At 39.8% G+C, this 144,179-nt stretch overlaps 1 protein-coding gene and 1 long non-coding RNA gene across 4 annotated transcripts; both read right to left on the bottom strand.

Annotated features, from left to right (window-relative positions):
- Window positions 1–23,604: 23,604 nt before the first annotated feature.
- On the bottom strand, window positions 23,605–117,082 carry LOC138739178 (SLIT and NTRK-like protein 6). 3 transcript variants are annotated; one of them, XR_011342068.1, is made up of 3 exons: window positions 98,518–99,331; window positions 26,741–26,834; window positions 23,605–26,161 (listed from the first exon to the last, which is right to left on the bottom strand). XR_011342068.1 is itself a non-coding variant. In XM_069890735.1 (2 exons), exon 2 carries the CDS (start codon window positions 68,790–68,792, stop codon window positions 66,246–66,248), a length of 2,547 nt encoding a protein of 848 aa, XP_069746836.1. In that variant the 5' UTR covers window positions 68,793–68,821; window positions 116,999–117,082; the 3' UTR covers window positions 61,497–66,245. The 3 variants fall into 3 exon arrangements, 2 of the variants coding, with proteins under 2 accessions (XP_069746836.1, XP_069746835.1); XM_069890735.1 differs by lacking the exons at window positions 23,605–26,161; window positions 26,741–26,834; window positions 98,518–99,331 and adding exons at window positions 61,497–68,821; window positions 116,999–117,082; XM_069890734.1 differs by lacking the exons at window positions 23,605–26,161; window positions 26,741–26,834 and adding an exon at window positions 61,497–68,821 and having other exon boundaries at window positions 98,518–99,288.
- Window positions 53,540–56,898, bottom strand: LOC138739936 (uncharacterized). Its single transcript, XR_011342582.1, has 3 exons — window positions 56,639–56,898; window positions 56,078–56,164; window positions 53,540–54,568 (listed from the first exon to the last, which is right to left on the bottom strand). It is a non-coding gene; the product is annotated as an uncharacterized lncRNA (long non-coding RNA).
- Window positions 117,083–144,179: the final 27,097 nt, after the last annotated feature.

The following is a 144,179-nucleotide window of genomic DNA, read 5'->3' as shown; positions in this document are numbered from 1 at the left end:
TCCCTAACGTCGAAGTACTCGAGATGGCAGAGGTCGACAGCATCGAGTCCACGCTGCTGAAGATCCAGCTGCGCTGGATGGGTCACGTCTCCAGAATGGAGGACCATCGCCTTCCCAAGATCGTGTTATATGGCGAGCTCTCCACTGGCCACCGTGACAGAGGTGCACCAAAGAAAAGGTAGAAGGACTGCCTAAAGAAATCTCTTGGTGCCTGCCACATTGACCACCGCCAGTGGGCTGATAACGCCTCAAACCGTGCATCTTGGCGCCTCACAGTTTGGCGGGCAGCAACCTCCTTTGAAGAAGACCGCAGAGCCCACCTCACTGACAAAAGGCAAAGGAGGAATAACCCAACACCCAACCCCAACCAACCAATTTTCCCCTGCAACCGCAGCAACCGTGTCTGCCTGTCCCGCATCGGACTTGTCAGCCACAAACGAGCCTGCAGCTGACGTGGACTTTTTACCCCCTCCATAAATCTTCGTCCGCGAAGCCAAGCCAAAGAAAAAGAAAGAATGTTTTTAAACACTTCTCCACAAGCAGGCTGTTACTTTCTCATTCTGTGACTTGATTTGTCTGCTGCTAACGTGCTGAGACCTGTGAAATGCTCTTTGTTTTAAACTAATGTCCCTGACCTGGGTGGAGCTTTCTTCAAGGGAAAAAAAAATGCATGATTTTTGGAATTACATGGCCCATCAGCCTAAATCCATACCCACTATGCTAGCATTCTGGGCTGGTCCTGTATATGCCTACATTTGGTCCATACTCCTCTAAATCCTTCTTATCTATATATCCATTCAAATGTTTTAAATGTTTAATTTAGACATACAGCATGGTAACAGGCTATTTCGGCCCATGAGTCCGTACCATCTAATTTACACCCCATTAACCTACAACCTCGGATGTGGTGGGAGGAAATCAGAGTTCCCAAGGAAAACCCATGTACAAACTCTTTACAGACAGCGCAGGATTTGAACCCCAGTACTGATCACTGGTGCCGCCCCATGTTTCAAATGTCATAATTATACCCATATCCACAGTTTCCCCTGTGCCAATTCATTCCAATACTTAGTGAAAAATTTACCTTCATATCCCTTTTAAATCTCACTTTCAGCTCATGACCCTTCATCTCAAATTCTCTCCACTGGGGAAGAAAAGGTTATCTCCATGCCCCTCACAATTTTATCTTGATTTTATTTTAGAGAGGCAAAGGGAGAATGCGAGGCAGTGTGAATTAATCTGAACAAGGCTTTTGACACTGTCGCACATGACAAATTGTTCAAAGTCATTGAAGATCATGGGATCCAAAGGAAAGTATTAAATTAGATTTGAATTGTTTAAATCACAGGAGATAAAGGGTAATAACTGACATTTTTATTGACTTGTTACTATTATATATGTTACAAATGAAGTAAATCACAAAATTCTGTAGACACTATGGTTGAAGTAAAAACACAAAATACTGGAGAAGCTCAACAGGTCAAACAGGTTCCGTTATGTATCAAAGGCAAAGATACATCACTGATGTTTCAGGCTTGAGCCCTTCATCAAACTATGAGAAATATCATAGTTTGATGAAGGGCCCAAGGCTGAAACTTTGGTTCTGCATCTTTGCCTTTGCTACATAAAGGTCACGGTTTGACCTGTTGAGCTTCTCCAGCTCAATGTTACAAGTGAATTGTTTCAGCTCCTATTGTTCAGTCCCTTACCACCTGTGACATATAATGACAAAATTAAATGTAGGAGACATGCTAAAGACATGCAGATGCCACAACAATTGATGAAACCTTGTAACAAGGTGTAGATCTTATCAAACAAACAATTGCTGGAGGAACTCAGCAGGTCAGACACCATCTATGAGTAGAAATGGTCAGTTGATGTTTTGGGTCTGAACCCCTAGTCTAAACCCACGGTTTTCAAACTTTTTTTTTCCACTCACATGCCACTTTAAATAATCCCTATGCCATAGGTGCTCTGTGATTAGTAAAGGATTGCTTAAGGCGGTATGTGCGTGGAAAAAAGTTTGATAACCACTCTTTTAATTGTCCCTAATTGATTTGTTATGTGCACGGTTTAATAACTTGAAAGGAAATGGTCCAATTACAATTTTTCTCAAGCAAAATATTTCAGTAACAATTGGGTCTAATCACAGAGCACCTATGGTATAGGGATTACTTAAGGTGGTATATGAGTGGAGAGAAGACCACTGGTCTAAATTAAAATAAGGATAAAGAAAAAAAAGTGAAATACAGTACACGATCCTTTATCCGGACATCTCCAAAATACGGCAAGTGGGGAGAGAGGTGGCGATATGAGTCAGGTGGCCAAGGGACCAGCAGTTGGGGGAGGCGGTCGAGGGACCAGTGGTTGGGGGAGGCGGCCATGGGACCGGCGGTGGGGGGAGGCGGATGGGTGGCTGAGGGACCGGCAGTTGGGGAAGACAATCGGGCCGCCAAGGGACCAGTGGTCGGGGGAGGTGGCTGGGCGGCTGAGGGACTGGTGGTTGGGGAGGCGCCCGGCGCCAGAGGGACCAGTGGATGGGGGAGGCGGCCAGGTGACTGCAAGGGGATGGGGGTGGATATGGCAGCACAATTCAGGTGGGCTTTCCGAAATCCGGAAAAAATCTGAAATTCGGAACACACTATTCCCCAAGGGTTCCGGATAAAAGATCATGTACCTATATATATATATATATATATATATATATATAAAGGGGAAAATAAGATGGGGAGAGAATGCTCTGAGAAGATGTAGTGGAGCAAATGAATATGCAAAAATTGAATAATTATGAATAAATGAATAATAAATATCAACAACAACTTTGCATTCAATGTCACCAAAATCAATGAGCTGATTGTTCACTTCAGGAAAGGAAAGCCAGAGTTGTACCATCCAGTGATCATTGGGGAATCAAAAGTGGAGAGGATGAGCAAATTTAAGCTCTTTGGATTCACTATCTGGGAGGATCTTTCCTGGACCCAACAATCCAATGGCATCATGAAGAAAACACGTTAGTGCCTCTACTTCCTCAGGAGTTGGCAGAAGTTTGGTTTGTCATCAGAAACCCTGGCAAATTTCCACAGAGTGTGGTGGAAAGTGTGCTGACTGGCTGCATCATGGTCCTGTATGGGTTCACCAAATCCCCTGAGGGTAAAGCCCTCCATAAGGTAGTGAACACAGCCCAGGTCATTAAAGGCAAAATCTTCCCCACTACTGAGTAGTGAGTACATCTACAGGGAACACTGCTGTCAGAGGCCAGCAGCAGTCATCAAAGACCCACACCACCCAGCACATACTATGTTCTTGCTGCTGCCATCAGGAAAAAAAATATATAAATGCTACAGGACTTACACCACCAGGTTCAGGGAAAGCTGCTATCCCTCCACCATCAGGCTCCTCCATGACAAACTCAGTAAGAGACTCAGTTAAAGACTCTTTATTGATTTCCTTTTTTTTTTATCTCACTGTATTGCACAGTCAGTTTGTTTACATTCATTATCTGTTTGTAGTTCTTTTATTTGTTTACATGCTTACTCTGTGCACAGTTTTTTTTTCATTACCGATTAGTGGTAATTCTGCAGCGTCTGCAGGAAAAAAAGAATTTCAAGGTTATATATGTACTCTGTCTATAAATCTGAATTATTGAATTGCTTGAACACTAGCTAAATCACAAAATACAGTTCTAATTGGTATCTTATGAGAAAGATATGGATGCACTGAAGTGAGTTCCAAATAGATTTATGAAAGTTATATCAAGACAGCTAAATTACCGATACAAATAATGGTTTGATAAACTAATGATATTTACTTTGAAATAGAGGTGGGAGATAGTAAAGGGTCCATGTCAAAGTGAATTTGCTCGTTAGCAGAGGAGTCAAAAACCAAGGAGCAGTAAATTAAACTACTTAGGGGAAAGGATTAAAAAGAGAGATGAGGAAAAATATTTTTTCCTCATCTCTCTTTTCATTTCTTTCCACTGAGAGCACAGCAGAGGTTGGGAACTCACTGCCAGGTACCCTGATTACATTTAAACATATTATGTTAGTGTGCATTTGTAAATGGTGTTTCTAAGATCTAGTGATGGAATTGAGCAGTTAACTTTTTATTAACTAACACAGCCACGAGGAGCTATACAGTCTCCGTGCTGAAAATGTTATGATTCTTTGATTGCTGAGCATCAAATTTGCTTTTATCTTCATATTTTATCTTCAATTGAAATAATTTGATATATTTCCAGCTCATTAAAAATGCAAGAACGTTCTCTTTAGCCTCTTTTAAATGAAATGGAGTAAGCTTGAAACAAACTAACAATGATTACTTCTCTGCTTCCCTGGATTCTGTATCACTTTGTGGCTACTGCCAATCAAAAGCACCGCTATCTTCATTCCAGATCCTGCAGATCCTTTTACAGGCATTTTAAGTCCTGTACAGAGCTGATGGCAGTTGAACTGGGAGGAGCGCTGTGTCTCCACTTTTTGCTTTCCATGGGTCCGTTCCAGTGTCAGTGCTGCATTTGCAACAGCTTTGGCAGTGCTGCCATTTATATTTATTTTACATGGAGAAATTTAAAAGCATATTGTATAATTACAATAAAACATTTCTGAAAGTAGCTTTCAACTAAAGAGCAGCATCAGTTAAAATATAATTTTGTAATCTCTTTCCAATTACATTGTATGTATTACAATTAACATTGCAAAAAATTCACATTGCATACCAAAGTTAATTTTGAACCTTTGTTTTTATTTCCAAAAATGCTACAATTTCCAATTTTAATTAAAGCAAAAACAATTATTATTTAATAAAAAAACATGTGAATTTGTAATGTAGCAGAGTTTTTTTTTCTAATGGGATTAAGTTACCATTAGTTGTATGCATCTTTGTGGAACTGTGAAAGATTTCCATTATACACAATTGTTCTCAAGGGAACATAGTCTCATTAAGTTGAGAAAAGTATTTGCGTTTGCTGAGCACAAGGTTGCAAGTGGAAAACAAAAGGGCAAAAAGAAAATTATTGGGGGAAAACGAACATGCTGTTAGCCCAACTATCAAATTATTAATTAATAAACAATAAAGAAATTTGAGACTGAGAATTTAGAGCATTACACCACAGCACTGGCCCTTTAGCCCATAAGGTTGAGCAACCTATGGAAACTTACTCCACGGCAATCTAAATTTTCACAGTCACTTTTTAAGAAAACATTAGAACATAAGAATTTAGAAGAGGCAATTTGTTTCATTTTGTCATTCAATAAGATTATGCTGATATTTTTTAACCTCAAAGTTATTTTTAACCTCCTCCTCTCTTCCCCCTCCTCCTCCTTCTTCTTCTCCTTCTCCTCCTCCTTCTTCTTCTTCTTTATTGTTGAAATTGTCATCAGGGAGTAATGCCACAATCAGAGAGTAAAGTGAAGAAGCCTCTGTGGAACACCAAAAAAAAGCCCTTGAAACATTTTCAAATGTAACCCACAAACTATTGTCAGTCGTGAAAATACAAGGGTAGGAATATAAACAACTTATGCTATCTGAGGTTAAAGCAAATTATAGGTTAACATCTGGGGCCTTATTAAGAGGTTTGCTTTGGTAACCAATATGATCATGAGATATTCTCCCACAGAATGTACAGAAAATGAAGCACTGTTAATTGGACTAGATCAAACCAAGCATTGGATTACTTGAGCTAAGATATTTTACACCATCATGACAGAGATGTAGGAAAATTGTAGTGTTATTACTTTGCCACTTAACACTTTAAACATATTCATTGTCAAACTTGTTCTGCCAGTCAACATGGAGTTATTTTTGTGTGCTGTGACAAAATGATGTTTGGATGTGAAGTTTTTGACTTCAAAAGCTTTTGGAATATCAGTATGAAACACATTATCCCAACAACATTTTTGAATATTCAGAATTGATTTTGCCAGCTAAGATGCATCACCATTTGTTAATTTAAATCAGTGAAATTGTATTTGATCACCTGCACTTTTACCATTGCACTAATAGATTATAAAGCTCAATGTACTTGGAGATCAGGAAGATTTTCCCACCATATCTCTACCTGTGGTTCTGTTTGTGCTAAATAAAGTCCTGTTACATCAGCAAACATAATTTCCATGGACTTCATTCAAGGTCACATCACCATCCCTAATTCTCTTTTCTTGCTCTGAGTCACCATGGGCCAGAGGTTTCCATTTGTTACAGAAGATGTTGCATTTTCTCAATGAAGATTTTAGCACATTCTTTCTCATGTTTCTTCATCCACCTGGTCAGTTCCTTCCATGACAGAGTTAGGAATGGAATGTTTCAAGGGATTGGAGTTGCATGTGCAGGATATGGGAACATCCACACGTCCAAGTGGGAATAACTAAGAGCTCATTGTTGGGGTGTTGGCAGGAGAGAAAATGGTAGTGCTGTCAGAGCAGATGTATGACGCTCTTCCACTGGTGTGGACCCAGGAGAGTGGGGAGTGGTGACATAGTTCTGCTCTGCAGGGTCCCACTGCCTGGTTATGATGTTGATCACTTCATACAGGCTTTAAGTAGCCTGTTAAAGGAGCCAATAGTATTTTTTTTAATCCTGCAACCACAAGGTCTGTGTCCAAGACAGCAGCACCTGTGTTGAGCAGCATGGAATGAGTGGATGCAGACTTTGGGGGAGAAATGGATTGGTGCAGGGCACTTGAAATGGGGAGAACACTTCCTGTCGAGAAGGAGAAGCATAGGAGATGACCCAATAGACTGTGACCACTGCAGTGGAGCAGAGAAAGACTCAATTCCTAAAGGACCCATGCAAGCTGTTGACTTCTGGAAACTGGCTCATGCAAACCAGGTATCGGAAACGAGATCCAAGAATGCTGAGGGCAAGAAAGGGCTCCCAAAGACCTTTAAGTGCTCTTGGCTTCCTGAACATGTTGGTTTAGATCTGTAGCTCAGGTTGTTGATGATTTGAAATTGTTTGAGTCCATGCGAGTGAATAGGCTGCGGGATGTGAATCCATGGCACTCTTTTTAGCTTCTCTTTCTCCTATTGTTTGGGGCACTGAGCAATGCTCACGACAACTCTTTGTTTGGCTTATAGCAGACAAACATTGAGGTATGTCAGGTTTATTACATTTTTATGTATTATTACATGACAATAAAACAAACATTTGCATTCAGTGTGTGCTATCCAGGCAAGGCAATCTATCTTTGAGTACACCAGTTAATGCAAAATAAAACAAAACTACAAAGTAATGTGTTACAGAGGAAAAGATCAGTTGAAGCAGCACAAGGGCAGCATCATTTTATACATGAGAGTTCTGCATAATTGTCATAAAGCTGAGGAGGAAACTGTCCTTGAATCATGCCCATAAATAAGATGCTAGATTAAGCTGCAGAGAGAGAGCTACAACTATGACATTCAAAGGACATTTAAACCAGTGCACAAATATGAAAGGTTGAGATGGATATGGGTCAAGCACATCATCATCAGTTTGTGTGAGTTGCTTGGAATGGCCTGTTTCCATGCTGTATTGGCTCTCTGACATTATTGTTCAAAAAGATTTTTGTGCTTCTTGATTCCTTTACTAAGAATATATTCACCTTTTTATACTCAAAATATATTCAAATATTTGTTTTCTTTATTTTCCATGATTATGGTGTCAGAGGATTATAAAGTTCTAGAGAAACAAAAGAGGCCACTCAGCCCATTCTGTCCATGTCATTCATCACTCCAACCTATATTCATCCAAGTTTTCAACATTCAGCTATCACCTTCAATTTAAATGCTTTTCTAGGTCATTCTAAACTGATGTGAGAATACTTGCTTCAACCAACCACTCAAGAATGGGTTCCAGATTTCAACAACGCTTTGAATGAAAGAAATTCCCCTCAAATTCCCTCTAAGTCTCTTTCTGCTTCTCGTAAACCTTGCTACTTTCTAGAAATGTCTGATATTGGAAAATTTCCCCAAGCTTATCTGACCTCAGGCTCTTCTCATTTAGTTTGCCTTCTTCAAGTCCCTTTCTTCCTTCTCCACTTCAAATAAATCAAAAAGAGAACAGAGAAATATCAGAAAAGCAAATTGTTTTTCTTTTATGAAGAAAATATTTATTAATTTGATAATGTTGATAGATTGTGCTGGTGAAAGGAATCCATTAATTTGATTCATAACATCAGGAAGTGGGAATACTTCTTAAAATGAGAAAACTTTTATGAAATATTATGAATTTATGAATTGCTGTATAGTTAATGATGCCATGAGATATGGAGCAAAGGGGTGTACAACAAACATTCTAAGCACTGTTCCCCATTTGACAACAGTCAAAGAGAATCATCTGGAGTATAATAACACAATTGATGCAACCATTTGAAAGTGATGATGTGTCATGTCACAGTTTAATGACATGACATGTTTTATATCTGGAAATATGAACCACAATTATCAATTTCTGTGAGAAAATAAACTGTATCATGCATATTGTGATGTGCTATCGGAAAGAAGCAAAACACAAAACCTAAAGACTGTACAACAGGCTTTATTCAACATAAACTTCCACAGAGCCAGCTGTGAGGAGAGCTGCTGTAAACTCAGAGTGCCTTCAAAGGGCCGGCTCAGGCTTATATCCCGGAGGGTGATTGACACCGAACCAGGTGGGGCTTGGTCTATTCAGTTTGGCTGATTGACAGCTGGCCAGGTGTTGTCTTGTCCCCATGCTCTTCTGCAGGTACAGAGGATGTCCCCTGCAGTCGGCCAGTGGTGTACCACCACACATATATACTTCAAACCTGTTCTGAACAAAACTCTAAAAGAAGCATCTTCATACGTCTTAAATGAGGAAATTGCCACAACGGTTTTCAGATTTATATTGAAATACATTATTCACAATGGAAATAATGCAATGCTATAATTAACATATAAAACAATAGGAATAGGGTGAGTATCTGGCTTTTTTCAATGAAAGTTGAGATCAACAAAGTAAGATATTTAAGACTGAGATGGGAGGAAAAAAATAGTCACACAGTGTCATGAACCTATGGAAATTATTACTGCATGAGGTAAAGAGGTCAAATTGATGAATGTAGTTGAGGATATAGATTAAATGATTGCACACAAAAGGCATCAAGTATAAGGTAAGAGAGTAGGAATAAGGTATTGATTTATAAGATTAGCCATGTTCATATTGAATGGCTCCATTTTTTTATGTATCTAACCTTAACACCTAAATTGATATTAGTGCAGATAAACAAGAAAATCCACAGATGCTGGGATCGAGAGCAATACACAAACATGCTGGATAAACTCACCAGGTCATGCAGCATCCATAAGAAGTCAAATGTAACCAACATTTCAGTCCTGGGTCCTTTATTAAGTATAAGCAAAAATAAGTAGGCACAAGGAAGAACTCTGAACAGGACCTCCCATTCCCTCGTTCCACACTGTTCATGGCCTCATGCACTGCCAAATCAAGGCGACCTGCAAATGAAGGAACAACACTTATTATTCTGTCTGGACATCCCAACTAAATGGCAATAACATCAACCTCCAATTTCTATTCACCCCCTCCTTCCATGATTCTCTTTCCTTATCCCTCTCTCTGCTATACTCCAGCTCCCCACTCTTTCCCTTCCTTCCCTTTTAGAGATCTATCTTCTTGCACTATCACTTCCATTTTGTTCTCTTCTACCCTCCCATCTGCATCATCCTTTGAACTCTTACCTGTAAAGCTGTACTCCTTCCCCTGCTGCTTCCTCTCCTCTCCTCTTCTCCTACCCCCGCTCACTAATGTTTTTATTTTTCAGATGCCTGCCTATTTTTGATTATATCTGATTTTTTTTAAAAAACCCAGGCCAGAAATGCTGTTTACCTTTGATCTTCTGTGGATTCTCCGAAACATGCTGAGTTTCTCCAGCACATTTGTGCATTGCAATATTAGTGCAGGCCCCTCCAGATACATAATTGAAAAGCATTAATTTGCAATGAACCAAGTTAATTCTGTTCAACATACTTTCATTAAATGCCAGTTAAAAAGGATATTTAAAATTAAAATTGCATAAATTCAAAATTTTTTGTTGCTTTTGTGGTGACGGTAACAGGAACAATTTGGGTCCAGTGATCATAATGCCATTAGAGTCAAGTTAATTATAGAGAAGGATAGAACTGGCCCTTGGATTGAAATTCTAAACTGGCAAAAAGCCAATTTTGATGAAATAGGAAAGGATATTGTAATGGAGGATGAATATTTGGAAGAATTTGGTAAAATTAGAGTAAGTTACATACATACATACATTTTAAAACAGATCTTATTTGAAAGACAATAATTCATATTCAGTAACATTGCAGGATCTAGGGAGACTTTTATGCACATTTCACAAAAAAAAAGTGCTAACTGAAATTATGTCATGAAATGAAGAGACCATTGTTTGGAATTGGAGACAGGCTGGATGGTTGGATGACTACAAGGCTTCTGACCTTTCTGCAAAGTCCTCACAGAAAGGTCACCCCTGAGTTTTGTTTACCTAAGAAAACAGCTTGACCAAGAGAAGGATAACTCCTGTTGTTTGCTGAAGAAGGTGGGTTTTCTTTGCAAGTGAGAGAGTCACATGGCTTTCTGACAGTGGGCAGTTGGAAGGAGAGAGAGAAAAGTTCAAGAAGCTCTCTCAGATAGTGTGCATGAGACACTGAAAACAGTTGAACAGTGCAAACCAGGAAGCTTGTTGAAACTGATGAAAAGCTCCAGAGTAGTGGATGGCTGGATGTGCTATCTGACTGATGTTTCTCTTGGAATAAGTGGAACAGAAAGGAACTCTGTGGTAGTCTGATAGAAAGACATTACCATCTGGGAAAACTCTGATGGGGAAAGTTTCATCCACAAAACATTAAGGTGACTAATAGTGTTACCTCATTTGTGGACATCCTGGAACAATACATCTCTATCTGCAAACCCTACAAGAACCTGCCTGAGTGGTAAACATTCACCTTTCGAGCACCAAAGCCTGGTGAACTTTATACATGTTAAATTCTGTGCACAGTATAAGAATTGCCTGCATCCAGAGAACTTGGAAGAAGGAGAAGTGAGATTGAACTATGAACTAAAGAACTTTTCTTAAATTTATACAAACATCATACAAGTGTACTTAGAATTAGAAGAGGGTTAATTTGGGTTAGTTAAATATAGAGATAAGTTAAAATTTGATTCTATTTTCATATTTAAAGATAATTAAAAACCACTTTTGTTTAAGTAAATACTTGTCTTGGTGAATGTCTATTGCTGCTGGGTTTTGGGGTCCTTTGGGCTTGTAACAATATTGAATGCATAGATTGGGATGTTGTTTTCTGGCAAGGATGTGCAAGATAAGTGGAGGACCTTCAAAGGTGAAATTTTGAGAGTAGAGAGTTTGTATCTTCCTGTCATGCTTAAAGGCAAAGTTAACAGGCATAGGGAACCTTGGCTTTCAAGGGATATTTTGGATCTGGTTCATTCAAAAGAAGACAGAGGTGTATAGCAAGTATTGGCAACATGGAGTAAATGAAGTACTTGAGGAGTATAAAAAAATCCAAAAAAATCTCAACAAAAAAATCAGAAAGGCTAAAAGAAGACATGACGTTGCTTTGGCAAATAATGTGAAGCAAAATCCTAAGGGTTTCTACAGGTATATTAAGAGTAAATGCTAGTAAGAGACAAAATTGGTCCCCTTGAAGATCAGAGTGGTCATATGGAGGCAAAAGTGATGGGATATATATGAAAAATATATAAAATATTGGAAACAACAATGTAAAGAAAATATAACAAAAATTATTAATGTTAGGTATAAACTGGTTTAATATAATTTTTACATCAATTATATTTAATTCCTCAAATATTTTTTTTTAAAAATTGAACCCAACATTATCAGATTTATCTTTTAGATGTGGTCAGGAAGTCAATTCATTTTTAAGTGTCCTAGTGTAAATTCTTTTTGGTTTGAGTAAGAAATGTTTTTGGAGAAAATATTAGGGATAAAACATCCATAGGACCTGATTTTATTTTTGTCTGGTAATATTAAAGTGGTTAGACATAAATTGAGGTTAACTATGTATCAAAATGAGCTTTTACAACTAGCTTTAGCTGTTTCTAGAAGTGCATAGCCATTACTTGGAAATCAGATACAGATTTAGGGAGGGAGAGATGGCATGCTAAATTGCATACTTGTACTCCATTTATATTATACATAATACATTTTTTTTAATATTGACCCCATACTTATAACACATTTGTTTGAAAATTTCAAAAGCTCTCTGAAAGCCATTCCTGTTGGTAACCCCCAGTTCCATTATTATTTGTATTGAGACTTCATATTTCTTTTTGGCATTCTCCCAACTCTTTCTTTTGTTCCTTTCTTTCTTTCTTTTTCTTTCTTTGATATATTTTAGGGGAGAGTTTATGGGTGAGTGGGAAGGGGAAAGGGAGGGAGGGATTAGGTTTTTTTTAGTATAAGTAATTTTTCTTGTAGGTTTATTTAATATGTATACATAGATGTGGTTTTAAATTCTTAAATAAAATATTTAAAAATCATATTTGGATAGCCAGGAACTAATTAGGGATGGCTTTGTCATGTTTAATCAATCTTATAGAGTTTTTCGAGGAGCTTACCAGGAAAGTTGAGGAAGGAAAGGCTATGGATGTTTTCAACAGGGACATTACACAGGCACATGGATAGAAGAGATGTAAAGGATTATAGGCTAGGGAGGATTTTAAACTTTTCGGCTCAACATTGTGGGCTGAAGGCCCTGTAGTGTTCTAGGTTCTATTAGTAAGGCCTTTGACAAAATCCACATGGGATGTTTGTCAGGAAGTTTCAGAAGCTTGGTATTCATGGGGAGTTAGTAAACTGGATTCAACATTGGCTATAAGAGAGAAGCCAGTGAGAGGTGGAGAACAATTGCTTCTTAGGCTAGAAGTCTGTGACTACTAGTGTGCCTCAGTGAATGGTGATGGGACCATGATTTTTTTTGTCATCTATGTCGATGACCAAGATGTGGCAAATTACATCAACAAGTTTTCCGATGACATTAAGTTTGGAGGTGTTGTGGACAGTAAGGAAGGCTTTCTTACTTGCAGAGTAATATTGAACCAACTGGAAAAAAGTGTACTGAAAAAACAGTAGGTGGAATTTAATGCAGACAAGTGTGAGGTGTTGCAAGGTAGGACATACAAGGTGTATGGTAAGACACTGAGGAGTGCAGTAGGACTGTGGAATCTGGGAATACAGATACATAATTCCCTGAAAGGGGAGGGTTGATGGGTGAGTGGGAAGGGGATAGGGAGGGAGGGATTAGGTTTTTTTTAAATATAAGTAATATAAGTACTCCTCAATTTATGAACATACTCCATTATGACTGACAGGTCATATCTCAAAATGGACATAAGTCAGAAATTCACTCCATCCATTTTATCGTTCATCAAATACAGCATCCGAGCTCCCAACCACAGACTCTTGTACTGGCTTCCCATGCATACTTACTCTCATTCGCAGAACCTCACTCTGACTGCCTATGCATCCTTGCCCTAGCAGCCCGCGCATCCGAACTCTCGATACCCTGGCCCTGAGCATACTAACACCTGATGCCCCAGCCGCCTGCTCATCCTAATTCCTGATGCCCCAGTTGCCCACCATTTGAACTCTCAACACCACGGCCATCACCATGAATAAACTCCTGACACACCAGCCACTCACATATCTAAACTCTTGATGCCCCAGCCGCTTGAGCATACAAACTGCTGATTCCACAAATACGGATGCCACCTGGTTCCAGCTATCTCAGGTCTTGATGCCATGAAAGAAGCAGGTACTCTACCTGTACTTATGAGGTCAAAAGGTTGATCTGTATACAAGTCGAACCCACCCTGATTTTTTTGACCTGGGTTTTTTTCAGTTGTATGTTCTGATGGTCATAAGTCGCATAGGTTGTAAATCGAGGACTACCTCTATAAAAGTTGGGATGTTATGGTATAGTTGTATAAGATATTGGGGAGGTCAAATTTGGAGAATTGTATGCAGTTTTGGTCACTCAACTACAGGAAAGATCAGAATCAGATTCAGAATCAAAATTTATTGTCATGAACAAGTCATGAAATTCAGTGTTTTGCAGAACCATTTTACAACATTACTAATAAAATAAAGTAAAAATAATCATTCACGAAAAGTAAGAAAGTGTCTATGGTTCAATTATTATTCAGAAATCTGATGACAGTGGGGAAGAAGTCATCCTTGTGATCATCTTTAGCTCCTGTACCTTTTTTTTTCAATGGTAGCAGATTGAAGAGGGTGTGGCCTGGGTGGTTGGGGTCTCTGAAGATAGCCTGCTTTTTTTAAGACACCACCTCATGCAAACATCCTCGATAGAATGAAGTCTTGCGCTTGTAATGTCACAGGCTGAGTTAACAACCCTCTAGAGTTTATTCTTGCTCTGAGAGTTGGCACCTCTGTACCAGACAGTATTGAAACTAGCCAGAAGGTGCTCCACGATACATCTGCAGAAGTTTACGAGAGTCTTAGGTGACATACCCAACCTCCTCAGACACCTCACAAAGTAAGGCTGCTGGCGAGCTTTCTTTGTGATTGCATCAACATGGAAGCTCCAGGACAGATCCTCGGAGATGTTCACACCCAGGATTTTAAGTTTTTGACCCTCTCTACTACTGAGCCCTCAATGAGAACTGGATCATGCTCACCTAACTACTCCCTGAAGTCTACAATTATCTCCTTGGTTTTGCTGACATTGAGCACAATGTTGTTGTTGTTACATCATTCAATGAGCTGCTCTATCTCCCTCCTGTATGCTTCCTTATTTCCTATTGTGATTCTGCCAAAACTGTGGTGTCATTGGAAAACTTGTAGATGGCACTGGAATTGTGACTGGTCACACAGTCGTGGGTGTATAATGAGTAGAGCAGTGGGCTAAACACGCATTCTTGGGGTGCACCTGTGTCGATAATCAGTGAGGAGGAGATGTTGTTTCCAATTCATACTGACTGTGGTCTTCCAATTAGAAAATCAAGGATCCAGTTGCAGAGAGGGGTACAGAAGCCTAAAGTTTGCAACTTTTTGACCAGGACTTAAGGAATAATGGTACTGGAGGCTGACTAGTATTTGATGAAGAGCAGCCGTATGCATGAATTGCTATTTTTGAAGTGATCCAGGGTTGAGTGGAGAGCCAGTGATATTGCATCTGCTGTGGAGTGAATGTGACGATAGGCAAATTGTAGTGGATTCAAATCTTTGATTAGGTTCGTGTTAATTCTGGACATGGCCAGCTTCTCAAAGCATTTAATCACAGTAGAAGTTAGTGCTACTGAGTGATAGTCATTGATGCAGCTCACACTACTCTTCTTAGGTACCGGGATGATTGATGCCTTTTTGAAGCTGGTGGGAACCTCTGACTGCCACAATGAGAGGTTGAAAATAAGATTGAAAGAGTGCAGAGTAGATTTACTGGGATGTTGCCTGGACTTCAGGAACTGATTTACTGGGAAAGGTTAAACAGGTTAGGACTTTATTCCTTGGAACACAGAGAATGAGGGGAGATTTGATAGAATTATTTATTTTTAATTATGAGGGGGATAGAGAGAGCAAATGTAGATAGGCTTTTTCCACTGAGAGTATGAGCTAAGGGTGAAAGAGAAAAAGTTTAGGGGAACATTAGAAGAAATTTCTTCACACAGAGAGTGAACTACCAGCTGAAATGGCGAATGTCAGCTCAGAGGATAGTTAGATGGATGGCTGGATATCTAAGGCTATGGACTGGGTGTAGGTCAGTGAGATGAGGCAGAAAAATAGTTTGGCATAGAAGGGCCAAAATTCTATGCTGTAATGTTGTATGGTTCCAATATTTACAGCAAAATAAATTAACAATGGCAAAGATGATAAAGTCTCTGTTCTTCAGTACAACTGATAACTGTGTGTTTAATTCAGCTAATAGCTAATCCTCCTGAATGAAGCTAATCACATGTTTCTTAACCTTCGAAACTGAGTCACATTGACATTACTATGATTTGACTGCAGTGCAATGTTGTAATGTTTTGTTCCAATCAGCCCAGGAAAAGCCTTAAAAAGCTAGTTATCTGTCCTTTTCCTCATGACATTGATTTTCTGTCTGCATCCCATTGAGCTCACTCAATCACTCTGTTTCATTCATGTATTTACATCTGAATGATGGCGGGTGTCTTCTGAAGACAGGATGAATGACAATCTACACTATAGTAATGTGTCTTGGTTAAACTCAAAAAGTCCAGCTAAATCTTTAAATTCCTCCGTCTCATGCATAGCAGTATTTAGTGTGGACAAAAATAAGAGATTTGTGTGGATTATATAACCATATAGAATAGTTGCCCATTCAGAGCCAGCTCTTCAGCGCTTGACATCCTGTTTTGAGGAAACTGCCAAAATGTTTGGCCTGGAAGTCAGCCTGAAGAAAACTGAGGTCCTCCATCAGCCAGCTCCCCACCATGACTACCAGCCCCCCCACATCTCCATCGGGTACACAAAACTCAAAACGGTCAACCAGTTTACCTATCTCAGCTGCACCATTTCATCGGATGCAAGGATCGACAACGGGATAGACAACAGACTCGCCAAGGCAAATAGCACCTTTGGAAGACTACACAAAAGAGTCTGGAAAAACAACCAACTGAAAAACCTCACAAAGATTAGCGTATACAGAGCCATTGTCATATCCACACTCCTGTTCAGCTCCGAATCATGGGTCCTCTACCGGCATCACCTATGGCTCCTAGAACGCTTCCACCAGCGTTGTCTTCACTCCATCCTCAACATTCATTGGAGCGACTTCATCCCTAACATCAAAGTACTTGAGATGGCAGAGATGGCAGAATCCACGCTGCTGAACATCCAACTGCGCTGGGTAGGTCACATCTCCAGAATGGAGGACCATCGCCTTCCCAAGATCATGTTATATGGCGAGCTCTCCACTGGCCACCGTGACAGAGGTGCACCAAAGAAGAGGTACAAGGACTGCCTAAAGAAATCTCTTGGTGCCTACCACATTGACCACCGCCAGTGGGCTGATATCACCTCAAACCATGCATCTTGGCGCCTCACAGTTCGGCAGGCAGCAACCTCTTTTGAAGAAGACCGCAGACCCCACCTCACTGACAAAAGACAAAGGAGGAAAAACCCAACACCCAACCCCAACCAACTAATTTTCCCCTGCAACCGCTGCAACCGTGTCTGCCTGTCCCGCATCGGACTTGTCAGCCACAAACGAGCCTGCAGCAGACGTGGACATTACCCTCCATAAATATACGTCCACGAAGCCAAGCCAAAGAAGAAAGAAAAGAATAACTATATAACAATTTACGGAGCGGTAACAGGCCATGTCGGCCTTTCGAGTCCGCACCAGTTTACTAGAACAACTCCACTAGCTCAAACCTCTAATGGGTTATCAAATTCACATTTGTCTTCAGCACAGCAAACATTCTATGATTGGAACATAGAAGTGGACACCTGAACACTTTATACCTATTCTACCATTCCATCAGGTTATGGCAAATCTGTGACCTTACTTTTCATTTTTCTTAAAATAACTGCCTAAAAATGTTATCATTTTCATATTTAAAATTAACAAATATCTGTTCTGGATTTTTGCAGAACAGTGTCTCAACTTTGTTCTAGAAGGATTTGAGTCACTTTATTTTAATATGTCACCCAGTGATATACACCTTGACTCAAAGAAATATTTTCCATTTCTATTTCCTTGGTTTAACTGAAATTTTAAATCAAATGTAACCCTTTAACTTTCTAAACTCCAGAATATGCAATCCTCCATTGTGTAATTTCTCCTTTTCATTAATATTTGGAGTCTAAATTCATTTCTTTGGCATTGAATTTTAAAAAAAATGTATAGTTCCTCAGATATTAAATGTTTAAATCCACTCTTGTTTTTGTCTATCTCTTCGGGGACGTTTATATTTCCCCGAGCATGAGTGATGGGAATGCTAAAAGACCTTCCCCATTGCAAGGATGGAAGAAGTCAGATATTCTCTAGTTCCTATATGACTCAGCAAAAAATATTTATCTTCCAGTAGTACTTTTGAGCAAGGACAGATGATCGCAACATGTTAATACATATCATTTATTATTTAGTGTTATAATATATTGTATGGTGCTTTCAAATGGGCATACTTCAAGATCATATGAAGGTGAGCATTGGGACTGCATTATCTTCATAATTTTAATGGTAAGCTTTTTGTACACTTCAGTGAGAGAAAAATATTGGAAGTTGCAAACCACTTGAGAATAATCTATGCTAAATTATGTTTGTTTGCATTTATGTGATGTAGTATTTAAAAAATGATCACTTTGTGCAAAACCATAATTATAATTAAAAGTCCTTCTGTACACATTATCTGATTCTGTCCTCCTTTCCCAAATTAGTTTAAATCCACATTCTTTCTGAAGGGTTATATTGTCAATGTCATTGTCATTGAAACAAAAAAAAAATCTTGATAGGCTTACATCATTATGTGCTGATCAATAAATTTGGAAATGATAAACATTCAGCAAGTTATTAAACCAGATAACAAAAAAAATCAACATCTGGACTATTAGTTCTCACTATTAATTTAATATAAACATGTAATCTATTATTATTAATTAATACTATTCTGAAATATTAGCACATTAAATCTAAAACATTAATTCTGTGTTTCCTTTTAGAATGAAATCACACTTTGAAAATTGTTAACTATACATCAGCTAGGAGGAAACTGGAGTCCCGGGGAAAACCAACACAAACACAGAGAGAATGTACAAACTCCTTACAGACAGCGCGGGATCTGAAACTCAGTCTGGTCCGATCGCTGGTGCTGAAAAGGTGTTGCACTAACCGTTATGCCTGTGGTGATATGTAATTACACCATTAGGTCACCAGGGGTCATCCTGGTGACCTTGTACATAAAGCAGTCCAGAGCTACAGTCTTGCCTTCCAGGTTTGTCTTGCAGAGAGACAAGACCTCGAAGTGTATAATGCCAACCAGCACTGTGCTGCGTTAACTCTATTTTCTAAGCCACATACACCTGTATGCCAGAGCTTGTGCTGGTGTATAGTTAACAATTTTCAAAGTGTGATTTCATTCTAAAAGCAAACAGCAGTAAATTTACATACAAAATTGAGATGATTCACATTCATCTAATTTTGGTTGAACACTTTACTATGTGTGTCAGAGCCACAGGCAAAAAAAAAACCTGCTTTGGTCTCATTGTAAATGTGCTTAAGGATCTTTTATTCCTTCTGTTGAATATGCAGAATGGATCTCAACTGGATATTTCAGCTGAACTATGTCCTCTCAAGTTATTCATCTCTACAACATCAACTTAAAATTAACTGAAGCTTGCATAAATTCAGACAGAGTCTAGAATTAATGCCCAATTGTTGGTAGTATTGCAAAATCAGGCAATTATATTTTAAGAGCGGATCTCAAAATGTGTTTTGGATGAACAATCAAACTGCAATTGTACATAGTGATGTACTACAGGTACGTTACATAGGAGTGAAGACAGAGATATGGAGTTCTGCAGCACAGAAACAAGCATTTCATCCCAAACTGTCCATGCTAACTAAGCCAGTCCCATTTACCATATCCCTCTGATCCTTGTGTATCCATATACCTGTCTAAATATCTTATGAATCTTACAATTATCTCTGATTCTACCACTGTCACTGGCATCTTGTTCCATACACCCAGCACTCTCTATATAATTAATGTTTTGCTCAGGTCACTTTTAAATCTTTTCCCACTCACCTTAAATCTATACTGGAAAAAAAGATGATGACTATTTGTGTTATATATTTCCGTCCTGTTTTTATAAACATCTCTATGTCCCTCATTTCCTTCCTTTATTCCAAGGAAAGAAGGCCCAAGCCTTAGAATTCAAGCCTACTAGTCCCTGGAAACTTCTCATGAATATTTTTAAACCCTTTCCAGCTTAATTATCTCTTTCCGATAGCTAAGCAATCAAAGCTGCACACAATATGTCAAGTATTGTTTCACCATTATTTTGTGCAGCTGTGATATGTGGTCCCCTGCTCCTGTATTCAATGCCTTGACTGTTGAAGGCCTAGTGCCTTCTTCACCACTCTGCCTGCCTCTGTGTGTGTTGCCACTTTCTTGAAAGTATGTACCTGCACCTATTTGTTTAACAACACTCCCCATGGTTCTACCCCAATTTAACCTATTAAAGTGCAATACTTCACATTTATCTAAGTAAAATTCCCTCTATAACTCCTTGGCCTATGTTCCCAGTTCATGCAGACAAACTACAGTGGAACCAGCATGAATCCTGTGGCACACCACAAATAAAACACTTCTGTTATGAGTAACAGTCTTACCCACTACCACCCATTGTTTTAAACCATAAAGTCAATACTCTTTCTTTGGCTTGGCTTCGCGGACGAAGATTTATGGAGGGGGTAAATGTCCATGTCAGCTGCAGGCTCGTTTGTGGCTGACAAGTCCAATGCGGGACAGGCAGACACGGTTGCAGCGGTTGCAGGGGAAAATTTGTTGGTTGGGGTTGGGTGTTGGGTTTTTCCTCCTTTGCCTTTTGTCAGTGAGGTGGGCTCTGCAGTCTTCTTCAAAGGAGGTTGCTGCCCGCCGAACTGTGAGGCGCCAAGATGCACAGTTTGAGGCGATATCAGCCCACTGGCGGTGGTCAATGTGGCAGGCACCAAGAGATTTCTTTAGGCAGTCCTTGTACCTTTTCTTTGGTGCACCTCTGTCACGGTGGCCAGTGGAGAGCTCGCCATATAACATGATATTGGGAAGGCGATGGTCCTCCATTCTGGAGACGTGACCCACCCAGCGCAGCTGGATCTTCAGCAGCGTGGACTCGATGCTGTCAACCTCTGCCCTCTCGAGTACTTCGACGTTAGGGATGAAAGCGCTCCAATGAATGTTGAGGATGGAGCGGAGACAACGCTGGTGGAAGCGTTCTAGGAGCTGTAGGTGATGCCGATAGAGGACCCATGATTCGGATCCGAACAGGAGTGTGGGTATGACAACGGATCTGTATACGCTTATCTTTGTGAGGTTTTTCAGTTGGTTGTTTTTCCAGACTCTTTTGTGTAGTCTTCCAAAGGCGCTATTTGCCTTGGCGAGTCTGTTGTCTATCTCGATGTCGATCCTTGCATCGAATGAAATGGTGCAGCCGAGATAGGTAAACTGGTTGACCATTTTGAGTTTTGTGTGCCCGATGGAGATGTGGGGGGGCTGGTAGTCATGGTGGGGAGCTGGCTGATGGAGGACCTCAGTTTTCTTCCAGGCCAAACATTTTGGCAGTTTCCTCAAAGCAGGACGTCAAGCGCTGAAGAGCTGGCTCTGAATGGGCAACTAAAGCGGCATCGTCTGCAAAGAGTAGTTCATGGACAAGTTTCTCTTGTGTCTTGGTGTGAGCTTGCAGGCGCCTCAGATTGAAGAGACTGCCATCCGTGTGGTACCGGATGTAAACAGCGTCTTCATTGTTGAGGTCTTTCATGGTTTGGTTCAGCATCATGCTGAAGAAGATTGAAAAGCCAATACTATACATATAAAATATCCACCACCCTATCCTCACTAATCTACTCAGGCACCTTTTGAAACACTCAATCAAATTTGTGAGATAAATGTCCCATGTAACAAAATAATGCAAACTATCCCTAATCAGTCTTTGCCTTTTCAAATGCACATGGATCATGTCTCTCAGAATCCCCTTCAATAATTCACCCATGGCTGACATTAAACTCACAGTACTTCTTTGCCCTTACTGCCTTTTTTAAATGAAGGCACAATATTAACCACCCTCAATTCTTTTGACACCTCATCTGTACATAACTGCGATACCAGTATCTCTGCGATAACTCCAGTAATGTCTTACCTAGCTTCCCATAATGTCTAAGGATACACTGATACATAGGGGTTTTTCTACCTTTATGTTTTTAAGACCTCCAGAGCCTCCTCCTCTGTATAATGGAATCTCTTCAAAACATCACTATTTACATCCCTGAGTTTACTCGCCACCATGTCTTTTTCCATGGTAAGTACAGATACAAAATTCTCATTTAGGACCTCACCAATTTGCCATTGCTCCAAATGTAGATGACTGTTGATTTTTAAAGGGGTCTATTCTTTCCTGAGTTTCTCTTTAGCTTTAAATATACTTGTATAATTTCTTGGGATTCAGTTTAACCATATTTTCCAGAGCCATTTTATTACCACCCCTTCCACTTACCTTCCTTATTTTCCTTACATGAACTCCCACATCCTCTATACACCTCAAAGGATTCACCTGATTTCAGCTGTCTAAAATGATGTATGTTTTATTCTTTTCTTGACCAGATCCCCAATATCTTTGTTGTCCACAGATCCCTAATCTTGCCAGCCTTTCCCTTCACTCCAAGAGGAACATGTTTTCCTTGAACTTTCCCTGTCTCTTAAAAGCCTTCCACTTGCCTTTGAACAACCTTTCCTAATCAATTTTGGTAAGATCCTGTCTAATGCATCAAAGTAAAGCATAAGGTAGAAATAAATTTACATGAATGAACATGTTATCTCTTCTATATATCTATTTATTTATTCCTTAGTTCCATTTATATATGAATGCTATCTGAAAGTATCATTCCCATTAATACTGCATGCCAATTTCATCTTACCGATTGTAGGTTTTAAGCTGGTGTCTGATCATTACCGTGCATCAGTTGAATTGAGACTTCCCATTTTTTTAATTCTTCATGGAAGAGAGATGACAGTGCTACTTCACCACTCTTTCAATCATCAAGTGGAAACATTGGATTGTCACTTTCTTCATAAAGTTAAGGCTATTCTTCCACTGACCACTGACCATTTATCACAGAACATTGCTAGATGTGCCTGTCCCAAAGTCTTGCTGCCAATTTCCTACCTGCTTAAGTGATAAATGGGACTATTCTACGGAGGCATCTCTTGCAGCAGAAATGGCATGATCCTTTTTAACATTGGAGATAAATGAATAAATCCACAGAACCTAAATGATTAGGATAAAAAAAAACCCTATCATTCAAGGTTTTACTTCGACTATTTGGTTTGTTACCAACTGCCAGAAAGCTGTTAGCATCATACTGGGAATGTATACATATTGGAAACTATAACTCCAATTTTAAACTTACAAAAAAGATTTTAATTGCACATAGAGCTCAGTATTGACCAAAATAAATTTGCAAAACTATTTTCTGGTTTAATTTGACTGCATGACATTGTTAGGTAGTTGATTCTGTATTAATGACTGTGAATTGAAGACAATAGAACACATTTCAGTTGAGTGCAATGGTCTCTTCATCTTTCAGAGATTTAAACCATCACTTTGTTTTATGCAGATAACATGCAATCTTCATTATATTTAAATAATTTCCATTTTTTATTTCAGAATTTCTTCATTAGCAACATTTCTTTCTTTTTTCAATATTTTTATTGGTTTCTTCAACTAAACATTACATAAGGACATGACAATAAAATAAATTTTTAACAAATCTTATAATAAAAACAGTATTTGAAACCTATGTTACATTGAAAAGAAATAAAACAAATATCTACCAATTATCTAAACATCAACATTCTCCTTTGGGAGTCTACTGGATTAATACAAACAGTCCACTACTAATAATAAAAAAAGGTCAAAAACAAGAAACTAATTAATATAATAAATTTTGAAAATAATTAAGAAAGGAACCCATAAATAAATAAAGTTAAGTTTCATTTCAGTAGTAGAATCTCCTTTTGTTTTTAAAGTCAAACACACCATCACATCAAATAATCATTGAGTGTGAGTGGGAGGGACAGGATCTTTCCATCTCATTAATCTGGCCCTTCTAGCAAAAAAGGAGGTGAGGGTAACTACATGGGATTGTGAAGCAGTCAATATCAATCCTGTTGGGCCACTTATTCCAAAGGATTTGGAGTCAAAGTAACATTAAGACTCCAAATATTAATTATGAAATACCCTTTCATAAAAGTTAGAAAGAGAATTAGTTTATTTTATATTTTTTGTGCATTAAATTGTAATCAGTTTTTTTTTAACAGATAAAAAATGTGCAAAGTACAGTACATTGTTGCATGGATCTTTTTCAAAATATAATCAGTAGGTTGTATTTTCTTTAGCTGATATGAAGCAATGTCATCTTTTTTTTCCAGATAACACTATGCTTGTCCAGAATTTATTTCATTTGTAAACCAAAGAAAAATAATGAACTTGAACACACATAATTAGATGGCATTTAATTTACTTAATGATGACACTTATATGTGATTAAATCTTTATATGAAAAATTGTATTGATGAATTTTGTTCACAGCAGGTTTCTGAATATTCATGTCATTTGGGTTATCAATATTTGAAATAATACTTGCAACAAAACTTTTATCTTCTATTGGAGACATGAGACTGCAGACCCTGGAATTTAGAGCAATAAACAAGCAGCTAGAGAAACTCACTGAGCAGTGAGTGAAACAGCAGCAATGAAGATAAATAGATGGTAAAAATTTCAGAATGATATCACTCTCATGACTGGGAAAGGAGAAGAAGACCAGGCTTCATTAAAGAAGATAGGTTTGTAGATTTTAGATGGAATGAAGGCCATTGGTGTGACAGATAGATTGATTCAGATGGGGGAAAAAGGCTGAATTAGGGAGGATAGGGGGAAGCAAAAAAGATAAATAAATGAAGCCAAGAGGGGAGAGGGAGGGTGAAGGGTGAAAGGACAGGCAGTCACAGATGGAAGGAAGCAGTTGGAACCATATAAGGGATGAATGATGTCCAGGTGCGAAAATGGGAGATGAGTTTGGAATATTGGGTAGAGGAAGAGAAACAGACCTGAGGGTGGAGGTTGACCCTGACCCCAACCAGAAAACTTGAGCAAGTTTTCAAGGATTTAGATTAATAACGATGAAATAATATTTCAAGGATGCAACAGGGTATTTTATGAAAGTGTAATAAGAAACATGTAAAATTAACAAAACAATTAGCCTTCACTACCTTATAATAATCAAACAGCAAGTCTCATGTCAAATATTCCAGCAGATGATGGTTGACCTGGAGAGTCCAGGAGTCCTTAGCACTGAATGTTATTCCAGTACAAGAAGTCCAATGAGTTTGCACACTACTCACACTGATATAATCGAAGAGATGGGGCTTTTATCCTAATCTACACATATGAGGGAGACATAGCTTGAATATGAGGAATGAAATCACAAAAGTTATAATTTTGCCATGAGTTAAAATCCTATACAAGGGAAGTCAAGTTTATTGTCATCTGATTGCACAACTACAACCTGACGAAACTGCATTCTCCAGTCCTCAGTGCAAAAAATGCAGACGCACAAGCAGACATCACACACGTACAGACAAACAATACATACGCAGAACAAGTATTCATATATACAAATAAATAAATTATTATTGCTTCATGAATTTGAGAGACTCAGATGGTTAGTGAGAGGACTTCCTTTGGTCATACATCATTTTCAATGCCCGTAGGAAGCAGTTGTTCCTCAGCTGGTGGTGCTGGCTCTTCCCCAAAGAGAGGAGCTGAAAGATGCTGTGATTTTTGCTCACCCTCTTCAGACAACCATCCTGGTAGATCATGCTGATGGGAGAGGGAGATTCCTCTGATCCTCTCTGATGAGTTTATGTTTCTCAGGATTAACCTCAAATCCATTTCTCTGCAACAACCATACCCACACTGTGATGCAGCCAGCCAGGACACTCTCGTTCTGGCTAGTTCCTGTAGAAGGTTGGCATAATAGTGGCTGGTCACCATGACCACCGGTCTTCACAGGAAGAGTAGTCACCCTTGCACCTACCTGGCAAATGAAGAGGTGTGTGTCCACAATAAGTTACTAGTGAAGAGAACTCCAAGTAACTTGATGCTCTCCATTCTCTCCACTCCAGCATTGTTGATGTGTAATGAAGGGTGGTTGTTCCTGGTCTTCCTGAAGTCCACCATCATCTCCTTCATTTTGTAGCTCCAGGTAAACTCCATACACACTGTTTAGATAAGGGAGTGCAACATTGTTGGAAGAGCTGTCTTTTCTTTTTGCTTTGAGGCCTCTCAGCTCATTTTTTTTTTAAATCATGACTTTCCCAGGTTCATGAGTGTTATTCTGTTATCCACTGGGCTGATCTAAAAGAGAAAAATAAAAAAATCTTGTCCGTTCATTTTCCAGAAGAAATAGCTATTTCAACAATTATTTTGTATGATTCTCAAGATCTCTGCAATGAACAATAATTTATCATAATTTTCATTGCTTTCTTATCTTATATTTCAAATTATTTTTTTTCCACATTTTTTATTTCCTTTGTTGTTCTGCTCACACATTTGTGAAGAGAATTCAAGATTCAATTTATTGTTATTGTAATAAAGAGTGTCATATTATATGAAAATCCCTTTACCTGCTGTAAGGCAGAGAGATTCATTATCGGCAGCTATTGCCTGAAGTGCCCCTTTACAGTCAGAGAAAGAGAAGCAAAAGAAAATTCCCACAGAGTCACTGTCTGTGGATTCACATCCAGCACCTGCTGTAGCCTCTGCAGCCTCACGCAGTCCAGTCGGCAACCCAAGCACCAGATCCGAACCTCTGATATGATTAGGAACACTTCAGCCCTCTCGGTACCCTCCTGCCTCCCAATTCCGATACCTCATACTCCTTCAGCCAGTTTTGAACCAGTCTCCAGCAGTCTGCAGCCTGCATGGGCTCCTCACCTTCAGTCACTAAAACTCCATCACCTTTGTGTTCTTCAGCTTCAGAACCCCTCACTGATCCGCCACCATGGTCACTTTCCATTGAGCCGTCCCCCTTCCGAGAAAAATAGGAAAGTGATGTACTTAAATGATATGAAATAACTAGTATCAGAGAAAAAAACAATTCTCATACAAAAAAATAAGTAAATTAGCTTAAAATAATCTAAAATTTAAAAATTAATTTCTTCGGTGTATTACAAAGGGGCTGAAGTGGTTATATGGTTAATACTCAATGTATTAATAGATGTATTTATTTTCTGAGGTATTTATTTTAATGCGAGGATCGTAGTAAGGAAGCTGGATGAGCTAAAGGTGTGGATTGACATGTGGCATTATGATGCTGTGGCCATTAACGAGACATGGTTGAAGGAAGGTTGTGACTGGCAGTTGAATGTTCTAGGATTTTGCTGCTTTAGATGTGACAGAGTTGGTGGATTAAGAGGGGGAGGTGTGGCATTACTTGTCAGGGAGGATATTACAGCAGTGCTGAGGCAAGATAGACTGGAGGTCTATAGACTATAGGCCTCGAAATGGGAAATGGGAACTAGAAGAGAAAATGTGCAAGGAAATAGGTGAGATGTGCAGGAGAAATAGGATTGTGTTGGTTGAGGATTTCAATTTTCCAAACATAGATTGGAAACACAGTTAGTAAAAGGGCAGGATGGCTTAGGATTTATGCATTGTGTTCAGGATTGCTTTTTGCAGCAATATGTTGAGACACCAACTAGAGGGGCAGTGGTTTTAGATCTGTTGTTTGGGAATGCAATGGGGCAGATGACGGAGGTAAGCTTTGGAGAGCACTTCGGATCCAGTGATCATGGGTCCATTAGCTTTAGCTTAATGATGGAAAGGGATAGGTCAGGTCCGAGGTTGAAGGTCTTCGAGTGGGGGAAGGCCAGATTTGGAGAAATGAGAAGAGAGTTATGTGGGCTGATCTTTTTGCTGGAAAGGATGTAGAGGAAATTTGGGGAGCATTTAGGGGTGAGATTTTGAGAGTACAGGATCTTTATGTTCCAGTCAGGCCGAAGGGGAAGACTAAGGGTTCGAGGGGCCGTGGTTTTCTGGTGAAATTAAGAAGTTCGTTCAGGACAAGAGGGAGGTCTATACCAAATATAGAAAACAAAGGATTGAGGAGATGTATGGTCATTACTTAGCCTGCAGGAAGAACCTTAAGAGGGAAATTAGAAAGGCAAAAAGAAGGTATGAGGAGTCCATAGCTAATAAGGCGAAGGGGAATCCTAAGGGTTTTTTACAATATGTGAACAGTAAAAGGAGGTTTAAGGATAGAATAGGTCCACTGGATGATGGGACCGGTGAACTATGTCAGGAACCGTATGAGATGGGAGAAATATTGAACAAATATTGAATATTTCTTTCCCGTTCATATTCACAAGGGAAAGGGACATTGGGCTATATGAGATAAGAGAGGCAAAAGGCCTAGTTATGGAGAGGATAGGGATTAATAAAATGAAACTTTTGTAGCTTCTAGGGTCAATTAAGCTGGATAAGTCTCCTGGTCCTGATGAGATTTTTCCCAGGACTTTAAAGGAGGTCAGGAAACAAATAGCGGGGACACTGACAGTGTCCTAGGTGGCTAGGAGATAGACAGCAGAGAGTCATGGCGGACATACAGTTGTATGTCAGGTTGGAAGCCTGTGATAAGCGGGGTGCCTCAATGATTGGTGCTGGGTCCCTTGTTGTTTATCATATATATGAATGATTTAGAGGAGGGTGTGGTTAACCAGGTAAGCAAATATGCAGATGATACAAAAATAGGGGGAGTGGTGGATAGTGAAGTAGAGTTTCTTGGATTACAAAGGGATTTGGTTTGTTTGGAAGAGTGGACTGAAAGATGGCAGATGGAATTCAATGTAGAGAAGTGTGAGGTGTTGCATTTCGGTAAAAATAATGAGAATAGGACATATACAGTTAAGGAGAGGCCATTGAGGCACACAGAGGAGCAAAGAGACCTGGGGGTTATGGTACAGATTTCACTGTAGACAGGGTGGCCTTCATAAATCATAGTATAGAGTATAGGAGCTGGGAGGTGATGCTGCAGCTGTTTAAGGCATTGGTGAGGTCAGGTTTGGAGTACTGTGTTCAGTTCTGGTCTCCAAATTATAGAAAGGATATAGATAAGGTGGAGAGGGTGCAGGAAAGGTTTACAAGGATGTTGCCTGGCTTACAGCATCTGGATTACAGGGAGAGATTAAGGAGACTGGGACTTTATTCATTGGAATGTAGATGACTGAGAGGGGATTTGTTAGAGGTATTTAAAATTATGAAAGGAATAGATAGACTAGACATAAACAGACTCTTTCCCCTGAGGGCAGGGGAGGTTGGAACAAGAGGCCATGGGTTAAGGGTAAGGGGGCAACACTTAAGGAGAAATATTAGAGGTGACTTTTTCACTCAGTGAGTAGTAGCAGAATGGAATGAACTTCCGAACAAGATAGTTGTGTCAGGGTCCCTTCTGTCATTTAAGAGAAGGTTGGATGTGTACATGGAGATGAGGTGGTTGAAGGGTTATTGGCGTTGAGCGGGAGGTTTGAGCTAGTGGAGTTGTTCTAGTGAATCGGTGCGGACTCAAAAGGCCGACATGACCTGTTTCCGCTCAGTAAATGGTTATATGTTTATTAATAAGTATTGTAGTTGGGATATTATGGTGAAGCTGTGTAAAATATTAGTGAGGTCAAATTTGGATTATTGTGTGCAGTTTTAGTCACTTAACTATGAGAACGATATCAATAAGATTGAAAGAGTGAAGAGAAATACAAGTGTGTTGCTGGGACATAAGGAACCAGGTTACAGAGAAAGGTTAAACAGGACCTTGTTCCGTGGAGTGAAGGAAAATGAGAGGATATTTGAGACAGGAATAGGAAATTATGAGGGGTATACATGGAGCAAATGCAAGCAGGTATTGTTAGATAAGAAAGAACTAGAGGACATGAGTTAAGGGTTAAAGATGACATATTTAGGGGGAACTGTCAGAAGGAACCTATTCATGGAGACAGTGATGAAAGAGTGGAATGAGGTACCAGCTGAAGTGGTGGAATGGGATCAATTTTGACATTTAAGAAAAAATTGGATTGGTACATGAATGAGAGGTTTTATGGAGGACTATGTTCCCAAGTCAATGGGATTAGGTGGAATGATAGTTCAGCATGAACTAGATGGGCCAAATTTGGCTAATTTCTGTGCTGTAACCTTCTATTATTCTATAGTTCTATAAAATAATAGAGCAACATTCTGGGAACTTTATAGAGCAATGTGAGAGAACATCTAGATTATCTTGCGCATTTTTTTAAAGCAAGGATATATTTGCCTGTGGGTTTGTGCAGCAAAGGTTCTGGAGATTGATTCAAGGGACGAAAGGATTGTTTAATATGCAACAGATTCATTCTATTCTTTCTGCTGTTCAGAAGACTTGAAGGTGATATTGTTGAAAATTGTAAAATTTTGAGAGGACTAGACAGGCACCAATTAATGACCATATGAATAAATTAAAAATCAAGGAGCATAGTTCCAAGATAAAGACTTAAGATAGAGATGGACAGAGCTTTCTTCTCTTAAATGAATTAAGTTGTGGGGAAAAAGTTACTTAATAAATTCAGGGATAAAATAAATGCACTTTTTGACAATGGGAGAAATAAGGGTTGGATATTATCAGAAAATGGATTTGATGTCAAAGATCATATCAGGTAGGATCTTTTGAATGGTGGAACCGGTTTAATGGGCTGTACAGTATACTTCAATTTCTCTAGGGCTTATTCTTTGAAATATGTTGTGATGGATGAATATACAAAGCAAGGTGTAATGCATATTATTCGAGTGAAGGTTAAAATAATTATTTGGTCAGAGTTTTTATCCAATATTAATAAGAAGGGCAAGGATTATTCATGACCATTAGGACTTCACTGAGGTCTTTTATAATTTGCACTTCATTTGCATTCCATTACCAAGATCTCTGAGGATTGGAAGCAGTTAAGAGTCCTTAAATGAGTCTTTGATTGAGTTTGTCATTGAGGAGTCTGATGATGGAGGGGTAGCAACTGATCCTGAACCTGGTGTAATGAGTCTTGTGACATCTGTACCTCTTTCCCGATGGCAGCAGTGAGAACAGTGTGGATCCTTGATGATTTCTGTTGCTCTCTGACATCAGCGTTCCCAGTTAATGTTCTCGATAGTTTTGCCTGTGATATCCTGGGCCATTTCTTTTTCTCCTACTGCTTTGCTCGACTTATTGAGTTCGTCCAGCACGTTGTCTCATAAGATATGCTGCCGATTTATGTCATCATTGCAAAGGTTTTTTTTCAACATATCACATATTAGAAATATAGGTTGGGGAATCATAATCTTCACTTAAATATTTTTGTCTGATACATACTTCATGTCCACAAATTTAAAGAAAGGATTTGAAATTGTCATAATGTTATTCCCATTCAGAGAAGAAATAGTTGGGAAATTTCTCTGACAATTAAGCCCACTGACCACAATAATGAACATAACCAAGGACGAGATTAAATACACTATTTGTAATTAAATTTTGTCCACTAGATGCATTTTATTGAGACATTAACCTCATGATTAGCATAAGTTCTTGTACCTTGTGGTATAAATTCCCTGTCCGAAACTTTGTGTCCTCTCAACTTTAAATACTTCAAGTAAATTTATATTTCTAATTAAGCCAACATTTGGATGACAAAGTGTTCCTAACAAGCTTACTACTGACTGAGAAAGGATGATAATAGCCCCCATTATGTCCTCCATTAACTGAAGTTTAATCCATGACAGGGAGCAACTTTATTTGCATACTGCATATTTGTAAACCAAATGAAATAAAGTCATGAGGTTTCTTTATAGAAATCATCACAGATACTTTTGTGGATAGTGCATTTATTTGTTTTGATCCTGTGTAGAGTTTATTATTTCTGTTTCAGTGGAATGATGGGTGAATGAGTGAATAAGATCTAGCCCATGAAAACAAGACAGAAACATAGTAAACGATATGCAGCAAAAGTATTTCTCATAAACACTGAATCTTCAAAATTACATGAAAAAAAAATCCCATCAAATACTTTTGAAGGTCAGTTGAATGCAATATAGGTAAATCAGGGACTGATTTCCACACAGAAGCCATTACCAGTGTATCAACAATTAACTATATTCACCGAGGGATTGAAACTAAACTTATTGGCACTTTGGCTAGTTATATGACCCAAGCCTCCAAACTAATCTACCAGTGCTTATTTTTATTTTCCATATAGAAGGAATAAATGTTCTTTTCAATAAAGTTGGTTCCTTTTGTAAAGAGATTTGTTGATTGAATTAGACAGCCACAAATTGAGAAAAAAAAACTGAAAGAGAAAACGTTAGGAAAAAATAGCATCTCACACAACATCTAAAAGATGACATTGAAGATCCAAGTTCAAGTTCAAGCCTATTTATCATCTGATTGCACAAGGACAACCTGCCAAAACTGTGTTCTCCAGGCTTCAGTGTAAATCATACAAACACCATGCAGCCAGATAGACAGTAACACAGTAAGTGACATGGAGGACTAATATACAGACACACAATCAAATAAATAAATATTGTTTAATAAATAATAGAGTCTTGGGTGGCTAGTGTGAGAAGTTCCCTTCATCATTCTCACTGCTGGTGGAAAGAATCAGTTTCTCAGCCTGGTGGTGCTGAATTTAATCCTCCTGTATTTCGTTCCTGAGGGGAGTAGCTTAAAGACGCTGTGTGTGGGGTGTAAGGGGTCCTCAATGATTTTGCATGCCCCCTTCAGACAACAGTCCCAGTAGATTACATCGATGGTGTGGAGGGAGACCTCAGTGATCCTCTCTGCCGCTCTTCTGGAACTGTGGATTGATCTCCAGTCTAATTCTCCACAGCAATCAAACCACACCATGATACAGCCAGCTGGGACATTCTCGATAGAGTTCCTGTGAAAAGTTGACATAATAGTGGCCAGTAGCCATGCCTGCTTCAGTCATCTCAGGAAGTTTAGTTTTTGTTGCACCTTCCTGACAAGTGAGCAGATATTATGTGTTCAGGATAGGTTACTTGTTAAGAGGACTCCAAGGAACTTGGTGCTGTCTGTTCTCTCTGCTACAAAATTATTGTGCAGTGGAGAGTGGTTGTTCTTGGTCCTCTTGAAGTCCACGATCATCTTCATTGCTTTGTCCATGTTAAGACCACTGTTGTTATTCTCACACCATATCCATTTTCACTGCTTAATATTCATTCAAAAGGTAATTCCGTTATCCAAGTACAGTTCACTTTCACTTGTTTGTTGTTTTCATCAAGAAATTTTCAATGCTGACGAACACATACACTCGTCCAACTACTGCTCAATGGCATCCTGGCACCATTATTACAAATAAATTCCCACTTCTGATGTCCACAATGCCTGTTTCTTGTTGCAAGTGTCATATATTTTATATAATGGGCAATGCAATACATGCTTTATATTCCCCAAAATGTATTTCTGGCAGCTTTTTGGATGAGGCCTTGAGAGATATGTTGGTAATCAGCTTGGTTGACGGCCATCCCAATCAACGCTTGTTGAGCTCAAGAAATTTGGAGATTAAGTCTGCTTACATGACAGCATTGCACTTCAAAAAGGCCAATTGTCATATTAAGGTCATACATAGAGATCACACAGTGAAGAAAATAGACCGATAAGAATTTTTCAACTGTGGGAGAAGTAACCATAGCCCTGATAACTGTTATTACAGAAAGACTAAGTGCTTTTCATGTGACAATGTGGGACACATCAGGTCCAAGTGTCCAAGACTGAACACAAGATAGAAATAAAAGAGAGAGAAAGAGGGAGACAGGGGGAATAAACATCAGAAATTCAAGTATGAAAAACAATCTTCCAAAGTTAAAAACATCATCAAAAATGACTAAAGTTCTCACAGTAACTCAAAGGATGATGGTGCATTAACATTAATGTACTCCTGTAATGTTAGGGATCACAGATCAGAAATTCTTGTTCAGATAAAAGTTAACAACCAGCCTGTCTAGATGGAACATGACACAGGGGTCTCTGTGCCACTAATACTGAAAAATCTGAAGGACAAATTACTGCCCAAACTCTAAATGGAACAGACCGACATTATATTAAAGACTCACAGAAGAGAAAGTTAAAGTGCTAGGAAAATGTAAAGTTGACACTGATTATGATGGACAGACAAAGAAAGGATTACCTCTCCACATTGTGGATACAAAAAAATACCTGCCTTTTTTGGAAGGAATTGGTTGCCGTATGTCCATTTTGATTGGAAGGGAATTGCTGCCATTAGGAAGGTACAGACTGTTGATGATAAAAACTCAAAGCTGAAACAAGTGATTCAAAAGTGTTTGGGAAGAATCTGGATAAAATTCAGGGAGTCCATGCCAAATTACAGTTGAAACCAGATGCCAAAACCAAGTTTTTAAGTCAAGGACAGTATCTTTTGCTATCAAGAAAAGAATTGAGACAGAACTCAACAGATTAGAAAGTGAAAGAATAATCGAGAAACTTCAGTGCAGCTCCTACTGTGCCAGTCAGAAAACCCAGTGGTGACATTCAAATTTGTGGTGACAATTAATCAAGGCTTGCAAGTCCTGGACATCCAATTCCAAGGCTGGAAGAATTATTTCAAACTGTGAATGGTAGTTTTTAAAAAATTCACCAAACTGGACTTTTCGCAAGCTTATCAACAAGTTGAATTGGATCCTGAATCAAGAAAGTATGTTGCCATGGGCAATCATCTGGCATTGTTCGTCTTTACCAGGATATCATATGGAATATCATCATTCCCCAGTGATACTTCAAGTTGTTATGGACATACAATTGCATGGACTGAAGGTTGGATATTACCTAGATGACATCATTATTATAGGTCGGGATGACGCAGAGCATGCAGCAAACCTGGAAAAATCCTAGCCAGGTTAGAACAAACTAAAGTCTGACTGTGTCAAGACAAGTGTGTGCTTAAGATACCCTCAGTGACGATATTTGGGATTTACAATTGATCGCGAAGGATGCAGCTGGAACTGAAACTGTTCTCAGTACACTTTGTCTATTGAATCTATCTGTGGTGATCATTCTTAGGTTTGGTTAACCATTATCGCAAGCACATCTCCAACATGTCAACTCTATGCAACACACTTTCTGATCTTTCTGATTATTATTGATGCACACTCCAAATGGCTCATTGTGTGGCAAATGCGATCAACAACAGCTGAAAAGATAAAATGAGAGACTAGGACGTGTGTTGGCAGATCATGGATTATCCTTGGAACTGGCTTCTAACAATGGACCTCAATCTGTATCTAATGCCTTTAAGCAGTTACTGTGAAACAACAATGTGTGACACATATTATCTGTACCCTATTATCCGAGTATGAATGGGGAAACTAGCTAGCGCTTTGTTAAGACCTTTCAATGTCTGATGAAAGCAAAGAGTTCATCAAAAGCATCATGGAACCACAAGATTACAGATTTTTTGTTATCATACTGAACAACTCCTCACTCAACTATAAAATGCATGTCTGCAGAACTGATGTTAAGACGCAACCTGTGAACCCAACTTGCTGGGGTGCACCCAAACATTGGATTTCATATTCAATTATTGACATCCACGAGTAAGTTAACAAGATCTCTGGAGATTGGAGAACAAGTATTAGTGTGAGATTACAAGGAGAGGAAAGAAACATGGATAACAGGTGTGCTTCTCAAGAAACTAAGTCCATCTTCATATTCTGTATTAGTTGGTGACATGATATGGAAACAACACATCGACCAGTTAAGAGCGATTGAGGACCCCATTTCAGTGCCCCCTGTCTTTTTTCCTTTGGCACAACCAACTCTATTTTCTCAGGGATAACTGCATTATCTGTTGCTGAGACATCATTGTCAGTATCTGCCCAGAGGCAAGATTCTAGCCGAGCACCAGATACACAGTCAGTAGGGTCAGCCAGTAATAAGATGATATCTGCTTGGAAAAGCCACAAGTTTGAGCTTCTTTTCTGTGTTTTTCATCCCCTCAAAAGTCCAAAAGAGAAAAACACCTTCCAGTGTATCTAAAAGACTATCTGCTGTAATGAAAAGACTTTGTGTGTTTTTTCCCTTTAGCGTATTTTCAAGTTAGATTGCTTTGCTTCTATCATTTAATGTTACTAGTTGAAATTGTGTTTAAGATTCATTGCACAGATTTAAGTTGAGCTTTATAGTCATTTTAAAATATGCAGTCATTGTATGAAGTAATTTGTACTTAAAATTATAAATTAAGCACAAATAAATGTTTTGGCCAAAGAGTGTTATGTGAACATGCATGGCTGCATGACGTCATGTAATGTTTTAGATCGTGTTTGAGTGGGCACCATTTTATAATAAACAAAGCGACTGCAATCCATGTATGTTAAAGCTTAAAGAGTAATACACGACACTTGCTACACGTTCTTCATGTTGTCGGTATCGCGCAGCTGTCTATGGATCCTCTGTGTGTACACCTGCTTTGCCTTATGGATTGCACAGGAGAGTTCAGCCCTGGCTGATCTTAGTGCCATCTTGTGTCCTGTTCTGAAGTCAGCATCATGAGCTCTGAGAAGTGCCTGGACCTTTGCATCCAATATTGGATTTTATTAGCCCTGGCTGTGATCTCGATGACATCCTCAGTGCACTTGCTGAAGTAATCAGTCACTGAGCTTGTGTACTCCTTGATGTTACCTAATGTTTGTAGCTAGCCTTCTCTCTCAAACAGCTCTGTTCCCTGGTTTCAAAGTGTCCAGTAGTGCTGCTGTGGTCCCTTCATCAAAATTGCAAAGAAATTGGGGTAACACATTGGCATCGTGGTTAGCACATTGCTGTTACAGTGCCAGCGATCAGGACCGGCGTTCAAATCCTGCGCTGATAAGTATGGAATTTGTATCCTCTGCCCAAGTCTGCGTGGGTTTTCCCCTGGAGCTCTGGTTTTCTCTCACCATTTGAAAATGTACTGGGGGTTGTAGGTCAATTAAGTCCTCTTACCACCCTGTATGTCTGCATGCATGAATTTATGTACGTCTAAAGAAAAGAAATTAGGTTTAATTTGCAAAAGGAGTAGATGAATGGACAATGTCAGCAGTTGTGGTGACACGCTGCTGCCACACCATTAGTTAATATGTTAAAGAAGGCTGGCAGAGAGAAAGAATGCTAACAGATCATATAAAAGCTATTAAGAAAAAACTGTACACAATGCCCAACAGGAAGTTATAGTGGAAAGTGAAAATTTCAGCACTCTTGCAGATCATGAATTACTATTACAAGTGGATAATCTACAATCAAACTTCACTTTCAGAAGTCAGCTTCTTGATAGGTCGACTTCAATAGTGAATCAAGAGAACTGCAAAGTGTTCAGATGGAAAATGAGGTTCTGTTCCTTCAGATTGTGTTGGACCTTGTTGTAACCCTGCAGGAGGCCATAAACAGGTAAGTCTGAGTCGGAGTGAACTGAAGGATTAAACTGCCTCTCTGTTACTTTGACAGTTTCTAATGTTCTGATCCCAACTAATTTACCTTTAGCATAGATGTACAATCCATCTTAGCCTCTGATCCATACTAGAATAGTCTAACGGACTCCATGTTTTCCTTGAATTAAGTCTCCACCAGTTTGCCGTGTGTGATTCATTCATTCACCTGGTTAATGTTTTCTTGCATGGAACAACATCAATCTCATTATTTTCTGCAGATCAGATATTTATATCTGAGAACATATATAGGCCAAGATTATCCCTATCTTTTTGACCCATAGGTGGAATAATTCTTCTTTCTGTCTGGTAAATTTACAGCTGTATGATCTTTATTTGTGTCTACTTCCCACACTCATGCAGGATTGGAATAGGATATTACTTTTCCTGCTAATTACAACCCTGCTCTTCCCTTTATGCAGTCTATCTCTAACTTTTCCTTTCACTTTCTGGATAATGGTGCCAATCTCAGGAAATATGTTAACATTCAACAGATTCCATGGGGTACCTAGAATACACTTCCTTCAATTCAACCTCTTATGAATGCCTTTCCATACTTTCTGTTCTTTCCAACCCATTGCCCAAAGCAAAAGTTTTCTACATACGTTTTCTCTGAGATGATTTTTCATGAATAGCAAAGGGTTGCTTTGCATTTGCAACAATTAATCAAATAGGCCAATGGAATGTTGCCCACCATTGCAAAAGGGAATGTATTGAAGATGAGGGAGGTTCTAGTCAACTCTACAGGGGGCTGGTGAAGCACTAGGCATGTCATCTCCTCACATAAGGAATGATATATGGGATTTTGAGGCAGTGAAGATGAAGATCACCAGATTCATTCCATAGATAAGAGGGTAATCCTGTGAGGTGATTGAGTAACCGTACATTATATTCACTGTGATTGAGAAAAATGGGATCTATGGAAGCATATACAATTTTGAAAGTGATAGACAAGATAGAGGCGGGAAAATTTTCTCTTGGCAAGTGAGTTAGAGGAGTTAGCCTCAAGAATCATGGAAGCAGAGGTAGGTTGGTGAGGATTAAGGAGAACTCCAAGGCATTCTATGTGTATATAAAGAACAGAGGGATAATGAGAATGAAAGTGACGCTGCAAAAGGATAAAGAAGGCAACATGTGCCTGGAGATAGAGAAGGTTTGGGAGGTCAGAAATGAATACTTTGTGTCAGTATTCACAAGAGGAAAAGACCTTGATCCTGGTGAGGTTGAAATTGAACAGGCCTGTGTGCTGGACAATGTGGAGATTAAAGAAGTGGAAGGGTTGGATCTTCTTAAAGATTGATAAATCCCTTAGGTCAACTCAGCAGGGATGTCCACTCTCTTCCTCACTGTTCACTTTAGCAATAGAACCATTGGCAGAACTGATAAGAACAGAAAATAAAATAAAAGGGATAAAAATAAAGGAGGAGCATAAAATCAGTTTATTTGCAGATGACATCATAGTATACTTAACAAAACCAGAAATATCACTAAAAGAACTATATAAGAAATTGAAGGAATATGGAGAAATATTGGGGTACAAGATCAAAGCAAATAAAAGTGAAGCAATGTCAATGAGTAATGCGGATCACACAGAATTTAAAAAAGAATCACCATTTAAATGGCAAACACAAGCAATCCGATACCTAGGTATTCAACTATATAATAATCTAGGCCATCTATACAAATTAAATTATCAGCCATTAATGAAGAAATTACAAGATGACTTAGAACATTGGAAAGAATTGCCACTAACATTAATAGGGAGGGTAAATTGCATTAAAATGAATGTCTTCCCAAGGATATAATACCTATTTCAATCATTACCAATTCCCTTATCTGAGAAATTCTTCAATAATAAGGAAATTCTTATGGAAAGGGGGGAAACCGAGGATAGCATTAGATAAATTAACAGAGTGGTACAAACAAGGTGGTTTGCAGTTACCAAATTTTAAAAATTATTATAGAGCAGCACAATTAAGGTATATAGCAGATTTTTATCAGAAAAGGGAAAAACCAGATTGGACTAAGATAGAGCTAAATAAAATAGAGAAGAAGGTACCAGAACATATACTTTATAAGTGGGATGAAAAACTGGTGCAATATAAAAGTTCACCAGTACTGCATCATTTACTCAATATATGGAAGAAGATTCACTTAGAAAGGAAAAAAACAAATTACCAACTACCAAAATTATTATTGACGCAAAATCAACTAATCCCTTTCACAATAGATAATCTTTCCTTTAGAGAATGGGAGAGAAAAGGAATTAAAATAATAGAACATTGTTTTTTTGGGAAATAATTTATTAACATTTGAACAAATGAAATACAAATATGGAATAACTCATGATAAAATGTTTGCATACCATCAACTGAAAACCTACTTCAAGGACAAATTGGAAAACAGACTGAGATTACCAGAAGGAAGCAGCTTTCAATATGTGATTACAAAAACAATGATAATAAAAAGATTTATAATGAGCATGTACATCAAGATGCAAGAGAAGGAAAATGATGAAATAAGCTATAAACCCAAACAAAAGAGGGAAAAAGGTTTAAACATAAAGATAAAAAATGCAATATGGGAAAAATTATGTTTTGGAACTATGAAGAATATAATAAACAGGAGGTCATGCATGAGACAATATAATTGGTTTCACAGGTTATATATATCATCCCCCAAAAGTTAAAAAAATGGGATCCATCATTATCAGATAGATATTTTCGCTGTAAGAAGGAAATGGGAACAACAGTACATGCACTTTGGGCATGTGAGAAAGTGAAAAAGTTTTGGGAAAATCTAAATCAGGTATTAAATAAAATAACAAAAAGCAACATACCAAAAGATCCAGAGATCTTCCTTCTAAATAATATAAGAAGTAAAGAATTAGGCCTCAAACTGGATGAAGCACAAAAAAGATTTATTATGATAGCCTTAGCTGGAGCAAAAAAATGTATAATGTCAACTTGGAAATCAGAAGAGAGTCTGAGAGTACAGCAATGGTACATGGAAATGAATAAATGTATTCCATTGGAAAAAAAGAACATGTAATTTAAAAAATAAAGTCACATTATTTCAACAAATTTTGGAACCCTACGTGGAACACAACAGAGAGGGCTTGCCTCAGACCTCCACCCTCTAAAATGATAAAATGAGAAGAAGACAAAATGACTTGATCCAGTGTGTAAAAGTAGATGACACAATTTTCTTGTTTATTTTCATTGTGTGATGACATTGTTTACTGGGTTTATTGTATTGTATATGTTGAACATTAAATGGGTTTGGAGGGGGTTGGGAAGGGGGAGAAAATGCCATTGCTGTGTATATTTAAGAGGGAAATATTTGTATGTATTTTAATTGATATGGTTCAGAGTGTGAATTTAAAAAAAAAAATTAAAAATAAATAAATAAAGAAAACAAACATTAATAAGACCCTGAGACCAGACGCGATATACTCTAGGCTGCTGTGGGAAATGAGAAAAGAGATAGCTGGGGCAATAGCTATGATATATACATCCTCTTTGGCCATGGGGGTGGGGGGGGGTTGCTGAAGGATTGGAGAATGCCAAATGTAGTCCCCTTGATTAAAAAAAACCAATAGGGCAAATCCTGTGAATTATAGACCAGTCAGTCTTATGTCAGTGGTGTGTAAACTAATGGAGAGGATTAATAAAGATAGGATCTATGAGCATTTGGAGAAGTACAGTCTACTCATAGATAATCAGCATGGCTTTGTGAAGGGAAGGTTGTGCATCACAAGTCTAATTGAGTTTTTTGAAGAGGTAACAAAAACAATGATGGGGGTAGGGTGGTAGATGTGATCTACATCGATTTTAGCAAGGCATTTGAAAGGTCCCCCACAAGACACTCATTATGAGGCATGGGATCAGTGGAACCTTGGATGTGAGTATTTAAAAAAATGGATTGTAGGAAGAAAGCAAAAAGCAGTAGTGGAAGGAAAATATTCTGCCTGAATGTCAGTGACTAGTGGAGTGCTGCAAGGTTCTGTCTGGAACTTCTGCTCTTTGTTATTTTTATAAATGACCTGGATGAAGAGATGGAAGGATGTGTCATTAAGTTTATGGAAGATGGAAGGATGTGTCATTAAGTTTATGGATGAATTGTGGATGGTGGTGAAAGTTGTCAAAGGATACAGAGGATATAGACAGAGCGTGGAGTTGGGCAGAGATGACAGATGGATTTCAACCTGGATAAGTGTAAGGTGATCCATTTTGGAAGGACAAACCAGGAGGCTGAGTTCAGGGTTTATGGTTGATTATTTAAAAGCGTGGATGAACAGAGAGACCTTGAGGTTCAAATCCATACATCTTTCAAGGTCACTGCACAGGTTGATAGGATAGTTTAGAAGGCCTATGGGATGCTAGGATTCATTATTAGGGGGATTGAATTGAGGAGTAGAAAGGTCATGCTGCAACTCTACAAATCTCAGGTAAGACCACACTTAGAGTATTGTTTTCAATTCTGGTCACCTGATTATAGGAAGGATGTGGAAGCTATGGAGAGGATGCTGAGAGGATTTCCCAGGATGTTGTCTGGATTGGGAAACAAGTCTTATCAAGCAAGGTTAGCAGAGCTGGGAGTTTTCTCTTTGGAGTGTAGAAGGATGAGAGGAGACTTGATAGAGGTCTACAAAATAATGAGAAGCATAAATAGGATCGACAGTCAGGACTTGTTTCCCAGGACAGGATCAGTAAACACCAGATGAAATATGTGCAAAAGTAAGGGGGGGGGGGGGAGTTAAGGGAGACATCAGTGTTAAGTTTTTTTCTTATACAAAGAATTGTAGGTTCCCAGAATGCTTTGCCAGGCATGGTGGTAGAGGTTGAAAAATTGGGGCCATTTACAATACTCTTAGACATGTGGATGAAAAAAAAATAGATGGTTATGGTGTAGGGAAGGTTTAGTACTTTCTTTAAGGAATATATGGGATGGTACAACATTGAGGGCCAAAGGGCTGTATTGTGCTGTATTGTTCTGTCTATCTATCTATCTATCTATCTCATCTTGCATCTGGGTATGGTGTAGCCTGTATAACTCAATATTGAATTCAATATAATTTTTTTGGTAAATCTGCTGTGATTATTCATTTGTAATATTAGCTCTGATTTGCTCACTTTATAGATCCAATGTTCTTTTGGCTTTCATTTTCCACTCCTATGCAACAGCTATATCCAGGTTTTCAAGGTGTACATTTGTTTATTGTTTTCCCTCTAACTCAGGGGTGTCAAACTCAAATTCACAGAGGGCCAAAATTAAAAACTTGGACTAAGTTGTGGGCCAAACTAAATATTTATTGAAAATTTTCAACAACATCTGCATGTTTTCTCTTCTTTCTACATATGTAATGTTAAACTTTTTTTATTAAAATAAATGTTTAATAATAGTTTTGGTTAAACTCTTTCCAGAAGAAGCATTAACAAATGAGAAATAACACATTCAATAAATAATATTTCTCTAAAGCCTTTAAGCTGCTTTTAAATGTTTTTTTTTCACAAGCCAACAAGTCAAAAAAAATAACAACTTGCTTCAATTAAAATCCAATCTTTCAACTATGAACAGTCCAAAGTTAACGAAAGAAAATATTAATCCATGCTTAGCTTGCTACACTGTGATTTACTCTGATGCACCTGGGTTTAAACCAGATACTTGGCATCTCTTCTTAGATGCAAGTTCATCAAACTCTGGGGTCAGAGTTTGCCTTCCACCTGTTTTCTATCTTTCGTTTGGCCATTTTTCATAAGGGGTTTATTACATGTGAGTTGGGCGACAGGTCGCAGATGCCAATGAAAGTAAACAGAGGAGGTGGGGACGATTAGCGGCCTGACGGGCCAATGCCAATGCATTTGCAAAGCATTCTGGGATTTGTAGTATTAGCTGTGCATACGCTATACTGACGCGGCGGCCAGCGGCCCAGCTCTAATACATATTTGATATGATCTTGCAGGCCAAATATAATTATATCACGGGCCAAATTTGGCCCGTGGGCCTGAGTTTGAAATGTGTGCTCTAACTCATCCCATTTAACCTTTCACAGGACAACTTCCGATGAGCATATCATCAGTGCAACATCAGCTTCAACCAGCCAAAAATGTATATTCTTCTGCCCACTATGTAAATTAAAAACCAACTTATTTCCTCACTTCTGGCAAAGCATCTTTGAACTGAAATGTAAACTGTTTCTGTTTCTATTGACACTGCCTGACCCGCTGAGTGTTTCAGGTATCTTCGATTTTCAATTTACATTTCCAGTCTCTGCAGCTATTTCACTTTTCCAGGATGGTATATTGACCTATTTACATTGATGCAAAACAAAAAGCAGCACAAAGTAGCAGCCATGCCTGTGGGATCAGAGATAGCTGAACTGTTGCTAAAGAGCTATCCATGCTCCTTTGTTAATGTTCAACCAAGTATTCAACAGAGTGATGTAAAACACGGAAGTCTGCAGACAGCATAGTTGAAGTAAAAACGCAATGCTATAGAAACTCAGCTGGTCAAACTGTGTCCTTTACATAGTAAAGATAAAAAATACTTAAATGACATTTCAGACTGAAGCTTAATTAAATTCTGGAAGGTATGCTGAAAAATAGAAAATGGATTTTAACTCTGAGGAGTTGTGCTTTGGTAAGTCAATCCAGAGCCTTGGAGTGAGTTGTAGAAGAGAGAGACCAGGGAGTGCAGGAAATAGTCACTCGGGGAATAGGGTTGTAAAGAAGGTGTGTGCCATGTTTGTCTTCATTGAGCAGGATAAAAGTTGAGACCTTATTATTCAGCTTTACAAGATTCTGGGAGGCCACACAGAGAGCTGTGTGCAGTTCTGGGCACCCAGCAAAAGGAAATAGGTCAATAAATTTGAAAGGGTACAGAGAAGATTTATCAGGGTGTTTCTGGAAACAGAGGGTTTGCATTAGAGACTGGAAAGGACTGGGCCTTTATTCTCTAGAGTTTATGAAAATCTAAAGGTGGTGGGGGCCTGATAGAGATACATAAAATCATGAGGGACATAGGTAAAGTGAATGCTCACAGTCTTCTTCCCAGAATCAGAGATTCTAGATCTAGAGTTTATGATGAGAGACAAGAGATTTAGCAGGTACCTGAGGGATAACATTTTCATCCAGAGGGTAATTCTTGTCTGCAATAAACTGCCAGATGAATTTACAGAAGCAGGTACAATTATGACATTCAACAGGCATTTGGACAACTATATTCAGATAGGAAGAGTTTAGAAGGATTTGGACAAAATGCAGAGAACAGAGAGCACCTAGATTACCATCTTGGTCAGCATGAAGGAGTTGGGCTCAATGACATTTGATGTATCAGAGTGAGTTTTTCACCATTGAACATGTGTGATATGTAATGGTCACACTTCTGCAAAGGATCTAGAATGTGTGGATTGGGATAAGTTGTTTTTGGGCAAGGATGTGCGAGGTAAAGGGAGGACCTTCAAAGTTGAAATTTTGAGGTTACAGGGTTTGTATGTTCCTGTCATGATTAAAGATAAGGTTAGCAGGCATAGTGAACCTTGGTTTTCAAGGGATATTGAGGATCCAGTTCAGAAGAAGATGGAGGTATATAGCAGGTATAGGCAACATGCTGCAAATTAGGTATTTGAGGAGTATATAAAAAAAAGCAAGAAAAACCTCAAGAAAGAAATCAAAAAGGCTAAAGGAAGACATGAGGTTGCTTTGGCAGACAATGTGAAGGCAAATCCTAAAATTTCTACAGGTATATTAAGAGCAAAAGGATAATAAGGGACAAAATTGGTCCCCTGGCAGATCAGAGCAGTCAGCATTGTATGGAGCACAAAGAGACGGGGTAGATTTAAAATGTCTTCTTTCATCAGTATTCACTCAGGAAAAGAGCACAGAATCATGGGAAGTAAGGGGAACAAGCAGTGAGGTAATGGAACCTATAGAGATTAAAGAGGAGGAAGGGCTTACTGTCTTAAAGCAAATAAGGGTGGATAAATCCCCCGGGACTGACAAGATATTCCCTTGGATCTTTGGGGGGGGGGGGGGGAACTAGTGTAGAAATTGCAGGAGCTTTGGCAGAATTATTGAAAATGTGCTCAAGAAGCTAGAAAGCACATAATTCAAAATTATCAAAAGTTTTTTTTTTCCCATGTTTTCTTTATGCATGTTTGATGAGTTATCTAATTTGTAATTTGTGATTAATATTATGTATTCCATATTATGTATTATGTTTGGTATATGCATGCTTATATTTTAATTTTTTTATTAAATTGTCCTTAGCCATGGGGGTGGTGCCAGAGGATTGGAGGGTAGCTTACATTGTTCCATTGTTTACAAAATGCTCCAAAAGTAAAACTGGAAACTGTAGGCAGAGAGCCTTTCATCAGTAATAGGTAAATCACTGGAAGTGGTTCTAAGAGATCAGCTATACAATTATTTGGATAGCCAGAAAATGATTAGGAATAGTCAACATGGCTTTGTGCATGGTAGGTCGTGTTTAACCAATCTTGTAGAGTTTTTTGAAGATGTTACCAGGAAAATTGATAAAGGAAAGGCTGTGAATGTTGTCTCTATGGACTTTAGTAAGGCTTTTGACAACGTTCCACATGAAAGGTTAGTCAGGAAAGTTCAGACGCTAGGTCTTCATGGTGAAGTAATGAAATGGATTCAACAATGGCTGGATGGGAGAAGCCAGAGAGTAGTGATGGATGGTGGATGATTGCTTCTCAGACTGGAGGCCGTTGATTAGTGGTGTGCCTCAGGGATTGGTGTTGTTTGTCATCTATATCAACGATCTGGATAAAAAATATGATAAATTCAATCAGAAAGTCTTCAGGTGACGCTGAGATTGGAAGGTTTTCAATGTTTTCAGAGTTATTTGGACCAGCTGTAAAAATGAGCTGAAAAGTGGCAGATGGAATTTAATGCAGATGGGTGTGAGGACAAACCAAGGTAAATGGTAGGGCACTGGTAGAACAGAGTGAATACAGATACAGAATTCTCTGAAAGTGGTATCACAGATGGATAGGGTTGTAAAGAGAGCTTTGGGCATATTGACCTTCATAAATCAAAGTACTGCGTAGAATAGTTGGGATGTTGTGTGTTATGTCACAGTCCAGCAGCAATAGAAATTCACCAAAACAGTGTTATTTTTAAAATAATATTTATTAATAATTACTAATAATATAACACCTTAATTAACTTATCTAAACTTAACCCCCATCTATGTGGAAAGTCATTCTAAAGTTAATCTTGGAAATACTGTCTTGAAACTCAGGCTTTTAAACTGAAGACCAGAAGTAATCACGAAGAAGGTGGGTGAAGCTGAATGACTGGATTGCTGAAAACTCACAAATCCACGTTGAATTTCTTCCAGAGCAAATGTCCTTTCAGATGAACAGGTGTCACAATTCCCTTTTTCCTTGGCAAAGGGACACAAAATGTGTGACTTCAACTATGCTTCCAAAATCCCCAGAACGTGTCAGTTAAATTGACCATTCTCTCCATCATAGTGTGGTTCAATAAGTCCCCTTCAAAATGACATTTCCTTTGGTCATAGTGGTGTTCAGCAAGTCCCCTTTAAAAATTATCTTTCCTTTGTCGTTGTCGTACAACAACTTCTGTTAAAACTGATTTTTCCTTTGACAGGGAGAATCAAACAAATTGTCCCAATCACCACACAGTGTTTTTTCAGTTGGTTGCTGCTCACCAAGTGCTGTTCCTTTAAAAATGGTGGCTGATCACAAAGTGTGCTGTTCCTTTAATGTTTTTCACTCAAATAACTCTCTCCACCAGGGTCCCTGAAAGAGCAACGCATTTCATCTCTTCTTCATAAGTAGTGAAGTTGAAGATGCCACTCCAATAGATATATTTTCAGTGACTGAACATCTTGAAAAGCAATTGCATTATCTTGCCTTTCATATGGATTATCATTAAATAATATTCCTGCAGGATTAGACTTTAGTTTAACAATTGTCTATTTTTGTTTTTCATTTTAATCAAGAACACTGAGGGATTATGGTCAGTAAACACAACAAATGGTCCCTGAGCTGTGCAGATGTAAACATTGAAATGCTGCAAAGCCATTACAAGGGACAATAATTCTATCTCTCTGGTAAAATAATTATTTTGATGTTCGTTGAATTTCTTGGAGAAGTGAGCCACGGGATGGTCAATATCATCACGAACATTCTTCTGTAATAGCAGTGCTCCCGCAATTTAATCATTGGCATCTACTGCTAAGGAAAGTGGCTTCTCAAAGTCAGATGACTTAAGCACAGGCTGGTAACATAAATTGGCTTTCAGTTTGTTAATTGCTTCCTGATAAAGTTTTGTCCAAACAAACTTTTCACCCTCCTTCTGGAGGTTAGTCAAAGGAAGGGTAATATCAACAATTTTTTACAGAACTTTCTATAATAATCTGCCATTGCCAAAAAAAAAGACCTTCTAATAGATTTTTTACCTGTGAGAACTACAGGAAAGATATCAGAAAGATAAAAAGAGTGCAGAGAAGATTTATTAGGATGTTGCCCAGACTTCAGGAACTGAGTTATAGGGAAAGGTTAAACAGGTTAGGACTTTATTCCCTGGAGTGTAAAAGAATGAGGGAGATTTGATAGAAGTAATTAAAATGATGAGGAGGATATACAGAGTAAATGTAGATAAGTTTTTACCACTGAGGATAGGTGAGATACAAACCAGTTGTCATGGGTTAAGAATGAAATGGGAAAGATTTAGCGGAAATATGAGGGGGGGCTTTCTTCACCCAGAGAGTGGAGGGAATGTGGAACGAGCTGTCAACTGAAGTGGTGAATGCAGGCTAAATTTACACATTTAAGGAAAGTTTTGACAGCAATATGAATGGAAAGTGAATGGAGGGTGATGGACTGGGAGCAGGTCAGTGAGACTATGCAAAAAAAAATGGTTCAGCACAGACTAGAAGGGCCAAAGAGGCCTGTTTCTGTGCTCTAATGCGCTATAGTTTTATGGTTCTCTGGATGGTGTGAGGAATTTTTTACATGTCATCTCACGGTTTCCATTTGAACAATGCTAGTAGTAAGGAATGAAGTACAGGAAATGTAATTTTGAGTGTATCAAGAACCATAATTTAGTAGGCACCTCATGAAAAGCATCTCAAGATTCTATTTACTGTAATGTACACAAAACAAAATTCTTTCCATTGTTTGACCTGTAAAGGCATCATTAATATCAATACAAGAAAGAGATGTAAAAGAGAGTGCCTTCAGCTGTGCATGAATTTTGATGCTTCCTCCACTGCCACCACCTACCACAGTCATGTAATCTCTGTAGTTGCACAGCCTCCTGTCCTGTTCTGCAGCAAACCTGAGCTCCGGGCATCCCAATTATATCCCCTTGACCCATGATTCCTAATCAGGAAGACATCAGCGTAAGGCATCGTTCAGGAGTCCTGGGCACCACTGGAACCCTTACCAATCACAGGCTCCTTTATCTAGTTGCCAGGAACTGACCTGCAGCAGCCTACTGCTTGGTGTGAACCCATTGGCTGGCAAACTCCAAGTTGAGGTCTGGTCCACAGCTCTGCTTTCCTTTATAGCAGGATTATCTCTGGGTGAGGAGGGTTCCTTGCATTGATCCACAGCTTCCTCAAACTCTGTGGTCCTCAAAATCTGGGCTACAGAACGTAGAGGTCTCCTTCTTGGATCCAGACCTCCAAGGGCCCTGTTCTATTGACTCTTCAAATTTGGGATGCAAGACGATGCCAAGGGCAGTGATATGTCGAAGGTTGGGATCTGGAGCTAGGGCTGCTGTTGTTTTGGTGTGGACTTTTGTGGCTGTGGGGGCTTCAGGAGTGCTGGAGGCGAATCCATGGATCCTCAGTGACTCTGAGGGTGACTCTCTTTTGCTTCTCTCTCTCAAACTGTAAGAGGTGCTTCAGGAAGTTACTGCCGGTGACATATTTATCTCTCTTGAGGCAGACTAAAGCAAATTCCATGTAATATTGCATTGTTTTAACTACATGGTAATAAATAAATTTTTAATCTTGAATCTTTCTTGCAGAAAAGAAATGTGAGGATGTTGCCAGAACAGGGAAGTCATAAGAGGAGCTAGTCAGGCTGTGGGGACTGTTATCCCTGAAGATAGGTAGCTTAGAGATAATGTTAAGGAGTTTTATTAAATCAAGATGGTCATTGATAAAGTAAGTAGGTACAGAGTTTTCCCTTGCATGGAATCTCAATCTAAATTTAAGATTGGAGGGGAAATATTTCAAAGGGACCTGAGAGTCATCTTTATTCACACAGAAGGTGATGAATAGAGAGAAAAAGCTACCAGGCTTAAAAGACATTCAGACAGATATTGAATTGAACTGAATCAAATTGAATTGTTTATTTTCAAGTCTGCAGAGATACAGTGGGAAGCTTAGTTTAGGTTTGCAAAACATTATCACCATTTTGTAATCACACAAAAAAAATGTTCACAGAAAAATGAGAGGATGATATCATGAAAAGAGTAGCATTTACATTTACAAGGCAGATTAAATGTAAGTAAAATATTACAGCAGATTCTTGATAGGAACCCAGCACAACTGTAGCTCGAGTTCTCATTTGGTAACTGTCCTACCATGGATAGGACAGATTGAGCCCTAAGTGTGAGTAAGTGGAGTTAGCTTGGGTTAGACAACTTGGGTTCAAAAGGGTTATTTCTATACTGTGAAACGTGGTGACACCTAAGTGACTTTGACCTCCAATGGGAGAGCAGTCTCGGTTTGCGAGTATGGCTGAAGATCACAGGTTCATTGACCCATGAATCATATGGAACAGAAAAAGACCATTTAGCCCATCAAATCATGCTGACCATTAACTGCTGATCTTTACCTATCCAAATTTCTAGTGCCCATCTGGAGTCTTAATTGTTGTGAGATCTTCTATCCCCATCTCCTGCTCGTGCAGTATGTTCCAGATTCCAAACATCCTCTAGTGAAATACTGTCTTCATCATTATACATAGCTCAATCGATGTGTGTTCCTGCACCCCCTCCCCCACACTACCCTGCGATCATTTGGTCTCACCACATAACCAACCTGCTCCATTCCAGGAAGCATTATGGTGAATTTACTCTTATGCCTTTCCAGTACAATGACATCTTTCCTATACATGTACTCCCCAACTTATGACTGACTTGAATTACATCTATCTGCACATACCACCAAATCTGTTATTACCCGTATAGGTATGCACAATATAACGCCTCAAACCGTGCATCTTGGCGCCTCACAGTTTGGCGGGCAGCAACCTCCTTTGAAGAAGACCGCAGAGCCCACCTCACTGACAAAAGGCAAAGGAGGAAAAACCCAACACCCAACCCCAACCAACCAATTTTCCCCTGCAACCGCTGCAACCGTGTCTGCCTGTCCCGCATCGGACTTGTCAGCCACAAACGAGCCTGCAGCTGACGTGGACTTTTTACCCCCTCCATAAATCTTCGTCCACGAAGCCAAGCCAAAGATGCACAATATAGTGCCTGGTGTCCAGTCGACATTCTATAGGCATGCTTGAAAGATGAAAAGAAAGAGGAAAAACCTATCCCTTGCCAATAGATTGACTCATTCCACCATTTCAACAATTTTAAAAGATCAAAATAAAATACGTGAGGCTGTATAATGCTAGTATAATGAGACATCTTGATTCCTGTCCACATGCGCGAGTCTTTGGTTGGGGCATGTTCAGTGGCTTCACATTTCGGAGTTTGGCTGGCACATGTGTGAGAATTAAGGATGCAAATTCAATATCGTCAGGGAGCTTAACTCTCTTTTATACGCCAACTGAACTGCAATACACAAACCCACTATGCATGCCCCAACCAAAGACTTCTGCATGCACACAGGAATCAAGATGGCCATGCCCAGTCTATGGACCCGTGGGCGCTGACTAACAAAGTAAGCATGCACAGTTTGTCTCTTACATGCTCTGTATCCCTGTAATAGTTTGTCAAATACAACATGTAATTAAAAAAAAAATGCTTTAAGACTTCGGTACTCCATGCATGGTCAAAGTTCTGACTTACATCCATTCCAAGATATGACCAATCTTTTGGTCCCAATTATGGTTATACATCAGGGACCATCTATAGTTTGGAATTGTGACAACTCAATACTTCACCTGCACCTTAACTAATGCTTTGTAAAGTTGTGCTATATCTTCCTCACATAAATTCCATGCCCTGGCTAATGAGAGCAAGTATCTGATATTCACTATTTAATTTACCTATAATGTGGGGATTTCTTGGACTTGTTAACCAACATCCGTTTGTCTCTTTCTATTCCCTCAGAAACAACCATATATTTTGAACTTTTACTCTTATTAATTCTCCTAAAATAGATAACTTCCTCAATCCACACATCCAACATCATGTTACTTATCTCAGAGGCCCAATGAAAGCTCTTCATCAGTGGGCATACTCTGCTATTCCAAGGTCTGAGGCCTACCTTTCGTGGCCAATTATAGCAGTACAGATGCTGCAAGTAATGTATTGCTGCCAATAGTCTTATCAATGGAACACCAATCGAATGAGTATCTCAGCAACTCAGAAAAAAAAAAAACTCTTCTCAGGTTCAACACATTGATCCTTGAAATTTTAGGAACAGCCTGCAGCGAATTGGTAAGCTGCCCAGTCAGGTTTCCCAACCACAGCTGAGTTTTCTTTTAATAAAATATTAATAGCTCAGTATACTCTTTGTTATGCCAAAGAATAACTTTTCATATTTTTCCCCCATAGCACATGCTTTGTAGATTGGCAAGATGCAGTTATCTAAAGAAAGCTTAAATGGACAGGAGTAGTCAGAATATTTCTATTGGATTTTGTTATGCTGTTAGTTATGTTAGTGATATGCACTCAAAATCTCCAATTTAGACTATCTAATAAGGAAATATATGTCATTAAATGAATGATTAGTGTACCCATTAGTGCAACACTATTACAGCGCCATCAACCTGGGTTCAAATCCGGCGATGTCTGTATATTCCTCCATTAACTGTGTGGGTTTCCTCTCACCTTCCAAAAACTCTGTGTTTGTAGGTTAATTTGTGTAGTGCGGGCTCATGGCTGGAAAGGCCTGTATGTCTAAATTTAAATAAAAATGTCCTGTCATGAATTGTGTTCAAAATTGCCTGATCTTATTTCCTGATGGGTGTAACTTTGCATATAGCATGACTGGAGCACAATCCACTCCTGGTTAAACCACTTTCATGTGAATCAATAAAAAAAGTGAATGTATCATTTTCTCTGCTCTTCAACCCAAGCAAAAGCTTGATTTTTAAACATTAAATTAAAGAGCAAAAGCTTACCTTACATCATACCTGCTATATGGCTGTAGATGAGTCACCATGAAGCAGGCACATCGTGAGTGAACATAATTATAAGAAGTCCATTCATTTTCCATCTTATTTACATTTTTCACTCAGCAATACAAGCAAACTGTACTGCACAAGAACTTAAATAAATTATTAAACACAAAAGAGATCACAACAATGTTTGGATTCTATGCATAGTTTCATAACTTCATCCATACAACTCATGTACTATTGGGTGTTTACAGAAGAAAATTTAAATACTTCTCTTGAAATTTGCTTGAAATCCTGCCAGAGAAGTACTCATAGGAATGTTCTCAGTTCATCCATTTAAAAAAATATATATATTTTTATTGGGCGTACCCTTGAAATACCTCTTTGAAAGCCAAGAAGGAACACAGAAATGCAAGTCAAGGCTTGACAGGCAGGTCTTATGTCCTACGTGAAATAGGCTTTCCAGCTCCTTCAGTTCTAACATACATTATTTAATGCACGGTTGTATGCAACTGAAAAGCAATGACCATGGAGGATTTAACTCACCAGAATGTTCAGACAGAGCTGAGTTGCAAGGTGCAGTACTGACACAGAGTTAGACCCCAGTGCACACCAAGCCCCCTCATTTCCATTGAATTCGCCTCAAATGTTGCCAAACAAGCAGGCTATTTTTCAGCATTTTAAGGTTTTTTTTAAAATTTGAGATGATCCAGGAATTTCTTTCAGCTGTTTTATTCTTTATGGGAGTTTGCTATTGACACACGGACTGATACATTGTACAGATTTCAACAATGACTAGATATTAAAGTCATTTCACTGTTTGTAAAGTGCTTTGTAATATATGAAAGAAACAATAAAATGCAAGGTTTATTCAAATCCATCACGATAAAATAAGTTATTTCAGATATCAATTTGGTTATAAATGTTACAATAAGGATTCCCCATAAAATGTCAGAAGTTATCTTACTCTATTAAACCATGTAAAAAAATTATATTTTGACTTCTCATTTAGAACCAGATGGTGTTTGTTCTTGTGCCTTATTGTTTACATGTAGCTATACTCACTTAAAAAGGTAAATCATAATTTGCCATGTTATTACTGCTATCATTAATGGATCAGAGGATGTACGGAGACAGAGTGCAATTTTGTTTTCAATGTACCTCCAGCAAGGCACAAAATCACTAGTCTTTCCACCCACTCTATTCCATGAAAGCAGTTTGAAATAAAACTCTGAATTGCATGTCTTTGTTTTCCCTCAGGGGTCGAACTTGTTGTCAGGCTTGTAAAAGTATTCTGACAACTTAGGAATTTACTTTAAGGTCACTCAACATCCTCAAAACTTACAATCTTATAATCTTTTCTTTTTTAACTTCCATTTATTTAGTTATCAAAAAACATTTTGGGCCATTTTCTTCATCCACTTTAACATAACAATGCCATTGGTGTTGCTTGTACACCAGTGAATACTTATCTAGGTATTTTCTATATATTCATTGCAATTCAACTGATGTTTTTAATTGTATACCCATGGAATCAGCAGACAGTTATATTCCTTCAACATTGTGCTGATGTAAGAACTCCATCATATCCTCTAGTTTTGAGCATTACATGACACTAACTTGGCCATCCATGATAATTTTCTCATCTCTTTCATGATCAGAATTCTATCTTCAACTCACTGCACATCAGTCCTTGGATGTAGAATTCCTCATAAACAAGAATATCTGCAGATGCTTTAGCTTGTGCAGTCAACAGAAGTGCTGGTGAAACTCTGCAGGTCATGCAGAATTCATAAAAAAAATAAAAGGCATTTGATGTTACATGCTCCCAGTTCATTTTCATTTGAATGGTACTGTCACTTTAAGAGAACAAATCAAGCTGCAACCCCTGAAAGCTTTGGAGACATCTGTGAGCTGACAGGCTGGGGACAGTGTGTACTCAAATTCTCCACTTCTGAAGAGAGTGGAAGGCCCTGGAATACAAGTTCAGAGATCATGTGACCAACATGTTAAAGAAACAGAACTCAGTTTGATCTGAGAGAGAGAGAGAGAGAGAGAGAGAGAGAGAGAGAAGCGCGACTCAGGTGGGCAAGGGGAGAGAGAGAGACGGCAGCCTGGTTCAGGTGGTAAGGGGGGGAGAGATGGCAGCGCGACTTGGGTGGGCAAGGGGAAGAGAGACGCCAGCGCAACTGGAAGGGGGTGGATACGGCAGCACAATTCAGGAGGGCTTAAATCTGGGGCAGCTGGCTTTTGTTCCAAAATCCAGAAAAATCCGAAATTCAGAACGCATTGTCCCCCAAGCGTTCCAGATAAAGGATTGTGTACCTGTACTGGATTTCTGAGCCTGGACTTTGAATTGATGTTCCAGAATTGAGCCTAAGCCATACTGACTTGGGTATTTCCACTCAGCCACCCACCCACCCACCCACACACACGCACACACACTCGCAAATTTGCGCAGAGATAGGGAATATGTTTTAGATAAGGTGTTATATTATTGGTACTTAATAACAAAAATATAATTTTAAATGTCTTGGCTAATTTCTATTGCTTCTGTCTGAGTATGTAACAATAAAGAATTTCTCCTTTTGTCCCTCAACAGTCCAGATCTACAAACTCCACTGTTCTCGTGTCGTGTACAGGACCCTGAGGATATTGCTGCTGATGTTAACCCACTCAACAGCTCTTCCAACCTTGTCTTTGTGTTCTTTGTTGTGGCCAAAGTCCATTTGTCTCTTGGGTAGTGCACACATCAAAATTTTTATAAAGAGGAGTTTGAACAGAAGATTCAAATTTGGTGCAAGTCAGAATACCTTAATTTCAGCAAAGCTTACATTTTTTTAATATTTAGTAGCAGCTAATGAATTGTGAGGAGGTAAATTTTACTAATGGCAATCATCTCATCGGTCCATTGGTTCAAAGGTAACCAACAAATAGTTTTAAGCGGGATACCCTCACTCAGTGCGATAAAATGTTACCCCAGATTCTCAAATCATCAAATTCAGGAAAGAAAAACTGGCATCAGTACATTCCATCGCTCCACCACAACCATCCCAAAAAATATGAGTAAATGAAGAGAGTTGCTGTACAAGAATTTCTCTAGTCTTTAAGTATGGCCATATGTGGTTGAAAGTGGTCCAGAGGTTATAATTGTAGGTCAATGATCTTTATTAATGAAATTGGGAATAAAGATAGTTGAGGATGTCATCGAAATCACAAACAGGGCTAACCAGAAATCAAGGTACATATGGCAAGGGATCAAGTCAATTAGGGATCACAAGTCAACCTTCAAATTAAGGACAATGAAACCTCCCTCTGGACAGACTGAACACCTTCTATTCACAGTTTGACGAGAAGAACAGGAGGATGCCAAAGAAAGCTCCCTGTCCCCCTGATGAATGGGCCCAACATAATTGTCGCCAAAGTGAGGGGAATCCTATCCCAGATGAACCCTCACAAGGCAGTGGGACCAGACAACATACCTTGTCGGGTACTGAAGGAATGTGCAGACCAATTGGTGGAGATCTTCATGGACATCTTCAACACCTCACTGCAGCACTCCATCATCCCTGTAGGGTTCAAGAGAGCCACCATCATCTCCGTACCCAAGATGGTGACAATAACAAGCCTCAAATGACCTCCACCATTATGAAATGCAATGAGTGTCCGGTGATGGAAAGCATGAAACATGCCTTCCAGGGATGTTGGACCCATTTCAATTCACTGTCGAAGAAACCATTCCACAGATGATGCTATAGCCTTGTCACTTTACTCTGTCCTAGCCCATCTGGAGAATAATGGCCAATAAGCCAGGCTGTTGCTCATTGACTGCAGCTCAGCATATAATACGATCATTCCCCAAAGGATGGTGGAGAAGCTATCCTTGCTGGGACTCAGCACCCCTCTCTATAACTGGATACTGAAATTCCTAATGGAAAGACCACAGTGTGTCCAGGTTGGTAACAGAAGATCGAGCACTGTCATTCTGAGCACTGGCACACCTCAATGCTGTATGCTCAGCCCACTCCTGTTCTTATACTTACCCATGACTGCTTTGCCAGATCCAGCTCCAACTGTGTCATCAGGTTTGCCGATGACACAACAATAGTTGGTCCCATCAGCAACAACGATGTGTTGCCCTACAGAGAAGAGATGGGAAATCTCATGAAATGGTGTGAGAATAACAACCTGATTCTCAATGTGCAAAAGATGAAGGAGATGATCATGGACTTCAGGAATGACTACTTTCCACAACACATAAACAACTCTGCGATAGAGTGAGTGGAAAGCACCAGGTTTCTTGGAGTTCACTTAACTAGTGACCTTTCGTGGATGCTCAACATGTCCTCATTTATCAAGAAGGTGCAACAGTGACTGTATTTCCTGGGAAGAATGAAGTGGCCAAGACTACTGGCTATCATTATGTTAACCTTCTATAGGAGCTCTATCAAAAGCATCCTGGCCAGATGTATCCTCGGGTGGTACGCTTGCAAAAATGGATCAGAGGTCAATCCACAGGACCATAAGAGTAGCAGAGAGAATCATTGGAGTCTTCATCCACCCCATCGATGTGATCTACTGGGATCATTGTCTGAAGAGGGGAAGAGATACAGGAGTATGAGAGCCAGCACCTCTAGAATGACAGCTACTTCCCACGGGCAGTAAGAATGCTGAATGTCCAAAGGAACTGCTCACAATAACCATCCAAGACTCTTATTTGTACAAAACAACAATTATTTATTTATTTTTAATAGATATTATACTTGTCCTGCATATGTGTTATCTGTCTGTATGTGTGTTATGTCTGGTTGTGTGCCTGCATGTTTTTGAACCAAGGACCAGAGAATGCTGTTTTGTTGGGTTGTACTTGTACAATTAGTTGACAATAAACTTGACTTAAAGCCAAAGTAAAAGCAAAAGAGGGGGCATTCAAGGAAGCAACAATTAGTGGAAAGATAAAGGCCGGGAAACTTAAAAAAATCTTAAAGAAGGAAAATAAGAAGGTGATTAGGAAGTAAAGATAAATTATGAAGGAAAGTTAGCAAATAATATCAAAGAAAATTCTAAAAGATTTTTTTTTTAAGAATATAAAGAACAAAAGAGACACAAGTGCAGACATAGGACCATTAGAAAATATTGATGGAGAGATTGCAATGGGAGTCAAGGAGATGGCAGACAAACTGAATAAATGTTTTGGGCCAGTCTTTGCAGTAGAAGACATAAGTAGATTACTGTATTCTCGAGGGTCACTGGAAAGAGAAGTGAGTGCTAATACCTGGTTTAGATCTTCCCAAAACTTTTCCACTTTCTCACATGCCCAAATTGTATGTACTGTTGTTCCCGTTTCCTTCTTACAGTGAAAACATCTGTCTGATACTGTACCAAAAAATCCAGAGATCTTTCTTCTAAGTAATATAAGAAGTAAAGAACTTGGACTCGATTTGGATGGAGCATAAAAAAGATTTATTATGATAGCCTTAGGTGTAGCAAAAAAATGATATATGTCAACCTGGAAATTAGAAGATAGCCTGAGAATACAACAATGGTTCAGAGAAATGAATAAATGTATTCCACTGGAAAAAATAACATATAATTTAAGAAATAACATCACAGTATTCAAACAAATTTGGGAACCGTACATGGAACACAACAGAAAAGTCCTATCGCGGACCTCCATCGCCTAAAATGACAGAAGGAGAAGAAGACAAAATGAACTGACCCAGTATGTAAAAGTAGAAGACACAAATTTCTTGTTTATTTTCATTGTGTGATGACATTGTTTAATGGGTTTAATGTATTGTATAGGTTGAATGTTGAGTGAGTGGGGGGGAGGGGGTGAAGGAGGGAGAGAAGGGAGGGGGGAAAAGGGGAAAAAATGACTGTGTATATTCAAGAGGGAAATGTTTGTGTGTATTTTGGTTGGTATGGTTCATAATGTGAAAAATAAATTAAAAAAAAAGATCATGAGAGAGAAGATAATTGGTCTAAGGGTAGAAAAGACTCCCGGACTGAATGGAATCCATTCTTAACTTCTAAAGGAAGTTGCTACAGAGATTGTGGGATTGTGGAGGCATTGGTAATGATATTCCAAGAATCAACAGATTCTGGAATAATTCCAGAGGATTGGAGAATTGCCAATGTCACTCTGCAGTTTAAGAAGGAAAGGAGGCAGCAGAAAGGAAACAATAGACCTATTAGTTTGTCATCTGTGCTTGTCAAAGGTAAGGTTACAGAGTTCCTAGAAGAGCATCACAAAATAGGTCCAATTCAGCATGGTTTCCTTTAAGGAAAATCATGGCTGACAAACCTACTACATTTTGTTTTGAGGAGATCATAAACAGGATAGACCGAGGAGAAGGTGTGGATGTTGTACTTAGACTTTAAAAAGGCCTTTGACAAGGTGCCATACATGAGGCTGCCTGACAAGATATGAGCATAGGTTAATAGGCAGGAAACAGAGTGTGAGAATACGAGGATCTTATTTGGGTTTGTTGCCTGTTAATAGTGGTGTTTCAAAGGGGTCATTGTTGGGGGCGCTTCTTTTTTACTTTGTATATAAGTGATTTGGAAAATGGAATTGTTAGGTTTATAGTTAAATTTGTAGATAGGTGATAGAGCTGGTGGTGCTGAGGATATGGAAGGCTACAGACTGACTTGGATAGATTAGGAGAATGGGCAAATAGATGGCAGATGAAATAGAATGTTGGGAAGTGTACAGTCATATTTCTTGGTACAAGAAATAGACATGCAGACTATTATTCGGATGGAGACAAAATTCAAATTTCAAAAGTGCAAAGGGATTTGGGAGTCCTTGTACAGGATACCTTAAAATTTACCCTCCAGGTTGAGTCATCAGTGAAAAAAGCAAATGCAATTTTGGCATTCATTTCTAGAAGAAAACCATACAAGAGCAGAGATGTAATGATGAGAATCTATAGGGCGCTGGTGAGATCTCACTTGAAGTGCTGTGTCCAGTTTGAATCCCTTATTTTGGACACATTGGAGATGGCTCAGAGAAGATTTACTAAAATGATAACACAAATGAAAGGTTTAACATATGAGTAAAATTTGTCAGCTCTTGGACTGTACTTGTTGGACCGAGAAGATGTGACAAACTTGTTTCCCATTGTTAGGTAGTCTAGAACTAAAGGGCACAACTTCAGAATAAAAGGGGATCTATTTAAAACAGAAATGCTGAGAAATTTCTTTAGCCAGAACACCATGAGTCTGTGGAACTTGTTGCCAAAGGTGGCAATGGAAGCAAGGTCCTTGTATTTAGGATAGAAATTGACAGGTATTTGATTATTCAGGGCATCAAGGATTATGGAGAAGGGTCAGGATTGGGGCTGAGTGATAAGGATCAGTTCATGATTAAATGGCAGAGTTGACCTGGCCTACTTCTGCTTTTATATCTTGTGATCTTATTCTGTAATGCTGATTTAAATGGTATATTAATCATACACCCATATATTTGCATTGTTAATTCCCAGTCGACAAAATAAAATCTGATTAGCTCTTTAAATTTGAAACAAGGGAGAATAACATTTCCAATTAGATATTTTAGTATTGCCAAGCATATACTGTACATGCTGAGAAATTGATCCTTCTGGCTGTAACTAAATGAGATGAGAGTTAGAAGAGAAGGTCCAATGGTTGACTTGCTGAGTTGATTGTCTGGGAAAGTGACAGAATTATTTGAAATAAGTAAGATTAGTTTATTTTGTGATGCAACTGAAATGATGGCTGTAATAAATAAATGATTGACATGACATCACTACCCTCTCAAATTGTACTTAATGTCCCATCTCATCCAAGATGCTTTTTCTCCCCCATCTATCGGGGAGAACATATACGTGCTTCCAACCATGAACATCCATCTTCAAAGACGACTCTTTCCTGCCTTTACCACACTCTTAAACATCTCTCATCGGCAAAAGCATGATCCCCTTGCACAGTTTCTAACTATGTTTTTATCTACCACCTGACTTATAGTAACTCTACTCATTACTATGTTTATATGTATGTATGTGACATTAAACAATTCATTTCAAAGGTATCCAGTAAAATTTTAGTCCAGTCCATAGGCAGAGCACAACATTTTTGTGGTTGACTGGAAACTATTATGTGCCTATTCACAATCTTCTTGTTTACCAAAGATGGGAAAATATGTCTATGTATCTTTGCAAGCTGACACTATATATTGCTATATGTTGTAGGGCACATCAAAAGTAGGATATTTGGTAGAAAGGATCAGTTGTTGCTTTTGAAGAATGATATTCCCTTCAATCACCTGTGGGTGAAAAGAAACATCAGGTAGGTTCTTTGACAGACATATGATTCTTTATGACTAATTTCTATCTCCCTGGACTACAGAGCATAAACTATTTGGCCATAGTAATTGCAGCCTGTATTAATTTCTTTACAATTAAACAACCGTAAGAAATTTTCCACGTAGACGATCAACATCAAATTGATTGTTTAAGCTTGATTCTAATGAGATACCATTGATGGTTTACTGAACTTTAATAATTTCATAATGAGGTATGTTAACATCAGAAGTGCTTGGTTGCAATACAGCTGTTAGACAGCTTCAAATTTTTCTCAAGATAGTATGAAGCATTTTTTTTCTGTAAAAGGCAGTTAAGCCATTTGGAGCATTCAAAATAGAGATTAACAATACAATATTTGAAGCTGTTGGATTCATAAATGTCAATGAGACTTCAGTGTGAATTCTCTGCCACATGTGGAAAAAAATTGTATTGGCTAATATCAGATTTATAAATCATTTTGACAGCAAGAATGTAGAAATCGTGGTTAAAAATACCTTTCTTTACAACTAGGACTTTTCTCTCATCTAAAACCACATTGGTCACTGGGTTGGATCACAAATGAGCTGACAGCACAGCATTCAAATTTCATTTATTTGAAACAACAAACTTACGTTTTATGATATGCAAAACACTGGAAAATAAAATTGTACAGTGCATGAGCAATTGAACATTTCAATGGAAAAAAATGTACTGAAATTAATTATATTTTATAAAAAAATAACTGAAGTAATTTCATTGAAACACACCTCTTGATTACACAAGCTTCTGCAAAGCATCTCTAAGTCCTGTCACGTCATAAAAACAAGCTCCACAAAATAACAGATCCATTTTATCAGAAGGCTTGGCAAGCGGAAGACACTAAACACTTCTGAAAATAATTTCAATGGAAATGCAAGCTAGAAGTAAATCAGGAGCCAATCAATGCTGTATATACTTGGCAGAGTTAGGGATCAACAAAGAAGAGCTTATTATTTCAAAGATCTTCTCAATGGTATTCACACTAAAGCAAAATGAATGGTCATTTCTATTACAGGAAAGGTTGTGACTATCAATACTTAATTAGAACCGTCTCAGAAAATTAGTAATGTTTTATGCAAACAGCTAAGTGAATATTTATTCTGGTTTAAGTAAACTGTTTTCTGAACTCGAGGGTTGGAAGTGAGCAGGAGGAAATGTTAGGGAAAGGATTGCACGACAAAGCGTGTCGAGGGCGATTCTTATGACTTGACGATGGGAAAAGATTTCCCGGAGGTCACTGTGAATGTTTGCTTTCGTAAATGTGGAAAGTCAATAGTACATAAAGCAGGTAAGAACACATCCAACACTGGTTGCTGTGTAACAGCTTGCTGAAGTTGACAATAATATGCAACCTTCAATGGAATATTGAATATTTCCACCATGAACCCCAGCTACAAATAGTTTTCCAATTCAGTTCATGTGAACAGCATGCTCATCAGATCAACATGAGCCAGGGAAATTGAAATCTACTGGTGCTAAAACTGGAGAATGAGGAACCCAATTGCTTTTTTGTAATTGAATTTACCTAAAGAGGCAATTGTGTGCACACAATAATGATAAAATATAAGACGATCTCCATCTCCATTAAGTGAATTAGTATAGAAGCAGACCTTTTGGTCTACTGTATGTATGCCAACCATTAAGCACTCTTTTACGCTAATCATACACTAATCTCACTTGATTCTCTCCACCTTCTTATTTACCTCACCAACATCCTACCACTCACTTGCACACCAGCAAAAAAATAATATTCCAACCTGCATGTCTTCTGGATTTAAGATGAAACTAGAGCAGCTGGAGGAAACACAAGCAGTCACAGAGAGAACACGTGTAACTCCACATAGGACAGCACCAGAGGTCCACATTAAACCTGAGTCACTGAGGAAGCCAGGCAATATCGTATAATCTGCACCTCTGTGTTGTGAATGGTTACTGTTCTTTACTTCTACTTCAGTATTTTTTTGCCATTAATTTTATCTCCTATTTTTAATGCTGATTTTGTTTAGAAAGAAAAATCAGTGTCTTTAGGAAATGGAAAAGATGCTGGACCAATTTTCACTAACTCTTCCCTTCACCAAGAATGGTAAATCCTTTGCAAATATATACTGATCAGTTGGTTGATTTTAAGCTATCCACATCATCAATTATATATTTTACAATTCCCAAACAATGTGATGTTTTGTCTAAAATTCATCTGATCCCATCTCCCACCTTCACAAATTAAGAAGGAAGAACATAAAGAACAGTTCATGAATTGTGAGAATTTTGGAAGATTAGAATTTGGGCATCTGTAATAAGAACCATTGCAAAAAGAAAGCATAAATACACAAAAGTGCTGCGACACTCAGCAGGTGCTGATGAAGGGCTCAGGCCCCAATCATTGGTTACATATCTTTGCCTCCTATGGGTACTGCATTACTACAATCACAGCATCTGTAGACTTTAGTGTTTGACTTCAAAAATAAATCACAGTGGGTTCTCCATTTGATCAAACTTATTTTAGTGCATCGTTCAACATCCAGGACAGTGCAAAATCCATCATGGTCTCAGTCCCTGGGTTCCGGGTTTCAGACATGGGGCGTGTGATGGCAAACACAGAATTAGAAGGAGGCATTTCACTTCCAAGGAAAAAGACATACGGAAAGTGGTGAATATGGGTGTACAATCTCTCAATGTGAATGCATGATATATTCCGTAAGGATCAAAGTAAATAATCGGCTCATGGCTTAGGATTCAAAAAGTTTTGTCTATAAAAGTATTCAGAAGCTGCAGCCTGGAATTCCCCTTTTTTGATAACATTTGTTGCCAAGTGTTTCCTGTGAGGCTCTTTAACTCCCATCAAGATGCAGTGGTCCAACTGCCTCAGCCCCAAGACAAATTTAAAATTCAGACATCCATTAAGAAGGATGCAAAATGCTCCCACTAGACTAATGTATAATGAAGTTAATATAGCAAAATAAAAATAGGAATGAACATATGGACAGATTGAGATGGAAAGTGAAATACAATGAAGAAACTTATGGAAATCATGGAATTTTTAAATAATTATTCTGAATTGGTGATTAATTTTTCAGAGCCAAAAAAAAAGTGTTCAATAGCTCCTAAGATGAATGCTGATATTTTAAACTGAGCTCTGGGGCATTTCTTGACACCTGCTAATTTCTCGGAGCATGTTCATCAGGTTTGGGCTTCCAGGTAGCTAAGCCTGGTCTGCAGCAAGAATAGGACACAGTGCATGTTCTTGAAATTTTTTTCCTGATATTTAGAATTAACCATAATACTATTCAATGTCTATATATGGCCCATATTGGGTTGGACTTCTATTCTACAAAACATCTCTGCTTTGGCAAAATTGTATGTTGATACATTTATATACTTAGATATAATTTATTAACAAATTGTCACTTTGTGATTTCTTCTAGTCTTTTTGTAGCTCAAAAGACCACAATATATTTCCAGCTGGATAATTTGCCAGTCAAATAGTGAACAGAATCACATTGCAAATATGATAACAAGATTTGTGACACAAATTATAAAGGTAAATAATTTGATCTTTAGATTCTATCCTCTGAATTCTTTGTTTTCTCAAATATATTTGGCTTACAAAATATCTTGAATTCTATGCACAGATCATGTAGCAAGATCACTTCTGCTACATGATTTTTCTGCCAGGTCAAATGTGGAGTAAAATTGATTTTTATTTATCTGATAACTTCAAATGACCATTCATTCTGCTTTGGATATTTGGTCTTAAAAAAATGTTTAATGGTTTCGACATTCCTGTAATTGTCAACAGTGCAAACATCTGATGAAGCTTGTCTGAAATTAAGAGTGGGTTCTGATGAGCACAAAATAAATCATATACAATTGTAATAATTTTATTATTGGCTCATATTAATGATGAAAAATTTATGCCATTTGCCTCATCAGTTCAATATGAATGAGTGGAAGTAGTGGGGAATGTGAAATAATGATGTACCTATCTGTTGATGGGCTGCTCTCTTTAACACACTCACTATTCCTGATATCCCATGAGGATGTTGGAATGAGTATAGGCCTGAGGAAATACCTAGAAAGGAATATTTTCCAAAAGTGAATACCACAAATAGGCCTGGCTCAATCCAACAAAATGGAGCACGACAGAAAGCCACAATGAGAGGAGAGATTCTTGTATCTTGACTTTATTCTAGCTAAAAGTTCAGTGCGCATATTTTTTTTTTACAAGAAAGGCACACCTGCTTTATTTGCAAAACTGTCAAGAATAAATAGTTTACAGGAATATCTTACAATTTTGTAAATGAAAAAAAAATTGTATTGGAGACAATCATATCCTTCAACATTTTGGTGTCTGTGTGCTTTACTTTCCTTTTGTCAGTTTTCTGTGAATGAAAGATACATAAAATAAAAAAGATAACTTTTTTTTCATGCCTCTTCTTTTTTTAAAAAAATAACTGACTGTCTTGATGGTTGTTCCAAGCTTAAAGGAATTAGAAATTCATTATGATAGAAATGATATGAAAGAAATGCCACTAAGAGAATATGATTCAGTCTAAATACAAAGTGCAGATACATTTGGATCTGCTTCTTACAGTAGTTATTTCAAGACTTGCAGATGTGCAAGTTTACATAATTGTATATCATTTAAAATCCCAGCAGCAGCAGGTTGGATTGTCAGAAATTATGTAACTCATTTCCCATATTAGACAATGAAATCATTGCAGAAGATCGTGAGAATGTTATGTTCTCACGAAAGTTTTACAAAATCATGTCATTGATTTACACCAATTGAATGGATCAGATTCTGTTTTGTCACAGGAAATTGTAACCTTTTTAGGTATCAGGTTTGGTGATTGTATCCACCGTTTCATGAAAAATGTGAATCTATGGCCTTGAAAATAAGGCTTCCCAGTAAATGTGCATTCAAGCAACAACTACACTTTCAATCAGGAACACCTGTTTTAATCACCATTGGTTCACTTGACAGCATTGTTAAGTTATTTTAAGAGGATTGTCTCTACAATGATCGTCCTGACGCTTAATAAAGCATTGTGCTTGACAATGCACAGTCTGTACACTGTGAAATAAATCCTGTGGGCTGCTACTGTACCTGTACCTACATTCTCTATTGGCTATTCCCAGTGGCTTATCTAATGATCCCTGAGTTAAATAAGAATTACTGCCGTAATGTTGGCAGAAAATAAAAGAGAATCATCTGTCAAGGCACTAATGTCTTAGTACAGCAAATAGGCTTATTTATCACAATGTGATAGGCAATTTAATAGTACCAATGCCCTTGAAGAACTTAAGGTTGGTTCAATGCTGTCTGCTGTTCCAAAACCTCTAAGTAGTCAGGCTCAGTTTGTAGTTTTGCTTTCAGCTCAAAATATTCATTTTTTGTCTCTTCAACCACAACTTTTTTAGGCCTTGAATATATGATGGCTTCCATAAGTTTCAGCTCTTCGTGTCTGGATGGACAGCGAATATTGAGATCTGAGTGAAATGGTGAAATATTTTTCTTCATGTAATCTGTAATTCCAATTTGCTGAAGTTCCCTTTCCTTCTCAAGAATATTTCTGTACATTGAAGTTGGACCATGGAGGGGCACAAATTCTGAGGCTTGCTCTATTGCACTGAATTTAATGTTGGGATTTGTGAACAGAGGATCATTTTCTCTCATCATGTGACTCCTGTAAATCATTCTTGGTTCAGTCCCATCTTTAACTTCGTTGTCCAGCTCCACATCCCTCATATTATAAGAACGGCTTCTGCACACTGGCCCAATTGCATTAATTGTGTGCTGCTCATAAATATTTCCATCTGGTCTTTCTTCAGTGTGGTGAGTAGTCTTATGTCCATATACACTGTATTGAACCTGCAAAGGACTGCAGTCCTGAGCTGGAGTAGTTTTATGTTTTTTCTTTGACCTTCTCCGACGGTGAAGCACAAGGACCACCAACCCAGCAGCACTGAAAACAATTAATATGAATACCACCAACATGCTAAGGATCAAAACAGAAAGTGGGACCGTGTCCATGATGGAACCCAGGAGGCTGGAGGGAGTACTAGAAACTGCAGTGGTTGAGTCAATATTACCGGCCTCTGTTGGTGGGCCCAGGATACTTATTAATCCAGGACAAATCAATTCATTGTTCAACATTTTCAAATCTTTCTTTGCAAACTTTTCAGGGGACTCACACATAATCTCACTGATCGTTACATTTTTATGGAGTTTTTCTATCCATTGTTTCAAACTTACCAAGTCACAAGTGCAATCCCAAGGATTGTATTCCAAATCAATCTGAACCAAGAATTCCAACTGATCTATTACATTGCTCACTGGAAGATGCATCAGGTGATTACTTTTAAGATTTAACCGTAAGAGTGGAACACCAGCAAATATATGGGGAGGCAAACTATGAAGAAGATTGTTATTCAAATACAAGACCTTGAGCTGCGATAGGGCACTGAATGTCCCTGGTAATATTTCTTTGATTATATTGTGCTCCAGATACAAGTATTGAAGGCATCTGAGACCAATGAACATTTCCTTTCGTAATCTTACAATGCTGTTACCATTCAAGTACATCTTGTGAAGATTGGTGAGGTTTGCAAAAGCACCATCCTCAATCTCTGTTATTCGATTATTCCCTAAGTGAAGCAAATCTAGACTGCCATAACCCAGTAGATCAGATTTTCTCAAAGACTGGATCATATTATCTGTCAAATAAAGCTTTACTGGCTTTGATGGACTGGGTACAAGATCTGTCAAACTTTTAATGTTTCTTTCTTGACATTTCATTATCTGCCCTTCATCTTGTTGAGCGCTACAATGACACAAGGTCGTGCAAGGTGATTTGAGATAGATCGCAGGTCTTGTTGTAGTAATTTTGTCATCATCAGGTTTTGGAATATACAGATTCTTTTCAGGTTCCTTAACACCAGACGTATTAGCATCCCGGATGTTGATATGAGTGTCTTCACCAGCTGGAGTTACTACCAAATGAATTGAATTTATGGGTTCTTCAAAGTCAGGTGCAGAACCTGCAGGGCAAATCTCCAAAACCGGGATCCTCGTTAAAATTCTACCCTTCAGTTTAAATGGGTGCACGCAGACAACATCGCCAATATTAGACTGGGGTGGCATGTTTTCCAGCCAGGATCTGAGTGGCAATAAATCACAATCGCATTTCCACAGGTTATCCTCCAACTGTAGCTCCATTATTCTGCCAAAATGCTCCAAAAGACCGACATACGGGAGTGAATTCAAGTGATTTCCTCGAAGGTCGAGGTGTGTCAAGGGGACAAAACGAAAGATGTTGGTGGGGAGAAGGGGAATGGCATTGTCATTCAGGATCAGCACCTTCAGCCGATGAAGCCGACTGAATGCACCGGGCTCAATAATTTGGATGAAATTGTTATCCGCCTGAAGGAATTCCAAATTGTCCAACCCTCTGAATGCGCCCTCACGCAGAACTTCCAAAAAGTTGCCGTTTATATGCAAGCGTTTCAAAGAGCTAAGGCCAGTGAAAGTCCCAGTTTCAAGGCTTTGTAGGTGATTCTTGCCAAGATGTAGCGATAAAGCATTCTTGAAGCTGATGAAGTCATTGCGGTATATAACACTCACATAGTTATTCTGTAGGTTAAGGTTGTAGTTATAGGTCTGTGGTGGTTTTATCTGAGATATTTCAGTGATGCCCTTGTTTTGACAATTTATGTGCAGCAAACCATCTCTTTCTTCACAGGAGCACAAGCGCTCACACACTTCAATATCTGAATCGTCTGAAGAATCTGCCTTGTGTGAACTCATCACAACTAAAATTGTACTTAATAGTAGATGCCAGATCATCATTTTGTCAGATCTTCACAATGGTTAAATACCTGTTGAAACAAAATGAAGCATAATTTATATTATTTTATGAGCACTGCACTCAGAAGGGAATGCAAACAAACCTCTAATTCAAATCCAAAAGCAAACTGAAACATGAAGGAAGAGTTCATTCTCAAATGGATAAACTACCTGTGCAATCAGCTACATGTTGTTCTTCTCAAAAATGAACCAATGTAAGTAAAGTGCTCCTTGCAGAAAAAAGGAACAGTTTGCTGGAAGAAAGAAAATGGATGACCATTGGGAAGTCCCTGTAATTGCATACCTAATATCTTTGCCCACTGCAATAACAGAGAACTTTTTTTTTTAATATCATACCTCATTCCCACATTGAAATGTCTGTCCATGGCCTCATCCACTACCAAACCAAGGCTACCCACAAAATGGAGGAATTAAACCTCATATTCCTTCAGCACACATTCCAATCAACAGTATTAAAATCGACTTTGCCAATTTCCATTAAACTGCTCCCTGCATCTCTCTTTTCCTATCCCTCCATCTCCCTTCCTTCAGCTCGCCAATCCCTTCCCTTCACTCTCCAGTCTAAGCTAACCCTCCCCTATCACCTCAACTGTTTTATCTTCTATTGTCCTACCTATATCCACCTATGTATGACCTCTTGCCTGTTAGTCAGTAATTCTTCCCCTGCTCCTTTCTCCCTCCTGTTCCTCTCTTCCCCGACCCCTCACCATTTTATTAAGACACCTTTAAGATATTGTTCATATCTTAATGAAGGGCTCAGGTCTGAAACATTGGTTGCCATTTACTTCCAACTGATGCAGTGTGATCTACTGAGTTTCTCCAGCATTTTATGTACTGCAGAACAGGTCAGGCAGTATCTGTGAAAGGAAATGGAGAGTCAACATTTTTGGATCAAGACTATTCAGCCAAATGGGCTCTCTGTTTCCTTCAACAGATGGTGCCAGAATCCTAAATTCTATCTGCAACTCGTTTTCTGCTCCAGATTCCAGCAATTAGAGTCTCTTGTTTTGCTAGAATTTGGGCAGAGTTGCTGGCAATGCAGAAAGAAAAAAAAAGGATTAGATTAATGTTGGTAAATTGGCTTATTGATGGTCAGTGCAGACTTGTTTGGCCAAAGGGCTTTTTTCTGTGCTGTGTGATTCCCATTCTCCCAGTAAATTTATTTCTAACCTATTTTTCCCAAGCCCCAATTAACTCGATGTAGATTCAACCACTCACTGACATACAATGGGCAACTTATAATGGCCAATGAATCCAATTACTGATATGTTTTCGGCATATCAGAGGAAACCAATGCACCAAGGAGACCTGCAAACGCCACACAGCAACATAGGGGACCAAGAGAGAACTTAGATCACTGGCAACAATGGAACTGTGAAGCAGTGGTTTTCTGCAAAATGCAACCATGCCACCAATAAATTTGACATGATTTATGCATTCGATTGAAGATTAAGTAGTAATGTTAGTATTTTTTTAATTGGCACTGATGCTCACAGACAGTGCAGATCTAGACTGTGTGCACATACCAATAAAAAAAAAACATTATAAGGTTCTGGACTTACATAACTAATGTGCTTCACCATTTAGAGCACTCACTCTCAACATTTTTTGGGGTTGGCCCCTTTAGGACTCTGGTCAAAGTTTATGGGTCCCTCTTCCCTGTGAAAAAGTCAAGTCAAGTTTAGTTGGTTTCTTCTGTAGTTCTCTCCTACTGACTACATAAAAATGTACTTTATATCACTTCATGCTACCCCCCCCCAAATGAATTGTGGCCCCCAGAGGAGCCTAATGGCCCCCAATGAAAATGGCTGATCTCGAGTTCAACTTAAATGGTATGTTTTAATCAGGATTTACAAGCAGCTGCTCTATAGCCAAATGGAAGGCATAAACAGTCTTCCTGAAGGGCACATTCAGCTCCTTTGCTTTGACCTCATTGAGACTCAGGTTGTTTTCTCTCACTAATTGACAATCCTTCCAATCTTCTCTTTGTAAAATGACTCATCATTGTTGCCAATGAAGCCAACTACTGTGATATCATCTGCAAACACTTGATCATTCAGTTTGAACTGAATCTGTCAGTGCAATCATGAATTGGCAGAGTTAACAGTAGCAGGCTGAGTACATAGCCCGAAAGTGCTCCATTACACAGCATGATGGGACATGAGGTTTCACTGTCAACCTGGACTGAATGGTCTTTTAGTTAAGAAGTCCACAATAGGGTTGCAGTTAGGGGTGCTTAGACCTACGAGGACAGTTTATTCACCAGCCTCTACAGTATGATAATGATGAATGCTGAGAAGAGGTCAATGATCAATAGCCTGGCATATGAGACATTATTCTCCATATGGGTCAGAATAGCACACCATTAATAGCTTTGAGCTCGTTCTCAGCAATAATGATGAGTCGCTTTGCAGAGAGGAGGTTGAAAGGCTCATAAACAACTACCCAAATTTTAACTTGAACAAGACAAAGAAGATGATTTTGGATGTCAGAACAGCAAAGTTTGACCATTCTCAACTGCTCATCATTGATTCAGTTGTGGAGAGAGTGGAGAGCATAAAGTTCCTTGGTATGAATATAAGGAATGACCTATCCTGGACTCACAACACTCCCTCATTAGTCAGGAAGGTATAGCAATGCCAACACTTCCTAAGGAGGCTGAGGATTGCTGGGTCATCTTGACAGCCTTTTGCAGAAACATAATGATAGTCTGGCTCCATCATTGTGTTGCATGGTAGCTCCAAAGAATCAGACCGACTGTTGATACAGGGTATCACTAAAATAGCTGAGAAGATCACTGAGGTCTCCCTTTCCTGTTAACACAGCATTTACTGGGAGCCCTGTCTAAATAGGGTTCAAAAAAATCATAGAAGACTCTTTCATTCCAACACACAGTATCTTCAACCCACAAGAAGAAGGTACAGGAACCGGGCTATGGAACAGCTTCTTCCACAGACTGTGAGACTGATGATCAGTATCCTGTAACCAAGGAAATCATCCCAAATATTTATATATAATTACTTTTCATTATTTGTGTATTGTCTGTTTATGTGCATGCACTGAGATCAGGAGAGACACTGTTTTGTTGGGTTGTATATCAGATAATGAACTTGCAAATTGTTATTTAAATGCTTGAAACTTATTATCGTTGACAGTATAATTTTGTTAAACTTTATTCAGTTTTGTTTCTAGAACCAACTTGTGTAATATTAGTACAGCATATTTTACTTTCTATATCATAGCTTGTGATCAGGAATTTGATATATTATTTTCTTAATTCTGATCATAAACTATAAATGAAAAGTATTTCTACCATTTTGTTTTTAAGAGTAACTTGCCCTTTATGCCACGGGTCCTTTGCTACCAAAATATACCAATTGACCTACAAATCCCATACATTATTGGAGGGTGGGAGGAAAGCAGAGCACTTGGTTTTGGAGAGAACGTACAGACAGACTCCTTATAAACAGTACCAGATTCAAAACCAGATTGTCACTGCTGTGATAGTGTTGCACTAACTGCTATGATAAAAGATAGATCTGTAATGCCTGGATGTTGCCTGCATTTCAAACTTTATACTAGTGATTATAAATAGCCAGTGTTTAGAAAATAGAGTAGTCTTCAGAATATTCAAATACTGTACCAAGCTTTGTAACAGAAGCTCCCTGACAAAATTCTGGAAAACATAGTCAACTGAGAAACAATTCAAAGCTTTCAAACTGATTAGAAAATAATAAATTCAAATTACTGGCTTATTTTTTCATTTGGAATGTTTCACTCTAGTCAAAAACACTGATGGAAATGTATGCAACTGGAAATTAGCAATGAATATACATGGGGTTTGATTTTAACTCTATTGGCTGTTGAACAGGGGTTAAAATGTCAGGACTTGGCATCATGACCAAACTGTTCCCTTTGCCTGCCTCTTTAAATTTTAATAATATCAACTCTTGGTTAAAGCTCCAGCAAATGACAAATGAAGAAATATTCGACATTTCTGTCGAAGACACCACATGGGAGCTGCAAACTAAATACTGTGTGAAAGATCAGTGAGGCCTTTACTGTAAAATCTAAGACAAGAAATGCTAGCTCCTCAAGTATTATAGAAGGAATAGGAGACTATCTTTAAGGTTCTTCAAGTAATCCATTAGTCTTCCCCCCACCACCACCACCACCGACTTCTAATCTCAAACCTTTTCTTTTCCCATTCATGGCCCAGAGATGACATGCTCAGCAACACTGGATTGTGCTTCAGGAGCATGTTCTGGGAGGTTTTCCATTGGAGTCATCCCATCAAATATCCAGGAGGGCAGTGCTTCTAGCTGCTACCAGGAGGTAGGCTTCCAATATGGTAATTATGCACTGGAATTAGAACACCTGCTTCCATATCAATTGTTTTGTCTTTGGTCTCAGTCTTTGGATGATTCCCAATCTCTAATTCTCCATAACTCCTTGATAACAATGAGCCATGGTACCTGAAGGATATCATATCTAAATATGTCTTGTCTTCAACATTTCTGGCTAAGTTCAACAGAAGAAAGTCTTCTGACCTTCCCCCATCTATTCTACAGACCTATAATATATAATGACATCAAGATTTCACACATTAAAATGTGAAGATATCATTGGATAGATTTTTCTTCAATAAGATAGCTTGTGTTATTTGCTTGAACAGCAGGATTTTTAAATCTTCTTTCAAGAGTGATTCATGTTCATTGTCAGGTTTTGCATTCTTAATAGAAGTGCAAGAGTAGTTAAGGAATATTTTAATTGGATACAAGAAAACTGAACAAACTATACTCCATGTGCAATTTACATTTCACATGTTTAACACTCATCACTAAAAATGATATTCCAATGCTTTACAATTTGATTCAGATGACAGTTACAATGAGACCATGATGTATCCAAGATGGAAAAATTGTTGTAGAATGTATGAAGGAAGAAAGTATGAAAAATACAACTATGATTTTAGACCAGCATAATTAAGAGTGGTTCTTTTTTTTTTGAATGGATTCTTACAAAAGTACAATTGATAGTCAAAACATGTCTGGTTGAATTAAGACCATTTTTACTGCAAAGTTTAAAGATAATGAAAATGTGACACCAATATTTCCACTTGGTTCCATATAAGAATTTGTGTACATAATCAGAAGATATCGGAGCAGAAGTACATTCTATCATGAGCTGATCCATCTTCCCACTCAGCCCCACTCCCCAGCCTCCTCACCATAACCCTTGATGCCCGGTCCAATCAAATACCTCTTAATATTTGCCTTAAATGCACCCAACAACCTCGCTTCCACAGCTGCCTGTGGCAACAAATTCCATAGGTTTGTGAGCCTTTGGCTAAAGGCATTCCTCTGCATCTCTGTTTTGAATTTGTGCCCTAACGATGTGGATACTCAAATGTGAGCAGCAATGTGTGCTTCAGTACAAATGTAAGTTTTTTTTTGAGAGGGAGGTGAAATTATTTTTTATTAAAAAAGTGTATTTTCTTGAAAGCACGTAGCACATGTTGTTTTGTCTGCACCTACATATCTATTTTCTGCATATGTGCCTCTTTTTAAATCCACCCTGCCATCCTCAAGAGAGCAAACATCATTGAGAAATCGTCAATATTTTTTTCCACTGTCTTATTGAAATATCTTATCAATGGACCTTTCTCTTCATTACAATTCACAAAATCTACATCTGAGCAGCAATACAAAAATGTTCATTTATTATGGAATTTTTCCAGTGTTTTGCCAAACCAGCAGATGCCACCTCAGACCAAGTTCAGTAATAAATGTTACTCATGTTATTGTCAGACATTTATCAGCTTTAACAAGATAAAATTGAACTCCTGTAAAAGATGCATTTGGGTATTCATGGTTCTAAATCATTATGAGGAAATGCAGTTGATCATAGGTGATCAGTTTTCAATTTTATCATTATGAAATAAAGCCCCATTAACACAGTTGTACCAAATGAAAGTTCCAGATCCTTTAGCCAGAAACCATTTTACTTGCTGCAAAATGACTACTTTCTGACAATATTATACAAACGTGATCTTTGTGTTAAGTAAAATGGGAATATATCTTCCAATGTCAATCACTAAAAGGGGCAGGATAGTACGTGACAGAAAGGGGACAAAACAGACTGGAAACACTCCATCGAATTGTCACTGCAAAGTTTACTCTCACTGCTTGATCATTGCTTACAAAGAGAAAAATCACAGAAAATGTTGTAAACCAATGATATTTCTTTTCTTTTGTTTTGCAAATGATCATAAAATTCAACAATCATATAAAAAAAAATCATTTTCACGTTTATACTTTCAACGAGACCAAACAAGGTCTTAGAGAAGTGCACTGTTACGCAGAATATTTGGGAGGACAAGGAAATTATTAATTGAAATGAATCGATAAGTCTGATTTCTGCTGAGTAAGTGGGGGCTGCAGGATATTATTATCTCCTATTCCTGCTCAAACAACTCAATGTTCCAATTTCTTACATCTGACATAATGAGTTTATTGTCATATACATTGTCCAATATACATGTGCACCAAAATTCTTACTTGCTGCTGCTGAACAGTTACTTGGTAAAAATAAAACTACAAAAGCCACATTAAAAAATAAACTACTACAACAAAAGTACATATGTATATTGCTATTTAGGATAACAAAATGAAACACATGGTCCTTGCATCGTATTTACATAAGTACTTTGGAAATTCATATGGATGCAGTACTTCACTTGAATAAAGTTAAATCCTCTTATGCAAGTTGCAGCAAGTCAAGTTTCAGTATTTTAAGATGAGGTGAAAGCACATGAGAAAATTAGACGTGGACAATTTAAATTCAGTAAAAGTAATATTGACGAAGCTCAGGATGAAAAAGGAATGCTTCATAGGCAACAGTGCTACATGTACTCAATGGAATGAACTTGAGGCAGAATACAATGTGCTGATACAACTATAAAGCATGTTAAATATTATGAGCCCAATTATGAATTTCAAGGAACCAGAGTTTATCTTACAGCTTTCTCAAACTCAAGATATTGCAAAGCAGCTTCCAAAATATAATGTACTTATAAAATGATGTCACTGTTGACAAGGAGAGATTTGTAGTAAGTAGTCCACATACAGCAATGACCCACATGCAATATCTATCAGGTTGTTGACATTTTTGTTGTCAGTTGAAATATGCTTCGACGATGGGAGCATCTTTTCTACAAACTGTACCTTAATATCTGCAGGGGAAAGACATTTGTTGGAATCAATTATTTGGGAAGAGATAACAGGGCATCTTAAAATGTGGTTAAACAGGTTCAATGTCATCTAATGACAAGGAAATCACGCTGAACTGTTTTTTTTTCATTCATTGATGTTGCAACATTTGGGGCAGATAAAAATAGTGTGAATGGGTGCAGTGAATTTGGATTTTTGAAAAGCATTCACCAAGACACAAATAAATGATGGACACTGATTAACTGTGGTTTGTCTTCTGCTTTCATTGATAAAGCTCCTAACTGCATCTCACCCATTTCCCAGACCCCTGCTCCATATCATTTCTTCCTGGACAGAGACTGTAGAGTTCCCAAGTTCTCACTGTTCATTCCATCATTGTCTATGATCAATTGGCCATCATAATCAATTCCACCATCACGAGATTCCCTCAACAAGTATATCTGTCTCAGCAGCAGGAAAAAAGGAATGCCAATGCTGTATGTGATGTAATTTATGCGCTCTGATAATAAATCTGAAATCTGAATTTGAAATCTTCCACTCCTCTCCCCATTTCAGGATTTAGAAGAGACTGTCTCATTCATGACTCCTTTGTTTATTCTTCCAAATATTGCATTTCTTAAATCAACCACAGGAGATACAATATTTTCTCTGTTATCTCATTACTCTCCATAATCTAGGGAACCAAGTAAAACTTTTAGATAATCCAGCAACTCCCTTGCACTTCTTCCAATCTTGTGCATTGCATTCACAGATCATGTTGTGATCCCCTCCACATTGAAGAAGCTATATGCAGATCTGGTGACCACTTTTTGGAATTCCTCAGTTCAATTCACAGAGGTGACTTTATTTCTCCATCCCTCTCCTATTTGCAGATTAAAGTGAATTTTTATTTTTAATTTGAGCATGCTGCAATCATGGGATTCAATATTAAATTCACCAGTTTTAGGAGTGATTTTCTTTGTCTGTATCAGAACTGACCAGTTTCCTGGTGTGACATCCCTCTATTGGTCACATGCGGAATGAAGATGGGCATTTTTGACTGTTTGCAAATGTACCTCGCATTATTAATGCCTTTAATTTCTAACAGCTTGCCTTAATTCATCAACAAAATGTTTTCATATCATGGTAATGCATCCCCCCCCCCATAGCTTCTTTCTCCCATCCATCCCTCACCTATCACCTATGCCACTTAAAACTAACTTTTATTCTTTCTTTCCCAGTACAAAGGATGTTTGACTTCAAGTATTATTTTTGTTTCACTTCGATGTGATCATTGTCAGTATTTTCTATTGTTTTTATTGCGCAAGAGTTTTCCAAAGAAGAATTCACGGATTTGCAGCATACACTGCCACACAGGGTTGTCGATCATATGCAAACAGACAGTGAGGGCAAATAGATTATTTTCCTGCTGTCTGCCCATGTCCTCATGCACTGCCAAACTGAGTCAACCCACAAATTGGAGGAAAAACACCTAATATTCCGTCTGGGTACCTTCTAACCAGAAGGCATTAATGTTGACTCTTCCACTTTCCTTTTGCCTCACCCCTATCTCTCTTTCTTTCTCTATTCCTCTGTCAATCCCCTCTCATAACACTTCCTAACTACTCTTTTTCTCTGCTGCCCTCCCACATATCCAATTATGTCCACAGGGCTGTGGCCATGTGCTCCTCCTCGCACCATTAGATTCAGGTGCCTGTCTACTTTTCATTCATACATTGAAGAAAAGTTTATGCCCGAAATGTTGGTTATGTATCTTGGCAAAATAAAGAATGCTGTGTCACCTGTTAGGTTGCTCCAGCATGTTTATGAATTAAATTACATTTACAATGAGAGTCTGCGGACTTCCTTGTTTAACTCATTTTTCCAGCTGCCAGTCTTTAATTCAAGTTGCCTTGGTGAATGATGCTCTGCCCTTAACTATTATTTAGTTTAATTTAGACATACAGCATGGTAACAGGCCATTTTGGCCCACTACCCCATGCCACCCAATTACACCCAGTTGACATACAACACCTGGTACATTTTGAATGGTGGGAGCAAACTGGAGCTCCCGGAGAAAACCCACGCAGACACAAGGGTACAAACTCCTTACAGACAACATTGAATTTGAACCTTGGTCGTGATCACTGGTGCTGTAACAGTGCTGCGCTAACTGCTATACTAACTGTGCTGCCTGTTTAGATCCAACAAAGAGGTATTACATTTGAGAAGAAAAGTAAACAAGTTAAATACTTGGAATAATTTGGACTAAGTAAGTGTGATGCTATCAAAGTATAAATGCACAAATCTCTTAAATTAGCAACATATATCACCAAGACCAAAGTAAAGCACAGTTTTTGGATTTATTTTGAGAGTTCAATTTGAAAAACAGGAGTTTATGCTACCCTTGCAATGAAATGTGGGAAGACTATAATTGAAGTAACTTGTGCCGTGCTTGTTCTCCCAGAATCAAGGAACTGGACAGACTTTAAAAAAAGACTTGCAAAGCTGATATCAGAGCTGTAGATTGTGATGTGTTCAAGTTATGTCAGCGGATGTGTCTCCACTTGTGGGTAAGAGCGAAATTAGATCCAATAAAACAACAGCCAACAACAAATACCAATGGAAAATTCAAATTTTAATGCTGCTGATATATATTTAGCTGACTGAACAGTTTTAACATAAGCACTTTCTCATTCATATCTGGACTAAATTTATCTCAAAATCCTTTAAAGCCAATGATATTTAAAGTAGATTTGCTGTTGTAATTTTAACACTATGATAAAATTTAGGAGAATGTTCCCAGGGCAAAAAGTGGACATGAGATGGATTTGGCAGGCAGGAAATCCCAAGAGATTAATTAGTAACAGGGTGGTTAGAGAGAGAAATGGTCCCATTAATAGTCTTTTTTGTGGAGCCACAAGAGATGAATGAGATTTTAGATGAACATTTCTCATTAGTCTTTACTCTGGAGAAAATCATGGAAGCTAAGGAACTGACGCATTACAATATCCTCGACCATGCATGGACTATGGGGAAAAAAGCATTAGTAGCCTTGCAGCAAGTTGAACAAATTACCATGGCCTGAACAAGTGCATTATCAGACATTGTTGGAAGTTAGGGAAGAAAATGCAGAGATATTTCCATTATCTTTGGTCTCAGGTGAGTATCAGAAGACTGAAGGTTGGCTAAAGTGCTATTATTTTTTAAAGGGCTGCAAAGGCAATAAATCAGATATAATAGTGGTAGAAAAATTGTGGGAAGGGATTCTGCAGAACAAGATCTACCAGCAATTGGATAGGCTTGGACTGACGGCTTTGGGCATGGGAGATCATGTCTCACCAATCTGGTACAATCTTTTGAAGGCATGACCAAAGGGATTGATGTGGGCAGGGCAGTGAACTTATCTATAAGAACTTTAGCTATGCCTCTGACAAGATACTGCATTCCAGGTTCGTTTGGAAAGTTAGATAACATGGGGTCCAGGGTCAACTGGCCAATTAGATTCAAAACTGGCTTTAGGAATGAGTGAAAAATTAGAAGTGGAAGGTAGCTTTTCTGCTTGTAAGTCTGTGATCAGCAGTGTGCTGCATGGGTCAAGTCCACTATTGATTATTATCTACAGTGGTGATTTGGATGGCAATGTAGTCAACAGGTGGAGTAAAGGACAATGAAGAAGGATACCTAAGTTTATAACAAGATCCAGATCAGTTAGGATAGTGGGTCAAGGTGTGTCAAATGGAACTTAGTTCTTACCAGGCCAAAACTTAAATGGTAAATGGTAAAGCCCTGTGAGGTGTTGTAGAGGAAAGAGAAAGGGATGAGAGTACAGGTGCATAATTACCAGAAAGTGATGATTTTAGTGGACAGGATGGTGCAGAAAGTGTTTTGCAAGCAGGGAACTGAGTACACAACTTGGGACCTCACAATATAGAAGATTTTGCTGAGTCCACACATGGAATACAGTGATTAGTTCTGGTCGCCCACCAACAGGATGAATATCAGTGAGTAATTAGGGGACAGAGGAGATTCACAACTGGAGGGCTTGAGTAACAAGGAGGTGTTAAATAAGCTAGGGTTTTATACCCTTGAATATAAAAAGCTGAGGTGGTAACCTTTTTGTGTTTTATCCTTTTTCCCAGGATAGATGATTCTGGGTCTAAAGAGCATAGATATAAGGTAAGAAGGGAGAGATTTAAGAGAGAGCTAAGTTATCTGGCTTTTCTCCTGATATAAGTTCTAGTTGTGATAGGTGGAAAAGAGGAGAAACTTTTTTTTAAATTCATATGTTCTGGACTTGTCCTAGTGTGTAAAAGTACTGAAGAATGATTTTATAATCCCTATCTTTAATTCTAAATATAAAATTAGTGCCAAACCCTTTGGATGCTCTCTTTGGTACAACAGGAAAGGATGGAGTTCCTTTATCTTCATTTAAGAGTCATACTCTTTGCTACTTTTTTGGTGAGACATGTAATTTTGCTTAAATGGAAGGATGCTGCCCCGCCCATTCATGATCAATGGCTGGGAAATGTCCTGTCTCAATATGAAAACAACTCGGTATTCAGTTAATAATTCAGATATAAAATTTCAGATGTTATGGGGGCCATTCATGACTTACTTCCCCACTTCATAATGTTTCAATATAATTTGACTGTTTGACCTATATCTTTTCCTTAATTCCTTTTTTAATCTCTTTGCCTTTATTTCAATGTTAAATAAATTTAACATCATACAACAGTGATCAGGGAAAGGGCTGGGATATTTCCCTTTTTTTTTTCTTTTTACTTTTCCTCTTTTTTTTTCTATTTCTATCCTTTTTTCATTTGAATAAAATATACTACCTGGAATATGATTTATGGATGTGCTTTTCAATTTATATACATGACTTGATGTATCAATTGTTTAATTGGCATGTATAATACATATTGGATTTTCATTGTATTTTTAAATGTGTTTTGTTTACCATGATTAAAAAATAATTTAAAAGGAAAAGGAGAGGGTTATGGAACAACTTTTATGGAGTGAGCTGCCAGAGGAAACAAAAGGGGATACAATGACAATGTTCAAGAGATGTATGGACAGACAAATGTTTAGGAGGGCTTAGAAGAATATGAAAGCTTGCAAATAATAGGATGATCTCAGAATAACAAATCAGTCAGCATGGATGAGTTGGGCAACTGTGCCTGTTCTATGCTGTTTGACTTCAAGACATGCCGTGGCGCAGAAGTATATGAATCACTCGTGATAGATACAAATGCAACTGAGACTCAGCACTGGTTTGAGTATAGTTCTCTAATGTAGTTAACTGAAGGACTGGATGCATTTCATACTTTGTTTAGACATACAACCTGGTAACAGGCCATTTTGGTCCACAACCCTGGGTTGCCAAATTACACCCGATTAACCTACAACCCCCAGTACAATTTTTGAATGGTGGGAAGAAACTGGAGCTCCTAGGGAAATCCCACACAGACACGTGGAGAACATACAAACTCCTTACAGACAGTGTTGGACTCGAACCGCAGTCCTGATCACTTGCACTCTAAAGGTGGTGCACTAACCACTATGCCAACCTTGCCATACTTGTCATTTTATTTTTTTTAAAAAACAGCTGTGGCTGACACATGTGATGTGGTCCCATTCACTTGAATTCTGTTGCCAGCCCTTCTGGAAATGGTGAGTGAGGATAAATGGGTTATTTAATTTTCAATTTATCTCAATTCGAAGCATTGTTTTAGAGTATTTACACTAGATTTATAAATGAATCGTTTATTGTGATCCATCCCAGTAAATGCATTTTTTGGTACTGCTGACCTTATATTTTGGGGATACAGTTACGCATCATAGTATTTTGCCTGATGAATTGAAAGTGCAAGAGATTCGAGAATTTCCTACACCTGTTCAATTTAAAATGCTATAGGAACTCAGCCAGTCTTTTCAGCATCTATTGAAGATATATTGCCAAAGTTTCAGGCCTAAACCCTTCTAAAAGGAAAAATCAGAAAAAAAAAACCAGAAGCAGGATAGATCAGAAAGTCTCAGAATTCAAACTATAGGGGAGGAATCCAGACCAACAAAAGGTATTAACTGGATATGATAAGGGACTAGGTGAGATATTATCATGTCTATGCAAAAGGAGGCAGGAAAAGGAGAGACAATGGAGGAAGAAAGGAGTGGGGAAAGGTTTTAATAAAACCCAGAGAGGTTGATATTAAAGCCACCCAGATGGAGGGGCTCCCGTCTGAAGATGAGGTGGTGTTCTTCCAATTTTCAGCTGGGTTTATAGATGTCAGTCAAGAGCTTGTCTCTTGAGATGGAGAAAGAGAAATTGTGGAAATGGAGAGTCTTGCTATAGATGGACAAAGTGAATTTGAGGTCGGAATGGAAGTTTGCCAGCTACGTTACATTTGACCAGTTGCAACGTTTTATAGGCATGAAGAATTTTTATCGCAGATCCCTGCCAAATGTTTCAACATCTCTATTACAATTTACTGAATGACTACAAGGATCCAATAAGTCTGTGTCCTAAAGACCATTAACTTTGAGACCATACTATGCGTGCTTTCAATGATGTGAAGAATGCCCTTGCCAATGCCAAGTTGTTTGTACATCAAAAGCCAAATGCCTTGCTCTCTCTTACCACAGATGCATCTGTCATTGGGAGCAGTGTTAGAACAATGAGTCCATGGGCAATTGGAACCTCTGGCATTTTTTTTCAGCCAATTTGTTACCAGTGCAAGCAAAATATAATACATTTGGTCGAGAACTCTTTGCTATCTATCTTGCAGTGAAACATATCCACTTTGTATCTGGAAGGTCGTCTTTTCACCATTTATACAGACCACCAGCCTTTTACACATATTGCGAGTACATGAATGCGTCTCTACTTGCCCAGAGAGATTTGGCACTTGGACTTCATCTTGCAATTTTTATCAGACATACGGCACATCCAAGGAAAAGCTAATGCTGTGGCTGATGCCCTGTCCAGATGTGACATTGACACCTTACATACAATTACTGCCATCGATTTCAATGCAATGTCTCATGCAAAGCACATCAATCCCGACCTCAGTAACAGTGGATCAACTTTGATCCCCATCTTCAAGAAGTGACCCTTGATGAATCGGGTGAAAATTTAGTCTGTAATTTTTATACAGGAAGGCCCAGGCCTTTTGTGCTGGCAGCTATGAGGTGGGAGATTTTTGAGTCTCTTCACAATCTATCGCATCCTGGTAGAAGAGCATCAATCTCATTAGTTGCAGAACATTTTACATGGCCTCAGGTTAAACGGGATTTTGGGTTATGGGTAAGGACCTACTTGCTGTGTCAATGCTCTAAAGTCTCCAGACACACGAATTCAAAGCTAGGGGATTATGTTATTCTAGATTCACATTTCTAGCAAATGTACCTAGACTTGGTAGGCCTGCTTCCGCCATCTCAGGGATATACTTAGCTGCTCAGGTGTGAAGGTCATAGGAGGTCATTCCTATCACTGACATCCCTGCAGAGACGGTCAATAGGGCTTTTGTAGATTGTTGGATTCCATTTTTTAGTGTTATGGTCACTATTACAATGGATTAAGGGTCTCAGTTCGAGATGGCATTGTTCTGACCTTTATTGATCTTCTGGGAACTACTATGGCTTATCATCTGCAAGCCGATGGCCTTATTGAGTGTTTCCATTGACAATTAAAGGCAACCTTCACAGGAGATGGTGATGCATCACCATGGATCTCCTTGGAATGCATCCTGCTGTTAAGGAAGATCTTGGATGTTCTGCACCAGTGCTAGTAATATGGCACTATGTTAAACTTGAAAGCAATTTTGAGAATCCGAGTCCAAGCACAACGCTCTATAATCTGGCTAGTTATGTTGATCATCTTCGAAGAGACACGAGATTACTCCAACCTACTCCTACATGGCAGCATCACCTGCACTGTATGTAACGAATGATTTACAACGCTGTACAACTATGTTCCTCTGGCCTGATGCTGTTTACAAACTACTTCAATTTATGATGGTCTGTTTCAGACTTTTGTGATTGACAAGAATGGAAAAGCTGACACGGTTTCCATCGATAGGTTGAAGCTGGTGTATATCGACAGTCCATATTCTGCATCAGAACCAGAGTCAGAGGACCAGTTGTATCCTTGCCATCTCCTGTCTTGCAGCATCGTACAAGTTTTGGCCGAACGGTCAGCCCGCTGGACCATTACTTAGCGCAAGGGTGTGAAACTCAAACTCACAGAGGGCCAAAATTAAAAACTTGGACTAAGTTGTGGGCCAAACTAAATATTTATTGAAAATTTTCAACAACATCTGCATGTTTTCTCTTCTTTCGACATAAGTAATGTTAAACTTTTACTTATTAAAATAAATGTTTAATAATAGTTTTGGTTAAACTCTTTCCAGAAGAAGCATTAACAAATGAGAAATAAAATATTCAAGAAATAATATTTCTCTATAGCCTTTAAGCTCCTTTTAAATGTTTTTTTTCACAAGCCAACAAGTCAAAAAAAAAACAACTTGCTTCAATGAAAATCCAATCTTTCAACAATGAACAGTCCAAAGTTAACCAAAGAAAATATTAATCTAAGCTTACCTTGCTACACTGTGATTTACTCTGATGCACCTGGGTCTAAACCAGATACTTGGCATCTCTTCCTAGATGCAAGTTCATCAAACTCTGGGGTCAGAGTTTGCCTCCCACCTGTCTTGAGAGGTCCTGTTTTCTGTCTTTCGTTTGGCCATTTTTCGTAAGGGGTTTATTACATGTGAGTTGGGCGACAGGTCGCAGATGCTAATGAAAGTAAAGAGAGGAGGTGGGGGCGATTAGCGGGCTGACTGGCTGGCGCCAGCGCATTTGCAAAGCATTCTGGGATTTGTAGTATTAGCTGCGCATGCGCTATACTGGCGTGGCGGTCAGCGGGCCAGCTCTAATACATATTGGATATGATCTTGCAGGCCAAGTATAATTATATCACGGGCCAAATTTGGCCCGCAGGCCTGATTTGACATGTGTGACTTAGTGGGTCAGTTCCAATCAGCCATCTTCTTGTATGGCTCGGAGGCTGGTGGGGGGGGGAGGGGATGCCGTCCACTACTGATGATGTAAGCAATGCAATGCAGCATGGGTGGATATGTTAGGCGTCAGTGTATGGGTGATGGATCTCAGATGCAGGAGGAGGAGAGTGCAAGTGCCAGGGTCACCCATGTGCTAGTGAGACAATGATAAGGTCAGAGTTCAGCTGTGTGGTGTTTGGGGAGTTGATGAATGGAAGGTTGTGTTATGTGAATAATAAAAAGAAAGTGACTTCACGGTGTGCTGATAGAAACGAGTGAGTGTATTTTTTTATTTGTTTCTAAGCTGTGGTAAATTATCGTCGTTACAATTTCTTTAACAATTTAAAAGTAACCTCATCATCCAATACATGGAGGGATTATGGAAGAAGTCTTATACTGAGGTGTGAGGAGTCCATCAGGATGGGACCTTAATCAGCACAATCTTTGAGAATCGGGACTGCTCTACTCCCGAATTGACATCAGCCACAAGAGTTTGTATGGCAACAGAAGTTCAATGGGAAAACAATGATGTGATCACAATATTATATTTTTTTTGAATAACATGTTGGTAATTTAAAATTTAAATTTGGAGACACAGCACAGTAACAGGCCCTTCCTGTCCATGAGCCTGTACCACTCATAAATACCAATTAACCTACAAACATCATATGTTTTTGAAAGGAGGGAGGAAATGGGAGGATGGGAAGAATATACAAACTTATTATTGACTTTTGGTTTTCATTTCTATTCATCTTATTCTTAGCAAAGTTCTTCCCATCAATCAAAAGGGAAGGCAATTTTTTCTCAGAAATTATCTTAGGAAGCACCTAAGATTGATTCCCAAATATTTCCCTCTGTGAGAAGGGAACTTGCTTTAATTAAGAATTTGCTCATGACAGCACCACAGAGATTAGATAGCTATTTATGGACTACCAACATAATCCCATAGTTATCAAAGAAGGTAATTAGAAACAGAATAGGCCTTGCAGCCAATTGGTCCCTTTATACTTTTCACAGAAAAGCATGGACATGTCACTATAATTTCCCAGGTAAAGTGAACATAGTTCTCATCAACGTTCGATCAGCAGTTGATTTACTTTAGATATGAGTGCAATCTATAAATATTAAATGTATAACCATCTGAAAGGAAAATAAATTGTTTAAGGTAGGGGATTTTTTTTTCAAATCCCACCTCACTGGATGTCTCCTGTGTGAAAGGTTTGTTATTACCTTGGCAAAATAAATGTTAATACAACATGACCTGGACAGGAATTTTGTTTTTTTAAAAATGAATGCAGAGAGTGAAAATCTGAAATAAAAACAGAAAATACTGGAAATATTCAATAAGTTAGGCAACATCTATGATTCAAGTTGATGCTCCTTCTTTGCGAACATTTGCAATCCAAATTCTTGCAAATAACAATGCTCATTCAGCTATTTTTCTAATTTAAAATAACTTTTGAGACCTATTTAAGTGCAAGTATTAACCTTATTCCAGCATATGATACACGCTGATTTCATTATGCTGCAAATCTCTCTTTTGATCCCAATGGAACAAGACTTGTTTATCTCTTCTCTTTGGCTACTAAAAAACAATATATCCTATAAAGCATATCATCCTACTGTGGGGAAAAAAATCATGATAAAATATCAATTAATATTTTGAATGCATTTCAGGTTTTTTTTAGGGAAGTGATTTGCCATGTATGGTGAATAAAAACACAGATAAATTCACAAAATACAAGATGGCCTTTCTATTTTTTTTTGTTAAAAGTGGATCAAAATATTTATTTGCCTATATTTGGATCCCTCACTTAACTCTTCTGAACTTATCACAGATTTTTTAAAATATTAGCATCGCTGTAATAGCAGTTGTGGACCATGGAGAACAAGGAGCAGAGATATAGTACTGCTCCTCAGGGTAATATTGCCCAGCCCTGATGAAGCTGATTCTGTACAGCCTTTAAATGGCTTTGTTAAAGAACCCTACGCTGTTTATTTTTAATGTTGCTACCACAGAGATCTGTGCCCAAGATGGCCACACCTGTGCTGGGCAGCATACCATGCTGGATTGCTGGCTCTCAGAAAGCAGCAAACTAGGATAGGGCCCCTGAAACAGGAGAACACCCTCTTTTAAGAAGGAGAAGCAGATGAGATGTCCCTATAGGATGGTGACCATGGCAGCAGACCAGCGAGGGGCCCAGCAGCTAAAGAACTCCTAGAGGCTGTAGGTGGGTGGTGACTTGCAGTCAAAGGATCTGCACAGATGGGGGTTCCAGAAGACTGGCTCGTGGGAACCAGGTATTGGAACCAGGATTCAAGAAGGGCTCTCGAAGGGCCCAGGTGCTGAAAGATCCTGATCATATCAGAGGTTCAGGCCTGTAGTTCGGGTCGTTAATCGTTTGAATGGAATCTGAGCAGCTGCAGAGGCTGTGAGAAAATAGGAGCTGAAAGGACTCTCTTTTGCTTCTCTTTCCCTTATTGTTAGGGGCATCAGACAATGCTCATGGTGACCCTTTGTTTGCCTTATGACAGACAAAATTTGAAATATATCATGCACATTACATTTTTACATATTATTACCTGACAATATAAGGAACATTGAACCTAGATGCTCATTTTTTTTGAATAAAAATTGTTTTTCAACTGATCAAAATTAATTCTTCAGCACTAATGAAAAAAAAAAATATGAATTTGTGGCTGTGAAAGGATTGTTACACCATTACCCCGGCACTCTAATCTTCAGGACACAGCACCAGCAGTATAATGCCTTGAAGTTAACTCCTTAATCCCATAATTGAGCAAACTATTCTCAGAGCACCAGCTAAGCGTATTTCCCTCTGATGCTTGTGAAAGATTAGTATTTTCCCTTTTGTTTTAATTAGGTGCTCTTAAAATATTGCTGTGTATTGAATTAATCTGGATGCACCTTATTGAAGCTATTTAATATCTATGATTAATTTGTCAATCCTACTGAAATTGAACATTATAAAATATTTCTCATAAGATTGGAATAATTATTGAATTTCTGGTGTATTTTTGTTGAATGACAACATTGTCTGACTGGCTTAATGCAACCTAGATTGTATACCTAAAATGGATGAGAGGTGGCTTGGGAGGAGGGAGGGGGGGGGGGGGGAGAAAAAGTCACTGTATATGTGTGAAAAAGAAAAAGTGTATATCATGCTAATGTGATTTATGGTGTGAAAAATAAAAAATTAAATAAAAAAAATGTTGTTTGTAATTTTGTCACCTTTTCCACATGCTTAACTTTACCCAGTCAGTATTACAATTGGAAGACAAATGGATCACGTCAGATTGAGTAGCGCTCATGAGGAATATGAGTTGGAACAGTAGATATGGAAGTTATTCATTTCATTGGAATTAAATCTCAGAATAGAATATCATGAATCACATTTGCTGAATTCACATCCAAACTCACACAGCAGATTTTCAACACATTGAATGTGTTTAGAAAATTGTTAATCATTTATTCAAAATAACTGGATTTTCACTTCCATTGATTTTATGAAGTGCCCCATTCTGCTTCATCATTCCTCTGAAAATAAAATTGAATCAGTGCAGTGCATAAACTTAATGAAATTGAATTAGCTCATCCAGTTAACATCTATCCTGGAGTTTGAGTGATTGTTAAGTTTCCTTCTCAAACAGCATGTACAGTAAAATCCCTGGGATCTGGAATTCAAACAACTGGCAGTTTCAAGCAACTGACAAAAAAAAAATTGCAAAGAAAAAATACCAGTAGACAAAAAAAAAGGAAAGTTAAATTTGCTTACAAGTGAAGGTGCCAAGGGGAGGGGGGGGGATTAGCAGGAAGGGGAGAGTTGACAACGGAGTCACGGAGGGAGTGGTCCCTGTGGAAGGTGGAGAGTGGAAATGTGTCTGGTGATGAGTCATATAGTAGATGACAGAAATTGTGGAAGATAATATGTTTGTTGTAGAGGTTAGTGGGGTGCGAGGTGAGGACAAGATAAATCTTGTTTTTGTTGTGTTTCACCATTAGTTGACCAATCGTGCACATACAATCTCAAGCAACTGGGAAATTCACTTATCTGGCGTCTACCAATCCTCATAGGTGCCAAACACCATGGGTTTTACTGTACGTATGTTGGACAAATGTTGTCAGGAGTAGTCAATTAGACCTTGCTCACTCACTCTCTCGCTCTCACTCAATCTCTCTCTCTCTCTCTTTCTGTCCCCTCTTTGGATTTGTCCATATTTGTTGAATCTAAGACGTGAAAATTAATTTTCACTTCTCTACTGATACAAATAGAGATTAACATTTTCAAACAATCAACTTACAAATTAAATGGAACATTGCAAACTCCTCATGCAGCATCCTGTTTCTGAACTGGGGATGGGGTGGGGAGGAGGGGAAAGAAAAGTTACTGAATAAGCAGAGGAAAAGGGTTGGGTCATGGAAACTGACTTGAACAACTGTTCTAGTGATGCCACTGGTAAGGTAATTGACCTCCTAAAAACCATAACCATCTTCCTTTGTGGAAAGTCTGATTCCAGTGATTCAAAAATTTCATTCAATGTCTGTTGCCCTTAGTTTTACCCAGCAGACTTAATGTGCCATTTCATGGGATGCCGGGCTCTATCAGACATGCTGAGTACTCTCCAAAATTATTTTCTGCACTTTACATCTCTAAAGCAATCATTTTCATGATCATACCAAGCTTGGTTTGAGGTCTGATATTTGATTTTCAATCCAGTACATTGTTGATTAATGATAACTTACAGGGTAAAAAAAAAACTGGCCAATCAGGTTATTGTTTGCATTTTTGTTTACTCCAATGGACCACTGGAATTTCACATAACACCCACTGCTGTCTTTATTTATTTTCAATCAATTTTTTTTAATCCCCCTTCTAAAATGAACTTTAAAAATAATTCAGCAAGTTTTGCAGCAGATATTTCTTTCTTGAAGTTACTTGTTTTCCCTAATTTTTTTTTAATTTCTTTTTTTTTTACTTTCTCCTTGTGTCCACCTTATATCATTGCCCATGGGCACTGGTAACAAGCACAGAATCTCAGGAATGTTACAATACGGATCAAGGCCAGTTCACCATCTTGTCTGCACTAATCAACCAAAAGAACCTGGTCAGGTCCCACCCCGCACAGTTCATTTGTAACCCTGTAGATTTCAGCTGTTCAATTTTTAAAACAGCTGATGATTTATGCCTCTCCAGCACCTTTAGGTAGTGAAATTTAAGCCTTTAACACCCTCTGGGAGATTTTTTTAAATTTTCTCTCATTTCCTCTCTAATCCTTCTCCTGAATACTTTAATTCTAAATCTATATTTTTTTGATCCATAAGCTATTAAAAAAATGTCCTTTCAGCCTCTAATAATGTTATACCACTCAAGGCTCTCCACAGTCTTCTCGGAAACAAACAAATCAAGCTTAAAGTCTATAATTTTATGGCCTGACAAAGTTATTGTTGTAGATTTCTTTTACACCATCCTGTGCAATTACATTGTTCATCGAATATAATAACCAGAATTATACATGATTTTCATGCTTAACCTTAAGAAACATTTTATGTAATTAAAACACTACTTTTTCACTCCTATATTCTTTGTCTTGGGTACAAAAAAAAACCCAAAGTACAGGAAATGCCTCCCCTTCCACCTTTTCTAGCATTGGCTGTGAGGAATTATGTATAAATGTTCCATCGGTTCGTCCACATATTGTAATGTCCTTCCATTTATTATAATGTTTCCAAGGTTTGATGGATCTTCTCAAGGCACTCTTTTACATTTCTCTGGATTGAATTTCATTTGCTGAATTTCTACCCTCCTGACAGCCTAACATTATCCTCCTAAAGTCAAAATTTTCCCTCATCTCTGTAAATTACACAAACAATTTATATTAAGAACATAAGCAATAGGAGCAGGAATAAACCAGCTGACCTATTGAGCCAGCTCCACCATTTAATAAGATCATGGTTGATCTGATCATGGACCCAAAGTCACCTACCTGCCTTTTCCCCATAACTGTTAATTCCCCTTCTATGTAAACATCTATATAAATGCATCTTAAAAACATTTTAAAAAGCAGCTTCCACTGGTTCCATGCGCAGAAAATCCAAAATATTCACTACCATCAGAGAGAAGCAGTTCCTCCTCATCTCTGTTGAAAATATATTTATCACATCTTGAAGCTGTATCCTTAAGTTTAGTCTTAGCTACCAGTAAGAACAACATTCCTGCTTCAGTCTTAGCTATTTATTATATATTTTTATGTGATCCCTCTCATTCTTGTTAATTACAGCAACTATTACAGGCGACTTAACCACTCCTCAGACTTCCTCATCTCCACAATTGTTCCAGTGAACCTCCCTGCACTGCTTCTAAAGCCAGCATATCCTTTCTCAAGTAAGGAGACCAGAACTGCATGCACGTAGTACTCCAGAAGCAGCCTCAACAATGCCCTGTACAGTTGGAGCAGAACTTCCCTGCTCTTAAATTCAATCCCCTGAGCAATGAAGGCCAACTTTCTATTTGTCTTCCTAATTACTTACATCACCTGCAAACTAATCTTTTTGTGATTCATGCAATATACTTCACTGTTTTTTTCTTCCCAAGTGGATGACCTCTTTTTTTTTAATTTTATTTGTTGGCATGTTCTTTAACATGCCCCCTGTAATTAAGATCAGATCATGAACATCAACTACAAAAAAAATAGAGTGAATTCTGTACTTTGTGGAACCCACCACAGAACCACAGTAATTGTATTCAACTATTAATCAGAATATTTTATACCCTTTTATATGCTTTTATCTTTGAAATTTAAATTGACTTTACCAGTCAATATTTTCTTAAGGCATCTCTTTGCTTCACATTTTAATTTCACTCCCATAATTTCGGGATACTCCTCAGAGTTTTATACATACAGTTACAGGCTCTTCTAGCCCATGAGCCCGTGCCACCCAATCAGAATCAGCATCAGAATTTATTGTCCACTATGGACAAATGGTAGATTAAAAAGTATGTCAAGTATATTTGAATCTGTGATTGGAGGAAAAGCGTTCAATTTAGACAAAACAAAATTCCTAATGTGAAAATATCTAAAAAATGACTACTAGAAATCTTAAATTTAACTGAAAATTGTTTAAAAGAAGCAGATATTTCAAATAAACAAATCTTTAAAATGTTTAATACCAAATCTGTAGCATTCCTTAGAACCTTCATCTAACACTGAAGGGAGGAAAAGATGGATATCTATAATAGAACGAGCCGGATAAATATAATTATAACCAAAAAAAAATTACTAAATTGAGCCCATAATCCCAATCTAATTCTAATCATCGGATTATGTGTCAATTTAGAAAATGAAAAGGTTAAAGTGGAACCTAAAATTGCCAACATAGATGATTTCTTAGAAAAGTTCAGTTCCATTTCTGTCCAAGAAGGGCAACTTGCAAATTTTAATTAATAAAAGTAACTGTGTATATTAATTGCCCAGTAATAAAATCAAAAATTTGGAAGTGGCATTCCCCCTTTCTTAATAGTTTTCTGAAGATGGGCTATACTCCTGTGTGGTTGCTTTCCCTGCCATATATATGAAGAAATGACTGAGTCTAATTAATTAAAAAAAAAGATTTAGGAATAAAAATTGGTAAGGCTTGAAAAAGATACAAAAAATTAAGTAGAATATTCATTTTAATTGAATTAACATGTCCAATCATTGTACTCCAAAGTGGTGGCCATCCTGATAATAATATTTTAATCTGCTTAAGTAAAACTATTAAATTTTCTTTCATACGTGTCTTATGACTTTTTTGTGATACTGATTCCTAAATATTGAAATTGATCATTAATTATTTTGAATGAAAATTTAAAATGCATAGAAAGAGATCCTTTTAAAGGTAAAAATTTATTCTTATGTAAACTTATTTTATAAGATGTCATTGTCAAGGCTGAGTTAATCCTGAAAATAGTTCAAATATATTCAGTATCAAAACCTCAGGATTTGAAATAAAAAGCAATAAATCACTCACATAAAGAGATACCTTTTGTTCAATTTCATTTCTAATTAACATAACATAACATAACAATTACAGCACGGAAACAGGCCATTAGGCCCTTCTAGTCCGCACCGAACCAAACACCCCTTTCTAGTCCCACCTCCCTGCACAATGCCCATAACCCTCCATCTTCTTCTCATCCATATACCTGTCCAACCTTTTCTTAAATAATACAATTGACTCCGCCGCCACTATTTCTCTTTTAATCTTTTTAATTTTCTAGATTCTTGAAGGGCTACTGCTAATGGTTCTAGCATTATATCAAACAGTAAAGGACTTAATGGACATCCTTGTTGTGTTTCCCTAAATAGCCTAAACATTTTTGACTGATGAGAGTTAGAATGGAGTAGGACATAAATATAGTATTTCAATCCAAATTAATAAAATCTGGACCAAAATTAAATTTTGTTTAATATAGAAAATAAATACATTTTGATCTACAATTTGTCCATAGTCGATTGATATCACATATTTATATTGATCTATTGGATTTAAGACTAGCCTCAATGGCTAAGATTAGGGATGATTGGGAGCGTGATCTTAATATAATTTTTTTTTTCAGATGAGGATTGGTATTCTACTCTTAGTTTGATCAATGATTTTTCATTTTGTACAAGGCACTGTTTATTACAATTTAAGGTGATACGCAGAATAAATATGTCCAAACTCAAATTATCCCATTTCTATAAGGATGCTGATCCATTTTGTGGAAAGTGTAAAATTTTTGAAGCCTCTCTGATTCATACGTTTTGGGAGTGTCCTAAATTAGGAAGATATTGGCAGAATGTTTTTCAGTCTTTATCAACCATTTTTTTTTTAGATCAAATTAGATCCATGCCCTTTAACTGCCCTGTTTGGTTATTCATGTGAACCGGATAAGCATTTATCTGCATCTCAAGAGAAAGGTTTAGCTTTTAGTACATTGATAACCAGACAAGCAGTTTTACTGAACTCTCACCAACTCATACACAGTGGCTACACAATGTAATGACATATCTAAGCTTAGAAAAAATTAGATATAATATTAAAGCTGGGAAAAAAAATCAGTTTGACAATGTATGGGGCCCATTCATAGAATAATATCATAATTGGAAGCTTTAGATGATTTTGATGCTCTAGTCCTGATCCGTCTGTCTTCTGGAAGTCGCAACTTGATCCATCTTCGTATTTCTCTTTTATGCTTGATTAGAGGGAGGGGTTGGATTAGTATTAATTTTAGGGTTTTTTTCTTTTAGATAAGTGGATTTATGGGGTTTAATTATGATTATCCTGGATAATATCCTTTTATTAAAAAAAATTATTATGGTATAATGCAATTTGTTATAATAGTATATAACTAATTTATGCATAAAATCATTTTAATAAACAATTGTACTTAATAATAAGGGATGGCATTTAAAATTTGTTATATTGTGTGTTTACTTTAATTTTGTCATGAATGTTATTATTTTGCTTTGATCTATTAGTATCTTGCACATGGATTATTATGTTAAACTCAATAAAAATATTTTAAAAGGGGGAAAAAAAAGATTTTATTGTCTGAAATTCGGTGTTTTGTGATGTTTCCAATTACACCAAATTGACTGACAATCCCTGTATGTTTTTTGAATGGTCAGAGGAAAATAGAATACCCAGAGGTAACCTATGCAGCCATGGGGAAAACATACAAACTCCTGACAGAGAGTACCAGATTTGAACCTGGGTGGCTGGCACTGTAGCAGCATTTTGATAACCAAAAAGCTAACCATGCAATTTTCTTTTCTTTGAAAGAAGAACATATTTGACAGAAACTTCTGATGTTTTATTTGAACCAAGATTCTATGGAGCTTGATATTGAGAGGTTCCTTCATTCCTTGATGGAACTGTGGTTATTCTGAATCTTCTTTAATGTGTCCCATTGCTCTGATTGATTTACTATCAAATTGTTTGTTCCTGCAATCTATCTTTACTTTTCAGAAATACATACTCTTCACTACTTCTGTCAAGTAACTAGCTGTCAACGACGTGATCTTGCTATAGCTGATAAACCTGGTGTTGCACGTTTTCTGCAACATTTACTTTCTTCCAATTAAGGCCTACCTTCAACTTTTCTTGATAATCAAGATGCAGTTTAAGGCAGAGACATGCTCAAAATAATCTCCCTACTCTGCACTTTGTTCTTTGGATATAAAGATGCATTCATTAAAGCATGGAAACATATAGTTCAAGTACACTAAAATAGCTACTCAAATGTCAGCCACATCTTTAAACATTGAAGGAATTGCAGATTTTTGTTCATAAAAAATTGTAATATTTTATTATTTCAGGAGCAGGATTATGAACAATGAATTTATCTTCCCCAATCTGATGTTTTAATAGCCTTTCCTTTGAGAACAACTAATGATTATTCTTGTTTGTGAAGGCTTTTTTTTTCAGTTTAAATACATTCCATCTTTTCCACATTTTTCTGAAGGAACAAACTTAAAATCAATGTCCTTTGGATGTTGAACCAAGATGTGAAACAAAATTACTATCACTTTAAAAGTCAACATATATCTTCAACGGTGGTGTCAGCATGGGTGTGAGCCAAATACAAGAGTTTTACTTAAGTCCATTCAATCTAGATTGTGAATATAATCTAGCTGTTATACAAATTTCCTAATCTTATGCCAACAAGTGCAGAACTCACAGCAGAGTTAGTAAATAAAGGTGGACCATGCCGAAATCAAACAAAATGGAGCTCTGTGCTTGTGCAGTGTTGTTGGAAGCTATTTTGTGATGTCATGAGTCTACCGCAGTTTTCACTCCAACATTAAAAAAAAAGGCATCAGTCTAATTGTGATACTTGTGATTAGTAAAGAGACATATTAACATGTTAGAAGTATGCATTGTTTAATGAAAGTGGTAGAAAATATTTAAGTGTCTTTGCTAAAGTACTGGGAAAATTTCTAAAATGCTGATCAACTTTTCGTGATGACATAGAGATTGTTTTGTAAAGCATTGATTATGTTCGAAGCTTGCATCTGAATCTTTTTTGAAATGATATCGAGATAGACTCGTATCTCATACCTATAGGGTCAGAAAACAACTCATTGACAAAATAAACTGACATGATTATGCAATGAACATCAGTTTCATATGACAATCACACAAAATAACATACATAAATAAAATCTTGATCAATTTTTAAAACATGTTTATAATGTTAATTTAAACCATATTGTTTATCAATCAGATCTGACTTGTTTTCCAGATATAAAGTTTGTATCCATATTATTTATTCTCTGTAAGAATTTTGCAATAAATGCTGGAAAGGCCAACATTTATCATCCACAATTAATTGCCCTTCAGAGTGCTGATCATTGATCCTGAACTGCTGTAGTCATAATGACAAAAATGTTCCCACATTGCTGTGAGTGCCAACATTTTCACCCAGTTGTCATAAAGGACATTTCCAATTCAGGGTGATTATATCCTGGGTGGGATCTCAAACCATTGGTTTTCCCCAAGTGCCTGTGTCTTTATTGTTCAGAGAAGCAGCAATAATCACCACTCTTGTTGAGTATTGCAGAAGACACCTTGAGGAGTACTACACTTCCTTTTAATAAATGGTGCATGGTGCCACTCAGTTCACCCTATAGTGCAATTTCAGCGAACCCATATGAAGGGACAAATGCTTTGCTAGTATTTGAAGTGTCAATATAGTGGGTACCTTCAACAAGGATGGTGTATTTGGAGCTCTGTTCTTCCAGACCTGGGGAAATTTCACCATACAGCTGTCTAGCGCTCTACAGGCAGGACTTAAGGGTGGTACTTTCTGCAGGAACATGACCTCTGACCTGCTCTTTGAGCCACAGTATTCCATCTCCTGACCTACCTATCCGTTTTAAAGATAAAACGTGATACTTGGTGGAAATCTGAGATTAGCGCTGGTTTTTTTTTAACTCACAAATAGAAACCACAATACAAGTATTTGTTGAGTTATATCAAACGCAGGAAAGGCTGCATTAGGTATAGTAATTCCCCAGGGCGTCAGTTGCATAAACGTTAGCTGAATCAACTTGTTTTATGGGTCGTACATATTCCCTTGTAGTTGTCATCTAATAATGGTTAATTTCTGTTTGTCTTGGTTTGCACACAATAAAAATCAACAGAAATGTTGATCGACAGGAACTCAGACATCTGTAAGACACTCATTCGTCCAGATGAAGTTCCGAAAGTCTGGAAGATACCCCATAACAATCTCTTCCTTGCAAATTTGAACACCTTTCATCTGATTTATTTAGTTGAAGCCCTTTCTGCAATTTTACTTGGAAATCGGGGGGAGGGGGGAGTTGGAGAACTATTTCTGTGATCCAAACAGTTTCAATAATTCCCAGTTTCTATTGAAGGAGCCCGGCAAGTTGAACTGCGAGAAAATGATCCAATCAATTCGGAAGCCAAAAGTCCCCTGCGAGGAATTATCTCCCCAACCAAGAAGTAAATAAGAAAATCTGCACATGTTGGTGTCTAATGCAATAGACAAAGTGCTGGAGAAACTCCGTAGGTCACACAGCCTGCACAGGAAGCAAAGCGGTAGAGGGTTTCGGTCGAAGGGTTCAGGTCCGAAACGTCAACTGCCTGTTTTTGTTGCTTTCTATGGATACTGCATGACCTGCCGCGTTTCTCCACGACTTGTATTACGCCATCCCCAACCATGTTCCCTTTCCTAGAGAGTGCAGGGAGGATTCCGTCATCCGCACCGTACTCGACCTCAAAGTTGTATCACCATCCACCGCAATAGTGGACCTTCAAGAACCGATGCATCCATGCAAAACTAGAGTTTAAAAATTGACGTGAAGCCTCCCAGTACTTGATATTTCGTGTCAATAGCTTCAAAGACAAACTTATTTTCCTGTGAGATGCAATATCGATCTTCACAACAAACTTGTGCTACTGTTTATCCTGGAAGTGTTTGCATTCCCAAGATGATAAGTCGGCATAAAATATATAAGAAATATCCCAATAGTCCATCCCCACTCCCTAGGCAATACCTTACAGGGACTTCCTTCACTGGGCTGAAAAAAAACATCCAACTCTCCAACCATCAATCAGTGATCACATCGGTACTGCAAACCATGCCTCCTAATATCAACTATAACTCGATTCCGGAGAGATCTGATCCTATTTTTAATCGCTTAAGTTCTATCAGAAAATCACCATGCTTTGCTTTCTTGAATGGATTATGGCTGGCTTTGACGCGGAGCAGCTGAGAGGTTGGGTCGTTTACCTGCGGGCTCGCTGGACTGTCGCACAAGCGGAATTGGCGAGGTTAGATGTGTCAGTGCAGGGCAAGCAGCAAGGAGAAATGAGTCGAGTCTCCCAGCAGAGGGGTTCCGTGAAACGCAAGATTCACTTACCTACCAACGCAGTGCAGTGAGTTCCCAGCGTACCGGCAGCGCAGAAGAGAAAACCAGCCACGTCAGTTAAGTTTTATTCAATTCACTATTTTCCTCGGAGAATAAAATGGATTCATCGCGACAGATCCGGAATGGGACATATACAGTGTGAAAGTTAAACAAACATGCGGATATTAGGGTTTTTTTTAGGGATTGAAGGCGCCGGTCAAACGGGATGGAATGACACCCGTTTAATGATCAGATTCCCGGCAGAGGTTCCCTGGAGGCTGTTCTCTTTACTCAAGACGAGGAAGGGTTGTTTTACAAACGCGAAAGACCAATATCTGCGCCTACACCGTCCAAATGCACACCCGAGCAGCAAGCAGGTCTTTCCTGGTGTTCACTAAGTCATCAGATTGCCAGAGGGTTCTCACTTGGAGACTTCTTGACTTCTGAATCAGCTCGAAAGCTCCGCCCCGTTTCAGTTCGACTCGTCAGGAAGCTTGCGAGCTCCACCCTGGGACGCCTGTAGAACACCGCATATGTACAATCCGCCTTCACACGCTGCCGGCCGGACTGCCCAGAATTTCGTCTGTTCTCCAAACTGGATCTTGGCTCCAAATGCGTCCGTTTAGATCAGCCGATTTCTGGCCGTTCCCTACAGCAGAAGCGACGAGGTTAAGAACATGCAGCGATTGATGTCGAATTAGAATGTCACTGGTTTGAGCTAGCGGGCTTTCACTCTTGAGTTTAGATCACGGGTATTATGTGTTCCGATATGTTAGAAATGTTTAATGCGGTTAACCTAGACGCCTGGCAAGTTGCGTTAATAAACTGTAGCTTTGCTGTGCCTGAATGAAAAGGCAAAGTTGGCATGTTGAAGTTGAGGGGGGAATGTGGCAAACAGAGTGCCTCACCTCACCTCTTTCACTTCACTACTCGCTGACCACTAAGAAATTCTTTCTTTTGCTTTCATCAGTTGCATTTCCAGAGGTCTGAGTAAAGGAAACTGGGATCTATTCTGCAACATAATAATAATTTAAAAAAAAACACAGCTGGAACTCCCGGTCTTGAAGCGAGCAACCCATGAATCGAATTGCATCGAGACAAGTGCATCGGGCTCCATGCACCTCATCTGGCATATCGCTGTTCCCTCCACATTATCGATTATATTTTGTCCGTCACGCCTTAAAGAAAACTGTGTAAAAAAGAAACAGAACATTTAAAACATTCAGAATCCGAAGTTATTTTCACGAAATCCATGCATCGTGTAAGAAGCCTGCGAACTGTGACCGTCAGCCCTGCCAGTGTAAATTAGAATGAATGAAGAACTTGGAAGCATTTCTTCTCAAGCTGCAGATCATGTTGGAGGCGAACACAGTCGTTGATGCCCCTGTTGAAGCCCCTCTAACATACGTCTCTCAAAAAACAATGGTTGGACTGAGTGCCTGGTTTGAAATGAAGATATCGAATGGCAGTGGTACACACACACACACACACACACACAATGCACCTTCCCTGGTAAAGGTGACGTCCGTTCAATGACTTTCTGGCAATCAAATTCCACCGAGTTTCTTCGCTTGTAAAATGTTAGCAATTGCAATAGAAGCTTGGCGTTCAGTAGTCAATATTTGGTAGACTTGCAGTGGATTTTTGGGGGCGAATGACTGTGAATTTATGGATCATCGTGGTCTGATTGCTCTGGAATGCCAAGTTCACTACAAGTCATGTTAACAACCGCTTGGCTTGAGTGCGACCTAGAAATTCGCTTTTCAGCCACAATTCAACATCGCCCTCTCCTGACAAGTCGCAAGGAAACATTTCGAAGTCCTTGCATCTGTTTGGTAATGTTTTCTCCCTCATTTGGCAGCCCTTGAGGGTGGCGGTGGGTGGGGGGTGGGAGGAGGTCAGGAATGACTTGCTTCCTCAATATTTTCCTGTGCCCCGCGGACATTGATGAGCCAATGTAGAACCACACGCCGGGGAGTTAACCGTTAGGTGGTTAAGGAAATTATATTCTCATGATATTGATGGTGGATTTCCAAAATAATGGACTTATTGCCATTCCAAATGCATCTCCATTTGAACGAGCGTTTCCCATGAATCACTGGGAATGCAACAGTATTTCTTGTCTTTCCACTGTGTCACATCTTCTGTTCTACATGCTATCGCCTCTGAACCACTCTCCCAGCTTCTCTCTTCCTTTATATGTGACATTTCATTTATTCTTAAAGACTTTACAAAGTGTCCAATCCTAAATATTGATTAAACATTTCAAGACCTTGATGCTATCTGATCTGCTGTTCCCCCAACAATTTTTTTTATATCTGTTCATTTTCTATTTCCACCTGATAAGATCTTCCCCCCCCCCCCCACCCCAGGTAGCAAGAATGCAGAACGACCAAAGGAACTGCTCAACCTAAACATATGAGATTCTAATATTTCTAAACAAAATTTATTTCTTTACTTTTATATATGTATATTTGTCCTGCATTTGTATTAGAATCATAGATCATTACAGCACAGAAACAGGCCCTTCAGTCCTTCTTTTTTTTTTCTTTGGCTTGGATTCGCGGACAAAGATTTATGGAGGGGGTAAAAAGTCCACGTCAGCTGCAGGCTCGTTTGTGGCTGACAAGTCCGATGCGGGACAGGCAAACACGATTGCAGCGGTTGCAGGGGAAAATTGGTGGGTTGGGGTTGGGTGTTGGGTTTTTCCTCCTTTGCCTTTTGTCAGTGAGGTAGGCTCTGCGGTCTTCTTCAAAGGAGGTTGCTGCCCGCCAAACTGTGAGGCGCCAAGATGCACGGTTTGAGGCGATATCAGCCCACTGGCGGTGGTCAATGTGGCAGGCACCAAGAGATTTCTTTAGGCAGTCCTTGTACCTTTTCTTTGGTGCACCTCTGTCACGGTGGCCAGTGGAGAGCTCGCCATATAACACGATCTTGGGAAGGCGATGGTCCTCCATTCTGGAGACGTGACCCATCCAGCGCAGCTGGATCTTCAGCAGCGTGGACTCGATGCTGTCGACCTCTGCCATCTCGAGTACTTCGACGTTAGGGATGTAAGCGCTCCAATGGATGTTGAGGATGGAGCGGAGACAACGCTGGTGGAAGCGTTCTAGGAGCCATAGGTGGTGCCGGTAGAGGACCCATGATTCGGAGCCGAACAGGAGTGTGGGTATGACAACGGCTCTGTATACGCTTATCTTTGTGAGGTTTTTCAGTTGGTTGTTTTTCCAGACTCTTTTGTGTAGTCTTCCAAAGGCGCTATTTGCCTTGGCGAGTCTGTTGTCTATCTCATTGTCGATCCTTGCATCTGATGAAATGGTGCAGCCGAGATAGGTAAACTGGTTGACCGTTTTGAGTTTTGTGTGCCCGATGGAGATGTGGGGGGGCTGGTAATCATGGTGGGGAGCTGGCTGATGGAGGACCTCAGTTTTCTTCAGGCTGACTTCCAGGCCAAACATTTTGGCAGTTTCCGCAAAGCAGGACGTCAAGCGCTGAAGAGCTGGCTCTGAATGGGCAACTAAAGCAGCATCGTCTGCAAAGAGTAGTTCACGGACAAGTTTCTCTTGTGTCTTGGTGTGAGCTTGCAGGCGCCTCAGATTGAAGAGACTGCCATCCGTGCGGTACCGGATGTAAACAGCGTCTTCATTGTTGGGGTCTTTCATGGCTTGGTTCAGCATCATGCTGAAGAAGATTGAAAAGAGGGTTGGTGCCAGAACACAGCCTTGCTTCACGCCATTGTTAATGGAGAAGGGTTCAGAGAGCTCATTGCTGTATCTGACCCGACCTTGTTGGTTTTCGTGCAGTTGGATAATCATGTTGAGGAACTTTGGGGGACATCCGATGCGCTCTAGTATTTGCCAAAGCCCTTTCCTGCTCATGGTGTCGAAGGCTTTGGTGAGGTCAACAAAGGTGATGTAGAGTCCTTTGTTTTGTTCTCTGCATTTTTCTTGGAGCTGTCTGAGGGCAAAGACCATGTCAGTAGTTCCTCTGTTTGCGCGAAAGCCGCACTGTGATTCTGGGAGAATATTCTCGGCGACACTAGGTATTATTCTATTTAGTAGAATCCTAGCGAAGATTTTGCCTGCAATGGAGAGCAACGTGATTCCCCTGTAGTTTGAGCAGTCTGATTTCTCGCCTTTGTTTTTGTACAGGGTGATGATGGTGGCATCACGAAGATCCTGAGGCAGTTTACCTTGGTCCCAACAAAGCTTGAAAAACTCATGCAGTTTGGCATGCAGAGTTTTGCCGCCAGCCTTCCAGACTTCTGGAGGGATTCCATCCATACCTGCTGCTTTGCCACTTTTCAGTTGTTCGATTGCCTTATATGTCTCATCCAGGGTGGGAACCTCATCCAGCTCTAGCCTTAGGGGCTGTTGAGGGAGCTGGAGCAGGGCGGAATCTTGGACTGAGCGGTTGGCACTGAAAAGTCCTTCTAGTTTGTGCCAAACTATTATTCTGCCTCATCCCACTAATCTGCACCCAGTCCATAGACATTCCTGCCTCTCCCATCCAGGTACCTGTTCAAATTTTTCTTAAATGTGAATATTGAGCCCATGTTCACCGCTTCAGCTGACAGTTCATTCCACACTCCCCATCTGTGTGAAGTTCTCCCTAATGTATCCCCGAAACTTTTCCCCTTTCACCCTTTGACCTATGTCCTCTGGTTTGTATCTCATCTAACCTCAGTGGTAAAAGCCTTCTTGCATTTACTCTATCAATACCCCTCATAATTTTGTTTACCTCTATCAAATCTCCCATCATTCTTCAGTGGTCCAGGGAATTAAGTCCTACCTGTTTAACCTTTCCTTGTAACTCAGTTCCTGAAGACCCAGCCACAACCTTGTAAATCTTTTCTGCACTCTGTCAATCTTATTGATATCTTTCCTGAGGTTAGGTGACCAAAACTGCACTCAATACTCCAAATTTGGCCTCACCATAAATTTTAATGTAACATCCCAACTCCTATACTCAATACTTTGATTTATGACAGCCAATATGCCAAAATAACTCTCTTTGCAACCCTATATACCTGTAATGCTATGTTCTGAGAATTGTCCTATCATGTACAGTGTATGTCCTACCTTGGTATGTCTTTCCAAATTACAACATCTCATAATTGTTTTCATTAACTTCTATCTGTCATTTTTTAGCCAATTTTTCAGATGCCGATCCCTCTATAATGTTACGAGCCCAGAGGACCCCAAAACCCAGCAGCAATAGACATCTTCCAAGTACATCTACAAATATTACATCACAGTAAACTTTGAAAGCCTTCCTCTATGTTCACAATGACTCTAACCTTTATGTCATATGCAAACTTGCTGATCTAATTTACCACGTTATTATCCAGATCATTGATATAGACAACAAACAAAAATGGTCCCAGCACTGATCCCTGAGGCAAACAACTAGTTAAAGGCCTCCAGCCTGAGAGGCAATCATTCTCTACCACTCCTGGTTTCTCCCGTCTTGCTAATGTCAAATCCAGTTTACTACCTCTCCATGAATACTGAACAGATGAACCTTCCTGAATATCCTCCCATGTTGTCAAAGGTCTTACTAAATTCTGTATAGACAACATTAAGTATTTACTTCATCAACTTTCTTGATAATCTCCTCAAAAACAGTATGAGATTAGTTAAGCACAACATATGATGCATAAAGCCATGTTGACTATTTGTAATCAGTTTATGATTATCTAAATAATTGTATATCCAATCTCCTAGGACACTTTCCAATAATTTACCTACTATTGATGTCAGGCTCACCGTCTTATAATTTCCAGGGTTACTTTTGAACCTTTTTTTAAACAACATAACATCACGAGCTACCCTCCAATGTTTTGACATCTCACCTGTGGCTAAGGACATTTTAAATATTTCTGCTAGGATCCCTACAATATTCATACTAGATTCCCTTATGGTTTGAGAGAATATCTGGTCAGTCTCTGGGGATTTATCCACACTTTTTTGCTTTGTCTGCATGTCTGTTATATCTGGCTATGTGTCTACATGTTTTGCAAAGATGACTAAAGAACACTGTTTCTTCAGATTGTACATGTGCAATCGGATGACAATAAATGAACTTGAGCAGGTTAGAGGTTGGACTAGATTGTTTGCTGTAAGTGTCTGATATCAGATAAGCAAATGAGATATTCAACAGAGTGGTTGAGTTCTTCCGGAGGCAGAGATGATTTTCATTGCTGCAAAGTAATGATAATGAAATTACTTGCCCCTTCCAGGAACTAAACAATAAGTGTCATTATTCAGATTCCATAGGTGTTAAATCTTTTAAATTATTACTTTTGATCATTTTTATATGCCCATATGCTGTTGGTACATATTCATTGGATGAAAATAGGTGAGTTAAATGTTAACATAGAACATTACACCCCCATACTTGAATTTCGTCCATGATGTTGTGCAGACCTCTATAAACAAAAATCTAAACCTTTCCACCCTCATAACCCTCTATTTTTCTTTCATCCATGTGTCTGTCTAAGAGTCTTTTAAATGTTCCTATTGTGCGGCATTGCTGGTGTAGCTGGTAGCGCAATGCCTTTACAATGCCAGCGATTGAGATCGGGGTTCGAATCCCATGGTCCCATAAGGAGTTTGTACCTCCTCCCCATGTTTGGTGGATTTTTCCCTGGGGGTCCAGTTTCCTCCAATCATTTGAAATGTACTGGGGTTATAGGTTAATAGGGCAGCACAGACTTGTAGGCCGAAATGGCCTGTTAGCGTGCTGTATGTTTAAATATTTTTTAAATAAAATTTTAAATGTAAAATATTTAATAATCTTCCACCACTACTCCTGGTAATGTATTCCAGGCACCATTACTCTCTGTGTAAAAAACTTATCATGACATCTCCCCTAAACATTCCCCCTTCACTTTGTACAGATGTCCTCTGATGTTTACTACTCTCACCCTGGGAAAAAGGTCATGGCTATCCCCCAATCTATGCCTCTCATTATGTTGTAGACATTTTTTCCCCTTTAATTGCTCAGTTTTCAGAATGAGGTCAGTGTATTAGAGACAAGGCAGAATGGTGTGGAAAATGAGCCAACATCTAACTGCAGATAAAAATACTAACTGAAGTGAATCCATTCAAATTATATTAACAGTAATAAAAAAAAGATACAGCTCATCACAAGCAATTTGTGAGGACATATTTGAGCATTAGAAATTATCCCTGGAAATTGTGTGAAAATTTCTGCCAATCTGCTCACTGTCTAGTTGCTGATCATTTACCTATGACATTTATTCTTTGGTGACTAGTCCCATTATAACATTTCAGAAAGAGTTTGAACCAAGCTGATTGACAAGGGCATGACTTTACCACTCACTAATATCTCTGAAATGCTTTATGTGAGTAGCTTCCCAGCCCAAACCATGTGCTATTGTCGTCAAAGATCTTGAGTTCTTGTGAAGATCCATGACATTTAGAAACATTAAAAAAAATAAAATGTAAGTACTGCTAAAAATAGAGGACAACATAAAACATAAAAAAAGAATTGAATAAACTTTAAAAATCTAACTATATTTTAAATAATTACATTTTAAATATCAAATACTTGCAACCCACCTTGTAACGGTTCACATCCATTACAAATACTACACATTCGGCAGGTGTTTCCACATCCGCCACTAGACTTTGAAGAGTCCACATCGAGGTACAGTCGGGTGGATGGAAGTGATCAGTTATGGGGATGTTCAGAGTTTCCATTCCACAACTCTTTGGTTGGAATAATGTATTCCACTTCAGCACGGTTGATGTAGCAGTTAACACAATGCTGTTACACTGCCAGCAATCATGGCCAGGGTTCAAATCCTGCATTGTTTGTAAGGGGTTTGTATGCTCTCCCATGTCTGCATAGGTTTCCTCCGTGCACTCCAGTTTCCTCCCACAGTTCAAAACATTCCGGGGTTATAGCTTAATTGGGCGGAATGGGCTCATGGGCTGAAATGGCCTGTTACCGTGCTGTATGTCTAAATTTAAAAAAAATGTAAACATTTAATTTAAATTTAAAATACCACTTTGAATTCAAACCAAAAACATCACCAACAAGTTCAAGGTGTTAGTGACATGGAAGTGGAAGCTAATGGTAGTGATTTTGTATGTAGGTTCCATAGATGTTAAAAAAAAAAATTATTATTACATTTGGTCATTTTTTTAATGGCCATGTGCTGCATGTCTAGCACAGCCATTCTCAGCTCCCCAAGGGGCCAAGGACTGAAATCATGAAATATTCTCAATATTCTTTTATGTAGTTGGTAGGAGAGAAGTACGGAAGAAACCAACTAAACCTGAGTGCTTCACAAGGAAGGAGGCCAATAAACTTTGCACAGATTTCTCAGGCCGCCATATCCAAAACAAGGTTGAGAATGGCTGGTCTAGTATACTTATTGATGAAATTAAATCAAGTGAATGCAATTTTTCACTGATATAATAACTAATTATTTTACAGGTGAATACGATATTATTCAGTTAGTAGTTAGCACACAGTTTGCATTGCTGATAAAAAAATAATGTGTACTTGTATAAATAGAATTGAGTAATGATTTTTTTTCTTTTGCATGAATACGCACATGAAAATCATTATATATGTTGATAATCCAATACATTTCATAAAGTGAGTTTATCCTAATAAATTAGCACTTTGAGGATGTATCCAATCTTTTAAATGCCAATACCTTGTTGTAAAATGATTGAAGATGATCTTAAAATGTTATCCACAATCACTGATCACACTTACTTTCTAAATATCATTGCAATACTTTTTTTCTAAAAGGAAGTCAAATGCTTATTGGTGTCTGACACCAACAAATCCAAACACAGTCTGAAGGTCCTTCTCTAAGGAAAACAGTTTGTGGAAATATGCAGTATTGGTGAGGAGGTTTGCCCAGTTTTATGGATTGGGTCGGATTCAGTTGGATTAATTTTGTACTTGTTTAAAAGATTATGGAAATTTAAGTCTGTACAGTCTTAAGACTTGTCTGTTCTGTTTCGGCTAATCCTACCTGAACTTATACTGATATATGACAGGACATGGGTAAAATTACCTACAGTCAAAATTTTTGACATGAAGCAGCACTGACTCCATCTACACTTTGATCGTACTTATCCATTGATGCAGATAAATGATTGGGTGCTTATTTAATCTCAGCTGCTAAAATAACATGTGTCGTGGTTAAATGGCCCAAAGCAAGGAAGCACAGTTTACTGCATGCTCCAAACTCTCTGTTGTGACACTAGTTTATTATGTTTGAGAAAGAAATGAACAATTTTATTACTTCCATAAATTTTGCACTCAATCCAATTCTGATCTGAAGATCATTACAAAATTCATGGGGTGTTCTTGACAGCTGTTCAGAGCGGACATAGAACAAAGGAAACATATAATTGTTTGAAGTATCACAAAACCTAAAGGGAACACTTACAATGTTAAAGACTTCTATTGTCAACATAATGTGAAAAACTGAAAGGAAAAGCAAGCTAAAATCCAGAATAAAATAATCATCTGTTAAATCACTGTGGTACCTTTGGACCTTTCCACTCTGGTGGAGATAATTCAATGAACTGCATTATATATAATCCCGCTGATTGGCTGTTGGATTGGTCGGGGAAGGCAGAGAGTAAATTGGTGCCCTAGGGTAATTACAGATATACCTACCTGTGTCCTAATGTGACTGAATAACAGGGGAGCAACTCATTAGCAAAGCTTTTGCTCCTAGAATGACATCTTGGATTCATAACTCAAATCATGTTTTGTAAATAAAGTGTCCTTTGATACTTCATGCCAAAATGGCTGTTCAGTCTGTGAGCCAGTGCAGTTTCAGGGGGAATTACAGCTAATACCTTGTTCTCATCGACATCTCTATTTTCTCACAATCCAGTAAAGGGTCATTGGAAAGGAATCGGAACAAAGGAATTCTTGCTTTGGATTTTAGTACTTATCCCAATCATTTCCATGTCTACGATTAGTAAATTCATGTGAATGAGACTGTAGTGAGCAAAGACAGTGAGGGGAAGACTGGCAGTATTTTCATTAATCTTTGGATTACCTCACCAGATGCCATAACCTGACAATCAGTTCTTCTCTTATTACTACAGCTAAGCAATTCGATCCATAGGGCAAAGGATTTTGATGAGCTGTGAGCATCTTTGTTAATAGATTTTTAAATCACTGGACATTTAAAAAAAAAAGGTTTGCTTCCTGAAAAAAAATGGGGATTATGATAAACAACTTCAATCTGAACACAAAGATAATTTCAAATTTGCTGCAGGAAGTTGGAGAAACATTAACTTTTTTTATTGAATTTAGCATTAAGTGTATACTCGCCACAAATGTAAAACAATGTATTACAGCTGTTGCAACACTGATGGGATATTTCTGTTGTTTTGAATCTTCCTGAAGTCAATAAATGCTATTGTTAAGTATACTCACTATGATATTGCCTGAGGAACATGTGCAATCACATGCATTCAATCTCCATATATTAATGTAATGCACAGCATCTGTATATGTGAGTTGCTTTTTTTGCCTGTCTGCCTATACCCTGACTAAGCATGCACAGGCAACATTTGAATAGCACCTGCACTCATGCATATCAGGGCATGTTTCGATTGACCGAAACAGTTAACATTGTGGGCAATTTACTAGACAGGAAATCAAAAAATGGATTACCTCTAAAATAAGGGTATGTGATAGGAAAAAAAAAAGTGCTTTTTGCATCACCAGCCCAAAACCCATAAAATACACTCAAGAATGTTCAGGAAGCAAAATCTTTATTGTTCAGTGTAGTTGTTGTAGATGTTAGTCAGCTTAGCAAAGGAAGACTGGTAAGTGATTCTAAACCAACCTACACTTCCCTTGCTTTTCCATCCCCATTCACCCCTCAACAGCTGTCAGTCTATTCTGCCACATCCTTGAAATAATGGCAATTTGTTTCGTACAAATTGAAATACTTAGGGTTTTTAGACTGCAGGCATAAAACGGCACAATCAAGGAATTTTGCCATTACACGGGCAATCTAAAAAGGAATGTGCAGGAATTTTGAGTCACTTCCTGCACCGCGATTTATCCTGCAGGACCCCTACAACTTTTTGGAGGAAGTTTGCAGTGTAAATTGTACTGGAAAGATTCATTGACAGTCATCTACTCTACTGCATGTCCAACCACCTGGATTATTGCACTCAGGTACTTGCAGTCTAAAAAGGTGCCCAGTGTGAACAACCATGTGGGCAGTAATTGTAGTTTTTTTCTGCAGTTTTCCTGACATTGCAGTCTAAAAAAAAATATCTCTTACTTTGTTCAGTTATCAGGCCTATCCATGCTGCCAACTTTCCATGTTACCGATGTGTTATCTTTGCAATCAGGGTCCTGTCATCTGTCTAGGGAGATGACAGGAGACTAGGAGCACTGACTGATGTTGCAAATGCTTCTCGTGGTAGCTTAGCAGGAAGCAGTTGCTTAGAGATTATTCCCCATCCATAAGTAGTATTTTCTTTGTGATCTACTTAGTGATAGGCTGCATACACTATGATTCTTCAAGGAAAAATCAGAAAAGGGAGAAGTGGGATATATCAAAAAGTCTCAGAATTCAAATGATGGGGAAGGAATTCACACCAACAATTGTTAATTGGATATGATAAGGAATGAGGTGAGAATTTATCATGTTTGTGCTAAAGGAGATAGGGAAAGGAGAGACGTCAGGTTATTTTCAAGGAAGGTGTTTTATGAGGACAATTTATCGCATAATGGTGGCCACTCGAATTTTTAGACATACACGATTTGCTGAATGGAGTTCTAATGAGATGTGAGCCTCAGTTTGTTTGCAAACATCAAAATATAGAATGCATAAATAGAAAACAGGTTTACTTGTAAGATGTTTATTGATTCGGAAAATAAGTACAACAGACAGACTTATCCGAGAGGACACTTCTTCTTCTCACATCAGAAGATGTCAGATATGGAAGAAATAAACTTCGAAACAAAAGATTAAGTACGTCAATAGGTTGATTTTACATGGAATAAGATTTTTTTTTAATCCACAGGGTATGATTTTTAATTTTATTTACACATACAGCAAGATAACGGCCATTGCGGCCCATGAGCCCGTGCCACCCAATTACACGCAATTGATCTACAACCCCATGTACATTTCGAACGGTGGGAAGAAACTGGATCCCCCGGGGAAAACCCTGCAGACACAGAGAGAACGTACAAACTACTTGCAGCATGATATTTGAATCCCGCCCCCAATTGTTGACGCTGTAACAGTGTTGCGCTAACTGCTACATCAACTATGCTGTCAGATTTTTGCAAAGTTAATCTAACTGAGGTCAATCCAAAAGAAATAAAAATTGGGAGATGTATAAAACAGGCTGCTAGTTTGTTATAACCCATTTTACATTTATCCCTAGTTAATGTTGTCTTTTATGCGTGTACTGTCAGAGCACTTTGGAAAACAACTGCCGTACATCAGTGTTTAAGTAGCTTCAGTGAGTTGATTTGTTTGTCTAGTCCATTCAGATTTTAAGCAGCATTAACTTGATATGTTTTTTTTTTGCTCCATGAATTACCTTGCAGGAGATTTTTCAGTTCACCAAAATTACCCGCATCCTGCCCTGGGGACACACTGTTCTTCCAACATGGACTGAGTCCATTTTCTGCTGAGGGCTGGCAGCCAGCGCATGGGTATCTGACTCAGCTTTAACAGCCACCTGTACTGGTAGAACAGGTTTGACGGCTTGCGGGGACCTGACCCCAGGTTCCACAGCTTTCACAGCTGACATTATTGCATGCTTGTGAATGTTAAAAGTAATCAAGAGAACAAAATTACCTAAAAAGAATTTATTGGCCCAAGATCACCTGCACATATGCAAATACACAAATGCAAGAGCAAATAGAAAGACCTACTGAGCTTTATTTTGACATCTAATGTCTGAATATTCGCAAGGTCCTCCCCATACCCTGAGGTAATGTGTGTGCAAAGGTTGATGATGCAAGTCTGTCCAAGTTCTACCCAGTCCCTTCAAAAGAAAGGCATGTAGCGGCAGCTACACTGCTCCTGCAATAACACACACAACCAGACTGGTTGAGCTCAGTGAGCAGACTGCTTTATTGCAGGCTGCTGGGCTGCACTTATACTCCCAGCCCGGACCTGGCTGAGAACTGCGCTGGAGGGCACTGATGTCACCTGGGTGTCATGTGGTCCCCCAGTGCGGGTTTCTAAGCCCCTTGCTGGAAGGAAGGGAAACCCCTGACGACGCCATTTTGGTCAGATGCCCTGCTGAGTGGCTTACAAGCGGGGCCAGTTTGCCTGCCTTGTGGTGAGCCGCCTCAGCCACCCCCCCCCCCCCAGAACCGGCGCCAATGTCCATTTTTGCCGGGTGGCCTCACTTCTTGGGTTGGGCAATGACCACGGGCTCGGTGGGATCGAGGTGTGCTGGCTTCAGCCTGTCCATGGTAAACAGCTCCCACCTGCCACCCATGTCCGGCGTGAACATCGAGCCAGAACGCTGTACAACCCTGTACGGCCCCTTGTACGGTCACTGCAGAGGTGCCGCGGTCAGGCACTGCCAAATGAAAATATACTCTGTGGAAAGCAGTTCGCCAGGAACGTGAGACGGGTGGGTGCCATGCCTGGGCGGCGATGGGGGTTCAAAGGAGTCCAAGCATGCCCTGAGGTGAGGAAGTAGTTTGTGCGGTGACCAATGGGGATTATGATGTGTGTTGATGAACTCATCAGGTAGTGCCAGTGGTGTGCCGTAGACCAGCTCAGCTGATGACGTCTGCAGATCTTCCTTGCGAGCACCCAAGGCAATTCATCCATCCAATCGGGACCGGTGAGGCAGGCCATGATCGCCGACTTATGGTGGCGGTGCAGATGTTTGACCAGTCCATTGGCCTGCGGGTGATAGGCTATGGTGTGGTGTAGCTGGATCCCCAACCTATTGGTGAGTTGTGTCCAGAGCGCAGATGTGAACTGGGTGCCACGATCGCTGGTGAGGTGAGCCGGGACGCCGAACCAGGTGACCCAACCACGCAACAGTGCTCGGGAGCAGGAGTCATTGGAGGCATCTGGCATCCGGATTGCCTCGGGCCAGCAAGTGGTGCGATCCACCACCATAAACTGGTAACGGTTGCCCCGGGAAATGTGTAAGGGCCTGACGATGTCTACGTGAATGTGGCTGAACCATTCCCGGACTTGCTCGAACTCTTCTACAGGCATCCTGGTGTGCCTGTGCACCTTGGATGTCTGGAAATGGGTGCATGTTCTGGCCCAGTACACGATCTGCTTTCGCAGCCCATGCCATACGAAGCGTTCTGCCACCATCCGGAGCGTGGACCTGATGGGCAGATGTGAAAGGTCGTGGATGTGATGGAAAACCTACCTGCACCACTGCTGGGGAACCACTGGTCGTGGGGTGCCCAAGGAGATATCGCACAGGATGGTGCCTTTGCCGGTCGGAGTCGGGAGGTGTCGGAACTGCAGGTCGGTGATGGCGGTCTTGAGGGGCCTCATCTCCTCATCAGCTTCCTGGTCTTGGGCGAGCTGGTTGAAGTCGAGGCTGGGCATCAGCGCGCAGATAGCTGGTGGCGAGAGTGTATCGACAACCACTTTGTCCTTCCCCGCCTTGTGCCGAATGTCAGTGGCAAACTCCGACATGAAGGAGAGGTGATGCTGCTGGCGGGCCAACCAGGGATCTTTTGCCATCACAAGCGCCTGGGTGAGGGTTTTGAGGTCGGTGAAGATGGCAAAAGTCCTCCCCTCCAAAAAATAGCGGAAATGCTGCACTGCCAGGTAGATGCCCTGTCACTCGCAATTGAAGGCACTATACCTGCGTTCTGGTGGGCGAAGCAGGAGGCTGAAGAATGTCAGTGGCTTCCGATGTCCATCCATCTGCTGCTCCAGAATGGCACTGACGGCTGTGGCAGAGGCATCGACAGAAAGTGCCATATGCAGGTCAGTGTGCGGGTGGGCGAGCATGGCAGCCTTCGCCAGGGCATCCTTGGTGGCCTCGAATGTGGTGCAGACTTCTGGGTTCCAAGCGAGCGTCTTGTGCTTGGCTGTGATGAGGGCGAACAGCGGCTGCATGATGTGCACAGCTTCTGGGATGAAGCAGTTGTAAAAGTTTACCATACCCGTGAACACCTGGAACCCCTTGAGGCTGTCCGGGCGTGGGAACACCCTGATAGCGGCGACATTCACAGCGGTGGGCGTGGCTCCTTCAGCCGTAATGGTATGACCCAGGAACTGCGTGGACTCTTTCCCGAACTGGCAATTGGCCGGGTTAATGGTAAGGCCAAAGTCAGCCAGCTAGGAGAAAAGGATACATAGGTGGGCCTTGTGTTGCGCCCGGTCCTTGCTGGTGACGAGGATGTCATCCAAATAAATAAAGACGAAACCCAAATCCTTGCCCATAGGCTCTGGAATGTCTGAGCGGTGTTCTTAAGCCTGAATGGCATGCGCAGGAATTCGAATTCGAACAATCCAAAGTGGGTGATGAGGGCCATCTTGGGTATGTCCTCAGGGTGTACTGGGATCTGGTGATACCCACGCACCAGGTCAACCTTGAAGAAGACCCTCGCGCCGTGCAGGTTGGCCGTAAAGTCCTGGATGTGAGGGATGGGGTAACGGTCAGGAACAGTTGCCTCGTTAAGCTGTCAATAGTCTCCGCAGGGACAACAGCCGCCGGAGGCTTTCGGGACCAGGTGGAGTGGTGAGGCCCATGGGCTGTCGGACCGCCAAATTATCCCCAGTTCCAACAGGTGCAAAAACTCCTCCTTCGCTACCTGGAGCTTGTCAGGCGGGACCTGGCGTGCCTTAGCGTGAACCGGCGGCCCTGGGTGGGAACACCCATTGGCGCAGCGAGGGAGCAGAGAACTGTGGCTTGAGGAATGTCAGGAACTTGTCCAGGATCTGCTGGAACTCATCTCTGGGTGTGCTGATCATGGCCATCTGCAGTTGCTCTGAGCGGGTGGCATCAAGGCGAACGGCCTGGAAGGTACGGGCTTCCACCAGGTGCCTACCTCAAATGTCCACCAGAAGCCCATGTGCAAGGAGGAAGTCTGCACCCAGGATGGCAGTCAGGAGGGACGAGACGGTGAACCTCCACGTGAAATTCCGTTGGCCAATCTGGAAGTGGACAGTCTTGTCTCCATACATCTGGATTGCCATTGCATTGGCTGCACGAAGGGGAGGTCCATGAGGTCGGTTCCTGGATTCGATGGCCGTGGCCAGGATGATGCTGATCTGGGCTCCAGTGTCAACGAGGAACCGCCAGCTGCTGACTGAGTCCCGCAGGTAGAGAAGGCTGTGTCCTTGGCCAGCTGCTGCAGCCATTAAGTGTGGCCAGCCTGGTCATTTCCCTGGAACGAGCAGGGCTGATGACACTTCTGAGCCTTGTCTCCCCAGTGCTGGTGATAGAAGCAAAGGCCTGAAGCAAATGCTGTGGCCTTGGTTATGCTCTTGGGGAGCCCTGCAGGGACTGGGTGCTCTACTGTAGTGTTAGGGGCGGGCTTGGCGTGGTCGGGCCCGTGCTTCAGGACCTGCTGGACCACTGAGCCTTTTGAGAATCGTGTGAGCCATAGCTCTTGGGCCTTCTGGGTGACCTTCCTCGGGTCAGTGAAGCTCTCCTGAACCAGCAGCAGGTGGATATTCCTGGGCATATGTTTGAGGAAGAAGCGCTCGAAAAGTGGACAGTTGGTGTGCTCACCCATGAGAGAGCATCTCATCCATCAGTTCCATCGGGGAACTGTCCATCAGGGCATCGAAGTTGAGCACCCGAGCGGCACGCTGGTGTCTGGATAGTCTGAGGGACCCGATAAGCACTTGCTTGATGGTCTCATACTTGTCCTCGATGGGTGGGTGCTGAACAAGGTGCAACACGCATCTGGCGGTGGCCTGGTCCAGGGCAGAGACCACATGGTAGGATTTGGTCATGTCGGATGAAATCTGGCGGAGGTGAAACTGGGCCTCCGCGTTGCCAAAGCAGGTCTCCAGTTCCTCAACCCAGAATTCAGGCAGTTTCACGGCTATAGCGCTGATCTTAGGCTGGCTCATAATGGTTTAAAAGACGTTTGAACCAGTCGGGGTCACAAATTGTAGCGGCGGCTACACTTCTCCTGCAATAACACACACACAACCAGACGGGTTGAGCTCAGTGAGCAGATTGATTTATTGCAGGCTGCTGGGATGCACTTATACTCCCAGCCTGGACCTGGCTGACAACCAAGCTGGAGGGCGTTGACGTCACCTGGGCATCATGTGGTCGCCCAGTGCGGGTTTCTGAGCCCCGTGCTGGAAGAAAGGGAAACCCCCGACAGCGCCATTTTGACCAGCTGCCCCGCCGCGTGACTTACAAGCAGGGCCGGTTCACCTGCCTTGTGGTGAGCCGCCACACAATTATAAAAGCAGAAGTGATAGGTATTTGCTGGCATACAATGCTCATAACGGAACTATATTATGTAATATTTCAAAACTGCATGATGCAAATTATTCTGAACAATGCCAATGTTAATTATTCATTTCTAATGCATCAATTTACATAACACAACAGTGAGTGCGAGTTGAATGCTTCCGGAGACAATAAGAGTATGACAATTGTTGGGACCTAAAGAAGGCAAAAGATAGAATTTCATGGGAGGAAGTGAAAAAATATTGCAGCCATCACAAGCCTGGTGGAGATATAAAAATTATAAGCTCATACTTTAATGGCACAAGGTAAGACATAAATTTTGACCGAATGGTTTTGGCTTTGTATCCTACCCAAACTGTGGGATTATAGGATGTGAATATTCTCCAAATCAAACTGTCATATTTGAAAAACGTTTCACCAAGAACAGAGAAAAAAAAAACACAATAATAATTCTCCAAACCAATATCGCAGAGGAGACAAATCACCACCATACATGCAATCATCTTACTTGCCCTCATCTTCTCCGAAACACACACACAATCACAAAGAGATACAAGCACAGGCACAGACAAACATGCAAACACAAATATACACACAGTCACACACACAGACACATAGGCACACACACACACACACACACACACACACACACACACATACACACACATAAAAACAGATACATACACACCCAGGCACAGACGCGCGCACACAAATACACATGCATACAAACACTCAAGTACAGACACACACACATAAAAACACGTCTAAATGCCTGCATCCCTTCCTAATCACAGAGCACCGATGGCATAGGGATTACTTAAAGGGGTATGTGAGTGGAAAGAAAAGGGTTGGGAACCACTGGGTTAAAGTCTGAAATCATATGAAAAAGAACCTAGGCAAAGAAAGTAGAAAATGTGAAATACAGAGCAGAAAGACAAGACTGGCAGGTCAAGCTGGGAGTATCCTACGCTTCCAGAGATAATAAAAAGGGAGAGGAGGAAATAAACGACAGGCTGAGCCAATATCACAGAGAGAAGATTCATACAGATGGAGAACTGAAGTACCTTGAAACTGTAGAATTCAATATTGAGCCCAAAAGGTTCCAGAAGGGAATCTAGAGAAAGATGAGGTTCTGTTCCACAGGCTTGCATTAGCTCTCAGTGTAATAGTGCAGGAAGTCACAGATTGATATGTCTGTGGAATGTGGGATGGACAATTCAAGTGACATACAATGGGAAGCTCATGGTCACCTCTGCAGACTGGATGTGGGTGTTCTGCAAAGTGTTTACCCAATCTGCATTTGGTTTCTCTGATATAGAAGAGACCACATTAAAAACATTAACAGCTCAGTTGGCATACCGGTTAACAGAATGCCAGTGAATGGGACTGGGGTTTGAATTCCACGCTGTCTATAATGAGATTGTACTCACTCCCCATGTCTCCATGGGTTTTCCCCGGGAGCTCCAGTTTCCTCCCACCCTTGGAAGTTAATTGGGTGTAATGGGATGGCACAGATTCAAGGGCCAAAATGGCCTGTTACTATGTTGTATGTCTAAATTTAACTTAAAAAAAAACAAAATTTTAAATTTTAAAAATATTAGAATGTAGTACCTGCAAGTGGAAGAAGTACAAATGAATTGCTGCTTCACCTGGAAAGGTTATTCAGGTCTTTGAATGGTAGGGTGGGAAAAGGAGAGAACAAGGCTTGCATTGCCTTCATTTACAAGGGAGCTGCATTCCTGTGTTGTGTTTGGAAAATATCAGGTTCAGTGGGTTCACAGAGAGATGAATCTGGAACAAGTGTTGTGTAACAATCAAAGGTAACATCGAATGTTATTTGATTACTACTACAAGTGCTTCACAACCTTGGCTAACCAGAAACCATGGTGGATGCAAAGGTCCAGGGCCTTCTCAGAGCTTGTGATGCTGCCTTCAGGAAGGGGGAATAGGATGGCACTAAGATCAGCCAGGCCTGAACTCTCCCATGCAATCTGGAAGGCAAAGCGAGGGTTCACACAGAAGATCCACAGACATGTGGCAACGGATCAAGACTATTACGGATCACAAGTCAACCTTGCAAATTAAGGACAACGTCGTCTCCCTTCCCGACAGACTGAACACCTATACACATTTTGATAAGAAGAACAGGACGTTTCCAAGAAATTTCAGTTTCCCCTGATGAACTAGCCACCAGGTAGCAGCGACTGAGGTGAGAAGAATCCTATTCAGGGTGAACCCAGACAAACCAGCAAGACCAGACAACATACCTCATCGAGTACTGAAGGACTGCATAGAAAAATTGACAGTGGTCTTCACAGACATCTTCAACACCTCACTGCAGGTATCCAGACAGCCACCATCATTCCAATACCCAAGTTGGGGGAAATAACAGGCTTCAATGACTGGCACTGAACTGCACCATTGTGAAAAGCTTTGAATGTCTGGTGATTGATTACGTCAAAGCACACAGGGATGCTGGATCCATTTCAATTTGCCTATAGAAGAAACCGTTCCACAGACAATGCTATAGCCTTATTGGTTCACTCTGTCCTGGCTCACCTGGAGAATGATGCCTCACAGGCCAGGCTGTTGTTCATTGACATCAGCTTGGGATTTAATACGATCATTCCCCAGAGGCTGGTGGGAAAGCTGTCCTTGCTAGGACTCAATGCCCCTCTCTGTAACTGGATCCTGGTCTTCCTAATGGAAAGACTAGAGTCTGTCTGGGTCAGTAGCAGAATGTCGAGCACCATCACGCTAAGCACTGGCGCATCTTAGGCTGTGTGCTTAGTCTGCTCCTGTTCATGCTAAGCACCCTCGACTGCATCGACAGATCCAGCTCCAAGACGGTCATCAAATTTGCGGATGACACAGCAGTAGTTGGCCTCATCAGCAACAATGATGAGGCGCTCTGCAGAGAAGAGGTGGAAAATCTTGTGAAACAGTGCAAGAGTAACAACCTGAGTCATTATGTGGACAAGATGAAAGAGATGATCTTAGAATGAAGAGGACCAGGAATGACCACCCTCCACTACACATCCACAACTCTGCAGTAGAGAGAGTGGAGAGTACCTAGTTCCTTGGAGTTCACTTGACTAGTGATCTATTGTGGACTCTCAACATCTCTCTTGTCAGGAAGATGTAGCCGTAATTACACTTTCTGAGAAGACTGAAGCAGGCAAGGCTACTGGCCACCATTATGTTAACCTTCTATAGGAGCTCTATCTAGAGCATCATGGCCAGCTGCATCACATACCCTGTGGTATGGTTGCAGCAGAGAAATGGATCAGAGGTCAATCCACAAGACCATAAGAATGGCAGAGAGGATCACTATTGACATTATCTCCAGGGATCGGGGATCGTTGTCTGAAGAGGGCATGCAAAATCATTGAAGACCCCTTCCATCTTGTACAGTATCTTTCAGCTGCTCCTGTTGGGGAAGAGATCCAGGAGTGTCAGACCCAGCACCACCAGGCTGAGGAACAGCTTCATCCCATGGGCATTGAGAATGCTGAACGACCAAATGAACTGTTCACACTAATCATCCAAGACTCTCATTTGTTCAAAACAATATTTATTTATTTAATTTTTATAGGTGAATACTTGTCCTGCATATGCATTGTTTGACTGTATGTGTGTTATGTCTGGCTGTACTCTATGTTTTGCACCAAGGACCGGAGAACGCTGTTTTGTCGGGTTGTACTTGTACAATCAGATGACAATAAATTTGAATTGACTGGACTCAACAACACATCAAATCAGACCCAGAATGGACTCTTAAACCAGTGGCTGCTTATCTTCTACATGATCCCACATGTGTACACACTTCACAGACAGGGACTTTCAAACACGACTCCCGATTCGCTGTATCAATGGAGTGCAGCTGTCAGCAAGCATATTACACAGTATTATCACAGTAGTATGGCTCAGCTTAAGTGTAGTGCATACATTACCTGCGACTCCCCCAGCAATTTTCACAGTAGCAACCTGGTGTGGAGTGATGTCCGGTCCTTCAACCCAGATAGAGATGTTTATACTGTTCTGAGCTGGCCATCTGGTTGATGATGAGTAATTAAAATGATCCAATGGTAAGGTGTGCACTAATGGGTTGCCAGAGTCCAACTTTAATTGGCCGGTAATGTGATGTTTGAATAGGTTTCAGACAGGGAGGTCACGTGACCATCCACAATCCACAAAATTCTAGACAGTCAGCATAAAAGACTCAGTTTGTGATTTTCCACTTTCTTCCTCTGGAAGAGCCAAAATGCCTATCTGACTGGCCAGGCATGTCTTCCTGCCCTGTATTTTGCAACTTCTCTATTCTTACAACATATTCTTCTGACCATGTACTCACAGAGGTCTTCAAACTTTGTCTTTCCACTCACATACCATTTTAAGTAATCCCTATGCCATAGGTGTTCTGCAATTAGTAAGGTGGTATATAAGTGGAAAGAAAAATTGAAATCCACTATTTTATTGTACTTAATTGACTCGTTATGTGCATGGTTTCAGAACTCCAAAGGAAATGGGCCAATGACAATTTTTCTCAAGCAAAATATTTCATAACAATTGGGTCTAGAGCAGTGATTCTCAACCTTTCCTTCTCACTCACATACCACCTTAAGCTATCCCTTACAAATCACAGAGCACCTATGGCATAGGGATTACTTAAAATGGAATGTGAGTAGAAAGACAAAGTTGGAAAACCGCTGTTAGACTTCATATCTCACAGCCACAGAATAAACCGTAAAATTGCTGGTGAATCTCACTGGTAGGTCAGCGGAATCTACATCTGTGCGAGAGTTTTATTTTTCAAATACACTGAGAAATACTGTTAGTTTATTTGGAAAATGATTTGTAAAACCAGTAATACCTGGGTTGATATATGGTCAATAGAGTTGTCCAGGAACCAATAGATAAGGTTGGGTTGTATGGGAAGGAGGTCATCGCACATTTATCACATATAAAGCAAAAATATCTATAGAAATGATAACTGAAAAAGATATCCACCCGTGATAGACAAATTGTATGTTCTAGGTCTATGATATAAATCTTGCCTCAGTCTTTTGAGTTTTTAAAATTCCATTAAATTTCAATGCTCACTCACAGTGCATTTCTAAAACAATGAACTGATTAAATTCTTTGTCCAACTAATAAACTTTGATTATATTTATTTAAAAAAATAATTAAATATTATTAGATTCAATTTAGACTATGCATAGAATGAATAACAACTGTGGTTATTCAATTTAATATTCAGTGAAAGACAAATGTAGTTTTCAAACTTTTTCTTTCCACTCAAATATCACTTTAATTAATCCTTATGTCATCGATGCGCTGTGATTAGAAAGGGATTGCTTAAAGTGGTATGTGAGTGGGGGATAAAAAAGGTTCAAAGCCACTGATGTATAATATTCTCTGATGCATTCGTAAATTATGCAAATTTAATGTTAATTTGATGTAATGGTTCCAAATACTCAACTGGAGCTTTCTATGAACTTTTGGAGGTTTTTTTTTATTTTGTAAAAATAAGTTCAATTTGTGGATAATAGCAAATAAATTATATATCTGATTACTTCATGGTGAGATTCCAAAATATCCCAAACAAATAGATTATGGCAATTGAAATTTTGTTAATGTTGAACAAAATAAAGTCTCTGTCTCCATCATCTGGCTTCTTTAGGTACTATAAGCTCATGCAATGCTGGCAAAGAAAGTTAAAGACACCTATGATAAAATGTTCATATTTGAAACACATTGTGTGAGATATAGATATAATACATTTATTATGTTCTGGATATTTACATTGTTCTGAATGACTAAACTATGAAGTTGTTTATAGCAAAATAAAATTGTTTTTTTCATCCTATTTTATTCCAAATTTCCTGTGATATTATCCATTTTCAATTTTGAGCAAATTTAATGGCTTCAGGTTTTATTGTCTACACCATACCCCTATCCATACATACAGTTATTCCACATCTTATAGATTGTGGATTAATTTTCCTGATGAAGGATTTTGGCCTGAAATTATCATTTCCCTTCCCCTTCCATGGATGGTGCCTGGTCTGTTGAGTTCCTCCAGCATTTTGTAGGGTAAACATATCTTACCATTTTTAATGCATGACAAAACTCTTACAATGTGTTTAAGTCACCTGACAACACATAACCCAGTTCATTTTGCAGGAATACATCTGATCTATTTCCATGTGCCTGTATGACATGAATCATTGAACATTCTTGAATCTTCAAAGCATCTTAAATGGGAACTTGAAGCTTCAGCAAGGTAGAAAAGCATTACATTTGTTTTCTATCATTGTGTTTAACCAGAAAAATGTGCTATATCAAATTGAAAAAGAGTAGAGGATTATGCTATTAACACAGAGCCTGCTCTTCTGTTTATTCTCATTGTAATTATCTTCTCAACATCTATATTTCCTTTTAACTTCATCCCTGGATTTTTTTTTTAACTAGAGAAAAGCATCTATCTGGACAATGTGCATCCACTACTTTATTATTATTGGGATCTAACCCAATAATTAACTGCAGAAATTATCGCCCAACCTTAACTCCATTCCAAAGCATCATCTTGCACCCTCCAGAAACTTGCACCCTCCAGAAAATAATACTCTTTCAGAACTCCCTTGCACTTGCCTCAACTTGCACCGAGTTCTCTGCATCAATTGCCCTGTGTTTGCTGATTAACATTAGGCACTTTTACACACCCGCTGAGAAGCAGAAAATTTCTGCTAAATTCCATCCCGTAATTTTTCCACCAAGACCCCAACACATTTTTAACGAGAGGCTGCAGTTTAAATAGACCGCAACCACTCCATTAAAAAAAATCTGAGCTAATGAATATGACAATCACCCTCTGACAAACTCCACAACACAGCAAGAGGAGTGCTTAGGAAAGGTGCTTGAGAGGTAAGTAGCCATTTTTTAATCAAATTTTTCCTTTATTTCTGTGTAAAAATTATAATTGACTCCTAGTCCATTAATGCCTTAATCTGTTTTCACATTCCTCCACCATCTCTCCCTTTCTTTTCTTTGCAATTTCCATTAGCCAGATTGAGATCTCTGCAAATCTCCCAATTCTGGGTTAATGTGTGTGCCCTTCTTTGATCTGTTCATTCCATCTTAATTGATCCTCTCCTCAGATGTTCATGTTGCAATCTACGCAATTTAGACTAAAAACCTCTCCACTTCTCATTCCTCCTGATACTACATATTCCAAATTACATCAGTTTCCCTAATATCTACTCATTTAGTTCAATGACAATTTTTGTTTGATAGTAATCTGCAAAATGTAAGCTGTGGGATGTTATATAGTCAAGGTAAATGAAAGTTAATAGTGGTATTGTTGCCCACTTTATCTACTGAGGTGAGCACAGAGAAGTTTTCTAATTTCTCTTAAATAATTATTCATGGTAAAATACTAAATAAAAAAAATAATTTAATAAAGTTTCAGGACTGGGTATAGAAGTTGTTCTGGATATAAAACAACGAAGGGATGCTGAACCTTCCAAATTGGAACTGTTGTTTTTAATGGTGTTGTCACTGAGCATTGACGTGCAGGTGAGCAAAGTGAACACACAGGATGCCTCTGGAGATACCTCCCAGGAGAAAGATTCTAATGTTTGGGACTGCCACTGTATAACAAGAATTTAACACCAAAATCCACAAATTGGCAGCCATCCACGATGGACCAAATCATTGGTGCATTTTTGGACTTTGATACCAGATAAATGAAGACAGATTTTACATTCAAATCGGGCATGTCTTCACACTCTTGTGAGGTCTGTTTCTACATTCAATGCTTGCTTCAAGCATATATGTGCATTAAACACTGCAAAAAAGGGATAGTAACCTGCAAGTGGAAGGATATAGACTAAACAGGGGGAAATGGGATTAGCATAGATAGGCATCTTGATTGACATGCATTAGATGGGCACAAGGGCCTGTTTCCGCATAACACAAAACTATCAGGCATGAATTATGAATTACATGCCAGAAGTTCCCAATAAAATATTTGCACAGATGGAGTGCATTATAAACTTTTTTAAAAATTATTTACATCACAATAGAAGCCAATTCCAGCCATTTAAACCTGTGTTGTCCAATTACACCCAAATTAACCTACAATCCCATACACTTTTTTTTTGGTGTGTGGGAGGAAACCACAGCACCCAAAGGAAATCCATGCAGACACAGAGAGAATATACAAACTCCTTGCAGACAACTCGGGATTCAAACCCAGATCACTGGCTCTGTAGAAGCATTGCACAAGCCACTACACTAACTGTACCATTCCTTAAAATTTGAAATGAATGTCCAGAGATGCCAATCTTGGATCCTGAATGCTTTTCATATGTTAGGGCATCGTATAAGATCATAAGGCATAGGAGGAGCAGGAATCTGCCTTCTAGCCTGTCGTGTCTGCTCCACCATTCAATTTGATTTGGCCCTAAACTCAGCTGCACTGACCCGCCTTTTCCTTATAATCCTTATTTCCAATACTATGCAAAATCTATCTATATATGTCTTAACCATATTTAATGAGGCAGCCTCTACTGCTTCCTGCATTCCTCAGAGTCACTACTCTCCGGAAAAATGAGTTCCACGTCATCTCCAACAAAAATATACTCCTGCTAATTTGGAGGCCATGTCCCTAAGTTCTGCTCTCACTTACCATTGGAAACACCTTTCCTCCCTTATTCATCCCTTTCATAATTTTACATGTTTCAATAAGATTCCCTCAATTCCAGTGAGTATAGACCCAGGCGACTTAGTCTCTCCTCATCGGCTAACTCCCCCCCCCCCCTCTTTGGAATCAATCTGATAACCCTCTCCTGCATGGTCTCCAAAGCCAGTATATCCTTCATCAAGTAAGGAGACCAGAACGACATGCAGGGCTCCAGGACCAGACTCACCAGTATCCACCAGAACTTTCTTGCCCTTAAATTCAATTCCTCTGCCACTGAAGGTTGCATTCCATGTACATCCTTAATTACCTGTTGCACCTGCAAGCCATCCTTTTGCAATTCATACCCAAACATTCCCAAGTCCTTCCGCAAAACATCATGCTGCAATCTTTCATAGTTTAAATAATAATCTGATCTACTGTTTTCCTTCTAAATTGGATAATCTCACATTTACCAACATTGGACTGGGCTCCTGTCCACTCACTTACCCTATCTATATCTCTCTGCACTCTCTCCATACCCTCTACACAGTTTGCTTTTCCTCTCAATTAAGTGTTATCATCAAATTAAACTCTATTTGGTTCCCTCTTTCAAATCGGTTGTGCATGTAGTGAACAATTACAGGTGCAACACTGACTCAAATATCCATTGATCCTAACTCTCTGTCTTTTTTTGGTCAACCAATTCTGTATGGTCAAAAGGACAGCACAGTTGGCATAGTAATTAGCACAATGTTATTACAGTGCCAACAGCCTGGGTTCAAACCCAACGCTCTCTGTAAGCAGTGGGTTTCATCTGGGTGCTCCAGTTTGCTCCCTTTATTGAAAAACAAACCGAGCCTATAGGTCAATTGGGTGTTGTTATATAGTCAGGATAATGGGAGCTATTCTGTAACGGTGGAAGAATACACCTTTCTCATATAGTAACTGTAGTGCACCACTGTGGAACATATGTATATGTAAAGAGTGTGTGTGAACAGTTTCCTGAGATGGAGGAAGACATAAGTAAAGCCTTATCTGTTCTTTGAATCTTGCATCTCTAGCTTATTTAACAAGCCTCCAGAGACATAACATGGTGACAGTGGTATAAGAGAACAAAAATAAAGCCATTGAAGTGCCAGTTGATGAAGTAGACAAAGACGATGTGGTCAAACAATAATCATGGTTTTTATTAGCAGAAATTCATGGTACAATAATGAAAGACAATAGATGCATATACAGTTATATCCAAGGGGAGTGTCCTTAACAGTAGAGATAATGCACAGCTAATGTTAGTACAGCAAGGCTCGCCAGAGATGGGGAGACAGGCAGCTTGGCAGATATTTACCACAGCCACACAATTGATTGTAAGTCACTGAAATACAAAGGGGAAGAGGAGAAAAAAAGCATTACTGAAAAAAATAGCTGGAGCAACAGCAGTTCACCCAGCGATGGACATACCCATTGTTGAATCTTTTTTTTAAAGGTTTCAGAAGTGCCATTTGGCATTCAAAAGCTATTTTAAAAATACAAAAGCAGAGAAGAAGGTCAGTTATATATTTCTCTGGACAGGGGAGTGAGGCCTTGACTTATTTAATAGCTGGGAGTGTACAGAGGTGGAGAAAAATGATCAAGAGCAAATATTTACAAAGTTTACTTCTCACCTTGAACCCAGCTCTAATCATAGAATTAAACACTATGAATTTCAATGCTTAAGGCAAGAGAATGATTAAACTGTTGATAACTTCCTTGTTGCTGTAAAATGCATATTTAAAGATATAGAGGAAAGTTGATCAACTTTCCCACCCCAAAGTGCAAAAGTCTCTTGTAGGGAAGGTTAGCTTGAAGCTGGCTGAGGCTATAGACACAGCCAGAGCCTTTGAAGTCATGTGGATACAAATGAAGTCCCTATTTATGCAGACCCGCCCACAGCAAAGAAAAGGAAGGGTTGATGCTATAAAGAACACAATCAGAAAAGTGCAAGCCCCCAAGACTTGCAAGAAGAGTGGTAGACAACACCCCTTCGATGACCAAAATGAATGCCACACATACGGTTCTGAATGTAGAGCCTGTGGTGAATCAAACCACTGGGTGAAGATGTGCACGTCTGGTATGAAGAAAACAGTAAAACCAGTGGAGAAAAAAAGAGAAGAAGATGATCCACCACATAAAAGGAAACAACAATGAGGACTCCGACACCCAGATACTGGACAGAATCTATACACCTTCAAGAGATGTTGGGTGAGATGATAGAAGGAAGCGATTTACATACAAGGATCCAAATACAGAGGACAATCCAGAACAAGCCTACGATATTTAACCTAAAGGTGAATCTGGATACTGGATCACAAAGTAACATCCTTTCACTCAAACTCTACCACCAGATATTCCCAGAGAACATAATAAAAGGGGCATCCAAAAGACGGTGCATTGAAAACATCAAATGTTACATTAACGGCCCATGATCAAGCAGCTAGGGAGAGCCAAGATCAATGACTGCCATAAGGGAAAGAACATCCTCTGTATGTTCTATGTGGTAGATGCAGGCGGACCAGCAATTCTAGGTCCGAATAGCTGCCGGGAGTTGCAGTTTATCTCTGTCATTTATGAGATCCAGATGAAGATATGCAAAAAGAGCAACAGAGACACACAACAAAAAGTGGAAATGATTTCCACAGAAGTACGTGCCAGGCTGTGGCACACAGTGGCAGCAGACTTATTCACCAAGAATCAAAAGTGGTATTTAATAGTAGCCTGTTACTACTCTGTTTCCATTCGTCCAAAGTGTGAAAGACCTGAGAGCGTCAACTATCACCTTAGAAATGAGAACACTCTTTGCTGAACAAGAAATACCCGAGCAAGTAATATGTGACAATGGAACACAGTTTACGTCACAAGAATTCCGGAAGCTGGCTGCATAATATGGGTTTCTTATCACTACATCATCCCCATACAGCTCCAAAGGTCACTTGAAAGACAAGTGCAAACTGTGAAACACACACTAGTTAAGTGTTGCAAAACAAAAGAAGACACATACCTAGCTCTTCTATCGTTACGAGTAACACCTTTAAGAGCTGACATGAAGTCCCCGGCAGAACTTCTAAATGGCAGGAGATATAAAACAACTCTGCCAAGCAAAATACGCCCTCCAGAAGACCAGGAGGAAACCAGAAGAAGACTGGCTGACACGCAAGGAGAAGAACACCAGCATTATAACAAACCTTGCCAGAACTCTTCAGAGGGCAGCATGTGCATATTCAGGAGCTGATATTGGAAAACATCCACAACCACTAACACCAAAACATCAACACAACAGTTGTCAGGTGAAGCACAACAAACTAGATCACCAACACGTGAACCAGCAAATCAGAGACCAATGGTCAGACCCAAATTCACAAGAGAGCGAAGCGACATTCTGCTGCCAGTGCGCTATCGATAAGAACTATTTTAAAAAGTTGTGTACATAAATTAGTGTACAAGTTCATTTACTTAGGTTGCACTGGAAAGAAAGTGATAAAAAATACTATTTTTTTCTTCTTTATCTTGAGGAGGAATGTTATATAGTCAGGATAATATGAATTATGTAAATGGATAAGAATACACCCATCTCACTTTAGTAACTGTAGTGCACCACTGTGGGATGTATGTATATGTACAGAGTGTGTGTGAACAGCTTTCTTGGATGGTGGAAGACTTCTGCAAGCAAAGTCTTGTAGCGACAGCTACAAGCACTGAAACACACCACAGGACACAGCGAGGTTTCAGTTGAACTGATTTATTTGAATTTCATGCGTCCCCCTTTAAGGGAAGGCATGAGCTCTGCCCCAGGCAGGCAGTGACATCATCACGCTATCCAAGACATGGGCTGTGACCTAAGCCATGAGGTAGTACGAAACCCCTGACGGCGTCATCTTCCCGCAACTGCCCCGCCAGCATGGTGTTACAAGCAGGACAGGTTCGCCATGAGCGATGTACACCGCCACACAACATCCCCCGAACCGGCTTATGCGTTTTGCCGCTTGGGCGGCCAAACCCTTTGTTTTGGTTGGGCCATCAGCACTGGTTGGCTAAGGTCCAAGTGAGCCACTTTGAGCCTATCTGTCATAAACAGTTCCTCCCTGCCCCCAATGTCCAGAATAAATATCGCCTGAGTATTTCAGAACTTTATAGGGGCCCTCGTAAGGGCACTGCAGGGGGGCAGGGTGTGGGCCTCGCCAGACGAATACAAAGTCTGTCGTAGCCAGCTCTTTGTGATGCATGTCGGGCGGTTGCCATGATGGGAAGGTGGAGGGGGCGCCAGTGAGGCTAGCTTGTCCCGCAAGTCTGCCAGGAGGGCTCGGTCCCCAGTGCCAGAGTCAATGCTCGGGCCAAAGAACTCATCAGATGGCGACAGCGGTACACCGTAGATTAGCTCTGAGGACGATACCTGCAAGTCTTTCTTATGGGCTGTTCTGATGCCGAGCAGAACCCAGGGCAGTTTGTCTGACCAGTTGGGGCTGGTGAGCCATGCCATGAGGGCCGACTTGAGGTGTCGGTGGAAATGCTCCATGAGTCCATGGTGGTGAAACTTGATCCCAAGGAGCTCGCCAGTTGTGACCAGAGAGCGAATGTGAACTGGGCACCCCTGTCACTCATCATGTGCAACAGAACATTGAACCTGGTGATTCAATGGTTGAGTAGGGCTCTGGTGCAGGACTCGGCCGAAGTATCTTTGAGCGGAATGGCTTCCGGCCACCTCGTCATGCGGTTGACCACAGTTAATAGGTAGCAGGCATCCCTGGATACTGGTATGGGACCCACGATATCGATATGGATGTGCTCAAACCTCTTGGCCAAGGGGTCGAATTGTTGCACCGAAGTTTTAATATGGCGCTGGACCTTGGAGGTTTGGCACTGCGTGCAATTTCATGCCATCTGGGCTACCTGCTTCTTTAAGCTGTACCACACGAAGCGCTCTGCCACCATACGTACCAAGGCCTTGATTGAGGGGTGCACCAGGCTTGTGGCCTCCATTTCTGCGAAACTACTGGATGTGGCGAGCCAGTGGAAACATTCCAGAGTAGCATGTCAGCGCTGTCTGGTAGTTTTAGGTCCTTGAGGTAGAGGCCTGTGCTGACGATTCGGAAGGCCTGGATCTCCTCGTCCCCTTTTTGTGCATGCACTAGTTGGATCTAGTTCATGCCGGGGATAGGTTGTGGATAGAGGGCTGTGAGAGTGCATCGGCAATGACGTTGTCCTTACCCGCCCAGTATGGAATGTCTGTGGTAAACTCCAAGATGTAGGACAGGTGCCATTGCTGGGGCACCAACCAGTGGTCCGTGACCATGGCGAGGGCTTGGGTCAGCGGCATTTGATTGGTGAACACCATGAATGGTCTGCCCTCTAAGAAGTACCGGAAGTGCCTGATGGACAGGTAGAGGGCCAGGAGCTCCCTGTCGAAAGCGCTGTACTTATGTTCGGGAGGGTGGAGGTGCTGGCTGAAGAAAGCCAGGCGGTGCCACTGGCCATCTACCAATTTCTCCAGTATGGCCCTGATGGCAGTGGCTGACATGTCTACTGAGAGTGCGGTTTATGCATCGGGCCATGGGTGGGCCAGTAGGGTGGCGCTCGCCTGGACATCTGTCATCGCAGCGAAGGATGCTTCAACCTCCTTCATCCACTCCAGGGTCCTGTTTTTGTGGCAATCAATGTGAATAATGATCGCATGATGCGGGCTGCCCCAGGATGAAACGGTGGTAGAAATTGACCATCCTGGTGAACTCCGGTAGGCCCTTGAGGGTATTTGGTTTTGGGAACTGGAGTTTGGCTGTGACCATTTCCAGTGATGGGGAGACCCCGTCCACAGTGATGGTGTGGCCCAGGATAAGGACACTTTGCTGAACTGGCATTTGGCCATGTTGACTGTGAGGCCAAATTCTACCAGGAGGGTAAATTGTGTGCAGAAGTTAGCTTTATGCTCAGTATGGTCCTGACTGGTGATAAAGATATCGTCGAAATAAATAAACACAAATTCCAAGTCTCTGCCCACTATGTCCATTAGATGCTGGAAAGTCTGGACCATGTTTTTGAGGCTGAAGGGCATCCGCAGGAACTCGAACAGGTCAAACCATGTTGGGGTGTGGTGGAGGTGAACTGTGGCTGCAGGATGATGGGGAATTAATTTAATATGCAGGTGTACTTGTCCTTGGGAGTGTTGATGGTGGCTATCCCTAGGTCCCACGTGCCGGTGGATTCAAGGCAGACAGTTTGGATGGCCATTTTATCGTTATTGTTGGGGTGGAGCAGGATTTGATGGTAGCTCCGTACCAGATCAGCCTTAGAGAAAACCTTTGTGCCGTGCAAGTTGACTGTGAAGTCCTGAATGTGCCGGATGGATAGTGGTCCAGCATGGACGCATCATTTAAGCGCAGGTAAATGGCAAATGTCCTGATCTCGGTTCTGTTGGCTGTTCGCAGTGTGGGACCTCATGTTTGGGTATGGGACTCAAGGTCGGATGGAGGAACCATGCTCAGCTTGGCTCCGGTGTCCACTACAAAGCATGGCTGCTGGACTTATCAATCACTTGCAAGAGACTGTTAGCATGGCCAGTCATTGCAGCCATCAACGGTGGCTGGCCCGATCATTTCCCTGAAATGAGCAGGGCTGTCTACACTTGTGGCTTTGGTGACCCCCCCCACCCCAGCATTGGTGGTAGAAGCACCAAGTGGCATGGGACTCCTCCGTCTTGTGCTTGGGGGCTGTGTGCGGTCAGTGGGGTCCAGGGTGGGTAACCTGATTCATGCCAGCCTTGTTTTCCTGCTTGGTTCACCGAAGGACGTCGGCGCAGGCTGTGACTCTTTGTGGGTCTAAGATGTCCTCATCCACCAGCAGGAGCTGGATGTCTTCTGGTTAGAGGAAGGCCTGCTCGAACATCAGGCAGGGTTTGTGACCCTCTGCCAGTGAGAGCATTTCATCCATGAGGGTGGACGGGGCTCTGTCACCCAGGCCGTACAGGTGCATCAGCCTGGCAGCGCGCTATTGTTGAGAGGCCGAAGGTGCTAAAGAGAAAGCTTTTCAGCACGAGGTATTTACCTCCTTAATGGATTGTGGATCAGGTTATCCACCCTAGTGGCAGTTTAGAAGTAATCTGCTGAAGGTGAAATTGCGCTCCCGCCTGCCCGAACAAAATTCGTGGGTGATGCATCCAGAAAAGGGGGGAAGTTTCACCACCACCCATTGATTGCTGCCAAATCCATGTTCTTGAGGCCAGAAAACGTCTGGTCTTGCTGGGGTCACCAATGTAGCGACAGCTACAAGCACTGAAACGCTCTACAGGACACAGCGGGGTTTCAGTTGAAGTGATTTATTTGAACATGCATGCCCCTTTAGGGCAGGTGTGAGCTCCACCCTGCACAGGCAGTGACATCATCATGCTACCCAAGGTGCACGCCGTGGCCTAAACCACAAGGTACTGCAAAACCCCGACGGCGCCATCTTCCTGCAGCTCCCCTGCCAGCATGATGCTACAAGCGGGGCCAGTTCACCACGAATGATGTGCGCCGCCACAGTCTCATCTTTTATTTGAATCTTGCATCTCTAAGTTGTTTAAGAGGCCTCTCAGATAACTCCAGAGACATTGCGCTGCATGGGCTCGTGGGTAGAAAGGGGATGTTACTGTGCTGTATGTCTACATTTAAACTTAAATTTAAAAATAAATTAAAACACCATGCATTTTTTTTCTTATGATATGTTTGAATATATGAGGGATCTTATCAAACGGTTTCTGGAAATCCAATGACCCAACATTCACCTGCACCCCTCTATCCATGGATATCTTGTTATATCCTCAAAAGAACTGCAGTAAATTAGTCATCCATAACATCCACTTCCTAAATCAACTGCTTGATGGAACAAATTCCATCCAGAGATCTCTCTATCTCTTGCTGAATGAGAAATACACAGCAAATCTGTTTCAATCTTGGGCACACTACTGAATTCTAGTGTCTGACAAATTGTAAATAACATAAAATTACAAACAAAAAATAGCTTACAAAGAAAATCCTTCTAAAAAATAAATGAATGCAACTTAAAAAGAGTTCAGGAATAAGCAGTCAAGATTCTCCTGGAGTACAAACTGCCAGATGTCTATGGTAGTCTGGAATTCCCAGGGTGGTTCACCAGCACACCACAATAACCTGCAAGTGTTGCTGGAAGATCACCAAGATTTCTTCTCAGGATAATACACGTGCTGGATAATACACATTTGTGTTTTGTACACAAGCCCAGTATCTGCAGACTTTCTCAGAACCCTAGAACACCATAGCCTAGAAACCGGCATGTCAGCTCATCTCATCTGCCTAGTCCCAATGATCTACCTGCAGACCATAGTCCTTCCTTCCCCTCCCATCCATGTACCTAACTAACTTTTGATTAAATGTCAAAATGGAGCCCCCATGCACCACTTCAGCTGGCAGGTCATTCCACACTTCAATCACTTGTTGAAATTCTTATCAGAAAAAAATTCAGATTAACCAGTCGCGGTATCTTGGGAATAATTTTCCCAGGATTTTCTTTAATTCCAAGAATTAGAGATTTTACAGTAAATTAATTCTCGTGATGTTTAACAATGGATAACAGTGGGCTCACATCAAGTAATAGTTGGTGAAGACAACATTATCAAAGGAAAATTGGACACTGTGCAAAAATTGTTTCTGTATTTAATGCAATATACAAATTTTCTGGAGAACTAAGCAGGTCATGCTATACTGTATCTACAGGAAGTAAAGGGCAACCAATTTTTCGAGCCTGAGCCCTTTGAGAAAAAAGCAGGCAAGATGCCGGAATGAAAATATGGGGCGAGGAGGGAAAAAGGGGCTGGGGGTAGAGTACAGGCTAACAGGTAAAAGGTCATAAATTGATATTGATTGGAGGGTAGAAGCCCATGTTCAGCAGACTGTAAAGATCTGCCAATAATTTTAACACAGCAGGACTCAAAGGAATACATTTTATGCTTCATCTATCACACAAAAAAATATTTTATTTCGCATGTGATGTTGGGGTTTGTTAGACATGGGATATCCTTTAGGAATTGTGTGGACAGCAGGCATTCATCCAAATGAGAGTCAGTCTAAAGCTGTTCAAATGTAAACTCTGCCAGCAATTAGTTGAGAAATTAGAAGAACGGCTTTGTAAATAATCATGTCCACAGAGCTCAGGTTACTGCCGCAGAAGCAGACTGCTGATGTGTGATGGGTTGCAAACCATAACGCCATGGGATATTTGTGTATGCATCAACAAAATATTAGACAATGGGATGATGTTAAGTGTCCTACATCAAACCAATTATCATCTGTTATTTTGCTGCATTGTGTTAGAGATCAGGGAAGGTTCCAGACCAAACATATTTTGTCACAGAGCACGCCAAATATTGTCATAGATGTTTTATCCTCTGTCTATCAATAATTGGGATATTTGTGTATTCAGAGAGTCATCTCTCACAATACTAACTTTGATCTTCTGGGTTCTTGGCCCTCATGTGAACCAGCATCTGAATTAAGCAAGGGAGTTTGAACATTTAAAGCTGTCTTGTCATTGCAGTGTGCATCCATTATCAATATGTAATTCAATGAAACCATTTATTGAAACAAAATGTTATTGTTGCTTGTGAAAATGTATTGAATCACCTACTGTTACCTTTGTTCCTGAGAGTATAAAAAAATGAGGTCAGAGAGATTCAACTCACAGATTCTCCAAGAATCTGCTTATTTGTGTTGAATGGAGACCATTTATCTACCACAGTCAATCTCCAGTGAGTTAGCCGCAGACACAATATGCTATTTTTTTTACACTTTGGAACATAATTTAAGCAATGAAAATTGAATGAGAGACTGAAAAACTTTCATTGTCACAATTTTTAAAACATGCACAGGGCACAATGTGCATTAATGAAGGGTTACTGCTTGAAATTTCAGTGTTTAATCACGAAAAGGTACCTAAAGAGATCATGTGATGTACATACTTTCTGGCAAATGTTGATGGAAAATTATTGCTTTTGTCTGCAACATTACTATGTGGCATCTCCACTGGCCACCGTGACAGAGGTGCACCAAAGAAAAGGTACAAGGACTGCCTAAAGAAATCTCTTGGTGCCTACCACATTGACCACCGCCAGTGGGCTGATATCGCCTCAAACCGCACATCTCGGCGCCTCACAGTTCGGCGGGCAGCAACCTCCTTTGAAGAAGACCGCAGAGCCCACCTCACTGACAAAAGGCAAAGGATGAAAAACCCAACACCCAACCCCAACCAACCAATTTTCCCCTGCAACCTCTGCAACCGTGTCTGCCTGTCCCGCATCGGACTTGTCAGCCACAAACGAGCCTGCAGCTGACGTGGACTTTTACCCCCTCCATAAATCTTCGTCCGCGAAGCCAAGCCAAAGAAGAAGAGACTATGTGACATGTGGATATTTCACTCCAGGAACTTCTAAGTGCTATAAATTAAGAACAATGGAAAAAATAGATAATCTCTGTTATGAAATTAATTATTGAGATGATGTAGTATCAAGCTTAATTTATTCGCATCACTTCCAGTACTTCGAAAACTGTCTCTAATTCACAAGCATGTGTTTTCTTTTTTGGAAAAAATTCAGACAAGGTAGGAGAGTTTGTGCTAACTTATCACCCTGAGGCTGCATCATAAGTGGAAGGCCCTCTAGTTTTAACATTTTTCACTGGAAGCATTTGATTTTCAGATGGACAAATCATGGATTTAGATCAAGTTCAGAATGTACTCCTTGGATTCATTCACCCCAGATGTATTCAATCAATTCACTGGTGATTCCATTGAGTACTTAGGGGCCCAAGTAATGCTCGTAGCACTTTGTCGGAAAAAGTCATTTAAATAAACTGATAACATGAGTGACTCTGTGGTGAGGAAAGTACTACAATAAAATAGAACTCAGAACAAATAAACTACTAGTAAGTCATGCATAACTGATTTGATCATTTGCTTTTCAATCAACCTTCAACTGTTTTTTAAAAAACTCTATTTATCTCATTCATTTGTTGATGCAGATAAAGGAATTTATTTTAATTTCAAATTGGAATAATTGATTTTGGAGTTAGGGATGGTCTTTGTTTTCCCACAACCTACTATTACAGATCTGCTTCAGCCAATGCATCGAATATGGTTTTGAAAGAGACAATGCTGTAATTCCACAATACTTTATCACAGTGAATCCATGCATTAACAAGCCACATAACTGGAAAATGTAGAGAATGGGTATTTGTTGTAGCTACTGTCAGCTTGGTCAAAATCTATTCACATTCCTACAATAAGTCATGGTGAAAGGAGCTAAATACAAAAAAAAATCAGTAACAATTTTTTGACTGCACTAATACATCTTTACAAATTTGAATAATTTTCAACAGCACTTAAAGTGTGGCTAGATCTTTCATGAGAGACAGGAACTGAAACTGAAAATATAACGGCATCCTGAATGAATCATTGATACACTGCAGATGAACATCACTAGATTTTTATATTGTGCAGCATGATGCAATCAATGAAATGCTGATGAGTGCAGAGCAGTGCTGTTTGGGACCTCCAGACCACACAGCTGTCACATCAGAATTTGCTAACGCTTGCTGCTTAGCATTGCAACCTGGTGGTTGCATTCCCATAATGTTACTTGAAAAAAAGTGATAAATCATAATTTAAAAAAAGTTAAACTTCACAAATTTGGACATTTGCATAGAGCACAAATAGAGTACATTGGGAATGCAGAAAATTATTCTCATCGTCCCAAGAAAATCTATAGAGCTCTGATATCTGCCTTAATAACTAACAAAGGTTTACAAAATAATTGGAGGAATTTTATTTAAGAAGGTTCCTATCCAGTGAGCTAATGCAGATTGAACAAAATCAAGTTGTTTGCCAAAAAAAAACTTAGCTTTGGGGAAAAATAGCATATTGTTTAAAAAAAAGTGGAATCTCTTTCATGCTTCGATGTTGATTAATGTATAAATCAGTTGTAAATATTAAATGAAAATTGGTAATCTTAAATAAGAGGCTTACATAGAAACAACTCAAGAAGAATATGACGAAGGCAATTTTTTCCATGATGCAAGCAGTATCATATAGCATACAAATCTGAGCTAAATGCAATGACTTTTGAAGAAACAAAATGAAAACAGTAAATCACTTATACATTTTGATTTTAAAAATATATATTTAAGCATGCAGCACAATTTCAGACCCTACTGGCCCATGAGCCCCTGCCGCCCAATTGCACCCATTGACCGACAGCCATTGAATGTTTGGAATCACTTGTTTGTGGTTTTTGTAATGATATTGATTGGTCACCTGCTCGTCTGGTATGCCAGGGATTACTATACAGCGCTACAGAGTTAGATTTGATTCGCTAACAATGGAGATACTGAAGACACAGGTACGATTTCCTGTGGGAAATTGATTGTGGAGAATGACTCTGACCTGTACAATTGACATTCCCAAATTTGGTAGTAAGTATTATCACTGAAGTCTGAAGCTGATAGACTTGAAAGTGCTTCTTTATTCAACATACTCAGGTCCTCTAGAGAATCTGTTTCTCCTCTCCCAACATTAATATTATAGCACTGGTTTATGATTTTTTTTAAAACACAGAAGCAAAAACAAAATAATAAACTGCAGTTTCAATGACAAGAATTTATTTGTTTTTTTAAATAGGCATTTTCAGATTTCAATTTATTGTCAGTATACATACATGACATTACATAAAACCCTAAGATTCCTTTTTCTTGCAGGCATAGCAGAATTACCACTAATTGGTAGTGGAAAAAATAAACTGTACACGGCATAAACATGTAAACTAATAAAAGAACTGTAAACAGATAACAAATGTAAACAAACTGACTGTGCAATACAGAGAGAATAAAAGAAAATCAATAAAGTGAATCAGTAAGAGTCCTTAAATGAGTCTCTTATTGAGTTTGTCATTAAGGAGTTAATGGTTGAGGGGTAGCCATTGATCCTGAACCTGTTGATGTGAATCTTGTGGCACCTATGTCTCTTTACAGCAGCAAAAATAGAGCTTGTGCTGGGTGATGTGGGTCTTTGATGATTGCTGCTGCCCTCCGACAGCAGCGTTTCCTGTAGATGCACTCAATAGCAGGGACCATTTTGCCTGTGATGTCCTGGGCTGTGTTCACTACCTTTTGGAGAGCTTTACAAACAGGTTTATCGGTGTTCCTATACCAGACTGTGATGCAGCCAGTCAGCACACTTTTCATCATATCAAACCTCTTCAAACTTCTGAGGAAACAGAGACACTGTTGTGTTTGGTCCAGGAAAAATCCTCCAAGATAGTAACTCCAAAGAACCTAAATTTGCTCATCCTCTTTATCTGATCCCCCAATTATCACTGGATTGTTTACCTCGGTGTTTTCTTTCTGGAAGTCAGCGATTGGCTCCTTAGTTTTGGTGACATTGAGTGCAAGATTGTTGTTGGTGCACCATTCAGCCAAGTTTTCAATCTCCATCCTGTATGCTGACTCATTCCCGAACTTTATACAACTCACTACTGTGGTATCGTTGCGTAACTTTAGCCAAATTACATATTTTCAAGCAGCTCATCCCAACTGGTTGAACCCGTTTAAATATTCAAATGCAAGTGGATTTTTTTCAGGGGTCCTATTTACAAGCTATCAGACACTCAAAAAGTTCACTTAGGCTAGAGAGTTGAGGGACAGTTCCCCGGATATTCAAATAGGCAGAATATTAACTGACACCTTAACCATGTGCGAGTGGTAGGGAAATCAGAAGCCATCATATCTTTCAATCAAGGTCAAGACCACCCATGCTGAGCACTCACATTGTAATTTGGGCAAACCTCTACAAATGTATTGTGGAAAGTGTGATGACCGACTGCATCACGGCCTGGTATAGGGGCACCAATTCCTCTGTAAAGAAAACTCTGTAAAAGATAATGGATACAGCCCAGTACATCACAGGCAAAAGACTCCTCACCATCGAGAAAAATCTACAGGGAACACTGCTTTCCGAGAACAACAATCATCAAGGATCCATACCTCCCAGCACATGCTCTGTTCTTGCTGCTGCCATCAGAAAGAGGTACAAGTGCCACAGGACTCGCACCACGAGGTTCAGGAACAGCTGCTACCCCTCCACCATCAGATTCCTCAACAACAAACTCATTGACTTTGATGTCAGAGACTCTTATGCTACACATTAATTATTATTGAATATTTATTTTCTGTATTGCAGGTTTGTTTGCACTTTGTTTACATTTTTCCCTTTTGTATATATTTTCTTGAGTACATTTTTTTTGCATTTGCAACGAATACACATCCTGCCTGTCCCACAGGAAAAACTGAGGAAACCAATGAGTGGTTGGGAGAGGGGAAGTTTGGATGGATAGCATTGACTGTGAGCATAATGCTACACACGTACTGCTCCCCATGATCCCAATCCCATCCAGCCTAGGCTGGTGATCATGCAATTTGTGAGCTAATGTGGGGATGGGGTTGGGGGGGAAAAAAAAATCACACCAGCCCCATCCAATGAGGTTGCTGATGAGAGTCAGGGAGTTGAGTGCAGTCACATTTAAACGACTGAAAGAGCTGACTGGGCTAAGGGAACATTACAGCCAATGTTGTGGGCTGCCCCTGTCAACATGGCTGCTCTAACTGTGGGATAAGGGTGGAGCCAGGGTGAATCTGTCCCACAAGGATGCAAGCACTTTAGTGTCTGTCTAACCAACATGCCATAAACAATGCCCTGTGGGATTCCTCCAAATTGGTTGGCCTGGATGCATCCCTCTAGGGATGTGTGATATCCATGATCCAGATCACCTACCCTTCCCTACTTGAGTGGGATCTAGGGACTCAAGGAGATGTGGAGCACCCTGGAGGAAGGGACAAGACCAGTTAGGGAATGGGGACTGATCACCAAGCTCTACAAAGGCACTCATGACCACAAATGGCCCAATAGCTCCCGGGTCACACCTGCCCTCATCAAAAACATGATGACCATGGTCTCTCCACACCTAAATGGAGCAGTTCTGCCTCTCCTGAGCCCAGTGGCTGGGAGGACAGTGAGCAAGATGGCACGCCTCCTTAACAGGATTGATTATGTTGATTGGGGGATCCCCATGCATATTTGCAAAGCTGAGGTAGTGTCAGATAACCAGGCTCCATGAGGTAGTACCAGAGGGACGCTCATCTCACTGTAGCCATAGGGTAGCATTGCCCTGCTGTAGCCATGAGGTAGCGCTGGAGGTGCAGACATCCTGCTTGAACCAGAAAGGCCTGGACATAGTTCAACTGGAAGTGCGACTATACCTCAGAATCCCCATATCCATCGTCTATGTACTCTGGAAGTAGCATTGTGGGGGGGCGGAGGGAAGCTGGGAGGTGAAGCCTCCTCCCTCCAGTGAGCAGCCCTGAGCCACTCACCTTTGGCTCCTCCTTCCTCCAGTGTGGACCAAGTCCTGTTGGGGTCAAAGCACTATGGGAGGAGGTAGCCCGATGCAGCAGCAGCCATCCCCAGATCCAGAGTGGTGACCCACTACTCCACTGCCATAGGAAAATGGACAGGGGTTCTGCTGCATGTACTCAGTTTCCCTTTCCTGATCGGGGGACCCAAGGCCCTCTATTCCTGTCGCTATATAGTGGGGGAGAGAGAAAATTCAATGGTAGCTGGCCATATTAGAAACTGGGGCTGAACATACAATCATTCCTGGTCCCCCACTGCATGCCAAAGCCCACTGGTTGCCAGCAAGGGATTGGGGTGTCCACTATCCCAGCCAGGAGCAGGAGACTGAATGGTAAATTCATGGTTGCCCTGTCTGAAGCAAGTCCCATTAGAAGCTTATTTAGGGGGGGAGGCACAACAATGTGAGATCACAGTCTACTGAGTAGATGCCTACACCTCCTTGGAGGCTGCCCACAATGTGGCTGCAGGAATATGCTCTGATGTAGCCCAACTGGAGCCCTGCATTAACTTGGGGGCTTTGACAGCCCGGACACACAACAAGTGTGGGCACCTGGGATCAGATGGAACACTAAGATGGGTAAAGAACTGAAGGACTGCCCTGACCAAGACAGCAGTCTCCAACCCCCCAACCTGTCAGTAAGTCAAACCCTGGGGGTAGGCCCACAGACCCTCTGGGGTTCACAGAGGCATAGGAGCAAGCCAGAACTGGTAGAATGACCACATCAGACCTCTCTTGTGTGAAAATTTAAAAAAAAGTATGCCTTCACTATGGTGGGCACATACTCAGGGGTCCTGGTGGCAGTGCATTGACAGATGCAGTTTAATCCCAATAGATGATAGGGGATTCATTTTGTAAAGTCAAATAGGGTAGAGCAATAAGGAGCAATGAGGAATTAAAGGACCTTTGGGTTCAAGACATTGTTCCCTGAAAATGGAAACACATGTAAAAGCTTGGAAGGTATGTTGACACTTTACAAGACAGTAGTGACACTGCACTGGAATTATTGTGTGCAGTAATGGAGGACTTACTTTAGAGCATGGATGTGATTTCAATGGAGACCGTGTAAAGGGGATTCAATTGGTTATTGCCTTGATTGGAGGACTTGAGATAAAGGGAGAGATTGGATGGATTTTCAGGCAAGAGGAAAGAATTTTACAGGTGATATCAAGGGTAATTTACACAGAATTGTTGTCACCAGAGAAGATGATGGAATCACAATGTTTTAGAGATATCTGAACAGACTTGAATAAGCAAGCCGCATAAGGGTTTGGATCTATTGTAGGCAAATGGGATGGCAGAAAAAATGCTTTTGGTCTGGATCTGATGGACCAAAAGCCTTGTTTCTGTGCCACAAAACTCAATTACTCTGTGAAATTTTGTACTCTTGAGGATCATCTACTGTTTTCAGTTCTTTATACCTGTTCTGCTTCAGTTATTGTCTTTATGCAGTCATTAATATTCCTTGATTCTCTCCTCTTATCTTTATCTCTTACAGAAACATATCAGTTCTGAACATTCATCATTAATTGTCTCCCACACACAAAAAAAAATCCCAAAGAGAAGGACACATCACTGGAACCATGTTAACTCCTGTGGACCCAATCCTGTGCAGTATTGTAATGTAGCACTTCACCATCAACATATTGTTGTTCTATGGTAAAAGCAAATAGCCATATGAAAATAAAATAGCAGATGTTTAATGAAGAAAAAAGGGACAGAAAATGTTGGAATCTGGCTAAAAAACAGAATGTTGGAATAACTCTGGACCAAGCAGTGTCTACAGAGGAAAAGGTGTATGTAAACTTACATTTTTTTTACCTCCACAGATTCTAGCTGACTCACTGAGTTCTTCAAGTGTTCTTGTTTTAGCTTGTATTATGATGTTCAATATTATTGGAAGTCAACTCCTGAATATAAATGAATCCACATTTATGTATTCAAACATAGGAGGTAGAAAGAAGGAAGCATTGCATTCGAGTAGATATCAAAGTCTTTGCCATTTTCACAGATGTTGCCCTGAATGTAGTGCTAAAGGCTTCTAAAACATGAAGGATGTTCAATTTCTATCCAGTTTCAGATAATGGACAGCAGATGGCACAGTTGCAATTTCTACTCAGAAAAAAAACTCTGCTTGAGGGTGGGAATAAGGAAACATATTTTTAATGTGTGTGTGTGTGTGTGTGTGTGTGTGTGTGTGTGTGTGTGTGTGTGTGTGTGTGTGTGTGTGTGTGTGTGTGTGTGTGTGTGTGTGTGTGTGTGTGTGTCGCGCGTGTGTGTGGACTTGTCCATGCATACTAAACATACACACTCATCTGCATTTCTGAATCAGGAATTAGTGTCATGAACAAGTCATGAAATGTGGTGTTTTGTAGCAGCTCATAGTGCAAACATTCAGATTAGAACCATCTTAGAACATTACTATAAAAATAACAATAATAGTGGATGAAAAGTAAGGCAGTGTCTTTGGTTCATTGATTATTCAGGAATCTGATGGCAGTGGGAAAGAAGCTGTCCTTATGCCACTTAGTGCTCGTCTATACGTTCATGTACCTTTTCCACAATGATAGCAGGGTGGTGGGCATTGTCACATTCGTGGCCCGAAATGTGAAGTTAATAAAACATTAAGCACAAGTTTTATCAGGTAAACTTCTTAGTGGCTTTATTTTCCCGTTTCCTTTGTTCTCCTGCTTGTGTTCTTATCTCTCTCATACCACGTGACTTCCGGTACATCTCATACATATTCATTATCATGTCATCCCTCCTTAATCAGAAATAAACTTTACCTTCACTTACCAATATCCCTCGGAAACATACAAACATCGTAACTAATGGTAATACTATAACTCAACTACATAAAATTTACTTCCTACAGCACTCATACATGCACTTTATGATATAAGATTAAATACTGTCCCAAAGTTCTTATTAAACTATGGCACAAAGTCTTCGTATCGTTTGGGCACTTTCCGGTTTCGTTTCGGCCTGCCTGCGATATTGTCGTCGCTTCTCGGTTGTTCACTCTCGGCGTCGGAAATACTGCTCGCCACGGCTTCGGGTGTTTCTGGCGCTCTAGTCACTTCATCAGGAGTGCTGGTAACTGCCTCTGGAACATCATCAGGTCTCTCAGTTTCAACATCTCGTATTGGCCTTTCAACCTCTTCGCTCGATGTATCTCTGGACTGGTACCTTTTTACACCTGAGACATTTCTCTTATACAGGACTCCAGTCGGAGACTTGACTGTCACCATACTGCTACTTCTGGATACGACAGTATAGGGTTGATGGTAATAAGGTGTGTCTAGCTTACCACCAGTTTAATGCCTCACTAGAACATTATCTCCTGGCATGATGTCTGAGTACTTGGCTCCACGTTTCGAATCTGAGTACAGCTTTGCTGCACCTTTCTTTTCAGCATCGTGGTCCCTCATCTCCTGATCGTCTCGGATTTCCTTTATTTCTGGCATTTTTGTGCGGATTTTTCTCCCAAAAAATGCTTCTGCAGGACTTTTTCCAGTGGTTGCATGAGGTGTTGCTCGATAGACAGCCACATAAGATAGCAATGCTTCTTGCCAATTTTGTCCTTCTGCGTGTGCAATCCTCAATCGTTTTTCAATGGACTGATTTTGTCTCTCTACTTCTCCATTGGCTTGCGGCCATTTCGGAGTTACTTTATGATGGTGGATATCTGTGGTCCTCATGTATTCTGCAAATGTCTCTGAAATGAATTGTGGACCATTGTCAGAGTATAATGTAACAGGTAATCCATATCTTGCTAATATCTCTGCTAACGCTTGTATTGTTTTTTCAGTGGTTGTGGACTTCAACACCACGTACTCATAGTATCTGCTGTAGTAATCTATCACTACCATAATTGATTCACCCGTCGGTAAAGGTCCAAGAAAATCAACAGCTACGTCGATCCATGGTCCTGTCGGGAGTTGCGTACTCCGGATCGGTTCTGGCGGATTACTCCTACTTGTGATTTGACATCCATGACAAGTTTTAACAAATTTCTCGGCGTCTTTATCACAACCTGGCCACCATACCTTGGTTCTGAGGTTTTGCT

The sequence above is a fragment of the Narcine bancroftii genome, chromosome 7 (genome assembly GCF_036971445.1).
Source record: "Narcine bancroftii isolate sNarBan1 chromosome 7, sNarBan1.hap1, whole genome shotgun sequence".
In the NCBI taxonomy this organism is placed as follows: domain Eukaryota; kingdom Metazoa; phylum Chordata; class Chondrichthyes; order Torpediniformes; family Narcinidae; genus Narcine; species Narcine bancroftii.
Note: the sequence above shows the minus strand (reverse complement) of the source record. Positions and strands in the feature narration are given on the sequence as shown.

Bases quoted from the DNA above. Each gene is read 5' to 3' on its own strand.
- LOC138739178 (XM_069890735.1), bottom strand. From the start codon at position 68,792: ATGATGATCTGGCATCTACTATTAAGTACAATTTTAGTTGTGATGAGT.